Source organism: Oncorhynchus keta, chromosome 30, assembly GCF_023373465.1.
Source record: "Oncorhynchus keta strain PuntledgeMale-10-30-2019 chromosome 30, Oket_V2, whole genome shotgun sequence".
Lineage (NCBI taxonomy): Eukaryota > Metazoa > Chordata > Actinopteri > Salmoniformes > Salmonidae > Oncorhynchus > Oncorhynchus keta.
In genome coordinates, this window is record NC_068450.1 from 30,757,416 (window position 1) to 30,900,931 (window position 143,516).

Consider the following 143,516-nt stretch of genomic DNA (forward strand, 5'->3'; position numbering starts at 1 on the left):
CTAAACAGAGAACATCCCTGGTCATCCCTACTGCCTCTGATCTGGCGGACTCTCTAAACAGAGAACATCCCTGGTCATCCCTACTGCCTCTGATCTGGAGGACTCTCTAAACAGAGAACATCCCTGGTCATCCCTACTGCCTCTGATCTGTAGGACTCTCTAAACAGAGAACATCCCTGGTCATCCCTACTGCCTCTGATCTGGAGGACTCTCTAAACAGAGAACATCCCTGGTCATCCCTACTGCCTCTGATCTGGAGGACTCTCTAAACAGAGAACATCCCTGGTCATCCCTACTGCCTCTGATCTGGCGGACTCTCTAAACAGAGAACATCCCTGGTCATCCCTACTGCCTCTGATCTGGAGGACTCTCTAAACAGAGAACATCCCTGGTCATCCCTACTGCCTCTGATCTGGCGGACTCTCTAAACAGAGAACATCCCTGGTCATCCCTACTGCCTCTGATCTGGAGGACTCTCTAAACAGAGAACATCCCTGGTCATCCCTACTGCCTCTGATCTGGAGGACTCTCTAAACAGAGAACATCCCTGGTCATCCCTACTGCCTCTGATCTGGAGGACTCTCTAAACAGAGAACATCCCTGGTCATCCCTACTGCCTCTGATCTGGAGGACTCTCTAAACACACACACTTAATTTGTAAATGATGTCTGAATGTTGGAATGTGCCCCTGGCTTTCCGTAAATGTCAAAAACAAGAACATGGTGCCATCTGGTTTGCTTAATATAAGGAATATGAACTTTTACATTTACTTTTGATACTTAAGTATATTTTAAACCAAATACTTTTAGACTTTTACTCAAGTAGTATTTTAATGGTTGACTGACTTTAATTTGAGTCATTTTCTATTAATAAGGTATCTTTACTTTAACTCAAGTATGACGGTTGGGTACTTTTTCCACCACTGTTTGCATGCGTGTGCCTGTGTTCCTGCTGAGAGGAAACGGTTCCTAAACAGACAGACGAAATAGCTGTATAGCTGTCTGCAGTCATACCTCATTCAGCTGATGTGTTGTTTTTAGTCCTGCGAGCATTCTACATTAGGTGGTTAATGGTGGTTCTCAGCTGTGGACCTACTAGGGTGGGTTGCATCAACAGTGTTGCAAAGATACTATGCCCATAGTTGACAATTAAAACAGAATGTAGCACACACACACACACACACAGAGAGGGGGTGTGCATTAGTCTTCATTAGAGCTTTGATTAGGAAATGAGCCCCTGAGCTGTAATAAGTATTGCTGTTGTGACTCACCAATGTCTTCAGTGTCTTCTCTCTCTTTTTCTCCTTCTCCCTCTCTCTCTCCCTTTCTCCATCTTTATTTCCGTCTTTCTCTCCCTCTTTCTCCATCCATCTCTCTCACCTCTCTCTCTTCCCCTCTGTCTTTCTCTGCCCCCCTCTCCATCCTTCTCTCTATCCCACCTCTCTCTCTTCCCCTCTGTCTTTCTCTGCCCCCCCCTCTCCACCCTCTCTATCCCACCTCTCTCTCTTCCCCATCTGTCTTTCTCTGCCCCCCCTCTCTCCATCCTTCTCTCTATCCCACCTCTCTCTCTTCCCCTCTGTCTTTCTCTGCCCCTCCCTCCATCCACCTCTCTATCCCACCTCTCTCTCTTCACCTCTGTCTTTCTCTGACCCTCCCTCTCCATCCATCTCTCTATCCCACCTCTCTCTCTTCCCCTCTGTCTTTCTCTGCCCCCCCCTCCATCCATCTCTCTATCCCACCTCTCTCTCTTCCCCTCTCTTTCTCTGACCCTCCCTCTCCATCCATCTCTCTATCCCACCTCTCTCTCTTCCCCTCTCTTTCTCTGACCCTCCCTCTCCATCCATCTCTCTATCCCACCTCTCTCTCTTCACCTCTGTCTTTCTCTGACCCTCCCTCTCCATCCATCTCTCTATCCCACCTCTCTCTCTTCCCCTCTGTCTTTCTCTGCCCCCCCCTCCCTCCATCCATCTCTCTATCCCACCTCTCTCTCTTCCCCTCTCTTTCTCTGACCCTCCCTCTCCATCCATCTCTCTATCCCACCTCAATCTCTTCCCCTCTGTCTTTCTCTGCCCCCCCCTCCCTCCATCCATCTCTCTATCCCACCTCTCTCTTCACCTCTGTCTTTCTCTGCCCCCTCCCTCCATCCATCTCTCTATCCCACCTCTCTCTCTTCACCTCTGTCTTTCTCTGCCCCCCCCCTCTCCATCCTCCTCTCTATCCCACCTCTCTCTCTTCCCCTCTGTCTTTCTCTGCCCCCCTCTCCATCCACCTCTCTATCCCACCTCTCTCTCTCACCTCTGTCTTTCTCTGACCCTCCCTCTCCATCCATCTCTATCCCACCTCTCTAATCTTATTCCCCTCTCTTATCTCTTTGACCCCCACTCTCCATCCATCTCTGCATTCCCCCACATGGACTTTTTCCATCAACATCCATCCCATCTCTCACCTTTTCCCACCTCTTCTGTCTCTCAGAAGTCAGGAGGTTTCCAGTCTTATGTTAGAGCTTGGTCTTCCTCAGGGTTTTCAGTCTGTTTCTAATCTTATCTTCTCCAACACAGATAATATCCATACATTTGTACTCCAAAAACAGCACAGTGAATGTTACTGTAACAGTTGCAGATGTACAGTGCATTCGGAAAGCATTCAGACACATGGACTTTTTCCATTTGTCAACATCAATCACAATACCCCATAATGACAAAGCAAAAACTTTTTTTTTTTTTTTTACATTTTAGCAAATGTATGAAATATCACATTTATATAAGTAATCAGACCCTTTATTCAGTACTTTATTAAAGCACCTTTGGCAGCGATAACAGCCTCGAGTCTTCTTGGGTATGACACTACAAGCTTGGCACACCTGTATTTAGGGAGTTTCTCCCATTCTTCTCTGCAGATCCTCTCAAGCTCTGTCAGGTTGGATGGGGAGCATTGCTGCACAGCTATTTTCAGGTCTCTCCAGAGATGTTCGATCGGGTTCATGTCCGAGCTCTGGCTGGGCCACTCAAGGACATTCAAAGACTTGTCCCGAAGTCTTGGCTGTGTGCTTTGTGTCGTTGTACTGTTGGAAGGTGAAACCTTCACCCCAGTCTGAGGTCCTCAGCACTCTGGAGCAGGTTTTCATCGAGGATCTCTCGGTACTTTGCTCCGTTCATCTTTCCCTCGATCCTGATTAGTCTCCCAGTCCCTGCTGCTAAAGAACATAGCCACAGCATGATGTTGCCGCCACCATGCTTCACCGTAGAGATGGTGCCAGGTTTCGTGAAGATGTGATGCTTGGCATTCAGGCCAAAGAGTTCAATCTTGGTTTCATCAGACCAGAGAATTTAGTTTCTCATGGTCTGAGAGTCATTAGGTGCCTATTTGCAAATTCCAAGATGGCTGTCATGTGCCTTTTGCTGAGGAGTGGCTTCCGTCTGACCACTCTACCATAAAGGCCTGGTTGATGGAGGACTGCAGAGATGGTTGTCTTTCTTGAAGATTCTCCCATCTCTACAGAGGAACTCTGGAGCCATGTCAAAGTGACCATTGAGTTCTTGGTCACCTCCCTGACCAAGGCCCTTCTCCCTCAATTGCTCAGTTTGTCTGGGCGGCCAGCTCTAGGAAGTGTCTTGGTGGTTCCAAACTTCTTACATTTAAGAATGATGGAGGCCACTGTGTTCTTGGGGACCTTCAATACTGCAGAAATGTTTTGGTACCCTTCCCCAGATCTGTGCCTCGACACAATCCTGTCTCGGAGCTCTATGGACAATTCCTTTAACCTCATGGCTTGGTTTTTGCTCTGACATTCACTGTCAACTGTGGGGCCTTATATAGACAGGTGTGTGCCATTCCAAATCATATCCGATCAATTGAATTTACAACAGGTGGACTCCAATCAAGTTGTAGAAACATCTCAAGGATGATCAATGGAAACAGGATGCACCTGAGCTCAAATTCAATTATCATAGCATACTTATGTAAAGAAGGTATTTCAGTTTTTTTTTATACATTTGCAAAAATGATTTCACTCATGAGGTATTATGTATAGATTGATGAGGAAAACAAGGCTGTAATGAAGGAAAATACTTTGGTTGGTGTTGTCCGAATATGCACAGCAGAGACATTGTTCTATTAGTACAGTCCTAAGCCATTCATTGTACACCAGCACTGAATTTTGAGCTGACTTTTTACTAGGGCTGTGATGATGATACCCGTGTCAAAAGTATGAAAACACAAAGCTTTGGTCCTGTTGCGGATTGTGGTCCCTGTACAGGAACCAAAATCAGCGGAAATTTCAGAGCGCCGCCTGTAGTACTCGATAAAACTCAAACTTTCATAAAAATACACATGCAAGGTACTCAATTAAAGCTACACTCGTTGTGAATCTAGCCAACATGTCAGATTTGTAAAATGCTTTTTGGTGAAAGCATGAGAAGCTATTATCTGATAGCATGCACCCCCCGAAATACCTGAACGAGACATAAACAAACGATTTAGCGGTAGCCGGCGCTACACAAAACGCAGAAATAAAATATAAAAAACATTCATTACCTTTGACGAGCTTCTTTGTTGGCCCTCCTATATGTCCCATAAACATCACAATTGCGTCTTTTTCCCGATTAAATCAGTCATTGTATACCCAAAATGTCCATTTATGAAGGCCGTCTGATCCAGGAAAATTCACCTTTACAAGACGCAACGTCACTTTTTAAAATAAAAAAAGTTGCCTATAAACTTTTACAAATCACTTCAAACTACTTTTGTAAACCAACTTCAGGTATTAATAAACGTTAATAATCGATCAAATTGATCACGGGGCGATCTGTATTTGATAGCAGCAAGTCTTGAAATCATCATCCATTTTTTCACTTTCATAACTTCCAACGGTGCACCCCAAGACAGGAAATGCCTATACGTCATCCCACCAAGGATAAACATGCAATGAAATGCCAGTACTGGCGACATCATATGGAAGCTGTAGGCATTGTAAACGGAACCTCATCTATTTTCTATCGCCATTGACAATATATTGACTGGCGGATGAATATTTTTTTTGTGTTTTTGGTGAACAGTTTTCCCTGGGATTTTTACTCCTAAACACGTTCTGTTATAGCCACAGACATGATTTAGCCAGTTTTAGAGACTTCAGAGTGTTTTCTATACACACATACTTATCATATGCATATACTATATTCCTGGCATGAGTAGCAGGACGTTGAAATGTTGCGTGATTTTTAACAAAAAGCTGTGAAAAGCTGAGAAAATTCGCATCATCCCTAACAGGTTTAAAAACCTGCTGTATGTCAAATATTTTGCACTATAGCTTGGAAAATGAATGTGACTCTGGATGGCAACATGATGATGTATGTTTCCAACATCAGGGCTGTCCGCCTAAAGAACTTCAAGCCTCTTTTAGTTTTGTTCCTCTGCCACTATACTAACAAGTGTTGCGATACTGGTATCGTCCCAGCATTACTTTTTATGAGGAAGATGATATAATCACATGGTCTAGTCCAGGATAGCAGTGTCAGATAGTGTACACTGATTGTCTGTGTTGTTCAGTGAGGTGACACAGGCCCATTCTGTTGTTTCTCTGTGGATATAAAATGTCCCTAAAGCAATACAGTGCTTCCACAGGTAACGACTGTACAGGAACCCAGCATGGCCAAACCAAATGGGCTGTACAGACCATGTACACTTGAAGTCGGAAACTTACATGCACCTTAGCCAACTATATTTCAACTCAGTTTTTCACAATTCCTGTCATTTAATCCTAATAAAAATTCCCTGTCTTAGGTCAGTTAGGATCACCACTTTATTTTAAGAATGTGAAATGTCAGAATAATAGTAGAGAAAATGATTTATTTCAGCTTTTATTTCTTTCATCACATTCCCAGTGGGTCACAAGTTAGTATTTGGTAGAATTGCCTTTAAATAGTTTAACTTGGGTCAAACGTTTCGGGTAGCCTTCCACAAGCTTCCCACAATAGGCTGGGTGAATTTTGGCCCATTTCTCCTGACAGAACTGGTGTAACTGAGTCAGGTTTGTAGGCCTCCTTGCTTGCACACGCTTTTTCAGTTCTGCCCACACATTTTCTATAGGATTGAGGTCAGGGCTTTGTGATGGCCACTCCAATACCTTGACTTTGTTGTCCTTAAGCCATTTTTGTCACAACTTTGGAATTATGCTTGGGATCATTGTCCATTTGGAAGACGCATTTGTGACGAATCATTAACTTCCTGACTGATGTCTTGAGATGTGGCTTCAATATATCCACATAATTTTCCTCCCTCGTGATGCCATCTATTTTGTGAAGTGCACCAGTCCCTCCTGCAGCAAAGCACCCCCATAACATGGTGCTGCCACCCCCGTGCTTCATGGTTGGGATGGTGTTCTTCGGCTTGCAAGCATCCCCCTTTTACCTCCAAACATAACGATGGTCATTATGGCCAAACAGTTCTAATTTTTGCTTCATCAGACCAGATGACATTTCTCCAAAAAGTACAATCTTTGTCCGCATGTGCAGTTGCAAACCTTAGTCTGGCTTTTTATGCCGGTTTTGGAGCAGTGGCTTCTTCCTTGCTGAGCTGCCTTTCAGGTTATGTCGATGTTAGACTCATTTTACTGTGAATATAGATACTTTTGCACCTGTTTCCTCCAGCATCTTCACAAGGTCCTTTGCTGTTGTTCTGGGATTGATTTGCACTTTTCTCACCAAAGTACGTTCATCTCTAGGAGACAGAACGCGTCTCATCCTGAGCGGTATGACGGCTGCGTGGTCCCATGGTGTTTATACTTGTGTACTATTGTTTGTACAGATGAACGTGGTACCTTCAGTCATTTGGAAATTGCTCCCAAGGATGAACCAGATTTGTGGAGGCCTTCAATTGGCTGATTTCTTTTGATTTCCCCATGATGTCAATCAAAGAGGCACTGAGGTTGAAGGTAGGCCTTGAAATACATCCACAGGTACACCTTCAATTGACTCAAATGAGGCAATTAGCCTAACAGAAGCTTCTGAAGTCATGATCTAATTTTCTGGAATTTTCCAAGCTGTTTAAAAGCACAGTCAAATTAACGTATGTAAACTTCTGACCCTTTGGAATTGTGATACAGTGAATTATAAGTTAAATAATCTGTCTGTAAACAATTGTTGGAAAAAACAAGTAAATAACGTAGATGTCCTAACCGACTTGCCAAAACTATAGTTTGTTAACAAGAAATTTGTGGAGTGGTAGAAAAATGAGTTTTAATGAGTTCAACCTAAGTGTATGTAAACATCCGACTTCAACTGTATATACAGTATGTCTATTGTACAAACAGCATCCTTCATTCCCAATACTTCTAGATTCTCTCACTCTATTTTATTTGTACTCTTTCGCTCCACTTCTCTCTATTTGACTTTCAAATTATCCCCTGCCTTGTCTTTTTCACTCTCGTTCCTGTCCGTTCCCCACCTTCTCTTTCTCATTTTTGCCTGGAGAAAAGAGGCGGAGGTAGAGGAGATGTTGTTTTACGAGGGGAGAGGAGGAGAAGAGGAGAGGTTGTTTGATGAGGGGAGAAGGGTAGAAGAGGAGAGGAGGAGGTAGATGAGAGGTTGGTTAATGAGGGGAGAGGAGGAGAGGAGGAGGAGAGGAGAGGTTGTTTGATGAGGGGAGAGGAGGAGGAGATAGAGGAGAGGTTGTTTGATGAGGGGAGAGGAGGAGAGGAGGTAGAGGAGAGGTTGTTTGATCCGAGTAGAGGAGAGGAGGAGGAGAGGAGGTGGAGATAGAGTAAAGGTTGTTTGATGAGGGGAGAGGATAAGAGGAGGTAGAGATAGAGGAGAGGTTGTTTGATGAGAGTAGAGGAGAGGAGGTGGAGGTAGAGATAGAGGAGAGGTTGTTTGGTGAGTGGAGAAGAGGAGAGGAGGAGGAGGTAGAGATAGAGAGGTTGTTTGACGAGGGGAGAGGAGGAGTGGAGGAGAGGAGAGGAGGAGAGGAGGTGGAGATGGAGGAGAGGTTGTTTAATGAGGGGGGAGGAGGAGAGGAGGAGGAGGTAGAGGAGAGGTTGGTTAATGAGGGGCCTGATGACATGTTGATATCAGCACACCTCCTCTCCTCCTCCCTTCTCCTCCTCTCTTCTTCTCCTTCTCTCATAGTCTCCTCTCCTCATCCACTCTCTTCCTCTTCTTCTCCTTCGCTCATAGTCTCCTCCCCCCTCCTCTCTTCTTCTCCTTCTCTCATAGTCTCCTCTCCTCCTCCCCTCTCTTCCTCTTCTTCTCCTTCGCTCATAGTCTCCTCCCCCTCCTCCTCTCTTCCTCTTCTTCTCCTTCTCTCCTAGTCTCCCCCCTCCTCCTCTCTTCCTCTTCTTCTCCTTCATTCATAGTCTACTCCCCCCTCATCCACTCTCTTCCTCTTCTTCTCCTTCATTCATAGTCTACTCCCCCCTCATCCACTCTCTTCCTCTTCTTCTCCTTCGCTCATAGTCTCCTCCCCCCTCCTCTCTTCTTCTCCTTCTCTCAGTCTCCTCTCCTCCTCCCCTCTCTTCCTCTTCTTCTCCTTCTCTCCTAGTCTCCTCCCCTCCTCCTCTCTTCCTCTTCTTCTCCTTCTCTCCTAGTCTCCCCCCTCCTCCTCTCTTCCACTTCTTCTCCTTCGCTCATAGTCTCCCCCCTCCTCCTCTCTTCCTCTTCTTCTCCTTCGCTCATAGTCTCCTCCCCCTCCTCCTCTCTTCCTCTTCTTCTCCTTTGTTCATAGTCTCTTCCCCCCTCCTCCTCTCTTCCTCTTCTTCTCCTTCTCTCCTAGTCTCCTCCCCCCTCCTCTCTTCCTCTTCTTCTCCTTCGCTCCTAGTCTCCCCCTCCTCCTCTCTTCCTCTTCTTCTCCTTCACTCATAGTCTCCTCCCCCCTCCTCCTCTCTTCTCCTTCTCTCCTAGTCTCCTCCCCCCTCCTCTCTTCCTCTTCTTCTCCTTCTCTCCTAGTCTCCTCCCCCCTCCTCTCTTCCTCTTCTTCTCCATCTCTCCTAGTCTCCTCCCCCCTCCTCTCTTCCTCTTCTTCTCCTTCTCTCCTAGTCTCCTCCCCCCTCCTCTCTTCCTCTTCTTCTACTTCTCTCCTAGTCTCCTCCCCCCTCCTCTCTTCCTCTTCTTCTCCTTCTCTCCTAGTCTCCTCCCCTCCTCTCTTCCTCTTCTTCTCCTTCTCTCCTAGTCTCCCCCCCCCCTCCTCTCTTCCTCTTCTTCTCCTTCTCTCCTAGTCTCCTCCCCCCTCCTCTCTTCCTCTTCTTCTCTCTCTCCTAGTCTCCTCCCCCCTCCTCTCTTCCTCTTCTTCTCCTTCTCTCCTAGTCTCCCCCCTCCTCCTTTCTTCCTCTTCTTCTTTTATTTAATAATCAGTTTGTTTGACTCTCTGTGTTCTCTACAGCACAGAGAGAGGGGGAGAAGGGAGGGGTCAGTCATAATAATAATTCTAATGTTTTCTACAGCCACTTTCCTCTAAATAGTTAATTACGAGGCTGAAAAATCAAATGGCTAAGGAGAAAGTCAAGGCTGATACATAATTAATGGACTTGGATGTGTTTTCCTCTCTTTTTCTCTATTTTCCACTCTGTCCTTACGTCCACTTCTCAGACTCCTCATGTCCATTCATCCTTTATCTGATCAGGCATCTAGGCAGAAATCTATTTGACAAGGGAGCCTTGCCCGGTGCTGTAGTTTTAACCCAATCAGTAGATGAGTACATGTCTTATCTTGGAGGAGGGTAAATGCAGGGGTCATTCCAGGCAATGGATGAATAGATAGTGTCTCAGCTGACTAAGGACTCAAGAGATGAGAATATACTCATCACAACAACCTCAGATAATATCATGTGTGTGTTGTGTGTGCTTGGCATTGCAATGAGAGGTTGAGTGGGTGGGATCAGAGTTTTGGTTTGAAAGGATACATGCGGAGCAGGGTTTGGTGGATTAGATTGTGATTAGATCATAACCCACCCAAAACTCATATCATCACTTGGTGATAAAACGGTATTATGGTTTTGTATTCTTCAGAGATGGGCACATTAAGAAGATGGCTAAAATCATGCCTCGCCTATGTGATGGGGAGAGTAAGTGAGTGTGAGAGGGGAGTGGGCTATCTGGATTTATGGATTATATTGTTTCTGTTGTCGTGTCTTTGGCTATGCCGGATTAATTGCTAAAACGTGCTAATCTATGAAATAATTTGTCCGTAATTAATATCACCTGATTGAGCTAATCATGTAAATGTAATTAACTAGAGTCGGGCACCACAAAATAATATTTATAGAGCTGTTATCTTCTGAATAAACTCTTAAAGATCTAGTAATATTTTACATCAATGTCAATCAATATCAATCGTCATCTTACTTCAGTCTCATAATCTGAAAGTTGTAAATTCTTGGTTATCTGCAAGAACCCTGGCTAACAATTTGAATCAGCAATACAAAATTGGGTTTAATTATGTATTTACTAAATACCTAACCACTTACACAGAACTACATATACAACGAATTATTTCGATAATTCTTTACGTCATAAAGGAAAACGTCCCTAGCGGCGGAACAGATATGACAGCTTGTTACACAAAGGAAAAGGGGCTGGGTTGAGTGAAAGAGCGGGAGACTGGGGAACAAAGGCGAAGCTGTGCTATCGTAAATACAGTATCTTATGCATTCTAAATTACCGCCCATTTGGAAAAGGAAAATGCAATAAATATTTACTCTGAGCTGCGCTTCAGTAGGTTGGTGGTAGATGGAAGACCATGTTGCCAAACCGAGTCCTCTATCCTTTGAAGAATGTCTCTGGTGGTCACTTGGATAAGTTGTAGTAACGTCGTTGTGTGGTAGATGGGATACTCTGTCTGTTCCTTCCTAACCTGCGTTTGCAGCTGCGGTCGCTAACTCAATGGCTAGGTGGTATCACTTCTGTCGTGAATAAGAGTTCAATGTTCATACCATTCGCAACCAAAGCTCATGCTGATGTTGGCTTCGTTCTGTATTTTTATCTGAACCATTCTGACATGGGATCGTCATCCTACCTCATTGGAACATGAAGTTATGTTGTCGTCAAGGTTTTATATAGGAAGGGAGAGGAGGGTGTGTTTGAAAAGTTTTATAGCCCTTCACAGAGGCGGGCCACTAAGTGAGCAGTCCTAACTTATGAAAACCCACATCTCACATTTTAGAAGCTAAAATCACATTTCATCCCATCACAAATAATTTCATATTCAAACATTTAAATTGAACAACAATTCCATGTGAATCTGATAACTCTGATGTGTAGACTTTCCACTGTAGAGTTTATGTTTTCTTATCATTGATGAGAATGTCTCAGATGACAACCGAACTGACATCATATTCATTAAGTACCACTGTATATGTTCAATTGTTCGGATTACCAGAATATAGTTCATTTCCCCCCACATTCTGACGTTCCCAGAATCTCTAAGTTAACCAAGCATTTTGCAAATGTAACCTTCTCCAGTAGGGGACCTAGTTGTGTTTGTCTGTTGGACTGACAGGAGGTGTTGTCTCAAATGGTGAGGGTAAAGTCACTGAGGACCTATGTTGTGTTTGTCATAAACCAACCCCCAGGCCAACGTCACTGACACATGTTGTGTTTGTCTGTGTAAATTGTTCTTAGTAAGTTGATTAAAGTCAATGATGTTGTGTTTGTCTGTTCTGACAGGTTGAGGTGTTGTCTTCTCAGTAGATTGAAGAATGTCACTGGGGACCTAGATGTTGTGTTTGTCTGAGGTACTGAAGGGTGGGGCTGTCTCCAGAAATGTAAAGTCCACCTACATGTTGTGTTTGTCTGTTGTATGACAGGGTTGAGGTGTTGTCTCCAGTAATGGTGATGGGTAAAGACTCATCCATCCTGTTGTATGACAGGGTGGAGGTGTTGTCTCCAGTAATGGTTGGGTAAAGTCACTGGGGATCTACATGTTGTGTTTGTCTGTTGTACTGACAGGGTGGAGTGTTGTCTCTAGTAATGGTTGGGTAAAGTCTGTTGTTTTGTCTGTTGTAGAAACTCCAGTAATGGTGAGTAAAACCAGGGGACCTATATGTTTGGTCTGTGCTGATGAGGTAGTAATGGTGAGTGGGTAAAGTCACCGACCTAGATATTGTGTTTGTCTCTGTATTGTCTCCAGTAATGGTGAGTCAAAGTCAATGGGGACCTATTTGTGTTTGTCTGTTGTATGATTAACTAGTTGGTGAGTGGGTAAAACTGGAAGGACCTACATGTTGTGTTTGTCTGAGGTACTGACAGGGTTGAGGTGTTGTCTCCAGTATGGTGAGTGGGTAAAGTCAATGGGGACCTACCAGTGTGTGTTTGTCTGTTGTACTGACAGGGTGGAGGTGTTGTCTCTAGTAATGGTTAGTGGGTAAAGTCACTGGGGACCTACATGCTGTGTTTGTCTGTTGTACTGACAGGGTGGAGGTGTTGTCTCTAGTAGGATCCCTGTAAAGTCACTGCACATAATATTGTTGTACTGAATGGTTGAGGTGTTGTCTCAACTCTAGTCATTTCAATGTCCATGGTTGTTTGTCTTTTGTACTGACAGGGTTACATGGTGATGGGTTCAATGGGGACCTACAGTGTGTGTTTGTCTGTTGTTTGACAGGGTTTTGTTGTCTCAGTAATGGTGAGTGGGTAAAGTCACTGGGGACCTACATGTTGTTTTGTCTGTTGTACTGACAGGGTTGAGGTGTTGTCTCCAGTAATGGTGAGTGGGTAAAGTCACTGGGGATCTACATGTTGTGTTTGTCTGTTGTACTGACAGGGTGGAGGTGTTGTCTCCAGTAATGGTGAGTGGGTAAAGTCAAAATCTACATGTTGTGTTTGTCTGTTGTACTGACAGGGTTGAGGTGTTGTCTCCTCCAGTAATGGTGAGTGGGTAAAGTCACTGGGGACCTACATGTTGTGTTTGTCTGTTGTACTGACAGGGTGGAGGTGTTGTCTCTAGTTGGTGAGTGGGTAAAGTCACTGGGGACCTATTGTTTGTCTGTTGTACTGACAGGGTGGAGTGTTGTCTCTAGTAATGGTGAGTGGGTAAAGTCACTGGGGACCTACATGTTGTGTTTGTCTGTTGTACTGACAGGGTTGAGTGTTGTCTCCAGTAATGGTGAGTGGGTAAAGTCACTGGGGATCTACATGTTGTGTTTGTCTGTTGTACTGACAGGGTGGAGGTGTTGTCTCCAGTAATGGTGAGGGGTAAAGTCACTGGGGATCTACATGTTGTGTTTGTCTGTTGTACTGACAGGGTGGAGGTGTTGTCTCCAGTAATGGTGAGTGGGTAAAGTCAATGGGGACCTACATGTTGTGTTTGTCTGAAACTGACAGGGTTGAGGTGTTGTCTCCAGTAATGGTGAGTGGGTAAAGTCACACCTACATGTTGTGTTTGTCTGTTGTACTGACAGGGTTGAGGTGTGGTTCCAGTAATGGTGAGTGGGTAAAGTCACCGGGGACCTACATTTGTGTTTGTCTGTTGTACTGACAGGGTTGAACTCCAGTAATGGTGAGTGGGTAAAGTCACTGGGGACCCCATGTTGTGTTTGTCTGTTGTACTGACAGGGTGGAGTGTTGTCTCTAGTAATGGTGAGTGGGTAAAGTCACTGGGGACCTACATGTTGTGTTTGTCTGTTGTACTGACAGGGTGGAGGTGTTGTCTCCAGTAATGGTGAGTGGGTAAAGTCACTGGGGACCTACATGTTGTGTTTGTCTGAGGTACTGACAGGGTTGAGGTGTTGTCTCCAGTAATGGTGAGTGGGTAAAGTCATCCCTACAGTGTGTGTTTGTCTGTTGTACTGACAGGGTGAGGTGTTGTCTCTAGTAATGGTTAGTGGGTAAAGTCACACCATCATGCTGTGTTTGTCTGTTGTACTGACAGGGTGGAGGTGTTGTCTCTGTAATGGTGAGTGGGTAAAGTCACTGGGGACCTACAGTGTGTGTTTGTCTGTTGTACTGACAGGGTTGAGGTGTTGTCTCCTCCATAATGGTGAGTGGGTAAAGTCACTGGGGACCTACATGTTGTGTTTGTCTGTTGTACTGACAGGGTGGAGGTGTTGTCTCTAGTAATGGTGAGTGGGTAAAGTCACTGGGGACCTACAGTGTGTGTTTGTCTGTTGTACTGACAGGGTTGAGGTGTTGTCTCCTCCAGTAATGGTGAGTGGGTAAAGTCCTGTCTGGGGACCTACATGTTGTGTTTGTCTGTTGTACTGACAGGGTAAAGGCTCTGGTAATGGTGAGAGGGTAAAGTCACTGGGGACCTACAGTGTGTGTTTGTCTGTTGTACTGACAGGGTGGAGGTGTTGTCTCCAGTAATGGTGAGTGGGTAAAGTCACTGAGGACCTACATGTTGTGTTTGTCTGTTGTACTGACAGGGTTGAGGTGTTGTCTCCAGTAATGGTGAGTGGGTAAAGTCAATGGGGACCTACATGTTGTGTTTGTCTGTTGTACTGACAGGGTGAGGTGTTGTCTCCAGTAATGGTGAGTGGGTAAAGTCACTGGGGACCTACATGTTGTGTTTGTCTGTTGTACTTGAGGTGTTGTCTCCAGTAATGGTGACACCGACCTAGGGGGTTGAGGTGTTGTCTCCAGTAATGGTGAGTGGGTAAAGTCACTGGGGACCTACATGTTGTGTTTGTCTGTTGTACTGACAGGGTTGAGGTGTTGTCTCCAGTAATGGTGAGTGGGTAAAGTCACTGGGGACCTACATGTTGTGTTTGTCTGTTGTACTGACAGGGTTGAGGTGTGGTCTCCAGTAATGGTGAGTGGGTAAAGTCACTGGGGACCTACATGTTGTGTTTGTCTGTTGTACTGACAGGGTTGAGGTGTTGTCTCCAGTAATGGTGAGTGGGTAAAGTCACTGGGGACCTACATGTTGTGTTTGTCTGTTGTACTGACAGGGTTGAGGTGTTGTCTCCAGTAATGGTGAGTGGGTAAAGTCACTGGGGACCTACATGTTGTGTTTGTCTGTTGTACTGACAGGGTTGAGGTGTGGTCTCCAGTAATGGTGAGTGGGTAAAGTCACTGGGGACCTACATGTTGTGTTTGTCTGTTGTACTGACAGGGTTGAGGTGTTGTCTCCAGTAATGGTGAGTGGGTAAAGTCACTGGGGACCTACATGTTGAGTTTGTCTGAGGTACTGACAGGGTTGAGGTGTGGTCTCCAGTAATGGTGAGTGGGTAAAGTCACTGGGGACCTACATGTTGTGTTTGTCTGTTGTACTGACAGGGTTGAGGTGTTGTCTCCAGTAATGGTGAGTGGGTAAAGTCAATGGGGACCTACATGTTGTGTTTGTCTGAGGTACTGACAGGGTTGAGGTGTGGTCTCCAGTAATGGTGAGTGGGTAAAGTCACTGGGGACCTACATGTTGTGTTTGTCTGTTGTACTGACAGGGTTGAGGTGTTGTCTCCAGTAATGGTGAGTGGGTAAAGTCACTGGGGACCTACATGTTGTGTTTGTCTGAGGTACTGACAGGGTTGAGGTGTTGTCTCCAGTAATGGTGAGTGGGTAAAGTCACTGGGGACCTACATGTTGTGTTTGTCTGAGGTACTGACAGGGTTGAGGTGTGGTCTCCAGTAATGGTGAGTGGGTAAAGTCACTGGGGACCTACATGTTGTGTTTGTCTGTTGTACTGACAGGGTTGAGGTGTTGTCTCCAGTAATGGTGAGTGGGTAAAGTCACTGGGGACCTACATGTTGTGTTTGTCTGAGGTACTGACAGGGTTGAGGTGTGGTCTCCAGTAATGGTGAGTGGGTAAAGTCACTGGGGACCTACATGTTGTGTTTGTCTGTTGTACTGACAGGGTTGAGGTGTTGTCTCCAGTAATGGTGAGTGGGTAAAGTCAATGGGGACCTACATGTTGTGTTTGTCTGTTGTACTGACAGGGTTGAGGTGTTGTCTCCAGTAATGGTGAGTGGGTAAAGTCACTGGGGACCTACATGTTGTGTTTGTCTGTTGTACTGACAGGGTTGAGGTGTTGTCTCCAGTAATGGTGAGTGGGTAAAGTCACTGGGGACCTACATGTTGTGTTTGTCTGTTGTACTGACAGGGTTGAGGTGTTGTCTCCAGTAATGGTGAGTGGGTAAAGTCACTGGGGACCTACAGTGTGTGTTTGTCTGTTGTACTGACAGGGTTGAGGTGTTGTCTCCAGTAATGGTGAGTGGGTAAAGTCACTGGGGACCTACATGTTGTGTTTGTCTGTTGTACTGACAGGGTTGAGGTGTTGTCTCCAGTAATGGTGAGTGGGTAAAGTCACTGGGGACCTACATGTTGTGTTTGTCTGTTGTACTGACAGGGTTGAGGTGTTGTCTCCAGTAATGGTGAGTGGGTAAAGTCACTGGGGACCTACATGTTGTGTTTGTCTGTTGTACTGACAGGGTTGAGGTGTTGTCTCCAGTAATGGTGAGTGGGTAAAGTCACTGGGGACCTACATGTTGTGTTTGTCTGTTGTACTGACAGGGTTGAGGTGTTGTCTCCAGTAATGGTGAGTGGGTAAAGTCAATGGGGACCTACATGTTGTGTTTGTCTGTTGTACTGACAGGGTTGAGGTGTTGTCTCCAGTAATGGTGAGTGGGTAAAGTCACTGGGGACCTACATGTTGTGTTTGTCTGTTGTACTGACAGGGTTGAGGTGTTGTCTCCAGTAATGGTGAGTGGGTAAAGTCAATGGGGACCTACATGTTGTGTTTGTCTGTTGTACTGACAGGGTTGAGGTGTGGTCTCCAGTAATGGTGAGTGGGTAAAGTCACTGAGGACCTACATGTTGTGTTTGTCTGTTGTACTGACAGGGTTGAGGTGTTGTCTCCAGTAATGGTGAGTGGGTAAAGTCACTGGGGACCTACATGTTGTGTTTGTCTGTTGTACTGACAGGGTTGAGGTGTTGTCTCCAGTAATGGTGAGTGGGTAAAGTCACTGAGGACCTACATGTTGTGTTTGTCTGTTGTACTGACAGGGTTGAGGTGTTGTCTCCAGTAATGGTGAGTGGGTAAAGTCACTGGGACCTACATGTTGTGTTTGTCTGTTGTACTGACAGGGTTGAGGTGTTGTCTCCAGTAATGGTGAGTGGGTAAAGTCACTGGGGACCTACATGTTGTGTTTGTCTGTTGGACTGACAGGGTTGAGGTGTGGTCTCCAGTAATGGTGAGTGGGTAAAGTCACTGGGGACCTACATGTTGTGTTTGTCTGTTGGACTGACAGGGTTGAGGTGTGGTCTCCAGTAATGGTGAGTGGGTAAAGTCACTGGGGACCTACATGTTGTGTTTGTCTGAGGTACTGACAGGGTTGAGGTGTTGTCTCCAGTAATGGTGAGTGGGTAAAGTCACTGGGGACCTACAGTGTGTGTTTGTCTGTTGTACTGACAGGGTTGAGGTGTTGTCTCCAGTAATGGTGAGTGGGTAAAGTCACTGGGGACCTACATGTTGTGTTTGTCTGTTGTACTGACAGGGTTGAGGTGTTGTCTCCAGTAATGGTGAGTGGGTAAAGTCACTGGGGATCTACATGTTGTGTTTGTCTGTTGTACTGACAGGGTGGATGTGTTGTCTCCAGTAATGGTGAGTGGGTAAAGTCACTGGGGACCTACATGTTGTGTTTGTCTGTTGTACTGACAGGGTTGAGGTGTTGTCTCCAGTAATGGTGAGTGGGTAAAGTCAATGGGGACCTACATGTTGTGTTTGTCTGTTGTACTGACAGGGTTGAGGTGTTGTCTCCAGTAATGGTGAGTGGGTAAAGTCACTGGGGATCTACATGTTGTGTTTGTCTGTTGTGATAATTGGTGTTTGCTCTATAACCTGTTATTTCATATGCCTTGCTACCATGATATATAAGAAGACACAGTGGCAGAATAAATTCAACAACACATTTGTTTCATCACATAACCGGAGAGCAGCCTCTGTCCGGTGAAGTCCACAAAATCATATCATATTGCATGTAGCAGACCGTTACATGACCTACAGCATCGGCAAGCAAGTAATGACTTGCCTAGTTAAATAAAATGAAAATGTTTCCAACATTTTCAGACCACAAGACAACTATTGATTTAGAACCATGGAGAGTTACTGCAAGTCACGAAGAAGACAGGAACTGCCTCCACTATTCCAGCACCATTTACACTTCAACATCATCAAATCACCTCTGCTTCGTCTAATACAGTGACAACTAAAAGATACCAAAAACAATTTAGTCCAATCAACGTAAGTTAAATATTATGTGCCTGTCCATAGTTCTGAGTTGTGTGTGTGTGCGTTCTGATTTCTGTGTGTGTGTTCATGCAAGTAGAAAAAACATGTTGACTCACCCTACTTGTAGGGAAACACCAATGCCCTCCTCTCGTTCATGTTTATGAGACGTCTATGACTCTGTCATACAGTACACACTTGTATTTTTGTTGACCTACTGTAGGCTGCTAAAATGCTTGCTCGCTAGCATAACTTCCTTTCATGGGCAAAGTTAGCAAGTTAACATTTTCCTTCTATATCTAGCTACATATTGAAATTCCATCCTCTCAGTCCAGGGACACAACAATGTATGAATTAATGGTTGGATCAGAATTGCTGTTATAATCATTGGCCGGTACGGAGGATTAAGTAAAACCACAAGTCCAAATCTCCATCTATTGCTAATTTGGGAAAGAGGCCATTTTAGCTGGCTAGCTGGCCACGGAGGACAACAACACAACAAGATGCAACAATTCAAGTTGTTTCTGTCATGGACGTATGCTCTCAATGTGATTTGATAGGAGAGACCCCAAATCCAAACTGGCTTCCCTTTACATTTATTTTGTTGTTGCGAAAGGACAATTCACAGTTTAGCTCGCTCAGTTTAGCTCAAAACTGATTGACTATTATATTGTACTTTTTTTAATCAAGAGAGGCAAATGCTCGCTGGCTTCCCTTGCATTCAATGCTAAGGGCAGCAAATATGTCATACTCGTTTGGAACAGACAGCATCAGATAGATGGTCTACACAAACAGAGACTGGGGGGGGGGGGAGTGTTTTGCTTGCTCAGATGCTTTCTCTGGTGAGACACATTCAGCCTCTTGAAGGAAAATGATAAAACACAGAGAGACAAAATATAAATTATATTATATGTTTGTTTCTTTTTCATTGCTACATTTTTTGGGGAAACCTGGCTTCCCTTGGCATCCATGAATACAGGTCACTGGTTGTCTCCTGTCTGGATGGCTGGGCTGACTGCCGGAGGGTATGTCTGCCTGTTGAACTTGTCAATCGCCTTGACGATTCACTGAGACAGGCTGTTCCTAGGTTTCTTTGAAGTAAACTGAGTGACAGACTATAACTTTTTTTCTCTACCTCTCAATTCTCCCTCTCTCTCTCTCCCTCTCTCCCTCTCTCTCTCTCTCGCTCTCTCTCTCTCTCCCTCTCTCCCTCTCTCTCGCTCCCTCCCTCCCTCTGCCACTCCCTCTGTCTCCCCTCCCCCTGTCTTTCTCTCTCCCTCTGCCCCCGCCCCCCCTATCCCCTCCCCCTGCCTCTCCCTCGCTCTCAATATTTCCCTTTCCCTCTTTCTCTCCCTCTCTCTCCCTCTCTCCATCTGCCTGTGCCTTAAACCTTACCATTTCTCACTGTCTTTCCATCCCTCCCTCTCTCTCCCTCTCCATCTGCCTGTGCCTTAAACCTTACCCTTTCTCACTTTGTCTTTCTCTCCCTCTCTCTCTCCATCTGCCTGTGTCTTAAACCTTACCCTTTCTCACTGTCTTTCCATCCCTCCCTCTCTATCTCTCTCCATCTGCCTGTGCCTTAAACCTTACCCTTTCTCACTTTGTCTTTCCATCCCTCCCCCTCTCTCTCTCTGTTCAACTGTGCCCCCCCCTCTTTTTTATTTGTTTTATTTCACCTTTATTTAACCAGTGTATCAGATTTCCTCCTCTTCGTCTGAAGAGGTGTAGCAAGGATCGGACTAATACGCAGCTTGGTAAGTGTCCATGTTTTAATAGAAAAGACTGGACATGACACAAATACAAAATAACAAAGTGAAACGAAACAGTCCCGTGTGGCACAAACACTGACACAGGAAACAATCACCCACAAAATACCCAAAGAAGATGGCTGCCTAAATATGGTTCCCAATCAGAGACAACAAAAAACACCTGCCTCTAATTGAGAACCAATCTAGGCAACCATAGACCTACATAAACACCTAGATGGATACAACCCCATAAATCGACAACAAAAAAACCTAGACAGTACAAACACCCTATATGAGACAAAAACACACATAACACCCATGTCACACCCTGACCTAACCAAAATAATAAAGAAAACAAAGAATACTAAGGTCAGGGCGTGACAATCAGGTAGGCCAGTTGAGAACAAGTTCTAATTTACAACTGCGACCTGGCCAAGATAGAGCAAAGCAGTGCGACACAAACAACACAGAGTTACACATGGAATAAACAAACGTACAGTCAATAACACAATAGAAAACTCTATATACAGTGTGTGCAAATGTAGTAATATTAGGGAGATAAGGCAGTAAATAGGCCATAGTGGTGAAATAATTACAATTTAGCATTTAAACACTGGAGTGATAGATGTGCAGAAGATGAATGTGCAAGTAGAGATACTGGGATGCAAAGGAGCAAAAAAATAAATAACAATATGGGGATGAGGTAGTTGGGTGGGCTATTTACAGATGGGCTACGTACAGGTGCAATGATCTGTAAGCTGCTCTGACAGCTGATGCTTAAAGTTAGTGAGGGAGATTAAAGTCTTCAGCTTCAGTGATTTTTGCAATTCGTTCCATTCATTGGCAGGAGAGAACTGGAAGGAAAGGTGGCCAAAGAGGAGTTGGCTTTGGGGTGACCAATGAAATATGCCTGCTGGAGCGTGTGCTATGAGTGGGTGCTGCTATGGTGACCAGTGAGCTGAGACAAGATGGGGCTTTACCTAGCAAAGACATATAGAATACCTGGAGCTAGTGGGTTTGGCGATGAATATGAAGCAAGGGCCAGCCAACGAGAGCATACAGGTCGCAGTGGTGGGTAGTATGTGGAGCTTTGGTGACAAAACGGACGGCACTATGATAGACTGCATCCAATTTGCTGAGTAGAGTGTTGGAGGCTATTTTGTAAATGACATCGCTGAAGTCAAGGATCGGTAGGATAGTTTTACGAGGGTATGTTTAGCAGCATGAGTGAAGGATGCTTTGTTGTGAAATAGGAAGCCGATTCTAGATTTAATTTGTCCCATTTTGTGAATTCTTGGTTGGTGAGCGGACTCCAGACCTCACAACCATAAAGGGCCATAGGTTCTATAACTGATTCAAGTATTTTTAGTCAGATCCTAATTGGTATGTCGAATCTTATGTTCCTTTTGATGACACATATATCCCTTCTTACCTTGTCTCTCAGATCGTTCACAGCTTTGTGGAAGTTACCTGTGGCGCTGATGTTTAGGCCGAGTTATTTATAGTTTTTTGTGTGCTCTAGGGCAACGGTGTCAAGATGTAATTTGTATTTGTGGTCCTGGCGACTAGACCTTTTTTGGAACTCCATTATTTTTGTCTTACTGAGATTTACTGTCAGGGCCCAGGTCTGACAGAATCTGTGCAGAAGATCTAGGTGCTGCTGGAGGCCCTCCTTGGTTGGTGACAGAAGCACCAGATCATCAGCAAACAGTAGACACTTGGCTTCAGATTCTAGTAGGGTGAGGCCGGGTGTTGTAGTCCCTCTCTCTCTCTTTTGTCCCTCTCTCTTCCTCTCACAGGGGAGATGTTACTGAGAGCTTGTGATAAGGGTGTGTGTGTGTGTGTGTGTGTGTGTGTGTGTGTGTGTGTGTGTGTGTGTGTGTGTGTGTGTGTGTGTGTGTGTGTGTGTGTGTGTGTGTGTGTGTGTGTGTGTGTGTGTGTGTGTGTGTGTGTGTGTGTGTGTGTGTGTGTGTGTGTGTGTGTGTGTGTGTGTGTGCGTGCACTCTCTGTCTCAGACTGCCTGACCAGTAGATGCTGGACAGAGAGAGATAAGCCTCTCCCTCTATAATGTTAGAATGGAAATCCATTTGGCCTGGCAGAACCATAGTTCTATGAGCAGAACCGATTTGGAATATAGCTTCAACAGTTTTAGCTGATTTTCTCTTGTTTGCCTCTCCGGTTCTCCACTGCTTTCTGCTCATTGATGAGTTCGTATGTGTTCAGTTGGAGGCAAATGGAGTTATGTTTTATTCTCTGTATGTATGTATGTATGTATGTATGTATGTATGTATGTATGTATGTATGTATGTATGTATGTATGTATGTATGTATGTATGTATGTATCTTTGTCTGAGAATACAGTAATATGTGAGTCTGTCAATGTTTTTCTGGGTTAGAATACTTCACAATACCGTTTAACAGCTCTCCAACAGCACACACTGCTCTCAAAACCTAAAAACAACCATCTTGGGAGAAAGATAATTTTTAAAGTTTGTGTTTGTTGTGAGAGAGGTACCAGAGAAGATAAGACAGGTTTTTATTATTCATTAGTGTCTGAGTACCCGTACCTGCGTTCTATATAGTAGTCATTTTCCGTATACAAAAAAAGAAAGCAACGTTTTTTTATAGTATGTGAAATGTAAAAATAAAACTGTATGCTTTAAATGCCTGTCACGATCATCGTCAAGGAAATGACCGGACCAAGGTGCAGCCTGGTAAGCGAACATTCTTTTATTTGAAATGTCGCCAACAGAACAATAAACAACTAAACGAACGTGAAGCTCTGTAAGGATATACAGATTCCATGAACGGTGAGCAAAAATCCCAGAACCACACCTAGTGAATGACCTGCAGAGAGCTGGGACCAAAGTAACAAAGCCTACCATCAGCAAGGGCATTGAAGATGAAACGTGGCTGGGTCTTTCAGCATGACAATGATCCCAAACACACCGCCCGGGCAACGAAGGAGTGGCTTCGTAAGAAGCATTTCAAGGTCCTGGAGTGGCCTAGCCAGTCTCCAGATCTCAACCCCATAGAAAATCTTTGGAGGGAGTTGAAAGTCCGTGTTGCCCAGCAACAGCCCCAAAACATCACTTTCTAGAGGAGATCTTCTAGAGGAAAGCATAGCTGACAAATGCATATTTCTCTCGTGCACTTTCTCTTTTTCTCTCTCTTTTAAATACCAAAATCAAATCAAATGTATTTATATATCCCTTCATACATCAGCTGTTAATATATCAAAGTGCTGTACAGAAACCCAGCATAAAACCCCAAACAGCAAGCAATGCAGGGTGGCATGGAAAAACTCCCTAGAAAGTCCAAAACCTAGGAAGAAACCTAGAGAGGAACCAGGCTATGGGGGTGGCCAGTCCTCTTCTGGCTCTGCCGGGTGGAGATTATAACAGAACATGGCCAAGGTGTTCAAATGTTCATAAATGACCAGCGTGGTCAAATAATAATAATCACAGTAGTTGTCAAGGGTGCAACAAGTCAGCACCTCAGGAGTAAATGTCAGTTGGCTTTTCATAGCCGATCATTCAGAGTATCTCTACTGCTCCTGCTGTCTCTAGAGAGTTGAAAACAGCAGGTCTGGGACAAGTAGCACATCCGGTGAACAGGTCAGGATTCCATAGCAGCAGGCAGAACAGTTGAAACTGGAGCAGCAGCACGGCCAGGTGAACTGGGGACATCAAGGAGTCATCATGCCAGGTAGTCCTGAGGCATGGTCCGAGGGCTCAGGTCCTCCGAGAGAATTAGAGAGAGCATTCTTAAATTCACACAGGACACCGGATAAGACAGGAGAAGTACTCCAGATATAACAAACTGACCCTAGCCCCCCGACACATAAACTACTGCAGCACAAATACTGGAGGCTGAGACAGGAGGGGTCAGGAGTCACTGTGACCTCATCTGATGTTACCCCCATCTTTGCAACCATTGAATCTATATGTTTTGACCCTGACAGTTTACAATCTAAGGTAACACCAAGTAATTTAGTCTCCTCAACTTGTTCAACAGCCACACCATTCATTACCAGATTATGCTGAGGTCTAGCACTTACGGAATGAATTTCACCAAATACAATGCTCTTAGTTTTAGATATGATCATGACCAGTTTATTACTGGCCACCCATTCCAAAACAGACTGCAATTCTTTGTTAAGGGTTTCAGCGACTTCATTAGCTGTGGTTGCTAATGCGTATATGTTTGAATCATCAGCATACATGGACACACATGCTTTGTTTAATGCCAGTGGCAGGTCATTGGTAAAAATAGAAAGAGTAGAGGGCCTAGAGAGCTGCCTTGTGGTACACCACACTTTACATGTTTACCATTAAAGAAAACCCTTTGAGTTCTATTAGATAGATAGCTCTGAATCCACCACCCCTCCCACACTAACTTAAACAATTCAAACTGGCACTGCTTTTCTTTCATTATTTGTTTTTTATGCATTAATATAATTGCTTACTGATTGTCGTGGGCATATTCATCCCAAGTTTGCCCACTTTGCCAATTACATAATAATTCAAATAATTGGCAACATCAAATGGTTTTGTGATGAATAAGCCATCTGATTCGATGAAAGACTTGGTTGAATTTGTCTTTCTGCCCATAATTTCATTTAAAGTACTCAAGTTTCTTTCCATCATTCTTTGTATCGTTGATTATGGATACATAATAAAGTTTATTCCTCTTTTGTTGAGTTTAGTCACATATTTTCTCAATTTACAGTAAGTCAGCCAGTCAGATGTATAGCCAGACTTATTAGCCACTCCTTTTTCCCCATCTCTTTCAACTATATAGTTTCTCAATTCCTCATCAATCCATGGAGCCTTAACAGAAATTATAGACATTTTCTTAGAACTCCTTACAGAATGTAAGTGCTTTATATGTAAATTCAGATGTTGGTTAGAACAGAACGGTGTGAAATGGAAAAGATGGTCACTGGAGGATGAGTCCTGACAAGATAAACACTAATCTAAGGTTTCTCCCAAAAGATTGAGAGGGGTGGAGCGCCCAGTCACACATTAATATTATGAACTCTGTATGTGAAAAGTAGAGGGGAGGATGTTGCTTGGGTTGAGGGTGGGGGTGAATTCGGGGAGTGGAAGGGGGAGTCACTGTAAATGTGAGGGTTTGTGGGGGGGGCATGTTTTGAGTTTGGTGAAGGTGAGTTTTAGGGTTGGTTCAGGTGTGGCAGTGGGTTAGTGGTATTGTGGTTCAGGCTGAGTTGATGAGTGGATATCAGGGGGAAGCTATTCACAAACCCCTGGATAAGAGATTCCCCAGAGGGGAAAGAGTAGTTTGAGAAAATTAAGGGCTGAGAGAAGGAGGGAGAGAGCAGTGTTATGGAGAGTGGGGGTAAAGGAGACAGCAGTGTTATGGGGAGAGAGGGGAGGAAGACAGAGTAGTGTTATGGGGAGAGAGGGGAGGGAGACAGAGTAGTGTTATGGAGAGTGGGGGTAATGGAGACAGCAGTGTTATGGGGAGAGAGGGGAGGGAGACAGAGTAGTGTTATGGGGAGAGAGGGGAGGGAGACAGAGTAGTGTTATGGAGAGAGAGGGGAGGGAGACAGCAGTGTTATGGGGAGAGAGGGGGAGGGAGACAGAGTATTAGTGTTATGGGGAGAGAGGGGTGAGGGAGACAGCAGTGTTATGGGGAGAGAGGGGAGGGAGACAGAGTAGTGTTATGGGGAGAGAGGGGAGGAGACAGCAGTGTTATGGGGAGAGAGGGGAGGGAGACAGAGTAGTGTTATGGGGAGAGAGGGGAGGGAGACAGAGTAGTGTTATGGAGAGAGAGGGGGAGGGAGACAGCAGTGTTATGGGGAGAGAGGGGAGGGAGACAGAGTAGTGTTATGGGGAGAGAGGGGAGGGAGACAGCAGTGTTATGGGGAGAGAGGGGAGGGAGACAGAGTAGTGTTATGGGGAGAGAGGGGAGGGAGACAGCAGTGTTATGGGGAGAGAGGGGAGGGAGACAGAGTAGTGTTATGGGGAGAGAGGGGGAGGGAGACAGAGTAGTGTTATGGGGAGAGAGGGGGAGGGAGACAGAGTATTAGTGTTATGGGGAGAGAGGGGTGAGGGAGACAGCGGTGTTATGGGGAGAGAGGGGGGAGGGAGACAGCAGTGTTATGGGGGAGGGAGACAGAGTAGTGTTATGGGGAGAGAGGGGAAAAAATACATAGTAGTGTTATGGAGAGCGAGGGGTGAAGGAGACAGCAGTGTTATGGGGGGAGAGGGGGGCAGAGTAGTGTTATGGGGAGGAGAGGGGGACAGAGTAGTGTTATGGGGGAAAGAGGGGAGAGAGGGGGGAGGGAGACGGAGTAGTGTTATGGGGGAGAGAGGGGGAGGGAGACAGAGTAGTGTTATGGGAGAGAGAGGGGAGGGAGACAGAGTAGTGTTATGGGGAGAGAGGGGAGGGAGACAGAGTAGTGTTATGGGGAGAGAGGGGGAGGGAGACAGAGTAGTGTTATGGGGAGAGAGGGGGAGGGTGACAGAGTAGTGTTATGGGGGAGAGAGGGGGAGGGATACAGGGTAGTGTTATGGGGAGAGAGGGGGAGAGAGGGGGAGGGAGACAGAACACTGATGTCCACTTGAGAAACCTGAGAAGAGAGGAATACTCCCAAGGAGAATGACAATGTAGAGAGATAAGGGGGCTGAGGTGTGTGAGCAGTCCCTGTCCCCGTGTGTGTATGTGTTTGTGTGTGTGTGTGTGTGTGGCAGACCCTGTGGGATTTAAATGCCATTATAGAAACCATTTGAGCATGTATTCATGGTTGACAGGCAGGTGGGAAGACACCCGTTGGGGACCTATTCATAATGGGACTGTGAGTGGCATGGCATTTCAGGCACGACGTGCACAATCTTTTGGGGTTTTTTCAAGCTAGTAAAAGTGGTGGGTAAATGGAGCCAGGAGATGGTGTTTCATAAACACCTCGCTTGTTCATCACCATCATTAGTTATCACTATCTAACAGGGAAACAATTGTCTAGACAGCTAACTTTATTCTTCTTTCATGTACTACTATATTTAAAAAGCATCGCATTGGTGAAAACATGACAGAGTTTCCTTCACCATATGTTTTGCACTAGTCTCGTCGCTGTTCCTTTAAATTCCAAGTCACATTGAGATTGACTTTATCATTTAAACATAACCTATGACCTGACCCATCATATTATGTGTTACTGCCCAAGTTGGAAGAAGTGACAAACTAGCAAATAAGGTGTAACAAATGACAGTAGCGGCGGGTGGGTAAAATCACTGAGGAAGCCTAAAGCCTGCAGTATGTTGTGATAATTGCGTTGTTTGCTCTATAACCTATTCGCTCATACTCCACTGTCATACATAAAAAGGCTGTGACAACAAAAAGACAACAGTCACACAGTGGCAGTTGATATTCAACTACACATACATTTGCTTCATCACAAAACCGGAGTCCACAAAGCAAATATTCCATGTAACAAACAGTTCTATGACCTGCAGTATGGTCATGCAAGTTAATGTTATCAACAGTTTACTAGACACTCATTTAGAACCACAGAGTTACCTCATGTCAGCACAAAGACAACAGGAGCACTGCCTCTGCTATTCCAGCACTATTTCAACTTAAACATTTTAACATCATCAAATCAATAAGGCTATATATACTGTAAAGTTTAATACACTATAAACAGACAATTTAGTGGAATCAATGTTGCTAAACTGCATGTGGCTGTCCATGGCACTGGTGTGTGTGTGTGTGTGTGTGTGTGTGTGTGTGTGTGTGTGTGTGTGTGTGTGTGTGTGTGTGTGTGTGTGTGTGTGTGTGTGTCCAATATTTCTGTCATACAGGCTACCAGGCTAAAATGCTTGCTAGCCTAACTTCCTCACATGGGCAACAGTGAACCAGGTAAGTTAGCTAGCTAGTTAATGTGAGCCTACAAGGCTCCATCACAGCTACATATTAAACTTCAGTCATCTCAGGCCAGTGGCAAAACATATTTATAGTTTGATCAGAATTGCCTTCATAATCATTGGCCTGTACAGAAAAAACCACAAGTCCAAATCCCTGTTTCCATCCATGGTTTAGGAAAGGGCTGATTTAACAAGCTAGCTACTGCAGGACATCAACACAAGCTACCTACTGCAGGACATCAACACAAGCTACCTACTGCAGGACATCAACACAAGCTAGCTGCTGCAGGACATCAACACAAGCTAGCTACTGCAGGACATCAACACAAGCTAGCTACTGCAGGACATCAACACAAGCTACCTACTGCAGGACATCAACACAAGCTAGCTTCTGCAGGACATCAACACAAGCTAGCTGCTGCAGGACATCAACACAAGCTAGCTACTGCAGGACATCAACACAAGCTAGCTACTGCAGGACATCAACACAAGCTAGCTACTGCAGGACATCAACACAAGCTACCTACTGCAGGACATCAACACAAGCTAGCTACTGCAGGACATCAACACCAGCTAGCTCCTGCAGGACATCAACACAAGCTAGCTGCTGCAGGACATCAACACAGGCTAGCTGCTGCAGGACATAAACACAAGCGAGCTACTGCAGGACATCAACTCAAGCTATCTACTGCAGGACATCAACACAAGCTAGCTGCTGCAGGACATCAACACAAGCTAGCTACTGCAGGACATCAACACAAGCTACCTACTGCAGGACATCAACACAAGCTAGCTACTGCAGGACATCAACACAAGCTAGCTGCTGCAGGACATCAACACAAGCTAGCTGCTGCAGGACATCAACACAAGCTAGCTACTGCAGGACATCAACACAAGCTAGCTACTGCAGGACATCAACACAAGCTAGCTGCTGCAGGACATCAACACAAGCTAGCTGCTGCAGGACACCAACACAAGCTAGCTACTGCAGGACATCAACACAAGCTAGCTACTGCAGGACATCAACACAAGCTAGCTACTGCAGGACATCAACACAAGCTAGCTACTGCAGGACATCAACACAAGCAAAGCAGAAACAGACGTTTTTCAGAAAATTATGTTTTGCTTAGGAAGTGATTTGATTGGTGTGAAGCCAAATCGAAACTGGCCTACCTTGGGGGGCGTTTTGCTGCACCAGGATGGACAACCCACAGTTCAATGCTCATTGGCTAATTATTATTATGTTTTTTTTTATCAAGGGAGGCCAAATGCTTGCTGGCATCAATCAATCAAATGCTACAGTGGCAACATCTTTTGGTCCAGACAGCATCAGATACATGGACTACACATACTGAGACAGAGGGGGCGCTGTTTCCCTCGCTCAGATGATTTCTCCAGTGAGATTCAGACACTTGCGAATTGATGGAAAATTATGAAAACACAGAGAAAGACAAAAGATAAATTATTTGTCAAATATTTGTGGAAGCCCGGCTTCCCTTGGTATCCATGAATACACGCCAACAATAAACTAACTTAAACCCAACTAATACACTGTGTCTGTAAAATGTTTGTCGTATGTATAAGCTGGAAGTAGAAGACTTTTTTATTTATTTATTTTTATTTCACCTTTATTTAACCAGGTAGGCTAGTTGAGAACAAGTTCTCATTTACAACTGCGACTTGGCCAAGATAAAGCATAGCAGTGTGAACTGACAACACAGAGTTACACATGGAGTAAACAATTAACAAGTCAATAAATAACACAGTAGAAGAAAAGGGAAAAAAAGAGAGTCTATATACATTGTGTGCAAAAGGCATGAGGAGGTAGGCGAATAATTACAATTTAACAGATTAACACTGGAGTGATAAATGATCAGATGATCATGTACAGGTAGGGATATTGGTGTGCAAAAGAGCAGAAAAGTAAATAAACAGTATGGGGATGAGGTAGGTAAATTGCGTGGGCTATTTACCGATAGACTATGTACAGCTGCAGCGATCGGTTAGCTGCTCAGATAGCAGATGTTTGAAGTTGGTGAGGGAGATAAAAGTCTCCAACTTCAGCAATTTTTGCAATTCGTTCCAGTCACAGGCAGCAGAGAACTGGAACAAAAGGCGTCCAAATGAGGTGTTGGCTTTAAGGATGATCAGTGAGATACACCTACTGGAGCGTGTACTACGGGTGGGTGTTGTCATCGTGACCAGTGTACTGAGATAAGGCGGAGCTTTACCTAGCATGGACTTGTAGATGACCTGGAGCCAGTGGGTCTGGCGACGAACATGTAGCGAGGGCCAGCCGACTAGAGCATACAGGTCGCAGTAGTGGGTGGTATAAGGTGCTTTAGTAACAAAACGAATGGCACTGTGATAAACTGCATCCAGTTTGCTGAGTAGAGTATTGGAAGCTATTTTGTAGATGACATCGCCGAAGTCGAGGATCGGTAGGATGCTCAGTTTTACTAGGGTAAGTTTGGCGGCGTGAGTGAAGGAGGCTTTGTTGCGGAATAGAAAGCCGACTCTAGATTTGATTTTAGATTGGAGATGTTTGATATGAGTCTGGAAGGAGAGTTTACAGTCTAGCCAAGTAGAAGCCTAAGTGCTGTTGTCCATTAGTTTACTCCAATTAGGGGAGAGGTGGTAGGGTTAGGAGAGAGGTGGAAGGGTTAGGGGAGAGGTGGTAGGGTTAGGGGAGAGGTGGTAGGGTTAGGGGAGAGGTGGTAGGGTTAGGGGAAAATAATCAAGGAAAATAGATTTTGTATCTGAGCTCCTGGAGTGCGCGGCTCTCCTTTATTGTTTTGATAGTGATTACTGCAATATCTGTGTGTCATCGCTACTCTGCAATATTAAGGTCCATTACAGACCCACAGACAGAAGGGTTCTGTAATCAGGAAGTAGGTAAGAGAGGCAAGGAATTATTAACCATAGAGTTACATTGTATCTGTCCCATTATGGTGTTTGTGAGAGCATCTCCATTTTGAAAAAGTCCATTTTCTTCTTCTACTACTTCTATAAGTTGGCACACAAACTGAAACAGTGCACACTACCACCCGGAGGGTGTGGTTTCGAACAGGTATAAACCCAGGGATGGCGATTTGGTGCTACCTGCAGTTATGGAATGTTTGCTCATGAGTATAATTCATTGGCTGATCCCTCCTCACGACCTGGATGGAATTATGTGATCCTTCCTTAACCCATAGGAAGTCCCACCCTGTTGACCACTTCAAACAACCAGCTCTCACAGACGTTCATCCATGTTTCTCAAACATCAAATGTCAAAATGATTGCAAATGTCAAATGTCAACGTGTTTAAGGTTAACTTTAGACATTAAAACCGATTTCTAAAGGTTAGGGTTAAGTTTAGGCATTAACTCTAAATGGTAAGGGTTAAGGTTTGGGATAGGCTTAACACTAAAAGAAGATGAAAGATATTTACTCTGTACTGTATACCAATGCAACGTGCTTTGTGTTCTTGCATGGCTGGATTATGTGGAGACTCCCGGGTGGTGCAGCGGTCTAAGGCACTGCATCTCAGTGCTTAAGGCATCACTACATACACCCTGGTTTGATTCCAGGCTGTATCACAACTGGCTGTGATGGGGAGTCCCATAGGGCGGAGCACAATTGGCCTAATGTCATCTGGGTTGTTTTTAACTATCTTGCCAAGTTAAATAAAGGTTACATTTTTTAAATGTGCCTGAGGCTTTAAGAAAGGGCAGGCTTGATATATTTCCTTGAGGACATAATTATCTCCACTCTATCCAAGGTTGAATATGGCAGTCATGTTTTGACAGTGTGTTTCTATTCTGAGTGAGGGATAGTGTGTTTTGCATAAAGAACAGCATAATGCATTCCTCTGACTGTCTTGGTGGATCTGAAAAACGGACTAACACTCAGAGGTGTTTATGATCAATGTTGTAGCACGGTTGACATGTAAAGGTCGTCTCCCATTGAACCGATGTATGCAGCGTGTACCGTGAATGCGTCTCCCATTGAACCCTTGTATGCAGCGTGTACCGTGAATGCGTCTCCCATTGAACCGATGTATGCAGCGTGTACCGTGAATGCGTCTCCCATTGAACCGATGTATGCAGCGTGTACCGTGAATGCGTCTCCCATTGAACCGATGTATGCAGCGTGTACCGTGAATGCGTCTCCCATTGAACCCTTGTATGCAGCGTGTACCATGAATGTGTCTCCCATTGAACCCTTGTATGCAGCGTGTACCATGAATGTGTCTCCCATTGAACCCTTGTATGCAGCGTGTACTGTGAATGCGTCTCCCATTGAACCGATGTATGCAGCGTGTACCGTGAATGCGTCTCCCATTGAACCGATGTATGCAGCGTGTACCATGAATGTGTCTCCCATTGAACCGATGTATGCAGCGTGTACCGTGAATGCGTCTCCCATTGAACCGATGTATGCAGCGTGTACCGTGAATGCGTCTCCCATTGAACCGATGTATGCAGCGTGTACCATGAATGCGTCTCCCATTGAACCCTTGTATGCAGCGTGTACCGTGAATGCGTCTCCCATTGAACCGATGTATGCAGCGTGTACCGTGAATGCGTCTCCCATTGAACCGATGTATGCAGCGTGTACCGTGAATGCGTCTCCCATTGAACCGATGTATGCAGCGTGTACCGTGAATGCGTCTCCCATTGAACCGATGTATGCAGCGTGTACCGTGAATGCGTCTCCCATTGAACCGATGTATGCAGCGTGTACCGTCAATGCGTCTCCCATTGAACCGATGTATGCAGCGTGTACCGTGAATGCGTCTCCCATTGAACCGATGTATGCAGCGTGTACCGTGAATGCGTCTCCCCGAACTTGGAAACATTGCTTTTAAACGGTGCATAGTCTAAAAAAGGGCGATCGGATTGAATCTAGCGCTTCGACTCAAAGGAGTTTAGTGGAGCTGTTATGGTGTCAGTAACCAAGACTGGTCCATACAGGTGTGCACAGGGATTGAGCTGAAAGTCCTTGAAAGTGGGAACTGTGTAAAAAAAAAAAACAGTCCCTTTGGATCTTGGATGTAAGACCAGTCTGTCATAAGCCCTGAAGTTTCTCTGTGTGTCTCTGAGTTGGCATATGGAATACTGATTGTAGTATGTACCTGGGCTTTGAAGTGAGGAAGAGGGGAGGATGAATACATGAATAAAGCAAAGGGAGGATGAACTGAAGGTAGAGAAGAGAGGAGGAATTTTTACTTAGTGCGTTTTACGTGTTGGTCAGAAATTCTGTCTGATAGTGTGTGTGTGTGTGTGTGTGTGTGTGTGTGTGTGTGTGTGTGTGTGTGTGTGTGTGTGTGTGTGTGTGTGTGTGTGTGTGTGTGTGTGTGTGTGTGTGTGTGTGTGTGTGTGTGTGTACAGGCATGCAAGATCGTGTTTGTGAGTGTGTGTGTGTGATAAATTGTGCTCTGCAGTAGATTAGAGAATGTGTGTGAGGGCTGCCATGTGGAACATGATGGTATGAGGTTTACTCTCAGTGACAGGAAAGTTCAGGCCTGTTTTGGGCTTTTAGGCTGGGTTTCTGAACAGCACTTTGAGATATCAGCTGATGTACGAAGGGCTATATAAATACATTTGATTTGATTGGATTTGCTTTTGATTTGATTTAAGTGACAGGAGAGTTCAGGCCTGTTTACTCTCAGTGACAGGAGTGTTCAGACCTGCTTTCTCTCAGTGTCAGGAGAGTTCAGGCCTGTTTACTCTCAGTGACAGGAGTGTTCAGACCTGCTTTCTCTCAGTGTCAGGAGAGTTCAGGCCTGTTTACTCTCAGTGACAGGAGAGTTCAGACCTGCTTTCTCTCAGTGACAGGAGAGTTCAGGCCTGTTTACTCTCAGTGTCAGGAGAGTTCAGGCCTGTTTACTCTCAGTGTCAGGAGAGTTCAGGCCTGTTTACTCTCAGTGACATGAGAGTTCAGGCCTGTTTACTCTCAGTGACAGGAGAGTTCAGACCTGCTTTCTCTCAGTGACAGGAGAGTTCAGGCCTGTTTACTCTCAGTGTCAGGAGAGTTCAGGCCTGTTTACTCTCAGTGACAGGAGAGTTCAGGCCTGTTTACTCTCAGTGACAGGAGAGTTCAGACCTGCTTTCTCTCAGTGACAGGAGAGTTCAGGCCTGTTTACTCTCAGTGACAGGAGTGTTCAGGCCTGTTTACTCTCAGCGACATTAGTGTTCAGGCCTGTTTACTCTCAGTGACAGGAGTGTTCAGTCCTGTTTACTCTCAGCGACATTAGTGTTCAGGCCTGTTTACTCTCAGTGACAGGAGTGTTCAGGCCTGTTTACTCTCAGTGACAGGAGAGTTCAGGCCTGTTTACTCTCAGTGACAGGAGAGTTCAGACCTGTTTACTCTCAGTGACAGGAGAGTTCAGACCTGCTTTCTCTCAGTGACAGGAGTGTTCAGGCCTGTTTACTCTCAGTGACAGGAATGTTCAGGCCTGTTTACTCTCAGTGACAGGAGAGTTCAGACCTGCTTTCTCTCAGTGACAGGAGTGTTCAGGCCTGTTTACTCTCAGTGACAGGAATGTTCAGGCCTGTTTACTCTCAGTGACAGGAGAGTTCAGACCTGTTTACTCTCAGTGACAGGAGAGTTCAGGCCTGTTTACTCTCAGTGACAGGAGAGTTCAGGCCTGTTTACTCTCAACGACAGGAGAGTTCAGGCCTGTTTACTCTCAGTGACAGGAGAGTTCAGGCCTGTTTACTCTCAACGACAGGAGTGTTCAGGCCTGTTTACTCTCAGTGACAGGAGAGTTCAGGCCTGTTTACTCTCAGTGACAGGAGAGTCCAGACCTGTTTACTCTCAGTGACAGGAGAGTTCAGGCCTGTTTACTCTCAACGACAGGAGTGTTCAGGCCTGTTTACTCTCAGTGTCAGGAGAGTTCAGGCCTGTGTACTCTCAGTGACAGGAGAGTTCAGACCTGTTTACTCTCAGTGACAGGAATGTTCAGATCTGCTTTCTCTCAGTGACAGGAGTGTTCAGGCCTGTTTACTCTCAGTGTCAGGAGAGTTCAGGCCTGTGTACTCTCAGTGACAGGAGAGTTCAGACCTGTTTACTCTCAGTGACAGGAATGTTCAGGCCTGTTTACTCTCAGTGACAGGAATGTTCAGGCCTGTTTACTCTCAGTGACAGGAGAGTTCAGACCTGTTTACTCTCAACGACAGGAGAGTTCAGGCCTGTTTACTCTCAGTGACAGGAGAGTTCAGGCCTGTCTATCTGTCTCTCTCTTTCTCTCTGTCTTGCTGTCTCTCTCTTTCTCTCATTGTGTTGTGTTGTTCTGCAGCACGTTAGGGGGATGAGTGTGTGATGTGTTTTTGTTGTGTTCTGCTGTGTATCAGAGAGAGAGAGAGAGAGAGAGAGAGAGAGAGAGAGAGAGAGAGAGAGAGAGAGAGAGAGAGAAGGTGTGTGTCTGTCTGTGGTGTCTATACGGTGTTCTGCTGTGGATCAGAGGTAGTGTGTGTAGTGTAGTCGTTTGCTGTGTATCAGAGTTTGTGTCTGTGTGTTTGTGGTGTCAGCAAGGATCAGGGAGACCTTGGTAAACGTGACTAATTGGTCTGTATAACTAATTAGGGGCAGGACACCTCCTGTAGCTATTCCCAGAACGTACCAGCCATGCCAGATATCCTGCCCCAGACCACACACCAGTGGTGGGCCGTCAGGGCCAGCAAGGCTTTCTCTGCTGGCCTAAACATCATCAGAATATAATATTTTTTTAAATACATTTTCCCTCAAATATGTATTAAATTATTCCCCAGAGTAAGAGTTATACTCTTCATTTCATAGCGTTCCTCTTGGTTGCACTGCTTCCAGCCCCAGGTTGAGATTTGGAGGGCTGGTCTTTATGTTAGATATTTTATCCAATCATATTCAGCCATCATGTGTTGCCAGGGTTCTAAAATCTGCCCTCGGGCCTTCAGAATCAACAGTGCGGGCGCTTGTAGCTTAAAGTGAATGGAAATTAAAATTTAGTGTCAACCAATCAGCTTTAGAGTTGGCTATTGTACGCCTGCTGGCTGGCTCCAGTGTTACACAGGAGCCAGCTAGCAGGCATAGTGCGTGCACGTCTTTTGATTGGATTACCAATATTGAGAGGCAGGTCCTATATGGGCAGGATATATGCAAACCTCAGAACTAGGAATCTGAATTTGATAAACGAATTAATTTTTGTACTACTAAGCTGTTTTTTAACCCACAATGGCGGAAGGAGGAGAAGATATCGATTTGGACGAGGATATAATTATAACGCCATTCTCAAGACAAACTTTTCAAGAAAAGTTAGACATTGTCAGGAGAGGTCGCCCGACGCCGCCTGTCACAGGCGGGAAAGGGGTTCGTTCACCACTTTCAAAGTTCCAACTACGAGCGCTATCAATGGCTCACAGGCTCCGAGAAGCACTGCAAACTGTACTGCTGGGAATGCCTATTATTTGCAAGTGATCGATTTGGTGTTTGGAGCCACACTGGCTTTGCAAACTTGAGTTGTCTAATCAAGGCAGCAATGAGACACGGCTGGGCACTTACAAGCAATGGTGCTTTTGAAAACTTTTGGGGACACCCGAGTGGATCTACAGCTCAATGAACAAGCGCGCAGGGCAACGGGAGCTGCACAATGAAAAGGTATTGTACTCTTCCCCTGCAATTCTATGAATAAAAATGTCAATTTCAAGGTGACGCAACGCCTGGTTTTATACTGCGTTTCTGTCTAAATGTATAGTGTCTAGCCATGGCATCATAATGATGGTAATAAGAGGTTGATTAATTCGGGTGGGACTGTGTAGGACCTCACTGAAGGCCCAGCCCCCAGGCCCACGGCACGCCACTACCACACACACATGCACAAACCCTTGCATACACACAGACTTGCACACAAACACAAACACACACACACACAATCACACACACACACAAACACACTGACTGTCCACTCCCACATCACAATAATTATCCTGTTGTGATGCCCGGTGAGCTTGAGGGGGTACCCCAAAAAATAATTTATCAGATATAGAAAGTTTAGATATCATTTGAAAGCTTCATGCCTTGTCTTTTTGGAAATGGAACTCAAATCTTACTGCTGGCAATGTCAATAGAATCTTGCTGAGGATTATTGGCTTGAGGTGGCTTCCTTGATAACGCAGGTCGCCAGCCTACGTAAGAAACTGGGGAAAACGCAGAATGGAATGTTAACATTTTCTACACCGGTGGCTGGACGGCGTTCGCGCTTGTTGGATGCATCTCCGCCTTATCCGACTGGCCGGTTTTGCCCGGAGTTGATGGGGCACAGCATGAGGTAAAAGGTAATCAACGGTGGTCGCATGTCACAAACCGTGGAAGCCGAAGACAGAAACCTCCCGCAAAGCAGTCTACACTCCCAATGGAGGGGATACAAACAGCGAATAGTTTTTCATCCTGGAGCCTGATCTTCCTGCACCTTTGTCGCTGGGGATGTCTGTGTCTATGGCTGCAGTGTCTACTACTACAATTTCGAAGTCAACGTTGGCAACCTTCCATCCCTGCTCTGGAACGAGGGGGGCTTTTCGCTCTTTAGGAGACCTTAATCCTGTGAAGTGTGGTAGTGGGCGGATTTCCTCGTCCTTCTCGCCAGACGTGATTTTGGGCAGTTCCATGGTAAGAAATGTGACTGCTCCTGGTGCAAAAACAATGCTCTATCCAGGAGCGAGAGTCAATTACATTACTAAGCTTCTCCCGAATGCACTTTGTCAGGACATGGAAATCGATTCTATCGTAGTCCGTGTGGGTTTTAATGACATTATGAAGGGCAGCTCTGAACAGTTGAAACTGGATTTTAAAGAGCTGATTGAGTCCCTGCTAGACACTAACAAAAGACCCATCATATCTGGCCCTGTGCCCTCTCTGAATCATGGCATTGAACACTTCAGCAGGATTCTCTCTGTTCACAACTGGCTACGTGATTATTGCAGCTCAATGGGCGTAACTTTTGGTGACAATTTCGATACCTTTTGGAAACAAAAACATTTTATAAGGAGGATGGCATCCACCCAAATCATTTGGGTTCCTGGATCCTTTCACAGCATTATAAGGCTGCTTTGAGACAATGACTTATCAATGACCCAAGCCCAGCTCCGCTAATCCCTACCATTGTGATGCAGAGTTGTCATAATGATTCAGCAAATGTACATTACACAAGGGGTGTGGGTAGACACAACATAAGTCATCTAATTTATGACCCTGTTCTGAATGCCTCTGCTGATCCTACAGCTATTGTATGCAGTAACCATGTGCCTACAAACCCGACTTATACTGATAAAACTGAGCCAGTGTGCACTAGGAGGAAGTCCACTGTGTGCAGCTCACCCTGCACTAACATAAAGAACATCAGCACATCTACTGCTGCTAAGCTTCCCAGTAAAGCAATAAAAACAAGCAAGCATCCCGGAAGAAAAGTGCTCAAATTAGCCCACGTTAACATATGTAGCTTAATAAACAAGGTTCATGAAATCAATAATTTGCTAGTAACAGATGACATTCATATTCTGACCATGACTGAAACTCACTTAATTAAAACTTTTGATGATACAGTGGTAGCAATACAAGGTTATAATGTCTACAGAAAATATAGAAATGCCAATGGTGGAGGTGTTGCTGTATATATTCAGATCCACATTCCTGTAAAAATTAGAGAGGATCGCATGTCAAATGTAATATGCCTGCAGGGTCATCTGCCTCACCTAAAGCACATTCTGGTGGGAATCTGCTATAGACCACCAAGTGCTAACAGTCAGTATCTAGATAGCATGTGTGAAATGCTTGATAACATATGTGATAACCGACCAATCAGCCTGTTACCAACCCTTATTAAACTTTTGGAAAAAATAGTGTTTGACCAGGTACAATGCTATTTTACAGTAAACAAATTGACAACAAACTTTCAGCATGCTTATAGGGAAGGACACTCAACAAACACAGCACTTACACAAATGACTGATGATTGGCTTAGAGAAATTGATTATAAAAAGATTGTGGGGGCTGTTTTGTCAGACTTCAGTGCGGCTTTTGAAATTATTGATCAAAGTCTGCTGCTGAAAAAACGTATGTGTTATGGTTTTACACCTCCTGCAATATTGGGGATATAGTTACCTGTCTAAATAAAAAAATCAAATTCATTTGTCACATACACATGGATAGCAGATGTTAATGCGAGTGTAGCTAAATGCTTGTGCTTCTAGTTCCGACAATGCAGTAATAACCAACAAGTAATCTAACCTAACAATTCCAAAACTACTACCTTATACACACAAGTGTAAAAGGATAAATAATATGTACATAAAGATATATGAATGAGTGATGGTACAGAATGGCATAGGCAAGATGCAGTAGATGGTATCGAGTACAGTATATACATATGAGATGAGTAATGTAGGGTATGTAAACAAAGTGGCATAGTTTAAAGTGGCTAGTGATACATGTATTACATAAAGATTCAGTAGATGATATAGAGTACAGTATATACATATACATATGAGATGAATAATGTAGGATATGTAAACATTATATTAAGTAGCATTGTTTAAAGTGGCTAGTGATATATTTTACATCAATTTCCATCAATTCTGTAACGGTTTTCATGTGGTGAAGGAGAGTCGGACCAAAACGCAGCGTGTAGATTGCGATCCATGTTTAATGAACAAAACGTAACACGAATCTAAAATACAAACACTACAAAACAAAGAACGTAACAAAAACCGAAACAGCCTATACTAGTGTAAACTAACATAGACAGGAACAAGGACACTAAGGACAATCACCCACAACAAACTCAAAGAATATGGCTGCCTAAATATGGTTCCCAATCAGAGACAACGATAAACACCTGCCTCTGATTGAGAACCACTCCAGACAGCCATAGACTTTGCTAGATCACCCCACTAGCTACAATCCCAATATATACACACCCACATACAAAAACCCATGCCACACCCTGGCCTGACCCAATACATAAAGATAAACACAAAATACTTCAACCAGGGCGTGACAGAACCCCCCTAAGGTGCGGACTCCCGAACGCACCTCAAAACAATAGGGAGGGTCCAGGTGGGCGTCTGTCCATGGTGGCGGCTCCGGCGCGGGACGTGGACCTCACTCAGTCAATGTCTTAGTCCCCTCTCCTCGCGTCCCTGGATAGTCCACCCTCGCCGCCGACCATGGCCTAGTAGTCCTCACCCAGAACCCCAGTGGACTGAGGAGCAGATTGGGACTGAAGGGCAGCTCAGGACTGAGGCAGCTCGGGACTGAGGGAAAGCTCGGGAGTGAGAGAAAACTCGGGAGTGAGAGAAAGCTCGGGAGTGAGAGGAAGCTCAGGAGTGAGAGGAAGCTCAGGAGTGAGAGGAAGCTCAGGCAGGTAGATAGATCTACCAGATCCTGGCTGACTGGCGGATCTGGCGGATCCTGGATGACTGGCGGATCTTGGCCGACTGGCAGATCCTGGATGACTGGCGGATCCTGGCCGACTGGCAGATCCTGGCCGACTGGCAGATCCTGGCCGACTGGCGGATCTGGAAGAGTCTGGTTGACTGGCAGATCTGGAAGAGTCTGGTTGACTGGCAGATCTGGAAGAGTCTGGTTGACTGGCAGATCTGGAAGAGTCTGGTTGACTGGCAGATTTGGAAGAGTCTGGTTGACTGGCAGATTTGGAAGAGTCTGGTTGACTGGCAGATTTGGAAGAGTCTGGTTGACTGGCAGATTTGGAAGAGTCTGGTTGACTGGCAGATTTGGAAGAGTCTGGTTGACTGGCAGATTTGGAAGAGTCTGGTTGACTGGCAGATCTGGAAGAGTCTGGTTGACTGGCAGATCTGGAAGAGTCTGGTTGACTGGCAGATCTGGAAGAGTCTGGTTGACTGGCAGATCTGGAAGAGTCTGGCTGACTGGCGGATCTGGAAGCTCCGTGCAGAATGACAGCTCTGGCTGCTCCATGCAGACTGACAGCTCTGGCTGCTCCATGCAGACTGACAGCTCCTTGCAGACTGGCAGCTCCTTGCAGACTGACAGCTCCGTGCAGACTGACAGCTCCTTGCAGACTGACAGCTCCTTGCAGACTGGCAGCTCCTTGCAGACTGACATCTCTGGCTGCTCCATGTAGACTGACAGCTCCTTGCAGACTGACAGCTCCTTGCAGACTGACAGCTCTGGCTGCTCCATGCAGACTGACAGCTCTGGCTGCTTCATGCAGACTGACAGCTCTGGCTGCTTCATGCAGACTGACATCTCTGGCTGCTCCATGCAGACTGACAGCTCCTTGCAGACTGACAGCTCCGTGCAGACTGACAGCTCCTTGCAGACTGACAGCTCCTTGCAGACTGGCAGCTCCTTGCAGACTGACAGCTCTGGCTGCTCCATGTAGACTGACAGCTCCTTGCAGACTGACAGCTCCTTGCAGACTGACAGCTCTGGATGCTCCATGCAGACTGACAGCTCTGGCTGCTCCATGCAGGCTGGCAGCTCTGGCTGCTCCATGCAGGCTGGCAGCTCTGGCTGCCCCATGCAGGCTGGCAGCTCTGGCTGCGCTGAACAGGCGGGAGACTCCGGCAGCGCAGGAGAGGAGAAAGGCTCTGGCTGCGCTGAACAGGCGGGAGACTCCAGCATCGCTGGAGAGGCGAGGCGCACTGGAGGCCTGATGCGTGGTGCTGGCACTGGTGGTACTGGACCGAGGACACGCACAGCAAGCCTGGTGCGGGGAGCTGCTACCGAAGGGCTGGGGTGTGGAGGTGGTACTGGATAGACCGGACCGTGCAGGCGCACTGGAGCTCTTGAGCACCGAGCCGGCCCAACCTTACCTGGCTCGATGCCCACTCTAGCCCGGCCGATACGAGGAGCTGGAATATACTGCACCGGGCTATGCACCCGCACTGGGGACACCGTGCGCACCACTGCATAACACGGTGCCTGCCCGGTCTCTATAGCCCCCCGGTAAGCACAGGGAGTTTGCGCCAATCTCTTACCTGGCATAGCAATACTCCCTGTGAGCCACCCCCCAATACATTTTTGGGGCTGACTCTCGGGCTTCCATCCGCTCTGCCGTGCTAGCTCCTCATAATGCCGCCTCTCTGCTTTTGCTGCCTCCAGCTCGGCTTTGGGGCGACAATAATCTCCAGGCTGTTCCCAGGGTCCTTTCCCGTCTAGAATCTCCTCCCAAGTCCATTTCTCCAAGTAGTGCAGCCTCTCCCACTGTAGTTGCTGCTGCTCCTGCTGCTGCTGCCTCTGTTGCCTCTCCTGCGGCTCCTGCCTGTTGACACGCTGCTTGGTCCGGTTGTGGTGGGTGATTCTGTAACGGTTTTCATGTGGTGAAGGAGGGTCGGACCAAAACGCAGCGTGTAGATTGCGATCCATGTTTAATGAACAAAACGTAACACGAATCTAAAATACAAACACTACAAAACAAAGAACGTAACGAAAACCGAAACAGCCTATACTAGTGTAAACTAACACAGACAGGAACAAGGACACTAAGGACAATCACCCACAACAAACTCAAAGAATATGGCTGCCTAAATATGGTTCCCAATCAGAGACAACGATAAACACCTGCCTCTGATTGAGAACCACTCCAGACAGCCATAGACTTTGCTAGATCACCCCACTAGCTACAATCCCAATATATACACACCCACATACAAAAACCCATGCCACACCCTGGTCTGACCCAATACATAAAGATAAACACAAAATACTTCGACAAGGGCGTGACAAATTCCCATTATTAAAGTAGCTGGAGTTGAGTCAGTGTGTTGGCAGCAGCCACTCGATGTTAGTGGTGGCTGTTTAACAGTCTGATGGCCTTGAGATAGAAGCTGTTTTCCAGTCTCTCGGTCCCTGCTTTGATGCACCTGTACTGACCTCGCCTTCTGGATGATAACGGGGTGAACAGGCAGCTTGGGTGGTTGTTGTCCTTGATGATCTTTATAGCCTTCCTGTGACATCGGGTGGTATAGCTGTCCTGGAGGGCAGGTAGTTTGCGCCCAGTGTTGCGTTGTGCACACCTCACTACCCTCTGGAGAGCCTCACGGTTGTGGGCGGAGCAGTTGCCGTACCAGGCGGTGATACAGCCCGACAGGATGCTCTCGATTATGCATCTGTAGAAGTTTGTGAGTGCTTTTGGTGACAAGCCGAATTTCTTCAGCCTCCTGAGGTTGAAGAGGCGCTGCACACTACTGTCCCATCAATGTGGATAGGGGGATGCTCCCTCTGCTGTTTCCTGAAGTCCACAATAATCTCCTTAGTTTTGTTGACATTGAGTGTGAGGTTATTTTCCTGACACCACACTCCGAGGGCCCTCACCTCCTCCCTGTAGGCCGTCTCGTCGTTGTTGGTAATCAAGCCTACCACTATAGTGTCGTCCGCAAACTTGATGATTGAGTTGAAGGCGTGCATGGCCACGCAGTCGTGGGTGAACAGGGAGTACAGGAGAGGGCTCTGAACACACCCTTGTGGGGCCCCAGTGTTGAGGATCAGCGGGGTGGAGATGTTGTTACCTACCCTCACCACCTGGGGGCGGCCCGTCAGGAAGTCCAGTACCCAGTTGCACAGGGCGCGGTCGAGACCCAGGGTTTCACATAGGTATTCCTCTTGTCCAGATGGGTTAGGGCAGTGTGCAGTGTGGTTGAGATTGCATCGTCTGTGGGTCTATTTGGGCAGTAAGCAAATTGGAGTGGGTCTAGGGTGTCAGGTAGGGTGGAGGTGACATGGTCCTTGACTAGTCTCTCAAAGCACCTCATGATGACGGAAGTGAGTGCTACGGGGCGGTAGTCGTTTAGCTCAGTTATCTTAGGTTACTTGGGAACAGGAACAATGGTGGCCCTCTTCAAGCATGTGGGAACAGCAGACTGGGATAAGGATTGATTGAATATGTCCTTAAACACACCAGCCAGCTGGTCTGCGCATGCTCTGAGGGCGCGGCTGGGGATACCGTCTGGGCCTGCAGCCTTGCGAGGGTTAACACGTTTAAATGTTTTACTCACGAAGGCTGCAGTGAAGGAGAGTCCGCATGTTTTGGTTGCGGAGCAAGACATGTCAGCTACTACAGTGACTGAAATGACTGCAACACTTATCAAAGAGTTGCAGTTAGTTTCAGAATGGGTGGCAAGGAATAAGTTAGTCCTAAATAATTCAAAAACTAAAAGCATTGTATTTGGGACAAATCATTCACTAAACCCTAAACCTCAACTAAATCTTGTAATAAATATTGTTGAAATTGAGCAAATTGAGGTGACTAAACTGCTTGGAGTTACCCTGGGTTGTAAACTGCCATGGTCAAAACATATTGATACAACAGTAGCTGATGGGGAGAAGTATGTCCATGATAAGAACCTGCTCTACCTTCTTCCTGCTCTACCTTCAACAATGCAGGTCCTACTGTTCAGTCGTTTGGTCAGGTGCCACAAAAAAGGACTGCATTTGGGTCAGAACAGGGCAGTACGGCTGGGACTTGGATGTACACAGAGAGCTAATATTAATAATATGCATGTCAATCTTTCCTGGCTCAAAATGGAGGTGAGATTGACTTCATCACTACTTGTTTTTATGAGAGGTATTGACAGGTTGAATGCACCGAGCTGTCTGTTTGAACTGCTGGCACACGGCTCGGACACCCATGCATACCCCACATGCCACCAGAGGTCTCTTCACAGTCCCCAAGTCCAGAACAGACTATGGGAGGCACACGGTACTACATAGAGCCATGACTACATGGAACTCTATTCCACATCAAGTAACTGATGCAAGCAGTAAAATTAGATTTAAAAAACAGATAAAAATACACCTTATGGAACAGCAGTGACTGTGAAGCAACACAGGCAGAGACGAATGCATATACACACACACGATAACATGCGCACTAGGCCCACATGTACACATGGATTTAGTACTGTAGATATGTGGTAGTGGTGTAGGGGCCTGAGGGCACACAGTTTGTTGTGAAATAAGTGAATGTATTGTTTTTAAAATGGTATGAATTGCCTTAATTTTGCATTGTAGGTCAAGTCACCAAAAGTGCAAACATTTAGTATGCATGGAAAGGGTACACCCTGATGGTCAATGTAAATCAATTAATTTCCTTATCATCCACATGACCTTGTATGCATCCTCCACATGCTCTGTCTAGCTAGCTCATTGTTTACAATAGTAAAAGGTCATTGGTAAAGATTGAAGCTTCTTCACCTGTATGTGTCCTATATTTTTTAAACAAACGCCATGACTTGAAAGCCCTGATTATAAGGTCATTTTAAGATGTGACGCTTGAAAATCCATTCAGATATTTTGGCACTGTAACGGCTCTCGTTTGTTGAATGAAGTGTTCATGATTTTAATATTCAAAAAACACTCAAACAAAATAACAAACTTGAAAGCGCACAGTTCTGTCAGGCACAGACACTAAACAGAAAACAAGATCCCACAAAAACCCCAAAGGAAAATGACAACTTATATATGATCCCCAATCAGAGACAACGATAGACAGCTGCCTCTGATTGGGAACCAATCAAAGAAATAGAAAACATAGACTTTCCCACCCGAGTCACACCCTGACCTAACCAAACATAGAGAATAATAAGGATCTCTAAGGTCAGGGCGTGACAGGCACAGTGACCCACTACCCAAGCCAGACTCAACGTGTTTCAAGTGGCCAAGAGACGTCATGTGATCTCATACTGCTATCTAGTGGATGGGAATCAGACAGAGGATATATTTTCATTGATGGATAGGTAGAGATGTCAGCGTTCTCCTCACACGTATATCAGTAATGTAAGGAGGAAACTGGCCATGTTCCAATAGGAATTTACAAATGTTTAGAGCATTACCATTTGGTAAATTCCTTTTGGAACAGTAATTGTTGTATCTCAAAACTTAGACTTTCAAACCTCTTATTCCCCAACATTGGGACAATTGGGGGAGCCCCACCCCATAAAAAAAAACATGTACATTTTGTTTTCTTTTGTTTGGTCTGATGCATCTGGGGTTCCATAGTAGTCTCATTGTTTCTGCCACCTTTATCAGAATTACACAGATCTTACCTTTCTAATAGCACTATGCATGTGTTCATAGGATTTATAGTTTTGAAACCCGAAATGTACTTTGTGGGTAGTATGCAATATTATGTGTTGTTTAGAAAATGCCACCAGAGGGCGTCAGACTTTAACAGGTTTAAGTTACCCATAGTAGCCTAAATTATAAAACCATAATAAAGCCTAAGTGTAGGCTACAACTTAATTTATTGTGTAGTTAGGTTATGGGGAATATTGGGGATATTATTTCAAGTGGAACCTTTACTTTCTGTTCTGGACTACTGCATCCTTATAGCACAGCTGAGTGAAGTCTACTGGTAGATACACGGGCACAACAGCAGGTGATTTTATTAAATTATAATAATTAAAACATGTGACAGAAACCTTCCCACCAAAATACATTTCAAGTAGGTATTCACAAAAGGGGTGACCCCGACCCCATTCACATGGGCCTCCCAAATTGAAAGAAGGGAATCTCTTTCCATAGCAAACAGACGATGAAAGACAAGGCGAGCGTTTCATTCTTTATTAGGCTGGCAGTTGGGTATCGCCAATCCATTAGGTCTGCAGCTCTCAACTGGACAAGCTCTTATTTCTAAACCACCAAGGATTTAACCATGTCAGTTAGGGCTTTGCTTGGCCTATATTTAAGAAACCTAAAGCCAGCCAGTTGACCAATTAGAATTGCATTCTGCATGCTTCACCTTTAAAACTCCTATAAGGACCTCATGCTGCATTATGCTCTAATTAATCTACAATGAAGTATTCATAGAATACAGGCTAGTGGGTAGAATGTGATAGATTATAGTCCAGAGCTGAGCACCCTAGTTGAATGTCTGTATCAGTTGTATTATTTCAGCCTAAGCACTCAGGACTTCATCCATCTCAGGGCCAATTTTTTCACCCAATATAGCATTTTAAATATGATAGTTGCGTGTGTGTGTGTGTGTGTGTGTGTGTGTGTGTGTGTGTGTGTGTGTGTGTGTGTGTGTGTGTGTGTGTGTGTGTGTGTGTGTGTGTGTGTGTGTGTGTGTGTGTGTGTGTGTGTGTGTGTGTGTGTGTGTGTGTGTTAATTAGGGTAGACTTCCCTGTTGCGTGAGAGTTGCTGCGCGAAACAGTGGTGCTATCGGTCCCAACCCGTGCTGGATAAAAATATTAACTTGTGCCTTCAACTTGTTGAATATCTCAGATGTAGAATTGTGTCGCTATATTTAAATAACAACTCTAACCTATGCTGCTCGCGATTTCTCCCGATGTCTGACAAAGGAGAGGAAAACGACAGCACCGAGCTAGCGCAGCTCCGGTGCTCTCCCTGTCCATCTCCACCCGGTCTCCCCGGAACCCCCTCTCCTCCACGGCAGCCGGACTTCTCCAGTCCCCCGGTGCTTCGAGACCCAGCCCCGGCTCCTCAGGACTGCCTCCACCCGTTTCAAGAGGACTGCAAACCTGGGTACTCCCCGCGCTTCACCCCGCCAAAGTTCACCCAGCGCCTGACGAAGACACGCGCTCCGTTCCGCCAAAGTCAGAATTCGCGCTCAGCAGCCGCGGCTGATAACTGCCCTGCAGCTGTCCCCTCCGCAGCGTTTCAGGACCGAGGACAGCGACTCCCCCGCGGACAGGACCAAGATGATTACGCGAACAACTGCACAGATCCAGATAAGCTACTAGAGCCGCCACGAGACAGCAGCGAGACCCAGCCACAGTGAGTCCACTCTTTTATTAATTCAGACAAGTTTATACCGTATTCAAATATGTGGAAACACAATTAGTTGTTAAAGAAGGATTCAGGACACTGAATCATGTGGGGTAGTGTATGTATAGGATACTCAAAATGTTATTCACGATGAGTGAATACAGTAAAGCCATATTTTTTGATTGCTTATATATTGGGATTGTGCAGACATATTCTACCCAGATATACTCCTCCCATTGGTCATGTATGGAGCTTTAGTGTTTTCACCCTGGACCTCAACATAGGCTACAGAGAGCACACAGCGGTGGTTGGTGTGTTGTCCAGTGACAGAGTTCTACTGTAGTTCCTTGTTGGTGTGTTGTCCAGTGACAGCGTTCTACTGTAGTTCCTTGTTGGTGTGTTGTCCAGTGACAGAGTTCTACTGTAGTTCCTTGTTGGTGTGTTGTCCAGTGACAGAGTTCTACTGTAGTTCCTTGTTGGTGTGTTGTCCAGTGACAGCGTTCTACTGTAGTTCCTTGTTGGTGTGTTGTCCAGTGACAGAGTTCTACTGTAGTTCCTTGTTGGTGTGTTGTCCAGTGACAGCGTTCTACTGTAGTTCCTTGTTGGTGTGTTGTCCAGTGACAGAGTTCTACTGTAGTTCCTTGTTGGTGTGTTGTCCAGTGACAGCGTTCTACTGTAGTTCCTTGTTGGTGTGTTGTCCAGTGACAGCGTTCTACTGTAGTTCCTTGTTGGTGTGTTGTCCAGTGACAGCGTTCTACTGTAGTTCCTTGTTGGTGTGTTGTCCAGTGACAGCGTTCTACTGTAGTTCCTTGTTGGTGTGTTGTCCAGTGACAGCGTTCTACTGTAGTTCCTTGTTGGTGTGTTGTCCAGTGACAGCGTTCTACTGTAGTTCCTTGTTGGTGTGTTGTCCAGTGACAGAGTTCTACTGTAGTTCCTTGTTGGTGTGTTGTCCAGTGACAGAGTTCTACTGTAGTTCCTTGTTGGTGTGTTGTCCAGTGACAGTGTTCTACTGTAGTTCCTTGTTGGTGTGTTGTCCAGTGACAGCGTTCTACTGTAGTTCCTTGTTGGTGTGTTGTCCAGTGACAGCGTTCTACTGTAGTTCCTTGTTGGTGTGTTGTCCAGTGACAGAGTTCTACTGTAGTTCCTTGTTGGTGTGTTGTCCAGTGACAGAGTTCTACTGTAGTTCCTTGTTGGTGTGTTGTTCCAGTGACAGTGTTCTACTGTGTTCCTTGTTGGTGTGTTGTCCAGTGACAGAGTTCTACTGTAGTTCCTTGTTGGTGTGTTGTCCAGTGACAGCGTTCTACTGTAGTTCCTTGTTGGTGTGTTGTCCAGTGACAGAGTTCTACTGTAGTTCCTTGTTGGTGTGTTGTCCAGTGACAGAGTTCTACTGTAGTTCCTTGTTGGTGTGTTGTCCAGTGACAGCGTTCTACTGTAGTTCCTTGTTGGTGTGTTGTCCAGTGACAGCGTTCTACTGTAGTTCCTTGTTGGTGTGTTGTTGACAGCGTTCTACTGTAGTTCCTTGTTGGTGTGTTGTCCAGTGACAGCGTTCTACTGTAGTTCCTTGTTGGTGTGTTGTCCAGTGACAGTGTTCTACTGTAGTTCCTTGTTGGTGTGTTGTCCAGTGACAGCGTTCTACTGTAGTTCCTTGTTGGTGTGTTGTCCAGTGACAGTGTTCTACTGTAGTTCCTTGTTGGTGTGTTGTCCAGTGACAGCGTTCTACTGTAGTTCCTTGTTGGTGTGTTGTCCAGTGACAGAGTTCTACTGTAGTTCCTTGTTGGTGTGTTGTCCAGTGACAGAGTTCTACTGTAGTTCCTTGTTGGTGTGTTGTCCAGTGACAGAGTTCTACTGTAGTTCCTTGTTGGTGTGTTGTCCAGTGACAGAGTTCTACTGTAGTTCCTTGTTGGTGTGTTGTCCAGTGACAGAGTTCTACTGTAGTTCCTTGTTGGTGTGTTGTCCAGTGACAGCGTTCTACTGTAGTTCCTTGTTGGTGTGTTGTCCAGTGACAGAGTTCTACTGTAGTTCCTTGTTGGTGTGTTGTCCAGTGTGTTCTAGTGACAGTGTTCTACTGTAGTTCCTTGTTGGTGTGTTGTCCAGTGACAGAGTTCTACTGTAGTTCCTTGTTGGTGTGTTGTCCAGTGACAGCGTTCTACTGTAGTTCCTTGTTGGTGTGTTGTCCAGTGACAGAGTTCTACTGTAGTTCCTTGTTGGTGTGTTGTCCAGTGACAGAGTTCTACTGTAGTTCCTTGTTGGTGTGTTGTCCAGTGACAGAGTTCTACTGTTCTACTGTAGTTCCTTGTTGGTGTGTTGTCCAGTGACAGTGTTCTACTGTAGTTCCTTGTTGGTGTGTTGTCCAGTGACAGAGTTCTACTGTAGTTCCTTGTTGGTGTGTTGTCCAGTGACAGCGTTCTACTGTAGTTCCTTGTTGGTGTGTTGTCCAGTGACAGCGTTCTACTGTAGTTCCTTGTTGGTGTGTTGTCCAGTGACAGCGTTCTACTGTAGTTCCTTGTTGGTGTGTTGTCCAGTGACAGCGTTCTACTGTAGTTCCTTGTTGGTGTGTTGTCCAGTGACAGCGTTCTACTGTAGTTCCTTGTTGGTGTGTTGTCCAGTGACAGAGTTCTACTGTAGTTCCTTGTTGGTGGGTTGTCCAGTGACAGAGTTCTACTGTAGTTCCTTGTTGGTGTGTTGTCCAGTGACAGAGTTCTACTGTAGTTCCTTGTTGGTGTGTTGTCCAGTGACAGTGTTCTAAACTATCTGTTGATAAGCAACTGCTTGCTAAGGTTCGGTATAGGCTAGGGTAAGTGTTAGTTGATAGTTAGTTGAAATGTTACTCATAGTCTGTAGAGAATCTACAAATGGACTATCCAAGTTAAGTGCTACCCCAGCGAACCATGCAAGCCTTAACTCGGGCCCTTGACACCACGGGGAGGGTAACGGATTCTACCACAACAGCGTGTTCGCGGTGCCTGTCTGTCCTTGAGTTGAGAGAGACTTGATTGATACCAGAGATGTAAACATGTAAACATGCAAATGAGCCAGTTTGACAAGATGGCCTATTGGAAATGTAATAGGAGATATTCCCAATGTAGGCCTGCAGTGTGTTTGCGTTTGATCTCTCAGGACCGTGTCTGCTCTTTGATACCGTATCATTAACCCTGAAAGCAATGTCTTTGAATAGAGGAAGCACGCATGCTCTCAGTTAGGTCTGACCAAAGCCCAGGCTGAGACAGAACATTGCTACTTCTTTTTCTCTCTTTAATGTAGCTACTGGTCTTTGATCTTAAACTGATTTTTTTTGTGTGTGTGTGTGTGTGTGTGTGAGTTCGTGTGTATGCATGTTATTATAGTAAACTCAAACTGAAACAAAAACCAAAACTAATTATGAAAAATCTATTAACTAAACTTAAATAAAATAATTAACAAACCGAAACCATACAGAAACTATTATCTTCGACTCCAAAACGAACTAAAATCAATTAAATAACAACATGAATTATGTTATTTAAAAAATATATATATTTTACTTTGGGCAATAGTAGAATTGGGTTTTCAAATTATACTTTTTTTCAAGCTGGTGAAAGTGGTGGGTAAATGGAGCCAGGAGATGATGTTTCATAAACACCTCGCTTGTTCATCACCATCACTAGTTATCACTATCAACAGGGAAACAATTGTCTAGGCAGCTAACTTTATTCTTCTTTCATGTACTACTATAGTTAAAAAGCATCGCATTGGTGAAAACATGACAGAGTTTCCTTCACCATATGTTTTGCACTAGTCTCGTCGCTGTTCCTTTAAATTCCAAGACACATTGAGATTGACTTTATCATTTAAACATAACCTATGACCTGACCTGTGTGTGTATGCGTGCGTGCGTGACCAGTGGGGCTACTGGTTGTGGAGTTAATGGTTAATGGATGGTTTCTCTGTTCCTCTGAGCCAGCGTAGATGGCGCGTGTGCACGTGTGCCTGTGTGTGTACGTGTGCGCGCGCGTGTGTGTGTGTGTGTGTGTGTGAGCGCGCGCGCGTGTGTGTGTGTGTGTGTGTGTGTGTGTGTGTGTGTGTGTGTGTGTGTGTGTGTGTGTGTGTGTGTGTGTGTGTGTGTGTGTGAGAGCCATCACAGACTGAGAGAAGCAACAGAGAGGGGACCAGGAATACAAACCTAAACTTCTCCCACCAACTTGTCTTCACAGCTTTCTCATTCATCCATTTCTGCACCTTCTCTCTCGTTTTCTCTTAGTTTTCCCTTTCTCCCTCTCTCTTTCTCTCTCTCTCTCTCTCTCTCTCTCTCTCTCTCTCTCTCTCTCTCTCTCTCTCTCTACCTCTCTCTCTCTCTCTCTCTCTCACCCACTCTCTCTCACCCTCACTCACTCAGTCACCCACTCTCTCTCTCTCTCTCTCTCTCTCCCTCTCTCTCTCTTTCTCTCTCTCTCTCTCTCTCTCTACCTGTTTCTCTCTCTCTCTCCCTCTCTCTCTCTCTCATTCTCTCTCTCTCTCTCACCCACTCTCTCTCTCACCCTCACACTCACTCACTCACTCCACTCTCTCTCTCTCTCTCTCTCTCTCTCTCTCTCTCTCTCTCTCTCTCTCTCTCTCTCTCTCTCTCTCTCTCTCTCTCTCTCTCTCTCTCCCCCTCTATCTCTCTCCCTCTCTCTCTCTCTCTCCCTCTCTCTCTCCCTCTCTCTCTCACCCGCTCTCTCTCCCTCGCTCTCTCTCTCCCTCGCTCTCTCTCTCTCTCTCTCTCTCTCTCTCTCATTCTCTCTCGCCAACTTTCCCTCTGATTGCAATTCGATTGGGCTGATGTCTATAATGATGGAAGATAATTATATTTCACATTGGAATCAGACATGAAATATGAGCAGATGGAGACAGTAGAGAATTCGAAGCAGAGACATATTGGAGTGAAATATACACTGATTGTACAAAATGTTAAGAACATCTTCCTAATTTTGAGTTGCACCCTCTTTTGCCCTCAGAACAGCCTCAATTCATCAGGGCATGGACTCTACAAGCTGTCGAAAGTGTTCCACAGGGATGCTGGCCCATGTTCCCTCAAATGTTTTTGGGCACTGAGCAAATTTCAGGTCTGCTGAGCGCAAACTAGAACTTTGTGAAAATTCTATGCAACTACCAGCACGTGTTTACTGTGAACCCTGAGATTGTACCTGTTATTTGCATTGCCCCTTAAATAACTTTAATAACTCTACCTACATGTACATATTACCTCAATTACCTCGACTAAGGGCTTGTAAGTAAGCATTTCACTGTAAGGTCTACTACACCTGTTGTATTCGGCGAATGTGACGAATAAAATTTGATTTGAAAAGCCAAGTAGGCTACTGTGGCTATTTGATAATTATGTAGGCCTACCAGAGTGGCCTACCAGAGTGGCCTACCAGAGTGGCCTACATAGTATTTGTGGCAGACATAGTATTTGCTAATAGTATTTGTAATTCATGTAGGTAGTCTTTGGGATCCTATTCAACCAATCAGAAGTGCTGATCTTTAACCCCTGCCACCTGAGATGGGTGGTTGATTGATGTGGTCAGATAACCACTGGTCATCACCGACCTCTGGTCACTGAAGCTCAGCGAGGCAGAGGCTGATGTGCAGCTGTAAGATCCTGTTGGGTTTTAGATGGGGAATTTGACTCTCTTCACACTCACTCATGCAATCACACGCAATCACACGCGCACACACACACACACACACACACACACACACACACACACACACACACACACACACACACACACACACACACACACACACACGTGCGCTTTCTTACGGTCTAAGGAGTTCTACTCAGCACTCAGCATTCTGATTTGTTTTCCTAGTAGGACAACCCTCCCTCTCTCTCCCTCTTTCTTTCTGTAACGGTTTTCTTTAGGTGAAGTAGAGGCGGACCAAAATGCAGCGTGGTTGTTATTCATTGTACTTTAATAAAGAAACTGTACACAAATAAACTAACAAAACAACAAACGTGCGAAAACCTAAAACAGTCGTATCTGGTGCAAAACACAGAGACGGGAACATACAAAGCAAACTATGGTCAGGGTGTGACACTTTCTCTCTCTCGCTCTCTCTCTATTTCTCTCAATTAAATTCAAATTGATTTATTGGCATGACGTAACAATGTACATATTGCCAAACCGTACCTTGGAGATTAAGTGATTAATTTACAATTATAAAAGCTATATAATTTACACACATCCAGGTACTTTCCTCAGGTGCTGAATTTGAAAGTAAACTCATGGAAAACAGAAAGAAAAACGCTGTACACTGCTGCTCATTCTCCCAGGTGATACTTATTTACAAAGATTCGACCTGTAGGTCTTCATCAGGCATCCATATCCCAGGTAGGGGTGGAAGGTCGTATATCCCTCACCTGGGATATGGATGCCTGATGAAGACCTACAGGTCGAAACAATGTAAATAAATATCAACTATGAGCATGAGCAGCAGTGTACAGCGTTTTTCTTTCATTTACAATTAGAACATCATTTAAAAAAATAATCATCAATATTTTCAACGGGACAACAGTAACAACAATAACCAACGGTCAAAATAACCTTACATTCAACCATAACAATAACAATGGCATAGAGGACATGTGCAGGTTGGTTGGTCTGTCAGACACTGTCACTCATCTTATGGCAGGCAGTAATGTCGTGCGCTGCCAACCCACAGCTCTCTGCGTCCTCCCCCAACAGGACTGGTAGCCTATCCTCATCAGAGAGGTCTTTGAAATCTTGAATAAGGTTTTGAAATTTGGGGAAATTACACTCTCTAATAGTTTTATCTTTGTTTCATTTTGTCAGGAAATGCAGCTCTGTCTCTGGTTCTGCAGTGGTGCAATGGTTGCACAGTCTTCCCTCTACAGGGATCCAGGTTTCCCTGTGTCTACCCTTCTCGTGCAGGAACCCCTAGACCCACTCCAATTTGCATACCACCCCAACAGATCCACAGATGCCGCAATCTCAATTGCACTCCACACTGCCCTTTCCCACCTGGACAAAAGGAACACCTAAGTGAGAATTCTGTTCATTGACTACAGCACAGTGTTCAACACCACAGTGCAAAAAAAGCTCATCACTAAGCTAAGGACCCTGGGACTAAACACATCCCTCTGCAACTGGATCCTGGACTTCCTGATGGTTAGGCAACAACACATCTGCCACACTATCCTCAACATGGGGGCCCCTCAGGGGTGCGTGCTTAGTCCCCTCCTGTACTCCCTGTTCACCCACGACTGCGTGGCCAAGCATGACTCCAACACCATCATTAAGTTTGCTGACGACACAACAGTGGTAGGCCTGATCACCGACAACGATGAGACAGCCTATAGGGAGGAGGTCAGAGACCTGGCAGTGTGGTTCCATTACAACAACCTCTCTCTCAATGTGAGCAAGACAAAGGAGCTGATCGTGGGCTAAAGGAAATGGAGGGCAGAACAGGCCCCCATTAACATCGACGGGGCTGAAGTGGAGCAGGTCGAGAGTTTCAAGTTCCTCGGTGTCCACATCACCAATGAACTATCATGGTCCAAACACAACAAGACAGTTGTGAAGAGGGCACGACAACACCATTTCCCCCTCAGGAGACTGAAAAGATTTGTCATGGGCCCCAGATCCTCAAAAAGCTCGAGAGCATCCTGACTGGTTACATCACCGCCTGGTATGTCAACTGCTCGGCATCTGACCATAAGGCACTACAGAGAGTAGCGCATACGGCCCAGTACATCATTGGGGCCAAGCTTCCTGACATCCAGGACCTATAAGTCATAGTTCTCTCTTCTACCGCACGGCAAGCGGTACCGGAGTGCCACGTCTAGGACCAAAAGGCTCATTAACAGCTTCTACCCCCAAGCCCCTCCTTTATTTTTACACTGTTGCTAGTCGCTGTTTATTATCTATGCGTAGTCACTTTACAAATGACCTCTACTAATCTGTATCCCCACACATTGACTTGGTACCGGTACCCCCTGTATATATCCTCATTATTGTTATTTTTTTTGTGTTACGTTTTTATTTATTTAAAAATGTTTTACTCTATTTCTTGAACTGCATTGTTGGTTAAGGCTTGTAAGTAAGCATTTCAGCGCATGTGACAAATTATATTTTATTTTATTTAAATGGCAAGGCTGTGCTCACTGAGCCCGTACTTTGTCAAGGTTTTTCTAAGGTTTTAATCAGTAACCATGGTCAAGTAGTTAGCCACGGTGTACTGTTGATTTAGGGCCAGATTGCAATGCATTTTGCTTTGTGCTTGTGTTTCCCAATAGGTAATGTAGTTTTGTTTTGACTGTTGTAATTTGGTTTATTCTGATTGATTGGATGTTCTGGTCTTGAGGCTTCAGGCTGTTAGTAGAACAGGTTTGTGAACTCAGCCCCAGGACCAGCTGGATGAGGGGACTGAGGCTTCAGGCTGTTAGTAGAACAGGTTTGTGAACTCAGCCCCAGGACCAGCTGGATGAGGGGACTGAGGCTTCAGGCTGTAGGTAGAACAGGTTTGTGAACTCAGCCCCAGGACCAGCTGGATGAGGGGACTGAGGCTTCAGGCTGTATGTAGAACAGGTTTGTGAACTCAGCCCCAGGACCAGCTGGATGAGGGGACTGAGGCTTCAGGCTGTAGGTAGAACAGGTTTGTGAACTCAGCCCCAGGACCAGCTGGATGAGGGGACTGAGGCTTCAGGCTGTATGTAGAACAGGTTTGTGAACTCAGCCCCAGGACCAGCTGGATGAGGGGACTGAGGCTTCAGGCTGTAGGTAGAACAGGTTTGTGAACTCAGCCCCAGGACCAGCTGGATGAGGGGACTGAGGCTTCAGGCTGTATGTAGAACAGGTTTGTGAACTCAGCCCCAGGACCAGCTGGATGAGGGGACTCTTTTCTTTGCTCAGCTCTTTTTCTGCCCTGCATGTGTTGTTTGTAGTTTTCCTCTTGACACGTAGGAGAATCTTACAGACCACAATGGTTTCAGGCTTTAATGGGGTGTTTGTCCCATTGGGTGAAATCTTGTTTTGAATGTGGAGCCCACACCTCTCTGCCATGAAGTGCAATTAATTCAACGACACATTTAATGACACAAGTTTTAGCCAAATTTTAATAGGTATTTCAATTTGAATTGGTTTTGTAATGGTGTAAAATGCCCTGCTTGCTTTCTTTCTCAGGCCATTCAGATCAAATCAAATCTAATTTCAGTTGTCACATGAGCTGAATAGAACAGGTTCACCTTACAGTGAAATGCTGACTTACAAGCCCCAGCAATGCAGTTTAAATAAAAAGGAAATATATACGGATAAGAATAAGAAATAAAAGTAACAAGTAGTTAAAGAGCAGCAGTAAAATAACAATAGCGAGACTATATACAGAGGGGTACCGGTACAGAGTCAATGTGTGGGGGCACCGGTGTCGAGGTATTTCAAGTAATATGTACATGTAGGTAGAGTTATTAAAGTGACTATGTAGATAACAACAGAGAGTAGCAACGGTGTAAAAGAGGGGGGGGGGGCAAAGCAAATAGTCTGGGAAGCCATTTGATTAGGTGTTCAGGAGTCTTATGGCTTGGTGGTTGAAACTGTTTAGAAGCCTCTTGAACCTAGACTTGGAGCTCCGGTACCGCTTGCCGTGCGGTAGCAGAGAGAACAGTCTATGACTAGAGTGGCTGGAGTCTTTGACAATTTTTAGGGCCTTTCTCTGATACCAGCTGGTATAGAGGTCCTGGATGGCAGGAAGCTTGGCCCCAGTGATGTACTGGGCTGTACGCACTACCCTCTGTAGTGCCTTGCGGTCGGAGGCCGAGCAGTTGCCATACCAGGCAGTGATGCAACCAGTCAGGATTCTCTCGATGGTGCAGCTATAGAACCTTTTGAGGATCTGAGTACCCATACCAAATGTGTTCAGTCTAGTGAGGGGGAATAGGTTTTGTCGTGCCATCTTCACAACTGGCTTGGTGTGCTTGGACCATGTTAGTTTGTTGGTGATGTTGACACCAAGGAACTTGAAGCTCTCAACCAACCCCGTCGATGGGAATGGGGGCGTGCTCGTTCCTCCTTTTCCTGCAGTCCACAATAATCTCCTTTGTCTTGATCACGTTGAGGGAGAGGTTGTTGTTCTGGCACCACACGGCCAGGTCTCTGAGCTCCTCCCTATAGGCTGTCTCATCGTTGTTGGTGATCAGGCCTAACACTGTTGTGTCATCGACAAACTTAATGATGGTGTTGGAGTCGTGCCTGGCCATGTAGTCATGAGGGAACAGGGAGTACAGGAGGGGACTGAGCACGCACCCCTGAGGGGCCCCTGTGTTGAGGATCAGCGTGGCGGATGTGTTGTTATCTACCCTTACCACCTGGGGGCGGCCTGTCAGGAAGTCCAGGATCTTTGCCTCACTGCCTTCACTGCCTCAGTTTGGTTTCCAGTTGAGGTTATTTTTAAACCTTAGTAATGGGTCTAGTTCCCTGAGATATGGATCTTCTCTGGAAAATCATTATTTTTGTCTCAGGGCCCTGATCTGGCCCAGGATCTAGCAGGTCCAGGCTCTGCTGTCGGCCATGTGCTGTGGGTGACAGCAGTCTCTCTCTTTCTCTCTCTTGCTCTCTCTCTCTCTCTCTCTCTCTCTCTCTCTCTCTCTCTCTCTCTCTCTCTCTCTCTCTCTCTCTCTCTCTGTCTTTCTCTCTCTCTGTCTTTCTCTCTCTCTCTCTCTTTCTCTCTCTCTCTGTCTTTCTCTCTCTCTTTTCTCTCTCTCTGTCTTTCTCTCTCTCTCTGTATTTCTCTCTCTGTCTTTCTCTCTCTTTTTCTCTCTCTCTCTCTCTCTGTCTTTCTCTTGCTCTCTCTCTCTCTTTCTCTCTTTCTCTCTCTCTCTCTCTCTCTTTCTCTCTCTCTGTCTTTCTCTCTCTGTCTTTCTCTCTCTTTCTCTCTCTCTCTGTCTTGCTCTTGCTCTCTCTCTCTCTCTGTCTTTCTCTCTCTCTCTCTCTGTCTTTCTCTTGCTCTCTCTCTCTCTCTCTCCATTTAAACTTTAATAATAATGAAATTGTGAAAAATATGAACCTTCCACCCATGAGGCTTTTGGTTATTGACAGCAGGAAAGGGATACCCCTTGCTTAACCATTTCTTCTATCTCCCCCTCTCTCTCGCCCTCCCTCCCTCCCTCCTCCCCCTTCTCTAGAGTGGAAGCCATGCATCGTAGACACACCACAGTGCGGGAGAAGGGGCGTCGCCAAGCCGTGCGAGGACCCGCCTACATGTTTAACGAGCGTGGCTCGGCCCTGACACCCGAGGAAGAGGGTTTCCTTGATGCCGCCGAGTACGGCAACATCCCAGTGGTTCGCAAGATGCTGGAGGAGTCCAAGACCCTTAACTTCAACTGTGTGGACTACATGGGCCAGAATGCATTGCAGCTGGCGGTGGGAAACGAACACTTGGAAGTGACTGAGCTGTTGTTAAAGAAGGAGGGGCAAGCCAGAGTGGGTGACGGGCTCCTATTGGCTATATCTAAAGGCTATGTGCGTATTGTGGAAGCCATATTAGGGAACCCGGCATTTAGCCAGGGGCTGCGGCTCACTCTGAGTCCCCTTGAACAGGAGCTACGGGATGACGATTTTTACGCTTACGACGAAGACGGGACTCGGTTTTCTCACGACGTCACCCCTATCATCCTAGCAGCACACTGTCAGGAATATGAGATTGTACATATCCTGCTCACCAAGGGGGCCCGCATTGAGAGGCCTCACGACTACTTCTGTAAGTGCAATGAGTGTGCAGAGAAGCAGAGGAGGGACTCATTCAGCCACTCCCGCTCCAGGATGAACGCTTATAAAGGGCTGGCCAGTGCTGCCTACCTGTCCCTGTCTAGTGAGGATCCTGTATTCACCTCGCTGGAGCTCAGCAACGAACTGGCCAGACTGGCTAACATAGAGACTGAGTTTAAGGTGAGTTTAATAGGCCAGACTGGCTAACATAGAGACTGAGTTTATGGTGAGTTTAACAGGCCAGGCTGGCTAACATAGAGACTGAGTTTAAGGTGAGTTTAACAGGCCAGGCTGGCTAACATAGAGACTGAGTTTAAGCTGAGTTTAACAGGCCAGACTGGCTAACATAGAGACTGAGTTTAAGCTGAGTTTAACAGGCCAGGCTGGCTAACATAGAGACTGAGTTTAAGCTGAGTTTAACAGGCCAGACTGGCTAACATAGAGACCTGAGTTTAACAGGCCAGGCTGGCTAACATAGAGACTGAGTTTAAGGTGAGTTTAACAGGCCAGGCTGGCTAACATAGAGACTGAGTTTAAGCTGAGTTTAACAGGCCAGGCTGGCTAACATAGAGACTGAGTTTAAGGTGAGTCTAACAGGCCAGGCTGGCTAACATAGAGACTGAGTTTAAGCTGAGTTTAACAGGCCAGACTGGCTAACATAGAGACTGAGTTTAAGGTGAGTTTAACAGGCCAGACTGGCTAACATAGAGACTGAGTTTAAGGTGAGTTTAACAGGCCAGACTGGCTAACATAGAGACTGAGTTTAAGGTGAGTTTAACAGGCCAGACTGGCTAACATAGAGACTGAGTTTAAGGTGAGTTTAACAGGCCAGACTGGCTAACATAGAGACTGAGTTTATGGTGAGTTTAACAGGCCAGGCTGGCTAACATAGAGACTGAGTTTAAGGTGAGTTTAACAGGCCAGGCTGGCTAACATAGAGACTGAGTTTAAGCTGAGTTTAACAGGCCAGGCTGGCTAACATAGAGACTGAGTTTAAGGTGAGTTTAACAGGCCAGGCTGGCTAACATAGAGACTGAGTTTAAGCTGAGTTTAACAGGCCAGGCTGGCTAACATAGAGACTGAGTTTAAGCTGAGTTTAACAGGCCAGACTGGCTAACATAGAGACTGAGTTTAAGCTGAGTTTAACAGGCCAGGCTGGCTAACATAGAGACTGAGTTTAAGCTGAGTTTAACAGGCCAGGCTGGCTAACATAGAGACTGAGTTTAAGCTGAGTTTAACAGGCCAGGCTGGCTAACATAGAGACTGAGTTTATGCTGAGTTTAACAGGCCAGGCTGGCTAACATAGAGACTGAGTTTAAGCTGAGTTTAACAGGCCAGGCTGGCTAACATAGAGACTGAGTTTAAGGTGAGTTTAACAGGCCAGACTGGCTAACATAGAGATTGAGTTTAAGGTGAGTTTAACAGGCCAGACTGGCTAACATAGAGACTAAGTTTAAGGTGAGAGATGATGGAACACAAAACAAAGACAACACACACACGCAAACACACACACAGACACACTAAACAGAAAACACACACACTAGAGACCGAGTTTCAGGAGAGAGATCAGAACACTTCAAATCAAAGTTTATTTTTCACGTGCGCCGAATACAACAGGTAGACCTTACAGTGAAATGATTACTTACAGGCTCTAACCAACAGTGCAAAAAATGTATTAGTTGAACAAAAGGTAAGTAAAGAAATAAAACAACAGTAAAAAGACAGGCTATATACAGTAGCGAGACTATAAAAGTAGCGAGGCTACATACAGACACCGGTTAGTCAGGCTGATTGAGGTAGTATGTACATGTAGATATGGTTAAAGTGACTATGCCTATATGATGAACAGAGAGTAGCAGTAGCGTAAAGAGGGGTTGGCGGGTGGTGGGACACAATGCAGATAGCCCGGTTAGCCATTTGATTACCTGTTCAGGAGTCTTATGGCTTGGGCGTAAAAACTGTTGAGAAGCCTTTTTGTCCTAGATTTGGCACCCCAGTACTGCTTGCCATGCGGTCGCAGAGAGAACAGTCTATGACTGGGGTGGCTGGGGTCTTTGACAATCTTCAGGGCCTTCCTCTGACACCACCTAGTGTAGAGGTCCTGGATGGTAGACAGCGTAGCACCAGTGATGTACTGGGCTGTACGTACTACCCTCTGTAGTGCCTTGCGGTCGGAGGCAGAGCAATTGCCATACCAAGCAGTGATGCAACCAGTCATGCTCTCGATGTTCCAGCTGTAGAACCTTTTGAGGATCTCAGGACCCATGCTAAATCTTTTTAGTTTCCTGAGGGCTTTGTTTGCCCTCTTTACGAATGTCTTGGTGTGTTTGGACCATTCTAGTTTGGTGTTGATGTGGACACCATACACCACACACACAACAATGGGACTCTCCAGAACTGATTTGAAGTCACACAATAATCAGCGGTATGCTTTGATACTTTCTACGGTGTGTAGGAACAGAGAGCAGTATCTGAGAGAGAGAGAGAGAGAGAGAGAGAGAGAGAGAGAGAGAGAGAGAGAGAGAGAGAGAGAGAGAGAGAGAGAGAGAGAGAGAGAGAGAGAGAGAGAGAGAGAGAGAGAGAGAGAGAGAGAGAGAGAGAGAGAGAGAGAGCGAGAGAGAGAGAGAGAGAGAGAGAGAGAGAGAGAGAGAGAGAGAGAGAGAGAGAGAGAGAGATTTTCTGCGATTGATCTTCTCTGCTATGAGTCTTTGGCTCAGGACTGAGGCTGGTTTGCTTTTCTGACTCACTACTTCTACACACACATATGCATGCAGAAACATACGCCAGGTGCATTCAGAAAGTATTCAGACCCCTTTTCCCACATTTTGTTACGTTACATCCTTATTCTAAAATGGATTCAATAAGAAGATTATCCTCATCAATCTACACACAATACCCCATAATGACAAAGTAAAAACAGGTTAAAAATAAAAATGTAGAATAATTTTAGAATAAGGCTGTCACATAACAAAATGTGGATAAAGTCAAGGGGTCTGAATACTTTCCCAAGGCACTGTATACACTCATACTGTACACACGTTAACATGTTAACAGCACACAATTGGGTCTTGAGTTTCATGCTGCAGTGTGGGATATACAGCCACAAGGACGGGAACATGATTTAAGCCCAGAAGCTATGGGAGGGAGGTGAGGCAGAGGGGAATATTTTGGCATTGGGGGGGTCAGGTAAAGGGAAGAGAAGGGTACAGTCCAGACGGGTGCTTGGGTCGGCATTTGTCGTGACTAGAGCTGTCTGTCTGTAAATGAGAAATAGTCTCCTGGGGGACGTAGTTCTATTACGCTCCATGTCTCTCATTACACATTCATTATAACCTGTTTCGCTCTCTCTCCTCCCTCTCCAATCTTCTCTCTCCCTCTCACTCTAACCTCCCTCTCCCATCTTCTCTCACTCTAACCTCCCTCTCATCCTCCATCTCTCTCCCTCTCACTCTAACCTCCCTCTCACTCTAACCTCCCTGTCTCCCTCTCACTCTCTCCTCCCTCTCATCCTCCATCTCACTCTCTCCTCCCCCTCATCCTCCCTCTCCTCCCTCTCATCCTCCATCTCTCTCCCTCTCACTCTCTCCTCCCTCTCTCTCCATCTCTCTCCCTCTCACTCTCTCCTCCCTCTCATCCTCCATCTCCCTCACTCTCACTCTAACCTCCCTCTCATCCTCCATCTCTCTCCATCTCTCTCCCTCTCACTCTCTCCTCCCTCTAACCTCCCTCTATCTTTCCCTCTCTCTAACCTCTATTTCAATGAAAGGAAGGACATTATGAATCTAAGGTGCTGTTGCCACCAGTGATGTCATTGCCCTCTGCAGTGTTTGTGTGCAGTATCAGCCCTGTTTTTATTTTTTTTATTTAACTAGGCAAGTCAGTTAAGAACAAATTCTTATTTTCAATGACGGCCTAAGAACAGTGGGTTAACTGCCTAGTTCAGGGGCAGAACGCCAGATTTGTACCTTGTCAGCTCGGGGCTCGAAATTGCAACCTTTCGGTTACTAGTCCAACACTCTAACCACAAGGCTACGCTGTTGTCCCGGGTGATGTTGACAAGGTGTCATGTATTGTCCAAGTGGGTTAAGGTGTAGGGACAACACACAATGTGGTCCTAATGTTAGGGATAGGGATTGTAGCAGACGATGTGTCAATGGTAGAGATAAGACTAGGGTCATAATGTTAGATGTGTGTTCCTTTTGATGCTGTGAATTTGATGCAGATCATTTGTAACAAGTCCCACATTCATCTTACATTAGTTTGGCGTTGTCTGTCCCCCGACCGGCTAGACAGGTCCATCGCTCTCCTGTAGTGCCCCTGGACAGGACAGACAGACAGATACACACACACACACACACATGCATACACACACTCAGTATCAATGAATCAGAATCACCTTAATTCACACATACATGATCAATGTTTCAATTGTTTCAAGGCTTAAAAATCCTCTTCATCAGAATCCAAGTCACCTTTATTCACCAATTATATTTCCACATACTGAGAGTTTTACTTGGTGATATGGTGCTGCTAGTGATAGACAACATACTGAGAGTTTTACTTGGTGGTATGGTGCTGCTAGTGATAGACAACATACTGAGAGTTTTACTTGGTGGTATGGTGCTGCTAGTGATAGACAACATACTGAGAGTTTTACTTGGTGATATGGTGCTGATATAGCAGTGAATTTTAGACACAGATTAAACCACAAAGACCAGGGAGGTTTTCCAATGCCTCACAAAGAAGGGCACCTATTGGTAGATGGGTCAAAAAAACAAAAAACAGATGTTGAATATCCTTTTGAGCATGGTAAAGTTATTAATTACCTCAATACAATACACCCAGTCACTACAAAGATACAGGCATCCTTCGTAACTCAGTTGCCAGAGAGGAAGGAAACTTCTCAGGGATTTCACCATGAAGCCAATGGTCACTTTAAAACAGTTACAGAGTTTAACGGCTGTGATAGGAGGACACCGAGATGGATCACCAACATAGTAGTTACTCCACAATACCAACCTAAATTATAGAGTGAAAAAAAGAAAGCCTATACTCAATAAAAAATATTAAAAATATGCATTTCAGTCTCTGTCAACATTTAGCTCGACAAACCATTTTGACTGGTCCTGGTCCATTGGTTGGCAGATTTAGTATGTTTTCGTGCAAATGAAATACACTGATGGATTCTTTGTTGTGTGCACGCATGTGCATGTCCACACGCATGGGTTTGAGTGCATGTGTCAAGCTTGAATTTGTGGGTGTGTGGTTCTTTGTTTATGAGTGTTTATGTGTGTGTTAGCATATCTGAGGGACCTCAAGCACTGGCCTGCAGAGCTCTGTGGGGTTCAAGGGAGCACATAAGGAGGCGGGAGTATGGAAGGATGGAAGAAGGAGCAATGGGTGAATGGATGAACGAGGCAGAGAAATATAAGAATGAGATAGGAAGAGATACAGGAAGAGATATTTGTGGTTTAGAGAGGGAGAGGGAGTGTTTGGAAAATAAATCAAAATGTTTATGTGAAAGAGAGATGGCACAATATGAAGGGATGGGAGAGAAGGAGGGGGGGAGTGTGATGTCAGAGCAGAAAGCTGTGAAATTGTCTCTAGAGCTGCACCTGGTTTTCCAACAGCTAGTCAAGTCATTATACAAACACTAGTTGGACAGGAACATTGTACCACTCTCATCTCTCTCTTCTCTCCCTCTACAGGAACATTCTACCACTCTCATCTCTCTCTTCTCTACAGGAACATTCTACCACTCTCATCTCTCTCTTCTCTCCCTCTACAGGAACATTCTACCACTCATCTCTCTCTTCTCTCCCTCTACAGGAACATTCTACCACTCTCACCTCTCTCTTCTCTCCCTCTACAGGAACATTCTACCACTCTCATCCCTCTCTTCTCTCCCTCTACAGGAACATTCTACCACTCATCTCTGTCTTCTCTCCCTCTACAGGAACATTCTACCACTCTCATCTCTCTCTTCTCTCCCTCTACAGGAACATTCTACCACTCATCTCTCTCATCTCTCTCTCTACAGGAACATTCTACCACTCATCTCTCTCTTCTCTCCCTCTACAGGAACATTCTACCACTCATCTCTCTCTTCTCTCCCTCTACAGGAACATTGTACCACTCTCACCTCTCTCTTCTCTCCTTGTACAGGAATATTCTACCACTCTCATCTCTCTCTTCTCTCCCTCTGCAGGAATATTCTACCACTGTCATCTCTCTCTTCTCTCCCTGTACAGGAATATTCTACCACTCTCATCTCTCTCTTCTCTCCCTCTGCAGGAATATTCTACCACTCTCATCTCTCTCTTCTCTCCCTGTACAGGAATATTCTACCACTCTCATCTCTCTCTTCTCTCCCTCTGCAGGAATATTCTACCACTCTCATCTCTCTCTTCTCTCCCTGTACAGGAATATTCTACCACTCTCATCTCTCTCTTCTCTCCCTCTACAGGAACATTCTACCACTCATCTCTCTCTTCTCTCCCTACACAGGAACATTCTACCACTCATCTCTCGCTTCTCCTTATCTTCTGCACCTTTAAGGGGGGGCTGAAATTCCTGATTTAGCCTTGGTTTCAATTTTCCTCATTAGGAAATGCGACTGAGAGAAATATTTGAGTCTTGGAGGTGTGCTTTGACGTGCGTGTCTCTTGTGTGTGTGTTGTAACGAGGGAAGTGTTTGTACTTTCACTATGCCAAAATGGAAACCCAAATAGTCACTCCCCCATCTAGAAACCGTCTAACCAGGTCTTGTTTCTGGAAGTAGCCTAGGCTAGCTAGGAAGCTAGTTAACTTTTTCCCCCAATTAGTTTCAGTCAGCCATGGGTGACCGTGGCAAAGTTGGTAATACTTTGGATAGTGTATCTATGGGGATAGTTAGGGATCATCAATAAATTGCACAGTGTAAATGGAACAATATTTTCATGTTGCACATCTTTTAGTTATCTTATTAAATGCTTTCAATATTTGTAGTTTAATTTTTACAATTTAGAGTTGGTTAGAGGTTTTTAAGTCATTGAAATGTTCTTGACGTTTTCAGCTATTGACATTTAAAAATATTGTTGCATGTACATTGTGTCATTTACTGATGGTCCCTTACTATCCCCACATATGGATATCAGATGTCAAACCAAATTGCCCATGGGTAATATGATTGGGTCGTGTGCAGCTGCACTCCAAATGAATGATTACTTTGGTGCTGCGAGCTGTGGGAAGGATTTAAATGAACACAACCCAAGGAAAGCTCAGTACCTTTCATTATGTGACATACAATCTTTTCCAAATGGTCTTGCAGATCTCACTTTTGGAGAAGTCTGACTTTATGACCAAAATGATCCCATTAACTCTAAGGTCGATGTCCGCACCCCGCGGAAATCTTATAAACATAACAAAAATTACCCATAAAAATCTGTCAGTTTAAACTAGAGATATCTGTTGTTTTGCATTGTATCGACAACATCCGCCTATGTAACACCATCTGCGGTGAAAGGTGACCAAGCCAGAGTGGTCTACTCTACCGGAGCGTCCGAACGGTTTGGCCTAGAAACTATTATGACCTCTCACTAACACGATGGTGTGTGTTCTCTATGACCCCCACAAGCATCTTGGGACTTGTCTGAAGTTGGTACAGCTGATCTGCCAACTTCTGTCTGTAGCGTCTGAGCAGTTTGGGCTATGACCCATCTGTGTAAAGGTGAGACACTCACGAACACGTACATGTGGGTTTTACTCTAGGGCGCCCACAGGCCTCAGAAGACTGATCAGAAGGTCCCCTGGTAGCAGTTGAACAAATAACTGGAGTATATATGGACACTGGTTAGTTCCAAAGATAAGGGGTTAACACATGTCCCAAAAAAATAACACATTTTTCCTGATCTTTGTTATGTTTCTCAGATAAAGGACAGACACTCAAAACAAACGTCCTTTGTATTTTGGGGGGACTATCTGTTGTTGCATGTAGTGAATCTGTTAGTCAATGCATTTGTATGGGCTAATAGGAAGGCCAAAAATAATGTTTCATCAAATGTTTTTTCTCAATTTTTTTTAACACTTCAAATCAAATAGCTAAATGATTGTTAGTTTGACCTTCTTAAAACAATTCCATATAACTTAGTAGAACCCCCCTCCCCCAATATTGATTCCACATAGACTGTTTTCTATCAGAGAAGTTGTTCATATCTTTCAGTTGCTCTTTAATAGCCTCCAGTATTTATGCTGCAGTAGTTTGTGTCGGGGGGCTAGGGTCAGTCTGTTATATCTGGAGTATTTCTCCTGTCTAATCTGGTGTCCTGTGTGAATTTAAGTAGGTTCTCTCTAATTCTCTATTTCTTTCTTTCTTTCTTTCTTTCTTTCTTTCTTTCTTTCTCTCGGAGGACCTGAGCCCTAGGACCATGCCTCAGGACTACCTGGCATGATGACTCCTTGCTGGCCCAAGTCCACCTGGCCATGCTGCTGCTCCAGTTTCAACTGTTCTGCCTGCGGCTATGGAACCCTGACCTGTTCACCAGACGTGCTACCTGTCTGTCCCAGACCTGCTATTTTCAACTCTCTAGAGACAGCAGGAGTGGTAGAGATACTCTTAATGATCGGCTATGAAAAGCCAACTGACATTTACTCCTGAGGTGCTGACTTGTTGCACCCTTGACAACTACTGTGATTATTATTATTTGACCACGCTGGTCATTTATGAACATTTGAACACCTTGGCCATGTTCTGTTATAATCTCCACCCAGGAAAGCCAGAAGAGGACTGGTCACCCCTCATAGCCTGGTTCCTCTCTAGGTTTCTTCCTAGGTTTCGGCCTTTCTAAGGAGTTTTTCCGCGCGACCGTGCTTCTACACCTGCATTGCTTGCTATGTGGGGTTTTAGGCTGGGTTTCTGTACAGCACTTTGATATATCAGCTGATGTAAGAAGGGCTATGTAAATAAATTTGATTCATGTCTCTTTCCTTTTCTCTCCCCTTTTCTCTCCTCTCTTTCCATCCTTGCTATTTTCATGTGTCCCTTTCTCGGCCACAATCTCTATCCTCCCACCATTCAACCTCCCCCTCACTTCCTTTCTCTCTCTCAATAGAATGACTACAGGAAGTTGTCCATGCAGTGTAAGGACTTTGTCGTGGGGGTGTTGGACCAGTGCAGAGACACAGAGGAGGTGGAGGCCATCTTGAACGGTGACGTGGACAATGCCCCGCCCAGCGGAAACAACCGGCCCTGCCTCGAACGCGTCAAACTGGCCATTAAATATGAGGTCAAAAAGGTGAGAAACCCTAACCAGGACTGCAACCTGACTGCATTGCTTGACACTGTTGTAAATGACTAACATTACATTTTGTTTTAGTTTACATGCCAGTATTTATATGAGAGCATCAGTGGTGTAAAAAGTACCCAATTTTCATACTTGAGTAAAAGTAAAGATACCAAAAAAGATATACTTAAGTATCAAAAGTAAAAGTACAAGTATAAATCATTTCAAATTCCTTATATTAAGCAAACCAGATGGCCATATTTTCTATTTTTTTAATTAACAGATTGCCACAGCCAAGCTCCAACACTCAGATATCATTTACAAGCGAAGCATGTGTTTAGTGAGTCCATCTGTTACGATCGTCGTAGTGAGCAGAACAAGGGCGCAGCGTGATGGAAGATCCACATCTTTATTACAGTGAAACTTTAAACAAAAACAATAAACCAATAACAAAACGTGAAAGTAGTGGTGCACATGCACAAACACAAAACAATATCCCACAAACACAGGTGGGAAAAATGGTTACCAGCTGCCTCTAATTGGGAACCATACAAAACACCAACATAGAAAATTTTAACTAGAACACCCCCTAGTCACGCCCTGACCTACTACACCATAGAGAACCAAGGGCTCTCTATTGTCAGGGCGTGACAGTACCCCCCCCCCAAAGGAGCGGACTCTGGCCACAAAATATGAAACCAAATGGGGGGTTAGAGGGGATGACTAGTGTCGGTGGCGGCTCCGGTGCAGGTCGTAGCCCCCCCAGACCCCGGATCTGACCATGGCGCCGGGCTGAACGCCGTGCCTGGACTAGGCACCGGAGCAGAGGAGGGCTCCGCCCCTGGAGGTGGGTTGGACGCCGTGCCTGGACTGGGCACCGGCGCAGAGGGCTCTGGCCCTGGAGCTGGGTTGGACGCCGTGCCTGGACTGGGCATCGGCGCAGAGGTAGGCTCCAGCCATGGAGCTGGGCTGGCCGCCGTGCCTGGACTGGGCACCGGCGCAGAGGAAGGCACAGGCCTTGGAGCAGGACTGGACGCCGTGCTTGGACTGTGCATCAGCGGAGAGGAAGGCTCCGGCCTTGGAGCTGGCACCGGAAATACCGGGCTGGGGTGAGGCACTGGAGGCCTGGTGTGTGGAGATGGCACAGGTGGCACCGGACTGGTGACACGCACTTCAGGTCGGATGCCGTGCAGAACACACCTACATAACATTTCTCTCATCTCTCTCTCTCCCAACTTCTCCATCGCCTCCCTGACGGTCTCTGACTCTTCAGGGTGAGTACGGGGAGCTGGCACAGATGGCAGCGGACTGAGGACCCACTCTTCCAATCTCCGCTGTTCCGCCGACCACCCCTAATGCCCCCCAAAAGAATCTTAAGGTTTCTGTGGCCGCGGTCCCCTTCCACCTTCCTTGGTGTCTCCTTCCAAGGAAGGGTCTCACAACCTCCCATAATTTCTTCCCAGGTCCAAAACTCCTTTACCTCCGTCACACACTGCATGGTCCTTGCTTGGTGGGATATTCTGTCACACTCGTGATTAAAGATGGACCAAGGTGCAGCGTGATGGAAGTTCCACATTTTTAATACGGTGAAACTTTAAACAATGAACCAATAACGAAAGTAGTGGTGCACATGCACAAACACAAAACAAAATCCCACAAACACAGGTGGGAAAATGGCTACCTAAATATGATGCCCAATTAGAGGCAACGATTTTCCAGCTGCCTCTAATTGGGAACCATACGAAACATCAACATAGAACATTTAAACTAGAACACCCCCTAGTCACGCCCTGACCTACTACACCATAGAGAACCAAGGGCTCTCTATGGTCAGGGCGTGACACCATCAAATCAGAGATAGTAGGGATGACCAGGGATGTACTTTGTGCTTGAATTGGACCATTTTCCTGTCCTGCCAAGCATTCAAAAAGTAATGAGTACCTTTGTATCACGTTTCAGGAGAAGAACCAGATGCAGACAGTGTCAAAGTAACAAAAGTGTAATACTAGAACAGGGGGCAGGCAAAACGACAGGTCAAGGGCAGGCAGAGGTCAGTAATCCAGATCAGAGTCCATAAAGAACAGAACTGCAGGCAGTCTCAGGGTCAGGGCAGGCAGAGGTCAATAATCTAGGGTGGTGTGACAAGGTACAGAATGGCAGGTAGGCTCAGGGTCAGGGCAGGCAGAAATGTGCAAAACCAGGAAAACTAGAAAACAGGAACTATAACAAGATAGGTGCAAGGGGAAAACCGCTGGTAGGCTTGACAAACAAAACAAACTGGCAACAGACAAACAGAGAACACAGGTGTAAATACACTGGGGATAATAGGGAAGATGGGCAACATCTGGAGGATTTGGATTTAGGTTCAATCTAGACAATTCAGGGAGAGCATTGGATCAGTGATACAGCACACACATCTTGTGTGTGTGTGTGTGTGTGTGTGTGTGTGTGTGTGTGTGTGTGTGTGTGTGTGTGTGTGTGTGTGTGTGTGTGTGTGTGTGTGTGTGTGTGTGTGTGTGTGTGTGTGTCCCAAGGCCTGGTAGCGTTTGTAAATATCAGACTATCGAGCCTGTCTCAGTGCTTATCCCTCTCATACCAGAAGTGGTTCAGCTAAATGTCAAACCACATCAACTCTCCCTTCATTACCCGGGACTCACAGAGACTGACACACACAAACACACACTCATACACACACAGTTCAACAATAAACGTATGCATGTTTATCTGACCTTATGGTTGATCATCCTATATTGAAACATCATGAGACATTAGTACCATCAGGGCTCATATCATCTAAGCCATAATAATGTATACTCCAGCCTGTTTGGAAGCATCCAGGGACACAGAGTGTAGTGTATGGGCAGCTTTCCCAAAGCAGGGGAGCGTGGCCCAGCAGTGTGTTAATCAACCTGCCAGACTGGCTCCGGATACTAGTGTGTAAACTGAGGGGGACAGACACACACAAACACACACACACGTATACATACACACACTTAGAGGGTGTCTCAGGGAGAGTTGGGATATGCAAAAAAACACATTTCCAAATCACAGATATTATTATATTATGCACAATTGTGCATGTGTTAAACAGGACAAATATAGGCACCCACGAAATGATGAACTATTATTAGTCATTACAGACGGAGAATAGCTGACAGGAACAACAGAGCCATTTAAAGTGCAGACCTTTCCTATGGTGCACTGCTTGAAGAGTTAAAATTATTTTAAAAGTTGGAATTTGTCAGCAAATGTTTGTGATTTGTATCCAACTTGACTGCAGGGAACAGACTGAACCTTTATTCTTGGCTTGTTTATTGCTCAATCAAATCGAATTGTATTAGTCACATGTGCCGAATATAACAGTGGAATGCTTACTTACGAGTCGCTAACCAACAGTGGAGTTTAAAAAAATAACAAGTCATTAAAGCCGCAGTAAAATAACAATAGCAAGACTATATACAAGGGGATACCTGTACAGAGTCAATGTGCAGGGGCACCGGTTAGAGTTATTAAAGTGACTATGTATAGATGATAACAACAGAGAGTAGCAGCGGTCTAAAAGAGGGGGGTGGGGGGTGATGTAAATAGTCTGGGTGGCCATTTGATTAGGTGTTCAGGCCATTTGATTAGGTGTTCTCTGCTACCGCTTGCTATGTGGTAGCAGAGAGATTATGACTAGAGTGACTGGAGTCTTTGACCATTTTTAGGGCCTTCCTCTGATACCAGCTGGTATAGAGGTCCTGGATGGCAGGAAGCTTGGCCCCAGTGATGTACTGGGCTGTACGCACTACCCTCTGTAGTGCCTTGCGGTTGGAGGCCGAGCAGTTGCCATACCAGGCAGTGATGCAACCAGTCAGGATTCTCTCGATGGTGCAGCTGTTGAACCTTTTGAGGAGCTGAGGACCCATGCCAAACCGTTTCAGTCTCCTGAGGGGGAATAGGTTTTGTCGTGCCATCTTCACAACTGGCTTGGTGTGCTTGGACCATGTTAGTTTGTTGGTGATGTTGACACCAAGGAACTTGAAGCTCTCAACCAGCTCCACTACAGCCCAGTCGATGAGAATGTGGGCGTGCTTGGTCCTCTTTTTCCTGCAGTCCACAATCATCTCCTTTGTCTGGATCACGTTGCGGGAGAAGTTGTTGTCCTGGCACCACACAGCCAGGTCTCTGACCTCCTCCCTAAAGACTGTCTCGTCGTTGTCGGTGATCAGGCCTACCACTGTTGTGGCATAGGCAAACTTAATGATGGTGTGCCTGGCCGTGTAGTCATGTGTGAACAGGGAGTACAGGAGGGGACTAAGCACGCACCCCTGAGGAGCCCCTGTGTTGAGGATCAGCGTGGTGGATGTGTTGTTACCTACCCTTATCACCTGGGGGCTGCCCAACAGGAAGACTAAGATCCAGTTGCAGAAGGAGGTGTTTAGTCCCAGGATCCTTAGCTTATTGATGAGCTTTGATGACACTGTGGTATTGAACGCTGAAATGTAGTTAATGAATAGCGTTCTCACATAGGTGTTCCTTTTGTCCACGTGGGAAAGGGCAGTGTGGAGTGCAATAGAGATTCATCATCTGTCTATGTGTTTTGGCGGTATGCAAATTGGAGTAGGTCTAGGGATTCCCGGATAATGGTGTTGATGTGAGCCATGACCAGACTTTTCAAAGCACTTCATGGCTACAGACGTGAGTGGTATGGGTTGGTAGTCATTTAGGCAGGTTACCTTAGTGTTCTTGGGCACAGGGACTGTGGTGGTCTGCTTAAAACATGTTGGTATGACAGACTCGGACAAGGAGAGGTTGAATTGTCAGTGAAGTTTGAAAATACCAATTGGTCAGCGCATAATCGCAGTACACGTCCTAGTTATCCGTCTGGCCCTGCGGCCTTGTGAATGTTGACTTGTTTAAAGGTCTTCTCACATTGGCTGTGGAGGGCGTGATCACACAGTTTTCCGGAACAGCTGGTGCTCTCATGCATGTTTCAGTGTTATTTGCCTCGAGGCAAGAATGGAAGTCGTTTAGCTCATCTGGTAGGCTTGTGTCACTGGGCAGCTCTCAGCTGTGCTTCGTTTTGTAGTCTGTAATGGTTTTCAAGCCCTGTCACATCCGACGAGCTTCAGAGCCGGTCTACAACGACACTTTTCCTGTTTGATGGTTTGTCGGAGGGCATAGCGGGATTTCTTATAAGCTTCTGGGTTAGGGTCCCGCTCCTTGAAAGCGGCAGCTCTAGCCTTTAGCTCAGTGCAGATGTTGCCTGTAATCTATGGCTTCTGCTGTAGCTATATGACTGTAGTTTTATGTATAATTATTTTATACAGTTCATGGCCCACACTTCCTGTCAGCTGGAGCAAGAACTTTGTGCTTTGCTAATATACCGTAGCCGTCTTTATGTAAGTGTGGGACAGTGTGTTTTCATCTCCCTCTCTCTCTCGCTCGCTCTCTCTGTTTTTAAATTATATTTAGTGTGTTTTCATCTCCCTCTCTCTTTCGCTCGCTCTCTCTGTTTTTAAATTATATTTAGAGTGTTTCCATCTATCCCTCTCTCTCTCTCGCTCTCTCTCTCTCTCTGTTTTTAAATTATATTTAGTGTTTTTCCATCTCTCCCTCTCTCTGTCTGTAGTTTGTGGCCCATCCTAACTGCCAGCAGCAGCTGCTGACTATCTGGTATGAGAACCTGTCAGGTCTGAGGCAGCAGTCCATCGGAGTCAAGTGTTGGACCGTTCTGGGGGTCAGCTTGGGACTGCCCTTCCTGGCTCTCGCCTACTGGATCATGCCCTGCAGCAAGGTATTGAATGTATGCAGACATATGCAGACGCACCTACAGTATACACACACACACCTTCGTGCTCGAGTACACACACAGACATGGTGTGTGTGTGTGTGTGTGTGTGTGTGTGTGTGTGTGTGTGTGTGTGTGTGTGTGTGTGTGTGTTTGACACTTGGCGTGTGGGAGCAGTAATACCCTTGTGGGGGTTCTAGGGGCTGTTGTCAGTAAGATGATTTCTAACCAATGGAAGACAGACAGTTAGAGAGGCAACTCCTCCTATAGCAGGAGGAAGACACTGTAAATATCACACTAATCTTAACCTCCACTGGCAGGTCCCTCCCAGCATCCTCTCTGACACTGGCACAGCCTCTGAAGAGACAGAAAGAGAAAGGAAAGGACATAAAAAGAGCAAGCCAAGGGGAATTAAGTGGGTAGTGAGAGGAACGGTGACAGGAGAGTGGAGAAGGATGCATAAGAGTGAGTGAGCGAGAGAGAGAGGAGAGGAAATGGACAGAGACTAAGGGGAAAGGAGGGAGGGAGGGAGAGAGGGAGAGACGGAGAGAGGGAGAGAGAGAAATGGACAGAGACTAAGGGGAAAGATGGGAGATGTACAGGGAGTCTGAGAGAGAGAGAGAGATGGAGAGAGAGAGAGAGAGAGATGGAGGGAGTATGGATTGAGGGAGTATGGAGGGAGGGAGTATGGAGGGAGGGAGTATGGAGGGAGTATGGAGGGAGAGAGGGAGGGAGGGAGGGAGGGAGTATGGAGGGAGTATGGATTGAGGAAGTATGGAGGGAGTATGGATTGAGGGAGTATGGAGTGAGTATGGATTGGGGGGGTGATCAGAGATGGTCTCTGCTGATGATGTCTGTAATCATTACGTTTAATAGGACCATATCAGGGTCCAGTCACCCCTTTTACTGCTGCTAACACCTACTGAGAGAGACACAGGCAGCCAAGACCCCTCCACACTGAGAAGTACAGCAGGATCTCTCCCTACCGCAATCTGCTGAGAATCCAAATATTTTCTCCCTATATTGTGCACTACGTTTGGTCAAAAGTAGTCCAATACATTATAGGAATATGGTGCAGTTTGGGGCGTAGCTAGTTCCTGTTCAGAGTAAACAGATGGGAAAGACACACATCTGATTGATTTGGTTAAGATAGCAATGTGGCGGCAGGTAGTCTAGCACTTAGAGCTTTGGATCAGTTACAGAAAGGCAGCTGGTTCGAATCCCACAAATCTGCCGATGTGCCCTTGAGCAAGACACTTACACCTAATTGCGTCTGTAAGTCGCTCTGGATAAGAGTGTGTGCTATATGACTGATGTAAATGGGGTGATCAACACCCTTGATGTACTGTTGGTTGATGTGGGACACGCACACAGCACAATGGCTGTGTGTTAAATGAACAAGCTTGCATGTTAATATTTACAAATACATGTGCCTGTGATTTTGAGTGCACAGTTTTGAATGTTCAGTGTGTCGATCTGCATCCCTCTGAAGCAGAACTGTGTTTGTGTTGGTGTACCACTCTGTACCTGTCTGATTCTCTATTTCTGAATAGTAGAACACACAACCAGATTCATATTTCACACACACTGTCTTATTTAGTGTTTTCTCTTCAGACTTTGATTTCTGGACAAGGGCCACTAGAGGGTCAATAAAATAGAAGTTCTGTTAGCTACCCTCCAATGGAGAAATGTTCTATTCAGTTGACAGGAGTATTGAGTCTGACTCCAATTCTGACTTAGCTGATCCCTAAGTCTGACTTAACCGAATATGTTTTGTTTTTCAGCCTCAGGTTAGAGAACATAGTCCACACTAGTTCCACTAAGTCAGTTTATTATGACACCTCCTGACAGTGATACTGTTTCTTTGCAATATCATGTACACATTTGTTAGATTTAAGCAATAAGGCACCTCTACGTTCTGTGGTATATGGCTAATATATCACGACTAAGGGATGTATATTGGCCATATACCACAATCCCCTGAGGTTCCTTGTTGCTGTTATAAACTTGTTACAAACATAATGACAGCAGTAAAAATACATGTTTTGTCATACCTGTGGTATATGTTCTGATATACCACAGCTGTCAGCCAATCAGCATTCAGGGCTTATTTGAACCATTTAGTAAACGCTTTTATCCAGAGGGACTTACGCTTAGTGCATTCATCTTAAGATAGCGAGGCAAGACATCCACATCACAGTCATAGTAAGTAGACATTCTCCTAGATAAAGCAACTATGAGCTAAGTGTAAAGAAAGGCTGTATTTTTTGACCCTGTTTGTTTTAGTTGGGTCAGATCCTGAGAAGTCCTTTCATGAAGTTTGTGGCCCACGCCGTGTCCTTCACCATCTTCCTGGGCCTGCTGGTCATCAATGCCTCAGACCGCTTTGAGGGGGTCAAGAACCTGCCCAACGAGACCATCACTGACCACCCTCGTCAGGTGTTCCGGGTCAAGACCACTCAGTTCTCCTGGACGGAGATGCTGATCATGAAGTGGGTGCTGGGTGAGTAGGGGAGAGGGAGAGAAGGGGATAGAGGTAAGAGGGGAGGAAATGAGGGAGGTAAGAGGAGGAATGTGAGGGAATGGTTTAAGAGAGAAAGAAGGAAAGAATGGTGGATGGAGAGAAAGAAATAGGAAAAGAGAAAGAAAGAGAGTGGTACCCACAAACATAAGATCAATCATTACAAAAAAATCCACTGGTTTCTCCCTCTGTTCTTTCTCTCTCCCCCCTCTCTCTCTCGCTCTCTCTCAATTAAATGTACATTTATTCCATTTCAATTTAAGGGCTTTTATTGCCATGGAAAACATATGTTTACATTGCCAAAGCAAGTGAAATAGATAATACACAAATGTGAAACTGGAAAAAAAATGAAACAGTGAACGTTACACTCACAAAGTTCCAAAAAAATAAAGACATTTCAAATGTCATATTATGTCTATATACAGTGCCTTGCGAAAGTATTCGGCTCCCTTGAACTTTGCGACCTTTTGCCACATTTCAGGCTTCAAACATAAAGATATTAAAACTGTATTTTTTTGTGAAGAATCAACAACAAGTGGGACACAATCATGAAGTGGAAGACATTTATTGGATATTTCAAACTTTTTTAACAAATCAAAAACTGAAAAATTGGGCGTGCAAAATTATTCAGCCCCTTTACTTTCAGTGCAGCAAACTCTCTCCAGAAGTTCAGTGAGGATCTCTGAATGATCCAATGTTGACCTAAATGACTACTGATGATAAATACAATCCTGTATTGTATCCTGCACCTCTACTGTGATAGTCTCAGAGGTCCGTTAAAAGTGCAGAGAGCATCATGAAGAACAAGGAACACACCAGGCAAGTCCGAGATACTGTTGTGAAGAAGTTTAAAGCCGGATTTGGATACAAAAAGATTTCCCAAGCTTTAAACATCCCAAGGAGCACTGTGCAAGCGATAATATTGAAATGCAAGGAGTATCAGACCACTGCAAATCTACCAAGACCTGGCCGTCCCTCTAAACTTTCAGCTCATACAAGGAGAAGACTGATCAGAGATGCAGCCAAGAGGCCCATGATCACTCTGGATGAACTGCAGATATCTACAGCTGAGGTGGGAGACTCTGTCCATAGGACAACAATCAGTCGTATATTGCACAAATCTGGCCTTTATGGAAGAGTTGTAAGAAGAAAGCCATTTCTTAAAGATATCCATAAAAAGTGTTGTTTAAAGTTTGCCACAAGCCACCTTGGAGACACACCAAACATGTGGAAGAAGGTGCTCTGGTCAGATGAAACCAAAATTTAACTTTTTGGCAAAAATGCAAAACGTTATGTTTGGCGTAAAAGCAACACCCTGAACACACCATCTCCACTGTCAAACATGGTGGTGGCAGCATCATGGTTTGGGCCTGCTTTTCTTCAGCAGGGACATGGAAGATGGTTAAAATTGATGGGAAGATGGATGGAGCCAAATACAGGACCATTCTGTAAGAAAACCTGATGGAGTCTGCAAAAGACCTGAGACTGGGACGGAGATTTGTCTTCCAACAAGACAATGATCCAAAACATAAAGCAAAATCTATAATGGAATGGTTCAAAAATAAACATATCCAGGTGTTAGAAAGTCCAGACCTGAATCCATCGAGAATCTGTGGAAAGAACTGAAAACTGCTGTTCACAAATGCTCTCCATCCAACCTCACTGAGCTCGAGCTGTTTTACAAGGAGGAATGGAAAAAAATGTCAGTCTCTCGATGTGCAAAACTGATAGACATACCCCAAGCGACTTACAGCTGTAATCGCAGCAAAAGGTGGCGCTACAAAGTATTAATTTAAGGGGGCTGAATAATTTTGCACGCCCAATTTTTCCGTTTTTGATTTGTTAAAAAAGTTTGAAATATCCAATAAATGTCGTTCCACTTCATGATTGTGTCCCACTTGTTGTTGATTCTTCACAAAAAAATACAGTTTTATATCTTTATGTTTGAAACCTGAAATGTGGCAAAAGGTCGCAAAGTTCAAGGGTGCCGAATACTTTCGCAAGGCACTGTATATGTAATGGTGTGCAAATAGTTCAAGTACAAAAGGGAAAACAAATAAACATAAATATAGGTTGTATTTACAATGGTGTTTGTTTTTCACTAGTTGCCCTTTTCTTGTGGCAACAGGTCACAAATCTTCCTGCTGTGATGGCACACTGTCATTTCACCCAATAGATATGGGAGTTAATCTAAATGGGATCTGTTTTGAAATTATTTGTGGGTCTGTGTAATCTGAGGGTAATATGTGTCACTAATATGGTCATACATTTGGCAGGAGGTTAGGAAGTGCAGCTCAGTTTCCACCTCAGTGGGCAGTGTGCACATAGCCTGTCTTCTTGTCACACCCTGTTCTGTTTACCTGTCCTTGTGCTGTCCTTGTGCTTGTCTCCACCCCCTCAAAGACTCAAACCATTTGCCTCCTGTGTCTGCATCTGGGTTTCGCCTTGTGCTCTTATACTTGAGAGTCATGTTGAGAGCCATGTCTGCCTACGGCGGCCTTTCTCAGTAGTAAGGCTATGCTCACTGAGTCTGTACATAGTCAAAGATTTCCTTAAGTTTGGGTCAGTCACAGTGGTCAGGTATTCTGCCACTGTGTGCTCTCTGTTTAGGGCCAAATAGCATTCTGGTTTGCTGGGTTTTTTTGTAAATTTATTCCAATGTGTCAAGTAATTCTTTGTTTTCTCATGATTTGGTTGGGTCTTATTGTGTAGCTGTCCTGGGGCTCTGTGGGGTCTGTTTGTGTTTGTAAACAGAGGCCCAGGACCAGCTTGCTTGGGGGGCTCTTCTCCAGGTTCATTTCTCTGTAGGTGATGGATTTGTTACGGAAGGTTTGGGAATCGCTTCCTTTCATGTGGTTGAAGAATTGAACGTCTCTTTTCTGGATTTTGATAATTAGCGGGTATCGGCCTAATTCTGCTCTGCATGCATTATTTGGTGTTCTACGTTGTACACTGAGGATATTTTTGCAGAATTCTACATGCCGAGTCTCAATTTGGTGTTTGTCCCATTTAGTGAATTCTTGGTTGGTGAGCAGACCCCAGCCCTCACAACCATAAAGGGCAATGGGTTCTATAACTGATTCAAGTATTTTTAGCCAGATACTCATTGGTATGTCAAATGTTATGTTCTTTTTGATGGCATAGAAGACCCTTCTTGCCTTGTCTCTCAGCTCATTCACAGCTTTGTGGAAGTTACCTGTGGCGCTGATGTTTAGGCCGAGTTATTTATAGTTTTTTGTGTGCTCTAGGGCAACGGTGTCTAGATGGAATTTGTATTTGTGGTCCTGGCAACTAGACCTTTTTTGGAACACCATTATTTTTGTCTTACTGAGATTTACTGTCAGGGCCCAGGTCTGACAGAATCTGTGCAGAAGATCTAGGTGCTGCTATAGGCCCTCCTTGTTTGGGGACAGAAGCACCAGATCATCAGCAGTAGACATTTGACTTCAGATTCTAGTAGGGTGAGGCCGGGTGCTGCAGACTGTTCTGGTGCCCTCGTCAATTCGTTGATATATATTTTGAAGAGGGTGGGGCTTAAGATGCATCCTTGTCTCACCCTGTGGCCCTGTGGAAAGAAATGTGTTGATTCTAAGTTTTGTATGTGATCATGTATATGTTTTTGCTGTTTGTTCGTTGTAATAGAGACAAAAAGATTGGAGAAGTGGTTTATCCCCACATCTCTGTTTTGTATAGACAACTCAAAACAAACAATAAGAAAAGTTTTCAAAGTTTTCAATTTTACCAGAAGTGGTTAGATTCTATGTATTCTTCAATTACATGAGATGATTTCTGACGTGCTGTCCCTTCTTTTTCCATAGTGTATTTCTGTATTGTTTTAGTGATTCACCGTAGTGAAGGTGTAGGCTCAGGTTTTCTGGGTCTCTATGTTTTGGTTGGATAGGTTTTTCAATTTATTTCTCAGGTTTTTGCATTCTTCATCAAACCATTTGTCATTATTGTTAATTTTCTTAGGTTGTCTCCTTGACATTTTTAGATTTGATAGGGAAGCTGAGAGGTCAAATATACTGTTTCGGTTTTCTACTGCCAAGTTTACACCTTCACTTGAATTTGATGTTGCCTAATTGTTTTTTGGTTGATTTCCACACTACTTCCCTCCCATCTATAGCATTTCTTAATATTATTCAGTTATTTTTGTGACTCAAGATTGAGCATAGCTCTGTTCAAGTAGAGTGTGATTTTGCTGTGATCTGGTAGGGATGTCAGTGGGCTGACTGTGAACGCTCTGAGAGACTCTGGGTTGAGGTCAGTGATAAAGTAGTCTACAGTACTACTGCCAAGAGATGAGCTATAGGTGTACCTACCATAGGAGTCCCATAAAAGCCTAACATTGACCATATACATACCCAGCGTCTGACAGAGCTGCAGGAGTTGTGACCTGTTTTTGTTGGTTATGTTGTCGTAGTTGTGCCTAGGGGGGCAAATATGGGAGGGAATGCTGTCACCTCCAGGTAGGTGTTTGTCCCCCTGTGTGCTGAGGTGTCAGGTTCTTGTCCAGTTCTGGCATTTAGGTCACCAGAGACTAGTACATGTCCCTGGGCCTGGAAATGGTTGATCCCGTCTAGAATGAAGAAGCTGTCATCGTTAACTTGTTATGGCTGCAATCCCGCTAATGGGATCGATATGACAACTACCAGTGAAAATAGAGGGCGCCAAACCACAGAAATCTCATAATTACAATTCCTAAAATATACACATGTTTTATATAATTTTAAAGGTAATCTTGTTGTTAATCCCACCAAAGTGTCCGATTTCAAATATACTTTTCAGCAAAAGCACTACAAACGATTATGTTAGGTCTCCACCAATAACAATAAGCATAGCCATTTTCCAGCTAAATATAGCATTCACAAAAAGCAGAAATAGAGATAAAATGAATCACTAACCTTGAATTATCTTCATCAGATGACACTCATATGATTTCATGTTACACAATACATGCATGTTTTGTTTGATAAAGTTCATATTTATATAAAAAAAATCTGAGTTCACATTGGCGTATTAGATTCACTAGTTCCAAAGACATCAAGTGATTTTGCATAGCCACAGCGTTTCAACAGAAATACTCATCATAAATGTAGATGATAATACAAGTTATACACATGGAATTATATATAGACCTCTGCTTAATGCAACCGCTGTATCAGATTTCAAAAAACATTTACGGAAAAAAGCAACCCATGCAATAATCTGAGACGGAGCTCAGAACATTAGCCAAATTAGCCGCCATGTTGGAGTCAACAGAAACCAGAAAAGACATGATAAATGTTTCCTTACCTTTGATGAACTTCATCAGAACGCAGTCCTAGGAATCCCAGGTCCACAATAAATGCTTGATTTGCTCGAAAATGTCCGTTATTTATGTCCAATTAGCTACTTTGGTAAACAATTCCAAAGTCACAAAGCGTGTCCACTATAACGTGACGAAATGTCCAAAAGCTCCGTAACAATCAGTAGAAACATGTCAAATGATGTACAGAATCAATCTTTCGAATGTTGTTTACATATATCTTGAATAACGTTCCAACCGGAGAATTAGAATGACTTCAGATGAGCGGTGGAACGCAGGTGCTTCCCCTGTGAACGCGCATAGTGAATGCATGGTCGACTCGTGGCAGTGGTGACTATTTCCTGTGTCATTCGACCCCCCTTCACATTAGAGTCATCAGACAAAGTTCTATTGATTGTTGACATCTAGTGGAAGGCGTAGGAAGTGAAAACTCATCCATAGCTCGCTGTAATTTCAATGAGAGCTTAGTTGAAAATCTGCCACCCCCAGAAAAAATCCAAACAGGAAGTGGAATTTCTCAGGTTTTTGCCTGCAATATGAGTTCTGTTATACTCACAGACATAATTCAAACAGTTTTAGAAACGTTGTTTTCTATTCAATACTAGTAATAATATGCATATATTAGCAACTGAGACTGAGGAGCTGGCCATTTACAATGGGCACCTTTTCATCCAAGCTACTCAATACTGCCCCTGCAGCCATAAAAAGTTAAAGTGTGGGGATTCTATTGGGGGGATATATGTAGCAGACATGAGGACATTTTCCTCTGTTGAGAACATGTCCTTAATCATTTCTAGACGCATGTAAAATGTTCCTGTTTTGACTAATTTAACAAAGTGGGTTAGGTCTGCTCTATAACAAAATAGCATAACACCTGAGTCTCTTCTCTGTTTCACACCTGGTATTTTGGTGGGTGGGACTACCAGCTCTCTGTAACCTAGAGGGCAACCAGTGGGTCCATCTCCTTTATACTTTATACCATGTTTCTTATCGGTTGACAATGTCTGTATCTCCAATCTCTTTGATGAATTCCGGGTTCGTGCTCTTTAGGGAAAAGGCGTCATCTGCCTTTGGCCTAAAGAGCAGGAACCCAGACTTCATCAAAGAAATTGGAAATACAGACATTCTCAAACGACAAGAAACATCAGACCAGAATGAGACAGTAAAAGCTTTGTGTTCCATAGTGTATAGAGTTGTTTTTGTGTGGTTTAGGCCCAGACCACCATCTCTCTCAGACCAGAATGAGACAGTAAAAGCTCTTCTCTCTCTCTCTCTCTCTCTTTCTCTCTCTCTTTCTCTCTCTCTTTCTCTCTCTCTTTCTCTCTCTCTTTCTCTCTCTCTCTCTCTCTCAGGTATGATCTGGTCAGAGGTCAAGGAGATCTGGGTGGACGGCCCTAGAGAGTACGTGAATCACTTATGGAACGTGTTAGACTTCGGCATGTTGTCTATCTTCGTAGCATCGTTCACCGCTCGGCTCATGGCCTTCCTCAAGGCCTCCAAGGCCCAGCTGTACGTAGACCAGTTTGTGACCAACGAAGACATCCGCAACGCGTCCCTACCTACTGAGGTTGCCTACTACACCTATGGTGCGTGGAAATATACAGTTGGCATTCTCATGTTCTACCCTTCTACGAGTGTCTACATTAGCCACTGTGCTCAAGTACCCTTCACAGTACACTGCTCAAGCCTCCTAATCACTGCCGTCATCTTGTGGTGTGGGGTTGTTATGACAACGACTGTTTAAAGTAAGCTGCTACGCAGTCTGCATACACACGCATATGCCAGCCTCCCCACTGTTTACACACAAACACTTTGAAACAGCCAACAGACAATGACGCACTCAGTCACACACCCTGATCTCTGGTAGTTGTCTGTGTGCGTATGTGTTTATCTCTCCTGGTGGTTTTGTAATGAGAAAGTATTTTTCAAAGGATGAAAACAAAGTGCTTATGAGTAAACAAATTCTTTGTTTTGAACCAATCCAGCGCTGTAAGTTGTCCAGTATTCCCTTAAGACCCCACTCTCTCTCTCTCTAATGTATATCTCTCTCTCCCTCCCCTTTCTCTCTCTCTAATGTATATCTCTCTCCCCCCCCTTTCTCTCTCTCTAATGTATATCTCTCTCTCCCTCCCCTTTCTCTCTAATGTATATCTCTCTCCCTCCCCCTTTCTCTCTCTCTAATGTATATCTCTCTCTCCCTCCCCTTTCTCTCTAATGTATATCTATCTCTCCATCCCCTTTCTCTCTCTCTAATGTATATCTTTCTCCCTCCCCTTTCTCTCTCTCTAATGTATATCTCTCTCTCCCTCCCCTTTCTCTCTCTCTAATGTATATCTCTCTCTCCCTCCCCTTTCTCTCTCTCTAATGTATATCTCTCTCCCTCCCTTTCTCTCTCTCTAATGTATATCTCTCTCTCCCTCCCTTTCTCTCTAATGTATATCTCTCTCTCCCTCCCCTTTCTCTCTAATGTATATCTCTCTCTCCCTCCCCTTTCTCTCTCTAATGTATATCTCTCTCTCCCTCCCCTTTCTCTCTCTCTAATGTATATCTCTCTCTCCCCTCCCCTTTCTCTCTCTAATGTATATCTCTCTCTCCCTCCCCTTTCTCTCTCTCTAATGTATATCTCTCTCTCCCTCCCCTTTCTCTCTAATGTATATCTCTCTCTCCCTCCCCTTTCTCTCTCTCTAATGTATATCTCTCTCTCCCTCCCCTTTCTCTCTAATGTATATCTCTCTCTCCCTCTCCTTTCTCTCTAATGTATATCTCTCTCTCCCTCCCCTTTCTCTCTCTCTAATGTATATCTCTCTCTCCCTCCCCTTTCTCTCTCTCTAATGTATATCTCTCTCTCCCTCCCCTTTCTCTCTCTCTAATGTATATATCTCTCTCCCTCCCCTTTCTCTCTCTCTAATGTATATCTCTCTCTCCCTCCCCTTTCTCTCTCTCTAATGTATATCTCTCTCTCCCCCCTTTCTCTCTAATGTATATCTCTCTCTCCCTCTCCTTTCTCTCTAATGTATATCTCTCTCTCCCTCCCCTTTCTCTCTAATGTATATCTCTCTCTCCCTCCCCTTTCTCTCTCTCTAATGTATATCTCTCTCTCCCTCCCTTTCTCTCTCTAATGTATATCTCTCTCTCCCTCCCCTTTCTCTCTCTCTAATGTATATCTCTCTCCCTCCCTAATGTATATCTTTCTCTCTCTCTAATGTATATCTCTCTCTCCCTCCCCTTCTCTCTCTAATGTATATCTCTCTCTCCTCCCCTTTCTCTCTAATGTATATCTCTCTCTCCCTCTCCTTTCTCTCTAATGTATATCTCTCTCCCCTCCCTAATGTATATCTTTCTCTCTTTCTCTCTAATATATATCTCTCTCCCTCCCTTTCTCTCTCTCTAATGTATATATCTCTCTCCCTCCCCTTTCTCTCTCTCTAATGTATATCTCTCTCTCCCTCCCTTTCTCTCTAATGTATATCTCTCTCTCCTCTCTAATGTATATCCTCTTCTCTCTCTCTAATGTATATCTCTCTCTCCCTCCCCTTTCTCTCTCTCTAATGTATATCTCTCTCTCCCTCCCTTTCTTCTCTCTAATGTATATCTCTCTCTCCCTCCCTTTCTCTCTCTAATGTATATCTCTCTCTCCCTCCCCTTTCTCTCTCTCTAATGTATATCTCTCTCCCTCCCCTTTCTTTCTCTCTAATGTATATCTCTCTCTCCTCCCCTTTCTCTCTAATGTATATCTCTCTCCCTCCTCTCCCTTTCTCTCTCTCTAATGTATATCTCTCTCTCCCTCTCCTTTCTCTCTAATGTATATCTCTCTCCCCTTCCTCTTCTCTCTCTCTAATGTATATCTCTCTCTCCCTCTCCTTTCTCTCTAATGTATATCTCTCTCCCCTCCCCTTTCTCTCTCTCTAATGTATATCTCTCTCTCCCTCCCCTTTCTCTCTCTCTAATGTATATCTCTCTCTCCCTCCTTTCTCTCTAATGTATATCTCTCTCTCCCTCCCCTTTCTCTCTCTCTAATGTATATCTATCTCTCCCTTCCCTTTCTCTCTCTCTAATGTATATCTTTCTCCCTCCCTTTCTCTCTAATGTATATCTCTCTCCCTCCCCTTTCTCTCTAATGTATATCTATCTCTCCATCCCCTTTCTCTCTCTAATGTATATCTCTCTCCCCTTCCCTTTCTCTCTAATGTATATCTCTCTCCCTCCCTTTCTCTCTAATGTATATCTCTCTCTCCCTCCCCTTTCTCTCTAATGTATATCTCTCTCTCCCTTCCCTTTCTCTCTCTCTAATGTATATCTATCTCCCTCCCCTTTCTCTCTCTCTAATGTATATCTCTCTCTCCCTCTCCTTTCTCTCTAATGTATATCTCTCTCTCCCTCCCCTTTCTCTCTAATGTATATCTATCTCTCCCTCCCCTTTCTCTCTAATGTATATCTATCTCTCCCTCCCCTTTCTCTCTAATGTATATCTATCTCTCCCTCCCCTTTCTCTCTAATGTATATCTATCTCTCCCTCCCCTTTCTCTCTCTCTAATGTATATCTATCTCTCCATCCCCTTTCTCTCTCTCTAATGTATATCTCTCTCCCTCTTCCCTTTCTCTCTCTAATGTATATCTCTCTCCCTCCCCTTTCTCTCTCTCTAATGTATATCTCTCTTCCTCCCCTTTCTCTCTCTAATGTATATATCTCTCTTCCTCCCCTTTCTCTCTCTCTAATGTATATCTCTCTCCCTCCCCTTTCTCTCTCTCTAATGTATATCTCCCTCTCCCTCCCCTTTCTCTCTCTAATGTATATCTCTCTCCCTCCATGTTTCTCTCTCCATTACACCTTCTCCTTTCACCTACCTTGAAATTACATTCACTTTCTACTCTCACTCTCCCAACATCTCATAGTTTCGGTTAGAATTGATGCATTATGAATAAACTTGTATGTTTGACGGATGAATTCCAAGCGTTTACAGGGTTGATTCTGCATGGTACCGGGGTTGAAACATGAACAGCTCAAAGTGGAACAGTTTAAGCATTACTTCCGAGGGGTTACGGTTAGGGCTGTGGTTTGGGGATGGCTTAAAACAAAGTAATACAAATGACACACTATCACCATCAGGTATCATCCGTATTCTTACTATTCTCGCCGTTTGCCAGGGGTCTGTGAACTGCTGTAGCGCAGTGGTCTGAGCAGCACTCTTCGGCTCCGAGGATCACGAGTTCTCACGTCCGAAATCAAAGTCTGTTTCAAGTGATCAGGCTCCTCTCTCCCTTCCTCTCCCCTCCCTCTTTCAGCCAGGAATAAGTGGCGTCCGTCGGACCCCCAGATCATCTCGGAGGGTCTGTATGCCATCGCTGTGGTGCTGAGTTTCTCCCGCATCGCCTACATCCTGCCAGCCAACGAGAGCTTCGGCCCGCTCCAGATCTCCCTGGGCCGGACGGTGAAGGACATCTTCAAGTTCATGGTGATCTTCATCATGGTGTTTGTGGCCTTCATGATCGGCATGTTCAACCTCTACTCCCACTACCTGGGAGCCAAGTACAACCCTGCCTTCACCACGTGAGTGGGACCACACACCCACACGCGTATCTTCAACCTCTACTCCTACTACCCGGGAGCCAAGTACAACCCTAGCTTCTCCACTTCACACTCACATACTGTTCACATACACTTTGCATCGTATTAGTGTGTAGAGAGATAGAAACTCAGCCTTACTTTCTTTCTATCAAAGCTCTCTTCTGAAACGACAGGTGTAAGCAGTGTCTGGCTACATCTCTTGCCAGTTTATTAGTAGACATCTGCCATGATGTTTTCTGGAATCTTGCCAGTCCTTTCACATCAATGATGACAAGCAAAATTGGGACTCATTCAAAGTCCGTCTGTTGTTTTTAGCAACGTTGCTTTGTGATATCAATCATCTTTACTCTGTGGCAGGCTCATTTAGGAAACTTTTGTCACGATTTATCTTGGAGAGAGAAGGCACACACATTCAGACACTGTCAATCCTCTTCCCTCCTCTCCTCTCCTCTCCTCCTCTCCTTTCTCCTCTCCTGTGTCATATGACTCAGACTGAAAGTTCCCATGCAATCATCTTTTAGTCACTTTGCTAATGGGTTTAGAGTCCAGCCTGTCGGTCAGTCCAGCCTGTCGGTCAGTCAGTCAGTCTGTCCATCTGTCAGTCAGTCAGTGTGTTTTAAGTTGTGAGTTAGAGAACCGTGGCGTGTAGGATGGGTTCTGCTTGGCTGATCACATAGAACTGCCAGTCTGCTGAGGTGGTACTGGTATACATTTTCTAAGGCCAACTCATCACTTCTACTCCCTCACACAGGATACGCAGTGTCAGGGCTATATTTTGAACTCTAAGGCCCAATTAGTATTGTCTAAGTGTTGTTGATGTGTTTCTACCCAAACACGAGTTATATCAGTCTGTAATAAGAAAGGCTTTGCCTTGAAACATAGTTGGGATTTGTGTCTGATGTCAGTTTTGAGGATATTTTTCCACACATATTTTTCCCTCTTGAATTGCTAATAGGAGCTGTTATGAGTCTCTTCTATTGAAAAGTTGTTACTCATGCCACAAGGGGTCAGTATGACTCCAGTTCTGACTCGGCTTGCATCAGAAAAAAACAATAACAGTTGAGCTTGTCTATATTTGAAGGTGTCAACATACATTCCATCACTCCTTTCTGTGTGTGTGTGTGTGTGTGTGTGTGTGTGTGTGTGTGTGTGTGTGTGTGTGTGTGTCTGTTATTGCTCTGTGTGGTTAAGTATAGTTGACAGGGCAGGTTTTGATGGAGGATGGTAGCGAGGGCTGGGTTGATGGCTCTGGTGGTGATGGAGGCAGGTGTCAGTGATAATGATACCCCAGGTGGAGGCACGTTGAGTGGGTGCCAGGGAGAGGGTGAACGAGGGTCTCTGGAGGATGGCTTGAGCGTTCAGACTGCTGAGGTGATGAGATTGTCTCTATGGTCTAGTCAGCCATGCATGACAAATGCTCCACAGACCGATGAAGGTGAGAGGAGGAAAGTAGGAATGAGTATGGAGTGGAGAGATGGGATAGAAAAACTAGAGGGAGAAGGAGAGCAGCAGAGGTGGATTTTTGGCTGGCCAGAGCCACCGACACTGGAGGAAAGGTGAGAGAGAGGAAATGAAAGAGGGAGAGGAAGAAAGAGAGAGACCTACAGATGCTGTTTCCTAATTTGGCTGAGTTTCTCAAAGCAGGAAAATAATCCTGCAGCAATAAGAAATGTGAATAATTTGTTGATTAGAATTCATTGACATCTGTGGGACCAATTCATTTTTTAAGTGAAAATTACAAACTTTAGATGCTTTTTTAAACCTTGAATGCACTACAAGTTTGCATGTCATGAAACAACAGGATGATCAAATTAAGATACGCATCTGTGCACAGACACGGAGAAAAATATGAATGAGGGAGAGGGCAAAACCAAGAAACAGAGAGATATTATCATGTTTTGGGATGGAGTGAGAGAGGCAGAGTGGAGAGATAAAGAGATGAGAATGATACAGAGAGAGGGGTTTAGAGGGAGCCGTAAATGGATCTGGTGGTATGGAATCCAGTTCAGTGTAGGCCAGAAATCAAATGAAATCAGATCACATTTTATTGGTCACATACACATATTTAGCCGTTCTTATTGTGGGTGTAGAGAAATGCTTGTGTTCCTAGCTACAACAGTGCAGTAATATCTAACCATTCACAACAATAAAGACAAATCTAAAAAATAAAATAAATACGTCAAGCTAAGGATATATAGACATAAAATGAGTGATAGAAGGAAAAAAGGAGAGAGGGACTGAGATGTTGAGAGATGGCAGGGAGAGTTTGAGAGTGATATAGAGGTTGAGAGATGGCAGGGAGAGTTTGAGAGTGATATAGAGGTTGAGAGATGGCAGGGAGAGTTTGAGAGTGATATAGAGGTTGAGAGATGGCAGGGAGAGTTTGAGAGTGATATAGAGGTTGAGAGATGGCAGGGAGAGTTTGAGAGTGATATAGAGGTTGAGAGATGGCAGGGAGAGTTTGAGAGTGATATAGAGGTTGAGAGATGGCAGGGAGAGTTTGAGAGTGATATAGAGGTTGAGAGATGGCAGGGAGAGTTTGAGAGTGATATAGAGGTTGAGAGATGGCAGGGAGAGTTTGAGAGTGATATAGAGGTTGAGAGATTGCAGGGAGAGTTTGAGAGATATAGAGGTTGAGAGATGGCAGGGAGAGTTTGAGAGTGATATAGAGGTTGAGAGATGGCAGGGAGAGTTTGAGAGTGATATAGAGGTTGAGAGATGGCAGGGAGAGTTTGAGAGTGATATAGAGGTTGAGAGATGGCAGGGAGAGTTTGAGAGTGATATAGATTGAGAGATGGCAGGGAGAGTTTGAGAGTTGAGAGATGGCAGGGAGTTTGAGAGTGATATAGAGGTTGAGAGATGGCAGGGAGAGTTTGAGAGTGATATAGAGGTTGAGAGATGGCAGGGAGAGTTTGAGAGTGATATAGAGGTTGAGAGATGGCAGGGAGAGTTTGAGAGTGATAAAGAGGTTGAGAGATGGCAGGGAGAGTTTGAGAGTGATATAGAGGTTGAGAGATGGCAGGGAGAGTTTGAGAGTGATATAGAGGTTGAGAGATGGCAGGGAGAGTTTGAGAGTGATATAGAGGTTGAGAGATGGCAGGGAGAGTTTGAGAGTGATATAGAGGTTGAGAGATGGCAGGGAGAGTTTGAGAGTGATATAGAGGTTGAGATAGAGGGATCAGAGTGAAGGAGAGTGGTCATTAACTCCTATGGATATGTGATTGGGGATGTGTCATGATCTGTCATGCCAGTCAAACACATAATTTCAATGTGATGTTGAGAAACACAGGGGCAGCAGTGAACGAGAGGGGGGGTGGAGAGAGAGAGAGGGAGGGTGGAGGGGAAAGAGAGAGAGAGAGTGGGGGGTTGAGAGAGAGAGAGTGGGGGTTGGGAGAGAGAGAGGGTGGAGGGGAAAGAGAGAGAGAGAGTGGGGGTTGAGAGAGAGAGAGTGGGGGTTGGGAGAGAGAGAGGGTGTGGGTGGGGAGAGGGAAAGAGAGAGAGTGGGGGTTGGGAGAGGGGGGGGTTAGGAGAGAGGCGGGGGTGGGTGGGGAGAGGGAAAGAGAGAGAGGGGGGTTGGGAGAGAGGGGGGGGGGGGAGAGGGAAAGAGAGAGTGGGGAATGGGAGAGAGGGGGGGTGGTGGGGAGAGGGAAAGAGAGAGAGTGGGGGTTGGGAGAGAGAGGGGGTGGGAAAGAGAGAGAGTGGGGGTTGGGAGAGAGGCGGGGGTGGGTGGGGAGAGGGAAAGAGAGAGATTGGGGGGTTGGGAGAGAGGGGGGTGGGTGGGGAGAGGGAAAGAGAGGGGGTTGGGAGAGAGGGGGAAAGAGAGAAAGGTAGATAAAGAGAAACAGAGACCTAATGTGTGCTGAGGGGAGTCTCCTGATGGAGCAGAGGAGCAGGGTTTGGCCTGCACACACGGTAGAGTTGAGTCACCACACCAGTGTGTTCTTTTGTGTGTGTATGTGTGTGACAGCTGCAGCCTGACAGCCTATCCTAGGGTGGTTGGAGAACAGGGGGAGAGAAGACACTACAAGCCACTTATTGGTGTCTTGTATTCCTCCCCCCCTATCTCCTTCCTTCTGTCAGTGAGGTGTTTTTCCTGAGGGTTAAGGACTGCTGTGTCTCTGAAGGCACCTACTGTGACCAGTCGTTAGGGAACTAGACAGAAGTCTTTAATGATGGATCCCCACCCGGTGCCCACATCTACTGAACTGCTCTCTGTGGGAATAGGAAGCGTAGCAGGAGGCAGAGACTGACCAAATTGTTCACAGTGGGTGAGGAGAGGTTAGACAGAGAAATCATCAAGAGAGAGGATTACTGTATATATCTGCAGACCAGTTGGGATGTCAGTGTATGTGTCATAAACTTCTATTGTCAATCCATTTAATATGTCAGTCCATTTCTATCCCTTTCCCTGCCTAATAATATGTCAATCTATATCTATCCATTTCCCTGCCTAATAATATGTCAATCCATTTCCCTGCCTAATAATATGTCAATCTATATCTATCCCTTTCCCTGCCTAATAATATGTCAATCCATTTCCCTGCCTAATAATATGTCAATCTATATCTATCCCTTTCCCTGCCTAATAATATGTCAATCTATATCTATCCATTTCCCTGCCTAATAATATGTCAATCTATATCTATCCATTTCCCTGCCTAATAATATGTCAATCTATATCTATCCATTTCCCTGCCTAATAATATGTCAATCTATATCTATCCATTTCCCTGCCTAATAATATGTCAATCTATATCTATCCATTTCCCTGCCTAATAATATGTCAATCTATATCTATCCATTTCCCTGCCTAATAATATGTCAATCTATATCTATCCATTTCCCTACCTAATAATGTCAATCCATTTCCCTGCCTAATAATATGTCAATCCATTTCCCTGCCTAATAATATGTCAATCTATATCTATCCATTTCCCTACCTAATAATGTCAATCCATTTCCCTGCCTAATAATATGTCAATCTATATCTATCCATTTCCCTGCCTAATAATATGTCAATCTATATCTATCCATTTCCCTACCTAATAATGTCAATCCATTTCCCTGCCTAATAATATGTCAATCCATTTCCCTGCCTAATAATATGTCAATCTATATCTATCCATTTCCCTGCCTAATAATATGTCAATCTATATCTATCCATTTCCCTACCTAATAATGTCAATCCATTTCCCTGCCTAATAATATGTCAATCCATTTCCCCGCCTAATAATGTCAATCCATTTCCCTGCCTAATAATGTCAATCCATTTCCCTGCCTAATAATGTCAATCCATTTCCCTGCCTAATAATGTCAATCCATTTCCCTACCTAATAATATGTCAATCCATTTCCCTGCCTAATAATATGTCAATCTATATCTATCCATTTCCCTGCCTAATAATATGTCAATCCATTTCCCTGCCTAATAATATGTCAATCCATTTCCCTGCCTAATAATGTCAATCCATTTCCCTGCCTAATAATGTCAATCCATTTCTATCCCTTTCCCTGCCTAATAATATCAATCCATTTCTATCCCTTTCCCTGCCTAATAATATGTCAATCCATTTCCCTGCCTAATAATATGTCAATCCATTTCCCTGCCTAATAATGTCAATCCATTTCCCTGCCTAATAATGTCAATCCATTTCTATCCATTTCCCTGCCTAATAATGTCAATCCATTTCCTGCCTAATAATGTCAATCCATTTCTATCCCTTTCCCTGCCTAATAATGTCAATCCATTTCCCTACCTAATAATATCAATCCATTTCTATCCCTTTCCCTGCCTAATAATATGTCAATCCATTTCCCTGCCTAATAATATGTCAATCCATTTCCCTGCCTAATAATGTCAATCCATTTCCCTGCCTAATAATGTCAATCCATTTCTATCCATTTCCCTGCCTAATAATGTCAATCCATTTCCCTGCCTAATAATGTCAATCCATTTCTATCCCTTTCCCTGCCTAATAATGTCAATCAATTTCTATCCCTTTCCCTGCCTAATAATGTCAACCCATTTCTATCCCTTTCCCTGCCTAATAATATGTCAATCCATTTCCCTGCCTAATAATATGTCAATCCATTTCCCTGCCTAATAATATCAATCCATTTCTATCCCTTTCCCTGCCTAATAATATGTCAATCCATTTCCCTGCCTAATAATGTCAATCCATTTCCCTACCTAATAATATGTCAATCCATTTCCCTGCCTAATAATGTCAATCCATTTCCCTACCTAATAATGTCAATCCATTTCCCTACCTAATAATATATCTATCCATTTCCCTGCCTAATAATATGTCAATCTATATCTATCCATTTCCCTACCTAATAATGTCAATCCATTTCCCTGCCTAATAATATGTCAATCCATTTCCTGCCTAATAATATGTCAATCTATATCTATCCATTTCCCTGCCTAATAATATGTCAATCTATATCTATCCATTTCCCTACCTAATAATGTCAATCCATTTCCCTGCCTAATAATATGTCAATCCATTTCCCTACCTAATAATGTCAATCCATTTCCCTGCCTAATAATATGTCAATCCATTTCCCTACCTAATAATGTCAATCCATTTCCCTACCTAATAATGTCAATCCATTTCCCTACCTAATAATATGTCAATCCATTTCCCTGCCTAATAATATGTCAATCTATATCTATCCATTTCCCTGCCTAATAATATGTCAATCCATTTCCCTGCCTAATAATATGTCAATCCATTTCCCTGCCTAATAATGTCAATCCATTTCCCTGCCTAATAATGTCAATCCATTTCTATCCCTTTCCCTGCCTAATAATATCAATCCATTTCTATCCCTTTCCCTGCCTAATAATATGTCAATCCATTTCCCTGCCTAATAATATGTCAATCCATTTCCCTGCCTAATAATGTCAATCCATTTCCCTGCCTAATAATGTCAATCCATTTCTATCCATTTCCCTGCCTAATAATGTCAATCCATTTCCCTGCCTAATAATGTCAATCCATTTCTATCCCTTTCCCTGCCTAATAATGTCAATCCATTTCCCTACCTAATAATATCAATCCATTTCTATCCCTTTCCCTGCCTAATAATATGTCAATCCATTTCCCTGCCTAATAATATGTCAATCCATTTCCTGCCTAATAATATGTCAATCCATTTCCCTGCCTAATAATGTCAATCCATTTCCCTGCCTAATAATGTCAATCCATTTCTATCCATTTCCCTGCCTAATAATGTCAATCCATTTCCCTGCCTAATAATGTCAATCCATTTCTATCCCTTTCCTGCCTAATAATGTCAACCCATTTCTATCCCTTTCCCTGCCTAATAATATGTCAATCCATTTCCCTGCCTAATAATATGTCAATCCATTTCCCTGCCTAATAATATCAATCCATTTCTATCCCTTTCCCTGCCTAATAATATGTCAATCCATTTCCCTGCCTAATAATGTCAATCCATTTCCCTACCTAATAATATGTCAATCCATTTCCCTACCTAATAATGTCAATCCATTTCCCTACCTAATAATGTCAATCCATTTCCCTACCTAATAATATGTCAATCCATTTCCCTGCCTAATAATATGTCAATCTATATCTATCCATTTCCCTACCTAATAATATGTCAATCCATTTCCCTACCTAATAATATGTCAATCCATTTCCCTGCCTAATAATATGTCAATCTATATCTATCCATTTCCCTGCCTAATAATATGTCAATCCATTTCCCTGCCTAATAATATGTCAATCCATTTCCCTGCCTAATAATGTCAATCCCTTTCCCTGCCTAATAATGTCAATCCATTTCTATCCCTTTCCCTGCCTAATAATATGTCAATCCATTTCCCTGCCTAATAATATGTCAATCCATTTCCCTGCCTAATAATATCAATCCATTTCTATCCCTTTCCCTGCCTAATAATATGTCAATCCATTTCCCTGCCTAATAATGTCAATCCATTTCCCTACCTAATAATATGTCAATCCATTTCCCTGCCTAATAATGTCAATCCATTTCCCTACCTAATAATGTCAATCCATTTCCCTACCTAATAATATGTCAATCCATTTCCCTGCCTAATAATATGTCAATCTATATCTATCCATTTCCCTACCTAATAATATGTCAATCCATTTCCCTACCTAATAATATGTCAATCCATTTCCCTGCCTAATAATATGTCAATCTATATCTATCCATTTCCCTGCCTAATAATATGTCAATCCATTTCCCTGCCTAATAATGTCAATCCCTTTCCCTGCCTAATAATGTCAATCCATTTCTATCCCTTTCCCTGCCTAATAATATGTCAATCCATTTCCCTGCCTAATAATATGTCAATCCATTTCCCTGCCTAATAATATCAATCCATTTCTATCCCTTTCCCTGCCTAATAATATGTCAATCCATTTCCCTGCCTAATAATGTCAATCCATTTCCCTACCTAATAATGTCAATCCATTTCCCTACCTAATAATATGTCAATCCATTTCCCTGCCTAATAATATGTCAATCTATATCTATCCATTTCCCTACCTAATAATATGTCAATCCATTTCCCTACCTAATAATATGTCAATCCATTTCCCTGCCTAATAATATGTCAATCTATATCTATCCATTTCCCTGCCTAATAATATGTCAATCCATTTCCCTGCCTAATAATATGTCAATCCATTTCCCTGCCTAATAATGTCAATCCCTTTCCCTGCCTAATAATGTCAATCCATTTCTATCCCTTTCCCTGCCTAATAATATGTCAATCCATTTCCCTGCCTAATAATATGTCAATCCATTTCCCTGCCTAATAATGTCAATCCATTTCCCTGCCTAATAATGTCAATCCATTTCTATCCCTTTCCCTGCCTAATAATATGTCAATCCATTTCCCTGCCTAATAATGTCAATCCATTTCCCTACCTAATAATATGTCAATCCATTTCCCTGCCTAATAATGTCAATCCATTTCCAATAATATCAATCCATTTCCCTACCTAATAATATCAATCCATTTCTATCCCTTTCCCTACCTAATAATATGTCAATCCATTTCCCTGCCTAATAATGTCAATCAATTTCCTGCCTAATAATGTCAATCCATTTCCCTGCCTAATAATGTCAATGTCTATCCCTTTCCCTGCCTAATAATATGTCAATCCATTTCCCTGCCTAATAATGTCAATCCATTTCCCTACCTAATAATATGTCAATCCATTTCCCTGCCTAATAATGTCAATCCATTTCCCTGCCTAATAATGTCAATCCATTTCCCTGCCTAATAATGTCAATCCATTTCCCTGCCTAATAATGTCAATCCATTTCCCTGCCTAATAATGTCAATCCATTTCTACACACAGAGAGAGAGAGAGAGCAGAGAGAGAGAGAGAGAGAGAGAGAGAGAGAGAGCGAGAGAGAGAGCGAGAGAGAGAGAGAGCGAGAGAGAGAGAGCGAGAGAGAGAGAGAGAGAGAGAGAGAGCGAGAGAGAGCGAGAGAGAGAGCGAGAGAGAGAGCGAGAGAGAGCGAGAGAGAGAGCGAGAGAGAGAGAGAGAGAGAGAGAGAGCGAGAGAGAGAGCGAGAGAGAGAGTAGAGAGAGAGAGAGAGAGAGAGATTCACTCTGAGGAGATACCAGTAAACTTCACTGCCGAGGGTGTGTGGATTTGTGTGTGCTCTGAAAGTGGAAAGGACACACAGGCTTCTGTCATCATTTCTCCTCCCTTTTCTCCCTTCCTCCAGCTCTGCCACTGATTGAATATGTATTTACAGAACTGAGGCCAAATGTCTGTGTTCTTTAGGCTCACTGTTTGTTTTGCTTATTCAAAAGCCCCTCAACCAGAAAGTTAGCTATAGCACTGTGGCTAAAAGATAATGTCTTGGTGGGGGGGGATAATGTCCTGGTGGGGGGATAATGTCCTGGTGAGGGGGATCATGTCTTAGTGGGGGGATAATGCCCTGGTGGGGGATACTGTCTTGGTCGGGGGATAATGTCCTGGTGGGTGGGATAATGTCCTGGTGGGTGGGATAATGTCTTGGGGAGATAATGTCTTTGCGGGGGGGGGATAATGTCTTGGTGGGGGATAATGTCTTGGTGGGGGGATAATGTCCTGGTGGGGGGATAATGTCCTGGTGGGGGTATAATGTGTTGGAACTATTTCATCAGTGCCAGCTCATAAACTCTATACATTACACCATACTGTGGTTTAAAGACTCACCTGGAGAGTGTCTGTCTGTCTGTCTGTCTGTCTGTCTGTGCGTCTGTGCGTCTGTGCGTCTGTGCGTCTGTGCGTCTGTGCGTCTGTGCGTCTGTGCTGTCTGTGCGTCTCTGTCTGTCTGTGCGTCTGTGCGTCTGTGCGTCTGTGCGTCTGTGCGTCTGTGCGTCTGTGCGTCTGTCGTCTGTCGTCTGTGCCTGTGCGTCTGTGCGTCTGTTCGTTCGTTCGTTCGTTCGTTCCTTCCTTCCCCAGGGTGGAGGAGAGCTTTAAGACCCTGTTCTGGTCCATCTTTGGTCTGTCGGAGGTGATCTCCGTGGTCCTGAAGTATGACCATAAGTTTATAGAGAACATTGGTTATGTGCTCTACGGGGTCTATAACGTCACCATGGTGGTGGTTCTACTCAACATGCTCATCGCTATGATCAACAGCTCCTACCAGGAGATAGAGGTCAGTCCTATTAATAACTCATTCATATAGAGGTCGGTCTTATTCGTAACTCATTCATATAAAGGTGATTCTTATTAATAACTAATTCATATAGACGTCGGTCTTATTAATAAATCATTCATATAAAGGTCAGAATTTTTAAAAACTCATTCACAGCGGTCCATCCTAATAATAACTCATTCATGTAGAGGTCAGTCCTATTAGTAACTCATTCATATAGAGGTCAGTCCTATTAATAACTCATTCATATAGAGGTCGGTCTTATTAGTAACTCATTCATATAAAGGTCATTCTTATTAATAACTAATTCATATAGACGTCGGTCTTATTAATAAATCATTCATATAAAGGTCCAAATTTTTAATAACTCATTCATATAGAGGTCAGTCCTATTAATAACCCATTCATATTGAGGTCAGTCTTATAAATAACTCATTCACAGTGGTCCGTCCTAATAATAACTCATTCATATAGAGGTCAGTCCTATTAATAACTCATTCATATAGAGGTTTGTCTTAATAAATCATTCATATAGAGGTCAGTATTTTTAATAACTGATTCATATAAAGGTCAGTCCTATTAATAACTCATCCACATAGAGATCAGTCCTATTAATGACCCATTCAATTCATATCTCAGAAGTCAGTCCTATTAATAACGTATTCATATAGAGGTCAGTCATATTAATAACCCATTCATATAGAGGTCAGACCTATTAATAACCCATTCATATAGAGGTCAGACCTATTAATAACCCATTCATATAGAGGTCAGTCCTAAAAATAACGCATTCATATCTCAGACCTCAGTCCTATTAATATCCCATTAATTTAGATGGTAAGTCCTATTAATAACTAATTCATGTAGAGGTCAGTCCTATTAATAGTCAGTCCTATTAGTAACTCATTCATATAGAGGTCCGTCCTAATAATAACTAATTCATATAGAGGTCCGTTCTAATAATAACTCATCCATATAGAGGTCCGTCCTAATAATAACTCATCCATATAGAGGTCCGTCCTAATAATAACTCATCCATATAGAGGTCCATCCTAATAATAACTCATCCATATAGAGGTCCGTCCTAATAATAACTCATTCATATAGAGGTCAGTCCTAATAATAACTTATTCATATAGAGGTCCGTCCTAATAATAACTCATCCATATAGAGGTCCGTCCTAATAATAACTCATCCATATAGGGGTCCGTCCTAATAATAACTCATTCATATAGAGGTCCGTCCTAATAACCACCTGTTCATATAGAGGTCAGTGCTACTAATAGTCAGTCCTATTAGTAACTCATTCATATAGAGGTCAGTGCTACTAATAATCAGTCCTATTAGTAACTCATTCATATAGAGGTCAGTCCTAATAATAACTCATCCATATAGAGGTCCGTCCTAATAATAACTCATTCATATAGAGGTCAGTCATATTAATAACCATATAGAGGTCAGCAAAACAAACACTGAGCCTAAATAATTCATATAGAGGTCAGTCCTAATAATAACTCATTCATATAGAGGTCAGTCCTAATAATAACTCATTCATATAGAGGTCAGTCCTATTAATAACGCATTCCTATTGATATAAAGGTCAGTCCTATTAATAACCCAGTCCTATTCATATAGAAGTCAGTCATATTAATTACCCATTCATATAGAGGTCAGTCCTATTAATAATCCATTCATATAGAAGTCAGTCCTATTAATAACTAATTCATCAGAAATTATTCCATTTTGTATGTTAATGTATAATCCTAGTAGGGTCCTTTTAATTTAAGACATGTTTAGCCAAAGCAATGTACAGTATATTTAATGGGAAATATTGTTAATCACATGTGCCTGTGCAATGATGCAACCAATATGCGTGTGTTTACGTTTGTGCATCCATTTGTTTGTTTGTGTCAATTTCTACACGCGTGTTTGTCCCCTCTAGACAGATGCAGATGTAGAGTGGAAGTTTGCCCGTGCCAAGCTGTGGATGTCCTACTTTGACGAGGGTCGTACTCTGCCCGCTCCCTTCAACATGGTGCCGTCTCCCAAGTCCTGGTATTACCTTGTCCTCCGCACCAAGGCCGGCCTTGTTCACCTCTGCAAGGCCAAGGACCTTCGCCACGACAACGAGTTGGAGATGGGCATGCTCAACTCACGATTCAAGGCCAGAGGGGAGAGGACAAAGGTCAAAGTGAAACCCTAATTGTGTCAATAGATATTGTAGATGCTAGTAGGAGTTTGACCTGATACGAAGCTATTTTCATAATAAGATGATAAGACATTTAAAAAATGTTTTGTTTGTTAACCTTATTGGAATACCAGGTGAGAATTTGATCCTGGGTTAATCTGTCTTCCCAAGACACAGCTGAACGTCCAGGGTGGGAGGCTAGAAGAAGAGATCTCAGTGACTTTGAAACAGGGGTCTCAAAGAGCATAGGGGGTTTAAAGGGTGTGTGTTTGTGCGTGTGTGTTTGTGCATGTGTTTTTATGTGTGTGTGTGTGTGTGTCTGTCACCAGGTCTGAACCCAATTGAACACTTATAGGAGATTCTGGAGCAACATCTGAAACAGCGTTTTCCACCACCATCAACAAAACAACAAATTATGGAATTTCTCGTGCAAAAATGGTGTCGCTTCCCACCAATAGAGTTCCAGACACTTGTAGAATCTATGCCAAGGCGCATTGAAGCTGTTCTGGTGGCTCATGGTGGCATAACACCCTATTAAGACACTTTATGTTGGTGTTTCCTTTATTTTGACAGTTACTGTCATGACTTCTCCCGAAGTCGAAGCCTTTCCTTGGTTGGGCGGTGTTCGGCGGTCGACGTCGCTGGTCTTCTAGCCATCGCCGATCCATTTTTAATTTTCCATTTGTTTTGTCTCGTTTTCCCACACACCTGGTTCTCATTTCCCTCATTACGTGATGTGTATTTAACCCTCTGTTTCCCCCATGTCTTTGTATGGTATTGTTTATTCTGTTTTCATGTATGCGCACGTTAGGCTGGTTGTACTGGGTTATGTTCAACCCGTATTTGTATTTCGTGTTCATTTGTGCCATGTGCTTTTGGTTCGCCAAATAAAAGGCTCCGTTTTGCTACCAAATATCTGCTCTCCTGCACCTGACTTCCTACAGCCCTTCACGCATATCTTGACAGTTACCTGTTTTTCAAATGCTTCAGGATGTATCATAGAACTGCATCTATGGGTATGCAGAGACCTAATGGCTTGACTATGGAACAGAACTGAGCAGGAGGTGAGCAATCGATACATAGACTCCCACTACACCTCTGGAAAATCAGCAAAATGTCAAGTGAGATTGTGTGTGTGTGTGTCTGTACGTGCGTGCATGCAGTCGTGTGTGTCTGTGGGAGTGTGTGAGTGCATGAGTTAGTGTGTGGGTGTCTGTCTGGGGTTTCAGGAGCCATTACAGTTTGGTGTCATGCCATTGACAATACCAAGCTTGGCAGCCTTATGTGGACCTTTATTTAACCAGGCAAGTCAGTTAAAAGCAAATCCTTATTTACAATGGCAGCCTACTTGTAAAGACCCCCGGCCAAACCCTCCCCTAACCCGATATACATTATTCCAAGGTCATAGGAATCATGTTTGCACCACACAATTAAATATAACATATATTACATTTAACATGTCAAATGTTTTTCGGAGAATTTCCATCTAATATGACAGAAATTGAAAGGAGGGTGAGACAAAAATGGAGGGAAATGCACAATAGCAGTGGGGTCGGCATTCATGCCCTCACTGAGGGTAACACAGACCGTGGGGGTACAAGCTAGACCAGCCTTGATTGTTATTTTCTATGGTTTACATATCTATATGTGACTAATCTGGCTTTCATGCTCTCTAACCTCCTCTCTAAATTCTCGTGTTGTGTTGTTGTGGCTGACTTCTCCTCATATACAGCACATGTTGTGTTGTTGTGGCTAACTCCTCATCTATAGCTCGCGTAGCTGTGGCTGACTTCAACTCATGAACCCAGCAAAAAAAGAACCATCCTCTCACTGTCAACTGCGTTTATTTTCAGCAAACTTAACATGTGTAAATATTTGCATGAACATAACAAGATTCAACAACTGAGACATAAACTGAACCAGTTCCACAGACATGTGTCTAACATAAATGGAATAATCTGTCCCTGAACAAAGGGGTGGTCAAAATCAAAACCAACAGTCAGTATCTGGTGTGGCCACCAGCTGCATTAAGTACTGCAGTGCATCTTCTCCTCATGGACTGCACCAGATTTGCCAGATCTTGTTGTGAGATGTTACCCCACTCTTCTACCAAGGGTCCTGCAAGTTCCCGGACATTTCTGGGGGAAATGACCCTAGCTGTCACGCTAGTTGAAATCGTGGAAATGACCGAACCAAGGTGCAGTGTGGTGAGCGTCCACTTTTCTTTATTATAAATGTCGCCAACAAAACAAGAAACAACAAAAACGAACGTGAAGCGTACTAGGGCTATACAGGCCACTAACAAAGACAACTACCCACCAATACAGAAAAGGATAAAAAGGCTGCCTAAGTATGATTCCAAATCAGAGACAAGAATAGACAGCTGTCCCTGATTGAGAAACATACCCGGCCAAAACATAGAAACACAGAACATAGAGTTTCCCACCCGAGTCACACCCTAATCAAACAAACATAGAGAATAAAAGGATCTCTATGGGCAGGGCGTGACACTAGCCCTCACCCTCCGATCCAACAGGTCCCAGACGTGCTTAATGGGATTGCGATGCGGACTCTTCGCTGGCCATGGCAGAACACTGATGTTCCTGTCTTGCAGGAAATCATGCACAGAAAGAGTAGTATGACTTGTCATGCTGGAGGGTCATGCTGTAGGGTCATATCAGGATGAGCCTGCAGGAAGGGTACCACATGAGGGAGGAGGATGTCTTCCATGTAACGCACAGCTTTGAGATTGCCTGCAATGACAAAAAGTTCAGTCCGATGATGCTGTGACACACCGCCCCAGACCATGACGTACCCTCCACCTCCAAATCGATCCCGCTCCAGAGTACAGGCCTCTGTGTAACGCTCATTCCTTCGACAATAAACGCGAATCCGACCATCCCCCCCTGGTGAGACAAAACCGTGACTCGTCATTGAAGAGCACTTTTTGCCAGTCCTGTCTGGTCCAGCTATGGTGGGTTTGTGCCCATAGGCAATGTGTTGCCGGTGATGTCTGGTGAGGACCTGCCTTAGAACAGGCCTACAAGCCCTCAGTCCAGCCTCTCTCAGCCTATTGCGGACAGTCTGAGCACTGATGGAGGGATTGTGCGTTCCTGGTGTAACTCGTGCAGTTGTTGTTGCCTTCCTGTACCTGTCCCGCAGGATAACTTCTCATATTTATATAATGTTATGTTGTTGTGGCTAACTCCTCCTCATATGTTGCTCATGTTGTTGTTTCTATCTGGTCATCAAGTATAGCTCGTGTTGTTGTTTCTAACTGGTCATCAAGTATAGCTCATGTTGTTGTTTCTAACTGGTCATCAAGTATAGCTCATGTTGTTGTTTCTAACTGGTCATCAAGTATAGCTCATGTTGTTGTTTCTAACTGGTCATCAAGTATAGCTCATGTTGTTGTTTCTAACTGGTCATCAAGTATAGCTCATGTTGTTGTTTCTAACTGGTCATCAAGTATAGCTCATGTTGTTGTTTCTAACTGGTCATCAAGTATAGCTCATGTTGTTGTTTCTAACTGGTCATCAAGTATAGCTCATGTTGTTGTTTCTAACTGGTCATCAAGTATAGCTCATGTTGTTGTTTCTAACTGGTCATCAAGTATAGCTCATGTTGTTGTTTCTAACTGGTCATCAAGTATAGCTCATGTTGTTGTGGCTAAATTCTCCTCATATATAGTTCATGTTGTGTTGTGGCTAACTTCTCCTCAATTACAGCTTATGTTGTGTTGTTGTGGATAAATCTTCCTTGTGTATAGCTCATGTTGTTGTGGCTGACCTCTTCTGATATATAGCTCATGTTGTGTTGTTGTGGCTAACTTCTCCTCATATATAGCTCATGTTGTGTTGTTGTGGCTAACTTCTCCTCATATATAGCTCATGTTGTGTTGTTGTGGCTAACTTCTCCTCATATATAGCTCATGTTGTGTTGTTGTGGCTAACTTCTCCTCATATATAGCTCATGTTGTGTTGTTTTGGCTAACTTCTCCTCATATATAGCTCATGTTGTGTTGTTGATGCTAACTTCTCCTCATATATAGCTCATGTTGTCTTGTTGTGGCTAACTTCTCCTCATATATAGCTCATGTTGTGTTGTTGTGGCTAACTTCTCCTCATATATAGCTCATGTTGTCTTGTTGTGGCTAACATCTCCTCATATGTAGCTCATGTTGTGTTGTTTTGACTAAACTCTCCTCATATATAGCTCATGTTGTGTTGTTGATGCTAACTTCTCCTCATATATAGCTCATGTTGTGTTGTTGTGGCTAACTTCTCCTCATATATAGCTCATGTTGTGTTGTTGTGGCTAACTTCTCCTCATATATAGCTCATGTTGTCTTGTTGTGGCTAACATCTCCTCATATGTAGCTCATGTTGTGTTGTTTTGACTAAACTCTCCTCATATATAGCTCATGTTGTGTTGTTGATGCTAACTTCTCCTCATATATAGCTCATGTTGTCTTGTTGTGGCTAACATCTCCTCATATATAGCTAATGTTGTGTTGTTGATGCTAACTTCTCCTCATATATAGCTCATGTTGTCTTGTTGTGGCTAACATCTCCTCATATGTAGCTCATGTTGTGTTGTTTTGACTAAACTCTCCTCATATATAGCTCGTGTTGTTTTGGCTGACTTCTCCACATATATAGAACATGTTGTGTGGTTGTGGCCAACTCCTCCTGTATAGCTCATGTTGTGTTGATGTGGCTAACTTCTCATCATATATAGCTCATGTTGTGTTGTTTTGGATGACTTCTCCTCATATATAGCTCATGTTGTGTTCTTGTGGCTAACTTCTCCTCAGATATAGCTCATGTTGTTGTGGCTGACATCACCTCATTTATAGGTCATGTTGGGGCTAACTTCTCCTCAAATATAGCTCATGTTGTTTTGTTGTGGCTAACTTCTGGCTAACTTCTCCTCATATATACCTCATATATACCTCATGTTGTGTTGTTGTGGCTGACTCCTACTCCTGTATGGTCCTTCTCCTACTCCTGTATGGTCCTTCTGTAGCTTCTGTAGTCCTTCTGTAGCTCAGTTGGTAGAGCATGGCGCTTGTAACGCCAGGGTAGTGGGTTTGATTCCCGGGACCACCCATACGTAGAATGTATGCACACATGACTGTAAGTCGCTTTGGATAAAAGCGTCTGCTAAATGGCATATATTATTATTATTACATATATACTGTATAGCTCATGTTGTTGTGGCTATCTTCTCCTCATTTACAGCTTGTGTTGTTGTGGATATCTTCTCCTCATTTACAGCTTATGTTGTCTTGTTGTGGCTAACTCCTCCTCATGTATAGCTCATGTTGTTGTGGCTATCTTGTCAACAAATATTGCTCATGTTGTGTTGTTGTGGCTAACTCCTCCTCATATATAGTTCATGATGTGTTTTTGTGGCTAACTCCTTCTCATGTATAGCTCATGTTGTTGTGGCTAACTACTCCTCACATATAGATCATGATGTGTTTTTGTGGCTAACTCCTCATATATAGCTCTTGTTGTTGTGGCTAACTTGTCAACAGATATAGCTCATGTTGTTGTGGCTGACCTCTCCTCAAATGTAGCTCATGTTGTGGCTAACTTCTCCTCATTTATAGCTCATGTTGTGGCTAACTTCTCCTCATATATTGTTCATGATGTGTTGTGAATAACTTCTCCTCATATATAGTTAATGTTGTGTTGTTGCGGCTATTTTCTCCTCATAGTTAATGTTGTGTTGTTTGGATAACTTCTCCTCATGTATAGCTCATGTTGTTGTGGCTAACTCCTCCTCATATATAGTTCATGTTGTGTTGTTGTGGCTGACTTCTCCTTATATACAGTATATCTCATGTTCTGTTGTTCTGACTGACTTCTCCTCCTTATGTATAGCTCATGTTGTGTTGTTGTGGCTAACGTCTCCTCATATTTAGCTCATGTTGTATTGTTGTGGCTAACTCCTCCTCATGTCTAGCTCATGTTGCTGTGGCTATATTGTTCTCAAATATAGCTCATGATGTTGAGGCTGACTTCTCCTCATATTTAGCTCATGTTGTGTTGTTGTGGCTAACTTCTCATATATATATAATGTAATGGTGTTGCGGCTAACTCCTCCTCATATATAGCTCATGTTGTTGTTTCTAACTTGTCCTCAAGTATAGCTCATGTTGTTGTGGCTGACATCACCTCATATATAGCTCATGTTGTGTTGTTGTGGCTAACTTCTCCTCATATATTGCTCACGTTGTGTTGTTTTGGCTAACTCCTCCTTATGTATAGCTCATGTATAGCTCATGTTGTGTTGTTGTGGCTAACTTCTCCTCATATGTAGCTCATTTTGTGTTGTTGTGGCTGACTTCTCATGTACAGTATACCTAATATTGTGTTGTTGTGGCTAACTTCTCTTCATATACATGAACAATGTAAATAAATACTAACTAAAGTCAAGGTTTATCACCTGTCTTCTGTAGTTGTTCCTGCATACTGTATACTGAATACTTGTCATTCCTGCCTACTGAATTTTGAATACTAGTTGTTCGTGCATACTGAATATTGAATACTAGTTGTTCCTGCAAACTGAATATTGAATACTAGATGTTCCTGCATTCTGAATACTAGTTGTTCCTGCATACTGAATATGTATTACTAGTTGTCCCTGCAATCTGAATACTAGTTGTTCCTGCATACTGAATGCTGAATTCTTATCATTCCTGCCAAACTGAATATTGATTACTAGTTGTTCCTGCATACTGAATACTTGTCGTTCCTGCATATTGAATACTAGTTGTTCCTGCATACTGAATATTGAATACTAGTGGTTCCTGCATACTGAATATTGAATACTAGTTGTTCCTGCATACTGAATATCGAATACTAGTTTTTCCTGAATGCTGAATACTAGTTGTTCCTACATAATGAATTTTGACTATTAGTTGTTCCTGCAACCTGAATACTGAATACTAGTTATTCCTGCATAAAGAATTTCGGAATACTAGTTGTTCCAGCATACTGAATTTCGAATCGTAGTTGTTCCTGCATACTGAATATTGAATACTAGTTGTTCCTGAATGCTGAATACTAGTTGTTCCTGCATACTGAATTTCGGAATACCAATTCTTCCTTTATACTGAATATTAAATACTAGTTGTTCCTGCATACTGAATTTCGGAATACTAGTCATACTGAAATTATTTTATTTATTTATTTATTTATTTTAATTTTACCCCCTTTTTCTCCCCAATTTTGTGGTATCCAATTGTTAGTAGTTACTATCTTGTCTCATTGCTACAACTCCCAACTCACGCACCTGGCGACCTGGTCAGCTCGCACTGCGCCCGGCCCGCCACAGGAGTCGCTAGTGCGCAATGAGACAAGGATTTCCTTACCAGCCAAACCCTCCCTAACCAGGAAGACGCTAGGCAAATTGTGCGTCGCCCGATGGACCTCCTGGTCGCGTCCGGCAGCAACAGAGCCTGGGCTCGAACCCAGAGACTCTGGTGGCACATGCAGTGCCTTAGACCACTGCGCCACCCGGGAGGCTGCATACTGAAATTTGAATAGTATTTGTTCCTGCATACTGAATTTCGGGAATACTAGTTGTTCCTGCCAATACCAGCACCTGGATTTAGAGCAGGACTCTCCAACCCTGTTCCTGGTGAGCTACCCTCCTGTAGGTTTTCACTCCAACCCTGTTCCTGGAGAGCTACCCTCCTGTAGGTTTTCACTCCAACCCTGTTCCTGGAGAGCTACCCTCCTGTAGGTTTTCACTCCAACCCTGTTCCTGGAAAGATACCCTCCTGTAGGTTTTCACTCCAACCCTGTTCATGGAGAGCTACCCTCCTGTAGGTCTTCACTCCAACCCTGTTCCTGGAGAGCTACCCTCCTGTAGGTTTTCACTCCAACCCTGTTCATGGAGAGCTACCCTCCTGTAGGTCTTCACTCCAACCCTGTTCCTGGAGAGCTACCCTCCTGTAGGTTTTCACTCCAACCCTGTTCCTGGAGAGCTACCCTCCTGTAGGTTTTCACTCCAACCCTGTTCCTGGAGAGCTACCCTCCTGTAGGTCTTCACTCCAACCCCAGTTGTAAGTAACCTGATTCAGCTTATAAACAAGCTAATTATTAGGATCAGGTTTTCTGTATTATGGTTTGAGTGAACCGACAGGACAGTAGCTGTGTAGGAACAGGGTTGGAGAGCCCTGATCTAGATGCTGTTCTTCTGTTTATATATGTATAACTCATGTTGTGTCTTTGCAGGGTGAACGCTACAAGGCCCATGGTCGACTACGAGAGGAGTCCACTCTCAGACAACCTATCAAACACCCTACCAGATACCAGGTAAGAAAGAAAGAAAGAAAGAAAGAAAGAAAGAAAGAAAGAAAGAAAGAAAGAAAGAAAGAAAGAAAGAAAGAAAGAGGGGTGTGGGAGGGTAATGGGAGAGAAAAAGTCAGAGTGAAATGGGGGGCACAGAAGGAAAGAGAATGATAGAGCCAGGGAGAAATAGACAATTATCGAGACAGATAGATGTTGAGACCGACTGCATATCGGTTTAACGCGGTACAGAGAAATGGAGTGAGTGGAAGCGGGTAATGGCCCAGTAAAGGAGTGTGGAGTAAGAGACTGAATTGGGACAATAGATGGAATGGAATGAGGGAAGGTCTTTCTGTCCTCCACCTTTTCCCTATGGGAAATCTTCTCTCTTCCTCCGTTGTGAGAGGTCATTCTATTCTCTCACACAACATATTGCTTCTCTATAAAAGCCTTTCTCCTGACACACAAACACATCCATGCACACACACAAACACATTCCACACACACACACACACACACACACACACACACACACACACACACACACACACACACACACACACACACACACACACACACACACACACACACACACACACACACACACACACACACACACACACACACACACACTGCATTTGGTATGTCAGGCCAGCTTATCACAGTGAGTGTGTATGTAATGCATGCAGGGCTACAAGTATTGTCGGTCTTTTAAGGCATCCACATGCAGTGGTGTAAAATACTTACAGTTGAAGTCGGAAGTATACATACACCTAGCCAAATACATTTAACCTATTTGGGCTAGGGGGTAGTATTTTGACGTCCGGATGAAAAGTGCCCAAAGAAAATTGCCTGTTACTCAGGCCCAGAAGCTAGGATATGCATATAATTGGTAGATTTGGATAGAAAACAATCTAAAGTTTCTAAACAGTTAGAATAATGTCTGTGGGTATAACAGAGCTGATATGACAGGCAAAACCCAGAGGACAAACCATCCAACAACAACAAAAAATTCAGCCTACCACTGTTTCCAATGACTGTCATGTTTATTATGAGGCAAAATCCTCCCAGATTGCAGTTCCTAGGGCTTCCACTAGATGTCAACAGTCTTTAGAAAGAGTTTCGGGCTGGTTTTTGGAACAATGAGCTAGAATTGGTAGTTTTTCTAAGTGTCTCCCAATTTGGCTGCAGTGTTTTCATGCGCGTGGATGAGAGCGCGTTCTTTGATGTCCTCAGATAATTGCATGGTATGCTTTCGTCGTAAAGCTTTTTTGAAATCTGACAAAGTGGCTGGATTAACAAAACGGGAAGCTTTATTTTGATCTATGACACTTGTATCTTCATGAATGTTAAATAATTATATTTCTGTAATTTGAATTTCACGCACTACAATTTCACCGGATGTTGTCGAGGTGGGTTGCTAGCGGAACACCTGTGCCAGAAAGGTTAAACTAAGTTTTTCACAATTCCTGACATTTAATCCTAGTAAACATTCCCTGTCTTAAGTCAGTTAGGATCACCACTTTATTTAAAAAATGTAAAATGTCAGAACAATAGTGGAGAGAATTGTTTATTTCAGCTTTTATTTCTTTCATCATATTCTCAGTGGGTCAGAAATGTACATACATACACTCAATTAGTATTTGGTAGCATCGTCTTTAAATTGTTTCACTTGGGTCAAATGTTTTGGGTAGCCTTCCACAAGCTTCTCACAATAATTTGGATGAATTTTGGCTGATTCCTCCTGGCAGAGCTGGTGTAACCGATTCAGGATTGTAGAACTACTTGCTCGGACACACTTTTTCAGTTTTGCCCACAAATTTTCTATAGGATTGAGGTCAGGGCTTTGTGATGGCCACTCCAATACCTTGACTTTATTGTCCTTAAACCTCTTAGTGTGATCAAAGAGAAGGATAGAGAGATCAAATTCGACAACATCCGATGAAATCGGAGCGCGCCAAATTCAAAATACAAAATCGTAATATTAAACATTCATGAAAATTCAAGTGTCCTACATCATTTAAAAGCTTAACTTCTTGTTAATCCAGCCGCTTTGTCAGATTTCAAAAAGGCTTTACGGCGAAAGCATACCATGCAATTATCTGAGGACAGCACCCCACGTACAAAAGCAGTACAAACATTTTCCAGCACAGGTGTCACCAAAGTCAGAAATAGCGATAGAATAAATCACTTACCCTTGAAGATCTTCCTCTGTTTGCAATCCCAAGGGTCCCAGCTACACAGGAAATTGTTGTTTTGTTCAATAAAGTCCTTCTTTATATCCTAAAAAAGTCAGTTATTTGGCGCATTTGATTCAGTAATCCACCTGTTTCCCTCCTTCAAAATGCATACAAACGAATCCCAAAAGTTGACAATAAACTTTGTTCAAAAAAGTCAAACAACGTTTCTAATCAATCCTCAGGTACCATAATATGTAAATAAACAATCACATTTAGGACCGAGAATAGTATGTTCATTACCGGAGATAAATAACGAAGTGTGGGTCCTCATCCATGCACGCCACAATACTACAGTCAAAATGGGAGCCACCTAGAAATACTACAAATTCTAGCTCATTTTTCAAAAAACAAAACTGAAACTGTTGACATCTCGGGGAATCCCTAGGAACTGCAATCTGTGAGGTATTCCTTTGATTTTCCCATAAGCAAGGATTTGGATGGGCAGACACCTAAAAAAAAAATCTGGATGGATTCTCCTCGGGTTTTCGCCAGACATTACATTATTTTATTTTTATTATTTTATTTTCAGAGTGTTTTCTATCCAATACTACCAATTATATACATATCCTAGCTCGGTGTCCGAAATACCGAATACTGCCACCGGCCCTCAAGAAGTTTTAAGCCATTTTGCCACAACTTTGGAAGTATGCTTGGAGTCATTGTCCATTTGGAAGACCCATTTGCGACCAAGCTTTAACTTCCTGACAGATGTCTTGAGATGTTGCTTCAATATACCCACATAATTTTCCATCCTCATGATGACATCTATTTTGTGAAATGCACCAGTCCCTCCTGCAGCAAAGCACCCCCACAACATGATTGCTGCCAACCCCGTGCTTGGGATTGATTTGCACTTTTCGCACCAAAGTACGTTCCTCTCTAGGAGACAGAACGCATCTCCCTTCCTGAGCGGTATGACAGCTGCGTGGTCCCATGGTGTTTATACTTGCGTACTATTGTTTGTACAGATGAACGTGGTACTTTCAGGTGTTTGGAAATTGCTCCCAAGGACGAACCAGACTTGTGGAAGTCTAAAAAAACGTTGAGGTCTTGGCTGATTTATTTTAATTTTCCCATGATGTCAAGCAAAGAGGCAACTGAGTTTGAAGATAGGCCTTGAATATACATCCACAGGTACACCAAATGACTCAAATGATGTCAATTAGCCTATCCGAAGCTTCTAAAGACATGACATCAGTGTCTGGAATTTTCCAAGCCGTTTAAAGGCACATTCATCTTAGTGTATGTAAACTTCTGACCCTTTGGAAGTGTGATACAGTGAATTATAAGTGAAATAATCTGTCTGTAAACAATTGTTAGGAAAATGACTTGTGTTGTGCACAAAGTAGATGTCTTAACCGACTTGCTAAAACTATAGTTTGCTAACAGGAAATTTGTGGAGTGGTTGAAAAACGAGTTTTAATGACTCCAACCTAAGTCCATGTAAACTTCCGACTTCAACTGTAAGTAAAAATACTTAAAGTGCTAGTTAAGTAGTTTTGGAGGGGTATCTGTACTTTACTTTACTATTTATATTTTTCGACAACTTTTACTTTTGACTTCACTACATTCCTAAAGAAAATGATGTGCTTTTTACGCCATACATTTTACACCCAAAAGTGTCAAACATTTCCCATGCTTAGCAGGACAGGAAAATTGTCAAATTCACACACTTATCAAGAGAACATCCCTGGTTATCCATACAGACTCTGATTTGGCGGACTCACTAAACACAAATACTTGGAGTGTGCCCCTCGCTATCTGTAAATAAAATAAATAAAAAATAAAATTGTGCTGTCTTGTTTGGTTAATATAAGGAATGTGAAATTATTTCTACTTTTGCTTTTACTTTTGATACTTCAGTATATTTGAAACCAAATACTTTTATACTTTTACTCAAGTAGTATTTTACTGGATGACTTTCACTTTTACCTTTTAATTTTTACATTTTAATTTCACATTTATTTAACAAGACAGTTATTTTTTATAAATGTATCTTTACCTTTACTCAAGTATGACAATTGGGTACTTTTTCAAACACTGCTTCAATGTTATTATAGTTTTTTGTTTTTATATTAGTTGTATTTAGTTATAGTTGTATACAAATGTTTCCATTAAATTTTTTATTTAATTTCAGTTTTAGTCTTAGGGACAGAAAGTGTGAGAGGCTAGGATTTGATTTGATTTGATTTGTATATGGTATAGTTTTGTGCGTTAATTTTACGTCACTTCTACCAACTGGGGGCAGTAAGACATATGGTAATGGTTCAGGTCATAGGTTAGGTTAGGTCTTTTTTCATGACACCAATGCTACGTTGGAGTCATTCCACGTCCCTTTAGATTGGCTGGTCAGTTGGTCAAGAAAACACTTGATCTGTCTAGAAAAAAATTATCCATTATTGCAACACGGTTTTGGAAACCTTGAACACTCAACTTAATTATCATCACAAAATAACTTTACAAAAGACAACCTCTGGAAATCTGTGGTAAAAGAGTTAATGTTTTATTGAACACAGCTTCGAGCTGATGTTGTTTTTTGTTCCCACCCGAGTTTCCATTAGCTCAGGAAGTGCCATGTAAAACCTCAGCGGGAATCTTTGAGTTAAACACGCATAATAAGTATATTTTTTTGTATTCATAAAATTATTTTTGGTTGATAAATGAACTGAGTGTTCAAGGTACATATGAAAGTAGAATTTCTGAGGTTTCCACAAGCGTAGTAATTATCAACGTGTAGATAAAGTGTTGGTAACAACATCTCCTCCCCGCTGATCCTCAACACGGGGGCCCCACAAGGGTGCGTTCTGAGCCCTCTCCTGTACTCCCTGTTCACCCACGACTGCGTGGCCACGCACGCCTCCAACTCAATCATCAAGTTTGCGGACGACACAACAGTGGTAGGCTTGATTACCAACAACGACGAGACGGCCTACAGGGAGGAGGTGAGGGCCCTCGGAGTGTGGTGTCAGGAAAATAACCTCACACTCAACGTCAACAAAACTAAGGAGATGATTGTGGACTTCAGGAAACAGCAGAGGGAACACCCCCTATCCACATCGATGGAACAGTAGTGGAGAGGGTAGCTAGTTTTAAGTTCCTCGGCATACACATCACAGACAAACTGAATTGGTCCACTCACACTGACAGCGTCGTGAAGAAGGCACAGCAGCGCCTCTTCAACCTCAGGAGGCTGAAGAAATTTGGCTTGTCACCAAAACACTCACAAACTTCTACAGATGCACAATCGAGAGCATTCTGGCGGGCTGTATCACCGCCTGGTACGGCAACTGCTCCGCCCTCAACCGTAAGGCTCTCCAGAGGGTAGTGAGGACTGCACAACGCATCACCGGGGGCAAACTACCTGCCCTCCAGGACACCTACACCACCCGATGTTACAGGAAGGCCATAAAGATCATCAAGGACATCAACCACCCAAACCATTGCCTGTTCACCCCGCTATCATCCAGAAGCCGAGGTCAGTACAGGTGCATCAAAGCTGGAACCTAGAGACTGAAAAACAGCTTCTATCTCAAGGCCATCAGACTGTTAAACAGCCACCACTAACATTGAGTGGCTGCTGCCAACACACTGTCATTGACACTGACCCAACTCCAGCCACTTTAATAATGGGAAGTGATGGGAAATGATGTAAATATATCACTAGCCACTTTAAACAATGCTACCTTATATAATGTTACTTACCCTACATTATTCATCTCATATGCATACGTATATACTGTACTCTACATCATCGACTGCATCCTTATGTAATACATGTATCACTAGCCACTTTAACTATGCCACTTTGTTTACTTTGTCTACACACTCATCTCATATGTATATACTGTACTCGATACCATCTACTGTATGCTGCTCTGTACCATCACTCATTCATATATCCTTATGTACATATTCCTTATCCCCTTACACTGTGTATAAGACAGTAGTTTTGGAATTGTTAGTTAGATTACTTGTTGGTTATCACTGCATTGTCGGAACTAGAAGCACAAGCATTTCGCTACACTCGCATTAACATCTGCTAACCATGTGTATGTGACAAATAAAATTTGATTTGATTTGATTTGGTACAGTTGCCCCACTGGGGTCAATTGTTCAAATGAGAACCCTATGGGTTCTCAGGAGCTAAGGTTAGGTTATGTTTAAATTATAAAATCAATCTCGATGTGACTTGGATTTAAAGGAATAGCGCAAAGACTGGTGCAAACAAAATATGTTGAAGGTAAGTCTCTCTCCCATGTTTACACCAATCTAATACATTTTAGCATTTGTTAGCCACCTAGCAGTTTTTTTCCCCTGTTAGCTAATGATAGCTATTGCTAGTTCAGGGCAGCAGGTAGCCTAGTGGTAAGAGCATTGGGCCAGTAACCAAAATGTTGCTGGATCGAATCCCAGAGTTGACAACATAATAATCTGTCATTCTGCTCCTGAACAACACAGTTAACCCACTGTTCCTGGGAAGGCTGTCATTGTGTCTTGAGAATTTTTATCACAATGGTTGAACTCAACTATCACTATAGCTTTGACCAATTCCCAGAAGTTTATAAGACCCTGGTTAATGAAGAATTAGACAAAGCCCCCTTTCTGCAATAGGCTAGTTTTCTATTCAGAGAGCTCTGAAGTCAAAAATGCACACACACACACACACACACACACACACACACACAGTTTTGTCACTTTTCTACCAGCTCGCCGTTCCTCTCTAAATTAGAGGCCTTGGAAGGGCCCTCTTTCCTGTTGTCATACACACATTATGGAATTTTGACTCTAACACATTTCATACAAATATATGATTTCAGGGTTGAATTCTTTACTCATTACTTTAAACATATAAATTCCTTTATCACATTGTAAATAAGAATTTGTTCTTAACTGACTTGCCGAGTTAAATAAAGGTTAAATAGTGATGAACAAGCAAGGCATTTTGGAAACATATCCACATTTACCCACCACATTCAGTATCTTAAACTCCATTAGAGTATTGCCCAAAGTAAGACAAATCAGATAAAAACATTCACATAATTCATGATGGGTTTTATTCCTTTTGGGGTCAGAGATAATAGTTTCAGTAAATGTTTTGTTTTTCTTATGGGTTTGTTAATTATTTTATTTCAGTTTGCTAAATAGTCTTCTCATGATTAGTTTTAGTTTCGTATAATAACCTAGTATAATATTTTCAGCTTTCATAACTCCAACTCTCTCCTCTCCACCTCTTCTCTCCCTTTCATATTTTCTCACCTCTCTGCACTCTCCTCCCATCCTCCTCTCCCCTCATCCCTCTCTCCACTCTCCTCCCATCCTCCTCTCCCCTCATCCCTCTCTGCACTCTCCTCCCATCCTCCTCTCCCCTCATCCCTCTCTGCACTCTCCTCCCATCCTCCTCTCCCCTCATCCCTCTCTGCACTCTCCTCCCATCCTCCTCTCCCCTCATCCCTCTCTGCACTCTCCTCCCATCCTCCTCTCCCCTCATCCCTCTCTGCACTCTCCTCCCATCCTCCTCTCCCCTCATCCCTCTCTGCACTCTCCTCCCATCCTCCTCTCCCCTCATCCCTCTCTCCACTCTCTCCTCCCATCCTCCTCTCCCTTCATCCCTCTCTCCACTCTCCTCCCATCCTCCTCTCCCCTCATCCCTCTCTCCACTCTCTCCTCCTACAGAAGATCATGAAGCGTCTCATTAAGCGGTATGTTCTGAAGGCTCAGGTTGACAGAGAGAATGATGACGTCAATGAAGGTGAAGATCTAATCTCCTTTAACGTCGACTTTATGTAACTCACCAGATTCTGCCTGACTGGGTTGCTGTTGTGCGTGTGACTGGGTTGGTGTTGTCAATGTGATTGTAACTGGGTTGGTGTGGTCAGTGGGAGTGTGACTGGGTTGATGTTGTGAGTGTGACTGGGTTGATGTTGTGAGTGTGACTGGGTTGATGTTGTGAGTGTGACTGGGTTGGTGTTGTCAATGTGATTGTAACTGGGTTGGTGTGGTCAGTGGGAGTGTGACTGGGTTGATGTTGTGAGTGTGACTGGGTTGATGTTGTGAGTGTGACTGGGTTGATGTTGTGAGTGTGACTGGGTTGGTGTTGTCAATGTGATTGTAACTGGGTTGGTGTGGTCAGTGGGAGTGTGACTGGGTTGATGTTGTGAATGTGACTGGGTTGGTGTTGTCAATGTGATTGTAACTGGGTTGGTGTGGTCCGTGGGATTGTGACTGTGTTGGTGTGGTCAGTGTGAGTGTGACTGGGTTGATGTTGTGAGTGTGACTGGGTTGATGTTGTGAGTGTGACGGGGTTGGTGTTGTGGCTGTGACTGGGTTGATGTGGTCAGTGTGACTGTGACTGGGTTGATGTGGTCAGTGTGAGGGTGACTGGGTTGGTGTTGTGAGTGTGACTGGGTTGATGTGGTCAGTGTGACTGACTGGGTTGATGTGGTCAGTGTGACTGACTGGGTTGATGTGGTCAGTGTGACTGTGACTGGGTTGATGTGGTCAGTGTGGCTGTGACTGGGTTGGTGTGGTCAGTGTGAGAGTGACAAGGTTGATGTGGCCAGTGTGACTGTGACTGGGTTGGTGTTGTGACTGTGACTGGGTATCTGTGGTCAGTGTGCGTGACTGGGTTTCTGATGTCAGTGTGAGTGTGACTGGGATGCTGTTGTGAGTGTGACTGGGTTGCTGTTGTCAGTGTGAGTGTGACTTGGTTGCTGTTGTCAGTGTGAGTGTGACTTGGGTTATGTGGTCAGTGTGAGAGTGACTAGGTTGATGTGGTCAGTGTGACTGGGTTGGTGTTGTGAGTGTGACTGGGTTGGTGTTCTGAGTGTGACTGGGTTGGTGTTGTGAGTGTGACTGGGTTAGTGTTGTGACTGTGACTAGGTTGATGTGGTCAGTGTGACGGTGACTGGGTTGATGTGGTCAGTGTGAGTGTGACTGGGTTGCTGTTGTGCTTGTGAGTGACTGTATTGCTGTTGTCAGTGTGAGTATAACTGGGTTGCTGTCGTGAGTGTGACTGGGTTGCTGTCGTGAGTGTGACTGGGTTGCTGTCGTGAGTGTGACTGGGTTGCTGTCCTGAGTGTGACTGGGTTGCTGTCCTGAGTGTGACTGGGTTGCTGTCCTGAGTGTGACTGGGTTGCTGTCCTGAGTGTGACTGGGTTGCTGTCCTGAGTTTGACTGGGTTGCTGTCGTGAGTGTGACTGGGTTGCTGTCGTGAGTGTGACTGGGTTGCTGTCGTGAGTGTGACTGGGTTGCTGTCGTGTGTGTGACTGGGTTGCTGTCGTGTGTGTGACTGGGTTGCTGTCGTGTGTGTGACTGGGTTGCTGTCGTGTGTGTGACTGGGTTGCTGTCGTGTGTGTGACTGGGTTGCTGTCGTGAGTGTGACTGGGTTGCTGTCGTGAGTGTGACTGGGTTGCTGTTGTGCTTGTGAGTGACTGGGTTTCTGTTGTGCTTGTGAGTGACTGGGTTTCTGTTGTCAGTGTGAGTGACTGGATTGCTGTTGTCAGTGTGAGTGTGACTGGGTTGGTGTTCTGAGTGTGTATTGTATCCTACAGATCACTTTGGACTTAAAGAAGACTATTATGAGCAAAATTGAAAAATGTGTTTTTTAATTGAAGATTTGTAATGAGGTAATAGTGGACATCTCCAGACTGATGTGTGTGTTTCTTTGCGTTTGTTTTTGTCACGTTCGTCGTATAGAGGAGACCAAGGCGCAGCGTGATGAGAATACATTCCTCTTATTTATTTAACGAAGAACACTTGAAAACTTAAACTATACAAAAATAGCAAAACGAACGTGAAGCTATATATGATAAGTGCAGACACAGGCAACTAACACATAGACATAGACAATAACCCACAAAATACCCAAAGCAGATGGCTGCCTAAATATGGTTCCCAATCAGAGACAACGATAAACACCTGCCTCTAATTGAGAACCAATCTAGGCAACCATAGACATATAAACACCTAGATGATAAACAACCCCATAAACCTACAAAACCCATAGACAGTACAAAAACACAAACATCACCCATGTCACACCCTGACCTAACCAGAACAATAAAGAAAACAAAGAATACTCAGGTCAGGGCGTTGTTATGTTATGTTTCATTCATATGTGTTGGTGTGTGTGTGTGTGTGTGACTGTCTGGCTGTGTGTGTTTGTGTCTTATAGGTGAGCTGAAGGAGATCAAGCAGGACATCTCCAGCCTGCGCTATGAGCTCCTGGAGGAGAAGTCTCAGGCCACCGGAGAACTAGCTGACCTCATCACACAACTCAGTGACAAGTTTGTCAAGAACACCACCAAAATACCCTGAGAGAGAAGGGGAAGGGGGGAGGAAGGGGGAGACCTGAAAATAGACAGAGGGAGAGAAGTGGGAAGAAGGGGATAGAGAGGAGAGAAGAGGGGGGGGGAGCTGGTGGACAGAGAAAGAGAGAAAGTGGGACAGGGGGAGGTGAGAAGAAGAGATGAAGGGGGGAGAGAGATGGGACGGAATTGAGAGCAAGGGAGGAGAGGAGAGGAGGGAGGCTCTGAGCAGTATGAGGGGTACATAGGGGATTGTTAAGAGTAGAATTCTGATGCAGCGAAGAGAGAGGTCACCCCTCCAAAACACATTGCCAAAATACATCAGCTCACCCTACCATGGGAACAGAGAGTGTGAGTGGGAGAGAACAGAAGTTGAAAAAACACTGTGATGGTATTTTTACCTGAGGTATTGTTAGGGTGTCTTTACCTGAGGTATTGTTAGGGTGTCTGTACCTGAGGTATTGTTAGGGTGTCTGTACCTGAGGTATTGTTAGGGTGTCTGTACCTGAGGTATTGTGCTGTATAGCAGTCCACTGTTTCGGGAAGATAAATATAATGAACATTTTTATAGAGTTGGCAATCTAATTAACACATTGTCCAATGTCCATAGGTTCACAAACACTGGAGGAGTTCAAACACACACACACTTACTGTATAACTCCTAATAAAGTGCTGATTAAAAAATGGTCTGTTTATCACATAACAACCTGAACACACTCAGACCACCATCTGCTTACTTGCAGGACTTTGATTGGTTCTCTCATGGGCACCTAGAATATATTGGTTCTAAACTCCAGCTGTTGAGGGCATGTTGGCTTCAGTACACAGTCTGTACTCAGTCTATCTACCCTACCATGCTCAGAATAAATTCACACACCTGGTCGGACAGTGTAGACTGCACACTGTAAATGGTTATTGAAACAACATTTGGAACTTTAAACTCTATCTTTGTTGTGTGTGTGTGTGTGCGTGTGCGTTACTTGCGTGCATAAGCAAGAGAGAGAGAGAGACTAACTATATGTCTGAGTGACTTTGAAGAGTTCAACTAAAATTGTAATTGTTTGTTAAAAACACTTAACATTTTCACTCATAGAAACCAAACAGAATAGAGACTCAATATACTGTATTTTTCAATTGTAGTGAAAAAAGGGGAAAAATCTTGTATATTTTGATCTTGAATTAAAAGGAATAAACTGGATATTGTCTTGTCTGATTAATTGTGTTTATTAATCAGTCTGTACAACCTGTGATTTTATTGAGCTGAGAAATGTGATGATTGTTCTGTTGTCTGCTCAATTACACACAGTCAAGCAAGACCGAACCTCTGGCGACCACGTCATTATGTCTGTACACACTGGAAAGGGCACCGCCACACACATACAAATGCGCGCACGCACACAACCAAACACCAATACGACACACACTGCGCAAACAGTCTGTTCGTGCATTGTGAAAACAGACTGTGGACACATACACCCAACCTGGGCAAATGTGGCCCGATAGATATTGTGTAGGCCTACACACACACACACACTGTATACAGTAATCTACTGATGACACACACAAGCATGACACAGTACACAAATGCACACACACCCAGCACACTCATTTATAATCTATTAATAATTGGTCCATTCCACACAATTCAACATAGCAACTCTACACATCCCACAACAACTATCTGGCAATTCAGACCTTTTCGTTCAGTGTGTGTGTGTAGTTGTTTATTTGCGTGAGAACACATAAAGACTCCCCACATGACCTTGTGGAATTACCTGTTATGGACCCACGTGTTTACTGAGGATGTCCCATCTTCACTCTGTATTCTTTCAATCTGTAATGACGTCTGAACAGTCTGGAGTTTAACAGGCTGGGGTCATGTACTCCTGTAAAAGTCAGCCTTTAAAGTTAATCCATAAAACGTTAACATATACCTGGCCTTGTATGGTATTTTACTAGACAGGAAGACACACAGTTAAACAAACACACGTGCGCACATACACACACATACACACACACACACAAACACATATCACTAGCCCAAAGCTGACCAGTCCATTCTCCATAATGACTAAGGTGGTCTGGGAGAGATGTGTCTTCCCAGCACAAATAAATTACATTTATTTTATATCTTTAGTTCTCTTATTCAACTTGCCTCTGATATCTGTCGGAGCCCCTGGGGTCTTACCCAATTATACTTTGTGTCAAACCTGCCACCCTCTCTTTGGTGTAGTTTGGAAAGTCCCGGAGGCCCAAGGGAAGGATGTGATTCCTCTCTAACTCTCCTCCTTCCCCCTCTATCTCTTTTCACGGAGCAACAACACCCCCTGGCACAGAAGACGGGACTCATTGGATTTGGAGGAGAGATTATACCCCTGTAACACTGCTTCTGCCTGCAAACCATCTAGGGATTTAGACAACTCGACAGACACACACACACACACACACACACACACACACACACACACACACACACACACACACACACACACACACACACACACACGTCCCCCCTTGACTGCTATCAAGAACATTCACCTCACGTACATCTCACACAAATGATGTGTGGATGGGAAAACACACCACTTGGGATTGAAGAACTACGAAATACATTTCTGTTGTAGATTGAGAAAATGTAGCCTGCCTATTTTCACGTTTAATAAAAGCAATATTCTAAGGTTATTCCCCTCTATTGTGACAGACTTATAAATAAACTCCAATACCTGGCAGCCAATATCCAATTTCTAGAGAAGTCTTTGTTGCTAGAGTGTCATCCAGTAGGAATGGGGGGGACCAATAGAGTGCCCACACATACACTGACTATACATTAAGGACACATTCCTAATATTGAGTTGCACCCTTTTGCCCTCAGAACAGACTCAATTTGTCGGGGGATGGACTCTAAAAGGTGTCAAAAGCGTTCCACAGGCCCATGTTGACTCCAATGCTTCCCACAGAGGTGTCAAGTTAGTTGGATGTCCTTTGGGTAGTGGACCATTCTTGATACACAGGAAACTGTTGAGCATGAAAAACCCAGCAGCGTTGATGTTCTTGACACACTCAAAACTGCACCCACTACCATACCCCGTTCAAAGGCACCCACTACCATACCCCGTTCAAAGGCACCCACTACCATACCCCGTTCAAAGGCACCCACTACCATACCCCGTTCAAAGGCACCCACTACCATACCCCGTTCAAAGGCACCCACTACCATACCCCGTTCAAAGGCACCCACTACCATACCCCGTTCAAAGGCACCCACTACCATACCCCGTTCAAAGGCACCCACTACCAAAGGCACCCACTACCCCCCGTTCAAAGGCACCCACTACCATACCCCGTTCAAAGGCACCCACTACCATACCCCGTTCAAAGGCACCCACTACCATACCCCGTTCAAAGGCACCCACTACCATACCCCGTTCAAAGGCACCCACTACCATACCCCGTTCAAAGGCATCTAAATCTTTTGTCTTGCTGATTGGCACATATACACAATACATGTTTCAATTGTCTCAAGGCTTTAAAATCCTTCTTTAACCTGTCTCCTACCATTCATCTACACTGATTGAAGTGGATTTAACAAGTGACATCAATAAGGGATCATAGCTTTCACCTGGATTCACCTGGTCAGTCTGTCATGGAAAGGGCCTAATGTTTTGTACACTCAGTCTATATTGACTAAACACATGTATACCCATGCCCTGACACAAATCAAAGATCTTTATGTGACCTCACACTGACGAAGCATAAACTCCCGGTCTCTGTCTCTTTTACAGAACATACTGATGGTTTCCAACCTTGTTAGTGTTCTCTTTTCCTCTCTCTTTCTCCTCCCTCCCCCTCCTCTCTCTCTCCCCCCTCCCTCCCTTCTCTCTCTCCTCTCTCCCTCCTCCTCTCTCCCTCTCTCTCTCCCTCCCTCCTCTCTCTCGCCTCTCTCCCTCCCTCACTCTCGCTCCCTCCTCCTCTCTTTCCTCTCTCACTCCTCATCTCTCTTTCCTCTTCTCTCTTTCTTCTCTCTTTCCCTCTTTACATCTCTCCTTCCCTCCCTTCCTCCTCTCTCTAGCCTCACCCTCACTCTCACTCCCTCCACCTCTCTTTCCTCTCTCCCTCCTCCTCTCTCTTTCCTCTCTCTATCTCCTCTCTCTCTTCCTCTTCTCTCTTTCCCTCTTTACATCTCTCTCTCCTTCCTCCCTCCTCTCTCTAGCCTCTCCCTCACTCTCACTCCCTCCACCTCTCTTTCCTCTCTCTTTCCTCTCTCTATCTCCTCTCTCTCTTCCTCTTCTCTCTTTCCCTCTTTACATCTCTCTCTCCTTCCCTCCCTCCCTCCTCTCTCTAGCCTGTCCCTCACTCTCACTCCCTCCTCCTCTCTTTTCTCTCTCCCTCCTCTCTCTTTTCCTCTCTCTATCTCCTCTCTCTCTTCCTCTTCTCTCTTTCCCTCTTTACATCTCTCTCTCCTTCCCTCCCTCCCTCCTCTCTCTAGCCTCTCCCTCACTCTCGCTCCCTCCTCTCTCTTTCCTCTCTCTATCTCCTCTCTCTCTTCCTCTTCTCTCTTTCCCTCTTTACATCTCTCTCTCCTTCCTCCCTCCTCTCTCTAGCCTCTCCCTCACTCTCACTCCCTCCACCTCTCTTTCCTCTCTCTTTCCTCTCTCTATCTCCTCTCTCTCTTCCTCTTCTCTCTTTCCCTCTTTACATCTCTCTCTCCTTCCCTCCCTCCCTCCTCTCTCTAGCCTGTCCCTCACTCTCACTCCCTCCTCCTCTCTTTTCTCTCTCCCTCCTCCTCTCTCTTTCCTCTCTCTATCTCCTCTCTCTCTTCCTCTTCTCTCTTTCCCTCTTTACATCTCTCTCTCCTTCCTCCCTCCTCTCTCTAGCCTCTCCCTCACTCTCACTCCCTCCACCTCTCTTTCCTCTCTCTTTCCTCTCTCTATCTCCTCTCTCTCTTCCTCTTCTCTCTTTCCCTCTTTACATCTCTCTCTCCTTCCCTCCCTCCCTCCTCTCTCTAGCCTCTCCCTCACTCTCGCTCCCTCCTCTCTCTTTCCTCTCTCTATCTCCTCTCTCTCTTCCTCTTCTCTCTTTCCCTCTTTACATCTCTCTCTCCCTCACTCTCACTCCCTCCTCCTCTCTTTCTACTCTCTCTCCTCTTCTCTCAGGTCTTTGTTTCGTTGTCTCTGTCTGGTGTGTGTGTTCGTGTCTATTTGTGTGTGCGTGCATAATGTGTTTGTGGCGACCCTGGAAGCAGTTCAGCAGCATGTAATTAGCTGTGTGTTTATCTCTTCTCTTCGTAACCAACCAGTGATCCAGCCTAAATCAGCCTGTAATCAACAACAGGGACAGAGTAGACACTCAGCTCTGTTTTTCGTCTGCTACTGGTTTGTCTGTGTTCATTAATGACCGGCCTTGCGGTGTGGTGAGGTGCATGCTAACGAGGTAGCTCTGGCCCGGGGCGCCTCTCACGACTCACTGGAGCGATCACCTAAACCACCCCCCCCCCCGTCCCCCGTCCCCCCCGTCCCCCCCGTCCCCCATCTCCGTCCCTGACACCGGCTTCTGATATTACGCAGCAGTTTTAGGAAGCCAAAATGGCAGCTGAGCAAAATATCTTACAAGCAAGTGGATCCTCGTTGTGTCGATTTCACGCTGTAAACAAACGTGTCCCTGGCTAGTGTCGATGTTAGCAGGTTCATTGAAAAGGTTAGGGCAAGGAGAGCTGATCCGAGATCAGGAGATGGCTGCCATCTCTTACGGCTTGGATGGAACCAAAAATAAAAAGATATCTCGGTGAATGCAGTGTACAATTCACTCTGCTTATGACATGCTGCAAAATGTATATATGAACCAATGTGGCTAAATGGTGTGGAACAGAAACACTCCTATGAGTTCAAGAATAAACCCACTTTTAGAACCAAATGGAATGGGATTACCATACGAGCACTGTGGGAATTTTTTTTAAAAATTATTTAAAAAGTATTTGAAAGAAACAGAAACGTCTAGTTGTTTCTAGTGAAGTCCCAGGGTGTGTCCATTTAGAGATGTGTTAGTAGATTGCTGTGGACGTGAATGGCTCTGGCTCTGCAACAGACGAACATTCCACAGTATCTCATGTTTCTGGGAGGATAATCAAGTGACTAATTGGGCAGAGCCCCAGCCAGCCAGGGCTGGTGATGTACATTGAGGGAATATCCTAATTTGCAGAGTAAGTTCCAGCCAGGTTAAAGAGGAGGTGGAAGGAAGAAAGGAGGTTAATGGTGAACATGGAGAGGAGGAGTCATTTGCATACTGAAACCGTTGTTTATATGTTACTTGGCTGCAGTCAAACGAGAATCATCAGAGAAGAAAATGAGGCATTGTAACGTGGTTGAAGGCTACTGGTCTCCCTGCTATCAGACTAGTCAATCGAAATCAGTGTCCGGATATTCCGGACAGAGCAAGACAACAAGAGCATCCATCTTTCAATGGACTTAAGCAATCAATTAAACAATGTTCAGTGTGCTAATCAATTCAAACGAAATGACAAGGGCTTTCTTGTGTTACCTTGATAACCGAACTGAATAGGTTCATCTGTGAGTCCGCATTTTATCAGGGCTAACTGTGTGTCCCTGTTATCAGAGCAGCTGTTCTGTCTGTGTTTGTATCCGTCTGTTGTTCGTTTTGGGTCTGGTCTGTGTGCTCTAGACTGGTAACAGGGACACTCAGTGCTGATGGCTGTTATCTGCATTAGGGTTGGAGGGACTCAGGGCTTTGTGTACACAACACAGACAGACGCCTGAACACATTGAGTCCCCCAGACATGCAGCTCTGTCCCTAGCCTGTCTGCTCTGTCCCTGGCCTCTCTACCCTGTCCCTGGCCTCTCTGCCCTGTCCCAGGCCTCTCTGCCCTGTCCCTGGCCTCTCTGCCCTGTCCCAGGCCTCTCTACCCTGTCCCTGGCCTCTCTGCCCTGTCCCAGGCCTCTCTGCCCTGTCCCTGGCCTCTCTGCCCTGTCCCAGGCCTCTCTGCCCTGTCCCTGGCCTCTCTGCCCTGTCCCTGGCCTCTCTGCCCTGTCCCAGGCCTCTCTGCCCTGTCCCAGGCCTCTCTGCCCTGTCCCTGGCCTCTCTACCCTGTCCCTGGCCTCTCTGCCCTGTCCCAGGCCTCTCTGCCCTGTCCCTGGCCTCTCTGCCCTGTCCCTGGCCTCTCTGCCCTGTCCCTGGCCTCTCTTCCCTGTCCCTAGCCTGTCTGCTCTTTCCCAGCCTGTCTGCTCTCTCCCTGGCCTCTCTGTCCTGTCTCTGGCCTGTCTGCTCTGTCCCTGGCCTCTCTGCCCTGTCCCTGGCCTCTCTGCCCTGTCCCTGGCCTCTCTGCCCTGTCCCTGGCCTCTCTGCCCTGTCCCTGGCCTCTCTGCCCTGTCCCTAGCCTGTCTGCTCTTTCCCAGCCTGTCTGCTCTCTCCCTGGCCTCTCTGTCCTGTCTCTGGCCTGTCTGCTCTGTCCCTGGCCTCTCTGCCCTGTCCCTGGCCTCTCTGCCCTGTCCCTGGCCTCTCTGCCCTGTCCTGGCCCTCTGCCATGTCCCAGGCCTCTCTGCCCTGTCCCTGGCCTCTCTGCCCTGTCCCTGGCCTCTCTGCCCTGTCCCTGGCCTCTCTGCCCTGTCCCTGGCCTCTCTGCCATGTCCCAGGCCTCTCTGCCCTGTCCCTGGCCTCTCTGCCATGTCCCAGGCCTCTCTGCTGTCCCTGGCCTCTCTGCCCTGTCCCTGGCCTCTGCCTGTCCCTGGCCTCTCTGCTGTCCCTGGCCTCTCTGCCCTGACCTGCCTCTGTCTGTCCTTGGCCTATTTCTTCTGTACCTGGCCTCTCTGGCCTGTCCCTGGCCTCTCTTCCCCCTGTCCCTGGCCTCTCTTCCTGTCCCTGGCTCCTCTCTGCCCTGACCCGAGCCTGTCTGCTCTGTCCCTGGCCTCTCTGCCCTGTCCCTGGCCTCTCTGCCCTGTCCCTAGCCTGTCTTCTGTCCCTGGCCTCTCTGCCCTGTCCCTGGCATCTATGCCCTGTCCCTGGCCTCTCTTCCTGTCCCTAGCCTCTCTGCCCTGTCCCAGGCCTCCCTTCCCTGTCCCTGGCCTCTCTGCCCTGTCCCTAGCCTGTCTGCTCTTTCCCAGCCTGTCTGCTCTGTCCCTGGCCTCTCTGTCCTGTCTTTGGCCTGTCTGATCTGTCCCTGGCCTCTCTGCACTGTCCCTGGCCTCTCTTCCCTGTCCCTAGCCTATCTGCCTGTCCCTAGCCTCTCTGCCCTGTCCCTGGCCTCTCTGCCCTGTCCCTGGCCTCTCTGCCCTGTCCCTGGCCTCTGCCCTGCCCTGACTTCTCTGTCCCTAGCCTGTCTGCCCCTGGCCTCTGCCCTGTCCCTAGCCTGTCAGCTCTGTCCCTGGCCTCTCTGCCCTGTCCCTGGCCTCTCTTCCCTGTCCCTGGCCTCTCTGCCCTGTCCTGGCCTCTGCTGTCCCTGGCCTCTGCCCTGACCCTGCCTGACTTCTCTGTCCTAGCCTGTCTGCTCTGTCCCTGGCCTCTCTGCCCTGTCCCTAGCCTGTCTGCTCTGTCCCTGGCCTCTCTGCCCTATCCCTGGCCTCTCTGCCCTGTCCCAGGCCTCTCTGCCCTGTCCCTGGCCTCTCTGCCCTGTCCCTGGCCTCTCTGCCCTGTCCCTGGCCTCTCTGCCCTGTCCCTGGCCTCTCTGCCCTGTCCCTGGCCTCTCTGCCCTGTCCCTAGCCTGTCTGCTCTTTCCCAGCCTGTCTGCTCTGTCCCTGGCCTCTCTGTCCTGTCTCTGGCCTGTCTGCTCTGTCCCTGGCCTCTCTGCCCTGTCCCTGGCCTCTCTGCCCTGTCCCTGGCCTCTGCCCTGTCCCTGGCCTCTCTGCCTGTCCCAGGCCTGTCTGCTCTGTCCCTGGCCTCTCTGCCTGTCCCTGGCCTCTCTGCCCTGTCCCTGGCCTCTCTGCTCTGTCCCTGGCCTCTGCCCTGTCCCTGGCCTCTGCCATGTCCCAGGCCTCTCTGCCCTGTCCCTGGCCTCTCTGCCCTGTCCCAGGCCTCTCTGCCCTGTCCCTGGCCTCTCTGCCTGTCCCTGGCCTCTCTGCCCTGTCCCTGGCCTCTCTGCCCTGTCCCTGGCCTCTCTGCCCTGTCCTGGCCTCTTGCCTGACCTCTTTCCTGTCTGCTCTGTCCTTGGCCTATTTCTTCTGTACCTGGCCTCTCTGGCCTGTCCCTGGCCTCTCTTCCTGTCCCTGGCCTCTCTTCCCTGTCCCTGGCTCTCTCTGCCCTGACCCGAGCCTGTCTGCTCTGTCCCTGGCCTCTCTGCCCTGTCCCTGGCCTCTCTGCCCTGACCCTAGCCTGTCTTCTCTGTCCCTGGCCTCTCTGCCCTGTCCCTGGCATCTATGCCCTGTCCCTGGCCTCTCTTCCCTGTCCCTAGCCTCTCTGCCCTGTCCCAGGCCGCTCTTCCCTGTCCCTGGCCTCTCTGCTCTGTCCCTAGCCTGTCTGCTCTTTCCCAGCCTGTCTGCTCTGTCCCTGGCCTCTCTGTCCTGTCTTTGGCCTGTCTGATCTGTCCCTGGCCTCTCTGCACTGTCCCTGGCTCTCTCTTCCCTGTCCCTAGCCTGTCTGCTCTGTCCCTAGCCTCTCTGCCCTGTCCCAGGCCTCTCTTCCCTGTCCCTGGCCTCTGCCCTGTCCCTGGCCTCTCTGCCCTGTCCCTGGCCTCTCTGCCCTGACCCAAGCCTGACTTCTGTCCCTAGCCTGTCTGCTCTGTCCCTGGCCTCTCTGCCTGTCCCTAGCCTGTCAGCTCTGTCCCTGGCCTCTCTGCCTGTCCCTAGCCTGTCTGCTCTGTCCCTGGCCTCTCTGCCCTGTCCCTGGCCTGTCTGCCTGTCCCTGGCCTCTCTGCCCTGACCCTAGCCTGTCTGCTCTGTCCCTGGCCTCTCTGCCCTGTCCCTAGCCTGTCTGCCCTGTCCCTGGCCTCTCTGCCCTGTCCCAGGCCTCTCTTCCCTGTCCCTGGCCTCTCTGCTCTGTCCCTAGCCTGTCTGCTCTTTCCCAGCCTGTCTGCTCTGTCCCTGGCCTCTCTGTCCTGTCTCTGGCCTCTCTGCCCTGTCCCAGGCCTCTCTGTCCTGTCCCTGGCCTCTCTGCCCTGTCCCTAGCCTGTTTGCTCTGTCCCTGGCCTCTCTGCCCTGTCCCTGGCCTCTCTGCCCTGTCCCGAGCCTGTCTGCTCTGTCCCTGGCCTCTCTGCCCTGACCCTACCCTGTCCTCTCTGTCCCTGGCCTCTCTGCCCTGTCCCAGGCCTCTCTGCTCTGTCCCTAGCCTGTCTGCAAATTCCCAGCCTGTCTGCTCTGTCCCTGGCCTCTCTGTCCTGTCTCTGGCCTGTCTGCTCTGTCCCTGGCCTCTCTGCCCTATCCCTGGCCTCTCTGCCCTGTCCCAGGCCTCTCTGTCCTGTCCCTGGCCTCTCTGCTCTGTCCCTAGCCTGTCTGCTCTTTCCCAGCCTGTCTGCTCTGTCCCTGGCCTCTCTGTCCTGTCTCTGGCCTGTCTGCTCTGTCCCTGGCCTCTCTGCCCTATCCCTGTCCCTGCCTCTCTGCCCTGTCCCAGGCCTCTCTGTCCTGTCCCAAGCCTCTCTGCCCTGTCCCTGGCCTCTCTGCCCTGTCCCTGGCCTCTCTGCCCTGTCCCTGGCCTCTCTGCCATGTCCCAGGCCTCTCTGCCCTGTCCCTGGCCTCTCTGCCCTGTCCCAGGCCTCTCTGCCCTGTCCCTGGCTTCTCTGCCCTGTCCCTGGCCTCTCTGCCCTGTCCCTGGCCTCTCTGCCCTGTCCCTGGCCTCTCTGCCCTGTCCCTGGCCTCTCTGCCCTGACCCAAGCCTCTCTGCTCTGTCCTTGGCCTATTTCGTCTGTCCCTGGCCTCTCTGGCCTGTCCCTGGCCTCTCTTCCCTGTCCCTGGCCTCTCTTCCCTGTCCCTGGCCTCTCTGCCCTGACCCGAGCCTGTCTGCTCTGTCCCTGGCCTCTCTGCCCTGTCCCTGGCCTCTCTGCCCTGACCCTAGCCTGTCTTCTCTGTCCCTGGCCTCTCTGCCCTGTCCCTGGCATCTATGCCCTGTCCCTGGCCTCTCTTCCCTGTCCCTAGCCTCTCTGCCCTGTCCCAGGCCTCTTCCTGTCCCTGGCCTCTCTGCTCTGTCCCTAGCCTGTCTGCTCTTTCCCAGCCTGTCTGCTCTGTCCCTGGCCTCTCTGTCCTGTCTTTGGCCTGTCTGCCTGTCCCTGGCCTGTCTGCACTGTCCCTGGCCTCTCTTCCTGTCCCTAGCCTATCTGCTCTGTCCCTAGCCTCTCTGCCCTGTCCCAGGCCTCTCTTCCCTGTCCCTGGCCTCTCTGCCCTGTCCCTGGCCTCTCTGCCCTGTCCCTGGCCTCTCTGCCTGACCCTAGCCTGACTTCTCTGTCCCTAGCCTGTCTGCTCTGTCCCTGGCCTCTCTGCCCTGTCCCTAGCCTGTCTGCTCTGTCCCTGGCCTCTCTGCCCTGTCCCTGGCCTCTCTGCCTGTCCCTGGCCACTCTGCCCTGTCCCTGGCCTCTCTGCCCTGTCCCTGGCCTCTCTGCCCTGACCTAAGCCTGACTGCTCTGTCCCTAGCCTGTCTGCTCTGTCCCTGGCCTCTCTGCCCTGTCCCTAGCCTGTCAGCTCTGTCCCTGGCCTCTCTGCCCTATCCCTGGCCTCTCTGTCCCAGGCCTCTCTGCCCTGTCCTGGCCTGTCTGCCCTGTCCCTGGCCTCTCTGCCCTGTCCCTGGCCTCTGCCCTGTCCCTGGCCTGTCTGCCCTGTCCCTAGCCTGTCTGCTCTGTCCCTAGCCTGTCTGCTCTGTCCCTGGCCTCTCTGCCCTGTCCCTGGCCTGTCTGCTCTGTCCCTGGCCTCTCTGCCCTGTCCCTGGCCTCTCTGCCCTGTCCCTGGCCTCTCTGCCCTGTCCCTGGCCTCTCTGCCCTGTCCCTGGCCTCTCTGCCCTGTCCCTGGCCTCTCTGCCCTGTCCCTGGCCTCTCTGCCCTGTCCCTGGCCTCTCTGCCCTGTCCCTGGCCTCTCTGCCCTGTCCCTGGCCTCTCTGCCCTGTCCCAGGCCTCTCTGCCCTGTCCCTGGCCTCTCTGCCCTGTCCCTGGCCTCTCTGCCCTGTCCCTGGCCTCTCTGCCCTGTCCCTGGCCTCTCTGCCCTGTCCCTGGCCTCTCTGCCCTGTCCCTGGCCTCTCTGCCCTGTCCCTGGCCTCTCTGCCCTGACCCAAGCCTCTCTGCTCTGTCCTTGGCCTATTTCGTCTGTCCTGGCCTCTCTGGCCTGTCCCTGGCCTCTCTTCCCTGTCCCTGGCCTCTCTTCCTGTCCCTGGCTCCTCTCTGCCCTGTCCCTGAGCCTGTCTGCTCTGTCCCTGGCCTCTCTGCTCTGTCCTTGGCCTATTTCTTCTGTCCTGGCCTCTCTGGCCTGTCCTGGCTCTCTTCCTGTCCCTGGCCTCTCTTCCTGTCCCTGGCCTCTCTTCCCTGTCCCTGGTCTCCTCTCTGCCTCTGACCCTGAGCCTGTCTGCTCTGTCCCTGGCCTCTGCTCTGTCCCTGGCCTCTCTGCCTGACCCTAGCCTGTCTTCTCTGTCCCTGGCCTCTCTGCCCTGTCCCTGGCATCTATGCCCTGTCCCTGGCCTCTCTTCCCTGTCCTAGCCTCTCTCTGCCCTGTCCCAGGCCTCTCTGCTCTGTCCCTAGCCTGTCTGCTCTTTCCCAGCCTGTCTGCTCTGTCCCTGGCCTCTCTGTCCTGTCTTTGGCCTGTCTGATCTGTCCCTGGCCTCTCTGCACTGTCCTGGCCTCTCTTCCTGTCCCTAGCCTATCTGCTCTGTCCCTAGCCTCTCTGCCCTGTCCCAGGCCTCTCTTCCCTGTCCTGGCCTCTCTGCCCTGTCCCTGGCCTCTCTGCCCTGTCCCTGGCCTCTCTGCCCTGACCCAAGCCTGACTTCTCTGTCCCTAGCCTGTCTGCTCTGTCCCTGGCCTCTCTGCCCTGTCCCTAGCCTGTCAGCTCTGTCCCTGGCCTCTCTGCCCTGTCCCTAGCCTGTCTGCTCTGTCCCTGGCCTCTCTGCCCTGTCCCGAGCCTGTCTGCTCTGTCCCTGGCCTCTCTGCCCTGACCCTAGCCTGTCTGCTCTGTCCCTGGCCTCTCTGCCCTGTCCCTAGCCTGTCTGCCCTGTCCCTGGCCTCTCTGCCCTGGCCCAGGCCTCTCTTCCCTGTCCCTGGCCTCTCTGCTCTGTCCCTGGCCTCTCTGCCCTGTCCCTAGCCTGTCTGCCCTGTCCCTGGCCTCTCTGTCCTGTCTCTGGCCTCTGCTCTGTCCCAGGCCTCTCTGTCCTGTCCCTGGCCTCTGCCCTGTCCCTAGCCTGTCTGCACTGTCCCTGGCCTCTCTGCCCTGTCCCTGGCCTCTCTGCCCTGTCCCGAGCCTGTCTGCTCTGTCCCTGGCCTCTCTGCCCTGACCCTACCCTGTCCTCTCTGTCCCTGGCCTCTCTGCCCTGTCCCAGGCCTCTCTGCTCTGTCCCTAGCCTGTCTGCAAATTCCCAGCCTGTCTGCTCTGTCCCTGGCCTCTCTGTCCTGTCTCTGGCCTGTCTGCTCTGTCCCTGGCCTCTCTGCCCTATCCCTGGCCTCTCTGCCCTGTCCCAGGCCTCTCTGTCCTGTCCCTGGCCTCTCTGCTCTGTCCCTAGCCTGTCTGCTCTTTCCCAGCCTGTCTGCTCTGTCCCTGGCCTCTCTGTCCTGTCTCTGGCCTGTCTGCTCTGTCCCTGGCCTCTCTGCCCTATCCCTGGCCTCTCTGCCCTGTCCCAGGCCTCTCTGTCCTGTCCCAAGCCTCTCTGCTCTGTCCTTGGCCTATTTCTTTTGTCCCTGGCCACTCTGCCCTGTCCCTGGCCTCTCTGCCCTGTCCCTGGCTTCTCTGCCCTGTCCCTGGCCTCTCTTCCCTGTCCCTGCCTTCTCTGCCCTGTCCCAGGCCTCTCTGTCCTGTCCCTGGCCTCTCTGCCCTGTCCCAGGCCTCTCTGCCCTGTCCCTGGCCTCTCTGCCCTGTCCCTGGCCTCTCTGCCCTGTCCCTGGCTTCTCTGCCCTGTCCCAGGCCTCTCTGTCCTGTCCCTGGCCTCTCTGCCCTGTCCCTGGCCTCTCTGCCCTGTCCCTGGCTTCTCTGCCCTGTCCCTGGCCTCTCTTCCCTGTCCCTGGCCTCTCTGCCCTGTCCCTGGCCTCTCTTCCCTGTCCCGAGCCTGTCTGCTCTTTCCCAGGACTGTCTGCTCTGTCCCTGGCCTCTCTGTCCTGTCTCTGGCCTGTCTGCTCTGTCCCTGGCCTCTCTGCCCTATCCCTGGCCTCTCTGCCCTGTCCCTGGCCTCTCTGCCCTGTCCCTGGCCTCTCTGCCCTGTCCCTAGCCTGTCTGCTCTGTCCCAAGCCTCTCTGCTCTGTCCTTGGCCTATTTCTTTGTCCCTGGCCACTCTGCCCTGTCCCAGGCCTCTCTGCCCTGTCCCTGGCCTCTCTGCCCTGTCCCTGGCCTCTCTGCCCTGTCCCAGGCCTCTCTGCCCTGTTCCTGGCCTCTCTGCTCCTGTCCCTGGCCTGTCTGCCCTGACCTAAGCCTCTCTGCTCTGTCCTTGGCCTATTTCGTCTGTACCTGGCCTCTCTGGCCTGTCCCTGGCCTCTCTTCCCTGTCCCTGGCCTCTCTTCCCTGTCCCTGGCCTCTCTGCCCTGACCCTAGCCTGTCTGCTCTGTCCCTGGCCTCTCTGCCCTGTCCCTGGCCTCTCTGCCCTGTCCCTAGCCTGTCTTCTCTGTCCCTGGCCTCTCTGCCCTGTCCCTGGCATCTATGCCCTGTCCCTGGCCTCTCTTCCCTGTCCCTAGCCTCTCTGCCCTGTCCCAGGCCTCTCTTCCCTGTCCCTGGCCTCTCTGCTCTGTCCCTAGCCTGTCTGCTCTTTCCCAGCCTGTCTGCTCTGTCCCTGGCCTCTCTGTCCTGTCTTTGGCCTGTCTGATCTGTCCCTGGCCTCTCTGCACTGTCCCTGGCCTCTCTGCACCTGTCCCTGGCCTATCTGCTCTGTCCCTAGCCTCTCTGCCCTGTCCCAGGCCTCTCTTCCCTGTCCCTGGCCTCTCTGCCCTGTCCCTGGCCTCTCTGCCCTGTCCCTGGCCTCTCTGCCCTGACCCTAGCCTGACTTCTCTGTCCCTAGCCTGTCTGCTCTGTCCCTGGCCTCTCTGCCCTGTCCCTAGCCTGTCAGCTCTGTCCCTGGCCTCTCTGCCCTGTCCCTAGCCTGTCTGCTCTGTCCCTGGCCTCTCTGCCCTGTCCCGAGCCTGTCTGCTCTGTCCCTGGCCTCTCTGCCCTGACCCTAGCCTGTCTGCTCTGTCCCTGGCCTCTCTGCCCTGTCCCAGGCCTCTCTTCCTGTCCCTGGCCTGTCTGCTCTGTCCCTAGCCTGTCTGCTCTTTCCCAGCCTGTCTGCTCTGTCCCTGGCCTCTCTGTCCTGTCTCTGGCCTCTCTGCCCTGTCCCTGGCCTCTCTGCCCTGTCCCAGGCCTGTCTGTCCTGTCCCTGGCCTCTCTGTCCTGTCCCTGGCCTCTCTGCCCTGTCCCTGGCCTTCTCTGCCTGTCCCTGGCCTCTCTTCCTGTCCCTGGCCTCTCTGCCCTGTCCCTGGCCTCTCTGCCCTGTCCCTAGCCTGTCTGCTCTTTCCCAGCCTGTCTGCTCTGTCCCTGGCCTCTCTGTCCTGTCTCTGGCCTGTCTGCTCTGTCCCTGGCCTCTGCCCTGTCCCTGGCCTCTCTGCCTGTCCCTGGCCTCTCTGCCCTGTCCTAAGCCTGACTTCTCTGTCCCTAGCCTGTCTGCTCTGTCCCTGGCCTCTCTGTCCTGTCTCTGGCCTCTCTGCCCTGTCCCAGGCCTCTGTCCTGTCCCTGGCCTCTCTGCCCTGTCCCTAGCCTGTCTGCTCTGTCCCTGGCCTCTCTGTTCTGTCCCTGGCCTCTCTGTTTGTCCCTGAGCCTGTCTGCTCTGTCCCTGGCCTCTCTGCCCTGACCCTAGCCTGTCCTCTCTGTCCCTGGCCTCTCTGCCCTGTCCCATGCCTGTCTGCTCTGTCCCTAGCCTGTCTGCTCTTCCCTAGCCTGTCTGCTCTGTCCCTGGCCTCTCTGTCCTGTCTCTGGCCTGTCTGCTCTGTCCCTGGCCTCTCTGCTCTATCCCTGGCCTGTCTGCTCTGTCCCAGGCCTCTCTGTCCTGTCCCTGGCCTCTCTGCTCTGTCCCTAGCCTGTCTGCTCTGTCCCAGCCTGTCTGCTCTGTCCCTGGCCTCTCTGTCCTGTCTCTGGCCTGTCTGCTCTGTCCCTGGCCTCTGCCCTGTCCCTGGCCTCTCTGCCCTGTCCCAGGCCTCTCTGTCCTGTCCTAGCTGCCTCTCTGTCTGTCCTTGGCCTATTTCTTTGTCCTGGCCTGTCTTCTGCCCTGTCCCTGGCCTCTCTGCCCTGTCCCTGGCTTCTCTCTGCCCTGTCCCTGGCCTGTCTTCCCTGTCCCTGGCCTCTGCCCTGTCCCAGGCCTCTCTCCTGTCCCTGGCCTCTGTCCTGTCCCTAGCCTGTCTGCTCTGTCCCTGGCCTCTCTGCCCTATCCCTGGCCTCTCTGCTCTGTCCCTGGCCTCTCTGTCCTGTCCCTAGCCTGCTCTGCTCTGTCCTTGGCCTATTTCTTTGTCCTGGCCACTCTGCCCTGTCCCTGGCCTCTCTGCCTGTCCCTGGCCTCTCTGCCCTGTCCCTGGCCTCTTCCCTGTCCCTGGCTTCTCTGCCCTGTCCCAGGCCTCTCTGTCCTGTCCCTGGCCTGTCTGCCCTGTCCCAGGCCTGTCTGCCCTGTCCCTGGCTTCTCTGGCCTGTCCCTGGCCTCTCCTGTCCCTGGCCTGTCTTCCCTGTCCCTGGCCTGTCTGCCCTGTCCCTGGCCTCTCTTCCCTGTCCCGAGCCTGTCTGCTCTTTCCCAGGCCTGTCTGCTCTGTCCCTGGCCTCTCTGTCCTGTCTCTGGCCTGTCTGCTCTGTCCCTGGCCTCTCTGCCCTATCCCTGGCCTCTCTGCCCTGTCCCTGGCCTCTCTGCCCTGTCCCTGGCCTCTCTGCCCTGTCCCTAGCCTGTCTGCTCTGTCCCAAGCCTCTCTGCTCTGTCCTTGGCCTATTTATTTTGTCCCTGGCCACTCTGCCCTGTCCCAGGCCTCTCTGCCCTGTTCCTGGCCTCTCTGCCCTGTCCCTGGCCTCTCTGCCCTGTCCCTGGCCTCTCTGCCCTGTTCCTGGCCTCTCTGCCCTGTCCCTGGCCTCTCTGCCCTGTCCCTAGCCTGTCTGCTCTGTCCCTAGCCTCTCTGCTCTGTCCTTGGCATATTTCCTCTGTCCCTGGCCTCTCTGGCCTGTCCCTGGCCACTCTTCCCTGTCCCTGGCCTCTCGTCCCTGTCCCTGGCCTCTCTGGCCTGTCCCTGGCCTCTCTGCCCTGACCCTAGCCTCTCTGCCCTGTCCCTAGCCTGTCTGCTCTGTCCCTGGCCTCTCTGCCCTGTCCCTGGCCTCTCTGGCCTGTCCCTGGCCACTCTGCCCTGTCCCTGGCCTCTCTTCCCTGTCCCTGGCCTCTCTGCCCTGACCCTAGCCTGTCTTCTCTGTCCCTGGCCTCTCTGCCCTGTCCCTGGCCTCTCTGCCCTGTCCCTAGCCTGTCTGCTCTGTCCCTGGCCTCTCTGCCCTGTCCCTGGCCTGTCTGCTCTGTCCCTGGCCTCTCTGCCCTGTCCCTGGCCTCTCTGCCCTGTCCCTGGCCTCTCTGCCTGTCCCTGGCCTCTCTGCCCTGTCCCTGGCCTCTCTGCCCTGTCCCTAGCCTGCCTGCTCTGTCCCTGGCCTCTCTCCCCTGACCCTAGACTGTCCTCTCTGTCCCTAGCCTGTCTGCTCTGTCCCTGGCCTGTCTGCCCTGACCTTCACCTGTCTTCTCTGTCCCTAGCCTGTCTGCTCTGTCCCTGGCCTCTCTGCCCTGTCCCTGGCCTGTCTGCCCTGTCCCAGGCCTCTCTGCCCTGTCCCTGGCCTCTCTGGCCTGTCCCTAGCCTCTCTGCTCTGTCCCTGGCCTCTCTGCCTGTCCCTGGCCTCTCTGCCCTGTCCCTGGCCTGTCTTCCTGTCCCTAGCCTGTCTGCTCTTTCCCAGCCTGTCTGCTCTGTCCCTGGCCTCTCTGTCCTGTCCTGGCCTGTCTGCTCTGTCCCTGGCCTCTCTGCCCTATCCCTGGTCTCTCTGCCCTGTCCCTGGCCTGTCTGCCCTGTCCCTGGCCTCTCTGCCCTGTCCCTAGCCTGTCTGCTCTGTCCCAAGCCTCTCTGCTCTTTCCTTGGCCTGTTTCTTTGTCCCTGGCCTGCCTGTCCCAGGCCTCTGTCCTGTTCCAGGCCTGTCTGCTCTGTCCCTGGCCTCTCTGCCCTGTCCCAGGCCTCTCTGCCCTGTTCCTGGCCTCTCTGCCTGTCCCTGGCCTGTCTGCCTGTCCCTAGCCTGTCTGCTCTGTCCCTAGCCTCTCTGCTCTGTCCTTGGCATATTTCCTCTGTCCCTGGCTTCTCTGGCCTGTCCCTGGCCACTCTGCCTGTCCCTGGCCTCTCTGTCCCTGTCCCTGGCCTGTCTGGCCTGTCCCTGGCCTCTCTGCCCTGACCCTAGCCTCTCTGCCCTGACCCTAGCCTGTCTGCTCTGTCCCTGGCCTCTCTGCCCTGTCCCTGGCCTCCTGGCCTGTCCTGCTCTGTCCCTGTCCTGGCCTCGTCCCTGTCCCTGGCCTCTCTGCTCTGTCCCTGGCCTGTCTGCCCTCTGTCCCTAGCCTGTCTGCCTGACCCTAGCCTGTCTTCTCTGTCCCTGGCCTGTCTGCCCTGTCCCTGGCCTCTCTGCCCTGTCCCTAGCCTGTCTGCTCTGTCCCTGGCCTCTCTGCCCTGTCCCTGGCCTGTCTGCCCTGTCCCTGGCCTCTCTGCCCTGTCCCTGGCCTCTCTGCCCTGTCCCTAGCCTCTCTGCCCTGTCCCTGGCCTCTCTGCCCTGTCCCTGGCCTCTCTGCCCTGTCCCTAGCCTGCCTGCTCTGTCCCTGGCCTCTCTCCCCTGACCCTAGACTGTCCTCTCTGTCCCTAGCCTGTCTGCTCTGTCCCTGGCCTGTCTGCCCTGACCTTCACCTGTCTTCTCTGTCCCTAGCCTGTCTGCTCTGTCCCTGGCCTCTCTGCCCTGTCCCTAGCCTGTCTGCTCTGTCCCTGGCCTCTCTGCCCTGTCCCTAGTCTGTCTTCTCTGTCCCGAGCCTGTCTTCTCTGTCCCTAGCCTGTCTGCTCTGTCCCTGGCCTCTCTGCCCTGTCCCTAGCCTGTCTGCTCTGTCCCTCGCCTGTCTGCTCTGTCCCTGCCTGTCTGCCCTGTCCCTAGCCTGTCTTCTCTGTCCCTAGCCTGTCTTCTCTGTCCCTAGCCTGTCTTCTCTGTCCCTAGCCTGTCTGCCCTGTCCCTAGTCTGTCTTCTCTGTCCCTCGCCTGTCTGCTCTTTCCAATGCCTCTCTGCCCTGTCCCTAGCCTGTCTTCTCTGTCCCTAGCCTGTCTTCTCTGTCCCTAGCCTGTCTTCTCTGTCCCTAGCCTGTCTGCTCTGTCCCTAGCCTCTCTGCCCTGTCCCTAGCCTGTCTGCTCTGTCCCTGGCCTCTCTGCCCTGTCCCTAGCCTGTCTTCTCTGTCCCTAGCCTGTCTGCTCTGTCCCTGGCCTCTCTGCCCTGTCCCTAGCCTGTCTGCTCTGTCCCTGGCCTCTCTGCCCTGTCCCTAGTCTGTCTTCTCTTTCCAATGCCTCTCTGCCCTGTCCCTAGCCTGTCTTCTCTGTCCCTAGCCTGTCTGCTCTGTCCCTGGCCTCTCTGCCCTGTCCCTAGCCTGTCTTGTCTGTCCCTAGCCTGTCTGCTCTGTCCCTGGCCTCTCTGCCCTGTCCCTAGCCTGTCTGCTCTGTCCCTGGCCTCTTCCCTGTCCGTAGCCTGTCTGCTCTGTCCCTGGCCTCTCTGCCCTGTCCCTAGCCTGTCTGCTCTATCCCTGGCCTCTCTGCCCTGTCACTAGCCTGTCTGCTCTGTCCCTGGCCTCTCTGCCCTGTCCCTAGCCTGCCTGCTCTGTCCCTGGCCTCTCTGCCCTGTCCCTAGCATGCCTGCTCTGTCCCTGGCCTCTCTGCCCTGACCCTGGCCTCTCTGCCCTGTCCCTGGCCTCTCTGCCCTGTCCCTAGCCTGTCTTCTCTGTCCCTAGCCTGCCTGCTCTGTCCCTGACCTCTCTGCCCTGTCCGTAGCCTGTCTGCTCTGTCCCTGGCCTGTCTGCTCTGTCCCTAGCCTGTCTTCTCTGTCCCTAGCCTGTCTGCTCTGTCCCTAGCCCGTCTTCTCTGTCCCTAGCCTGTCTTCTCTGTCCCTGGCCTGTCTGCTCTGTCCCTGACCTCTCTGCCCTGTCCGTAGCCTGTCTGCTCTGTCCCTGGCCTGTCTGCTCTGTCCCTAGCCTGTCTTCTCTGTCCCGAGCCTGTCTGCTCTGTCCCTAGCCCGTCTTCTCTGTCCCTAGCCTGTCTTCTCTGTCCCTGGCCTGTCTGCTCTGTCCCTAGCCTGTCTGCTCTGTCCCTAGCCTGTCTGCTCTGTCCCTAGCCTGTCTTCTCTGTCCCTGGCCTGTCTGCTCTGTCCCTGGCCTGTCTGCTCTGTCCCTAGCCTGTCTGCTCTGTCCCTAGCCTGTCTGCTCTGTCCCTAGCCCGTCTTCTCTGTCCCTAGCCTGTCTTCTCTGTCCCTGGCCTGTCTGCTCTGTCCCTGGCCTGTCTGCTCTGTCCCTAGCCTGTCTGCTCTGTCCCTAGCCTGTCTGCCCTGTCCCTAGCCTGTCTGCTCTGTCCCTGGCCTGTCTGCCCTGTCCCTAGCCTGTCTGCTCTGTCCCTAGCCTGTCTGCTCTGTCCCTAGCCTGTCTGCTCTGTCCCTAGCCTGTCTGCTCTGTCCCTAGCCTGTCTGCTCTGTCCCTAGCCTGTCTGCTCTGTCCCTAGCCTGTCTGCTCTGTCCCTAGCCTGTCTGCTCTGTCCCTAGCCTGTCTGCTCTGTCCCTAGCCTGTCTGCTCTGTCCCTAGCCTGTCTGCTCTGTCCCTAGCCTGTCTGCTCTGTCCCTAGCCTGTCTGCTCTGTCCCTAGCCCGTCTTCTCTGTCCCTAGCCTGTCTTCTCTGTCCCTGGCCTGTCTGCTCTGTCCCTGGCCTGTCTGCTCTGTCCCTAGCCTGTCTGCTCTGTCCCTAGCCTGTCTGCTCTGTCCCTAGCCTGTCTTCTCTGTCCCTAGCCTGTCTGCTCTGTCCCTAGCCCGTCTTCTCTGTCCCTAGCCTGTCTTCTCTGTCCCTGGCCTGTCTGCTCTGTCCCTGGCCTGTCTGCTCTGTCCCTAGCCTGTCTGCTCTGTCCCTAGCCTGTCTGCCCTGTCCCTAGCCTATCTGCTCTGTCCCTGGCCTCTCTGCCCTGTCCCTAGCCTGTCTGCTCTGTCCCTAGCCTGTCTGCTCTGTCCCTAGCCTGTCTGCTCTGTCCCTAGCCTGTCTGCTCTGTCCCTAGCCTGTCTGCTCTGTCCCTAGCCTGTCTGCTCTGTCCCTAGCCTGTCTGCTCTGTCCCTAGCCTGTCTGCTCTGTCCCTAGCCTGTCTGCTCTGTCCCTAGCCTGTCTGCTCTGTCCCTAGCCTGTCTGCTCTGTCCCTAGCCTGTCTGCTCTGTCCCTAGCCTGTCTTCTCTGTCCCTAGCCTGTCTTCTCTGTCCCTGGCCTGTCTGCTCTGTCCCTGGCCTGTCTGCTCTGTCCCTAGCCTGTCTGCTCTGTCCCTAGCCTGTCTGCTCTGTCCCTAGCCTGTCTGCTCTGTCCCTGGCCTGTCTGCTCTGTCCCTGGCCTGTCTGCTCTGTCCCTAGCCTGTCTGCTCTGTCCCTAGCCTGTCTGCTCTGTCCCTAGCCTCTCTTCTCTGTCCCTAGCCTGTCTTCTCTGTCCCTGGCCTGTCTGCTCTGTCCCTGGCCTGTCTGCTCTGTCCCTAGCCTGTCTGCTCTGTCCCTAGCCTGTCTGCCCTGTCCCTAGCCTATCTGCTCTGTCCCTGGCCTCTCTGCCCTGTCCCTAGCCTGTCTGCTCTGTCCCTAGCCTGTCTGCTCTGTCCCTAGCCTGTCTGCTCTGTCCCTAGCCTGTCTGCTCTGTCCCTAGCCTGTCTTCTCTGTCCCTAGCCTGTCTGCTCTGTCCCTAGCCTGTCTGCTCTGTCCCTAGCCTGTCTGCTCTGTCCCTAGCCTGTCTGCTCTGTCCCTAGCCTGTCTGCTCTGTCCCTAGCCTGTCTTCTCTGTCCCTAGCCTGTCTTCTCTGTCCCTAGCCTGTCTGCTCTGTCCCTAGCCTGTCTTCTCTGTCCCTAGCCTGTCTTCTCTGTCCCTAGCCTGTCTGCTCTGTCCCTAGCCTGTCTTCTCTGTCCCTAGCCTGTCTGCTCTGTCCCTAGCCTGTCTGCTCTGTCCCTAGCCTGTCTTCTCTGTCCCTAGCCTGTCTTCTCTGTCCCTAGCCTGTCTGCTCTGTCCCTAGCCTGTCTGCTCTGTCCCTAGCCTGTCTTCTCTGTCCCTAGCCTGTCTGCTCTGTCCCTAGCCTGTCTTCTCTGTCCCTAGCCTGTCTGCTCTGTCCCTAGCCTGTCTTCTCTGTCCCTAGCCTGTCTTCTCTGTCCCTAGCCTGTCTGCTCTGTCCCTAGCCTGTCTGCTCTGTCCCTAGCCTGTCTTCTCTGTCCCTAGCCTGTCTGCTCTGTCCCTAGCCTGTCTTCTCTGTCCCTGGCCTGTCTGCTCTGTCCCTGGCCTGTCTGCTCTGTCCCTAGCCTGTCTGCTCTGTCCCTAGCCTGTCTGCTCTGTCCCTAGCCTGTCTTCTCTGTCCCTAGCCTGTCTTCTCTGTCCCTGGCCTGTCTGCTCTGTCCCTGGCCTGTCTGCTCTGTCCCTAGCCTGTCTGCTCTGTCCCTAGCCTGTCTGCCCTGTCCCTAGCCTGTCTGCTCTGTCCCTGGCCTCTCTGCCCTGTCCCTAGCCTGTCTGCTCTGTCCCTAGCCTGTCTGCTCTGTCCCTAGCCTGTCTGCTCTGTCCCTAGCCTGTCTTCTCTGTCTCTAGCCTGTCTGCTCTGTCCCTAGCCTGTCTGCTCTGTCCCTAGCCTGTCTGCTCTGTCCCTGGCCTGTCTGCTCTGTCCCTAGCCTGTCTTCTCTGTCCCTAGCCTGTCTTCTCTGTCCCTAGCCTGTCTGCTCTGTCCCTAGCCTGTCTTCTCTGTCCCTAGCCTGTCTGCTCTGTCCCTAGCCTGTCTTCTCTGTCCCTAGCCTGTCTTCTCTGTCCCTAGCCTGTCTGCTCTGTCCCTAGCCTGTCTTCTCTGTCCCTAGCCTGTCTGCTCTGTCCCTAGCCTGTCTGCTCTGTCCCTGGCCTGTCTGCTCTGTCCCTAGCCTGTCTGCTCTGTCCCTAGCCTGTCTTCTCTGTCCCTAGCCTGTCTTCTCTGTCCCTAGCCTGTCTGCTCTGTCCCTAGCCTGTCTTCTCTGTCCCTAGCCTGTCTGCTCTGTCCCTAGCCTGTCTTCTCTGTCCCTAGCCTGTCTGCTCTGTCCCTAGCCTGTCTGCTCTGTCCCTAGCCTGTCTTCTCTGTCCCTAGCCTGTCTTCTCTGTCCCTAGCCTGTCTTCTCTGTCCCTAGCCTGTCTGCTCTGTCCCTAGCCTGTCTTCTCTGTCCCTAGCCTGTCTTCTCTGTCCCTAGCCTGTCTGCTCTGTCCCTAGCCTGTCTTCTCTGTCCCTAGCCTGTCTTCTCTGTCCCTAGCCTGTCTGCTCTGTCCCTGGCCTGTCTGCTCTGTCCCTAGCCTGTCTGCTCTGTCCCTAGCCTGTCTTCTCTGTCCCTAGCCTGTCTTCTGTCCCTAGCCTGTCTGCTCTGTCCCTAGCCTGTCCTCTCTGTCCCTAGCCTGTCTGCTCTGTCCCTAGCCTGTCTTCCCTATTTTTCCTGTCCCTAGCCTGTCTGCTCTGTCCCTAGCCTGTCTGCTCTGTCCCTAGCCTGTCTGCTCTGTCCCTAGCCTGTCTTCTCTGTCCCTAGCCTGTCTTCTCTGTCCCTAGCCTGTCTGCTCTGTCCCTAGCCTGTCTGCTCTGTCCCTAGCCTGTCTGCTCTGTCCCTAGCCTGTCTTCTCTGTCCCTAGCCTGTCTTCTCTGTCCCTAGCCTGTCTGCTCTGTCCCTAGCCTGTCTTCTCTGTCCCTAGCCTGTCTTCTCTGTCCCTAGCCTGTCTGCTCTGTCCCTGGCCTGTCTGCTCTGTCCCTGGCCTCTCTGCCCATCCTATTATAGAGCCATACAGAA

The 143,516-nt window shown here is 46.6% G+C and overlaps 1 protein-coding gene and 1 long non-coding RNA gene across 4 annotated transcripts; both read left to right on the forward strand.

Moving 5' to 3' along the window:
• Positions 1–58,674: 58,674 nt before the first annotated feature.
• LOC118363960 (short transient receptor potential channel 7) lies at positions 58,675–119,390 on the forward strand. 2 transcript variants are annotated; one of them, XM_052488222.1, is made up of 11 exons: positions 58,675–59,428; positions 68,338–68,520; positions 74,123–74,287; positions 76,568–76,784; positions 83,463–83,696; positions 87,394–87,658; positions 98,145–98,340; positions 100,283–100,525; positions 108,781–108,861; positions 116,748–116,823; positions 119,248–119,390. In XM_052488222.1, exons 1-11 carry the CDS (start codon positions 58,676–58,678, stop codon positions 119,388–119,390), a joined length of 2,556 nt encoding a protein of 851 aa, XP_052344182.1. In that variant the 5' UTR covers position 58,675. The 2 variants fall into 2 exon arrangements, with proteins under 2 accessions (XP_052344182.1, XP_052344184.1); XM_052488224.1 differs by lacking the exons at positions 108,781–108,861; positions 116,748–116,823; positions 119,248–119,390 and adding an exon at positions 100,858–101,430.
• On the forward strand, positions 89,936–90,825 carry LOC127913980 (uncharacterized). Of its 2 annotated transcripts, XR_008087489.1 has the most exons (4): positions 89,936–90,271; positions 90,309–90,425; positions 90,528–90,605; positions 90,645–90,825. It is a non-coding gene; the product is annotated as an uncharacterized LOC127913980 (long non-coding RNA). The 2 variants fall into 2 exon arrangements; XR_008087488.1 differs by lacking the exon at positions 90,645–90,825 and having other exon boundaries at positions 90,528–90,637.
• Positions 119,391–143,516: the final 24,126 nt, after the last annotated feature.

Excerpts from the sequence above, each read along its gene's own strand:
- LOC118363960 (XM_052488222.1), top strand. The coding sequence starts at position 58,676 with ATGCATCGTAGACACACCACAGTGCGGGAGAAGGGGCGTCGCCAAGCC. Across the intron at positions 68,521-74,122 it reads TTAAATATGAGGTCAAAAAG|TTTGTGGCCCATCCTAACTG; the intron begins GTGAGAAACCCT and ends CTCTGTCTGTAG. Across the intron at positions 83,697-87,393 it reads GGTTGCCTACTACACCTATG|CCAGGAATAAGTGGCGTCCG; the intron begins GTGCGTGGAAAT and ends TCCCTCTTTCAG.